This window comes from Canis aureus, chromosome 15, assembly GCF_053574225.1.
Source record: "Canis aureus isolate CA01 chromosome 15, VMU_Caureus_v.1.0, whole genome shotgun sequence".
NCBI lineage: Eukaryota > Metazoa > Chordata > Mammalia > Carnivora > Canidae > Canis > Canis aureus.
The window spans coordinates 20,551,794-20,673,689 of NC_135625.1; the positions used below are offsets into that span (position 1 = coordinate 20,551,794).

Below are 121,896 nucleotides of genomic sequence, written 5' to 3' on the forward strand. Positions count from 1 at the left end.
TCATTAGTGGTGTTGATGTTACCTTTATAATTTTAATTAGTTACATTATTATATGGTTTAAGAAAATAATTAATAAAGGGCACCTGGATGGCTCAGTTGATTAAGCATCCGACTCTTGATTTTGGCTTAGGTCATGATCTCAGGATTGTGGGATTGAGCCCCACACTGGGCTCCAGGCTCAGCACAAAGTCAGCTTCCCTCTCCCTCTGTTCCTCTCCCTACTTGTGCACTCTCTCTTTCTCTCTCTCTTTCTAAAGTGAATAAATGAAATCTTTTTTAAAAAGAAAATAATACAACATAGTAAATAATTACAAAATATGTAAAATAGTAGTAGTTAACTCTCACTTATCTGTATCAAGGGAGGGAAAGGCTGAGTTCAAATCACTGAAAACTATGAATTCCTCCAGCTGGGCAGAAGCTGTGATCAAGTTTCTAGTGACCTAGACAAACTTTTAGAAGAATATAATATCCCACGTGGGTTAGAATATGGAGAAATGGATCTTCTTTTACACTGTTGGTGGAAGGGTGTATTGGTATTGTTTTCAAGGAAAGTTGTCAATTAAAATTTTAAATATTCTTCAATTCAGAACTTTGCTTCTTGTTGTCTATCCTAGAGTAGCACTTGTACATGTACACAAAGAGGTTTGTACAAGGAACTATTGAAAACAACATATAAATCAGCATTAGGAGAAAACTAAATTATAGCATATCTATAGAGTAAAAATATATTGCAGCAATCAAAGAGAACAAGTGAAATCTGACACAAAAAATTCTCAAGGACAGACAATTTAGTGGGAGGAAGGAAAGGGAGAAGTAAGCTGTGTGATAAAGTACATAGTGTGCTATGGTTTATGTCTTGGAAAAAAACTATATCACTTATATGAACAAGAAGTGTATGCATAAAAAATGCATTTTAAAAGGTCTAAGAATTCGCTTAAGACCTATAACAGTGTCTACCTCCAGAGAGAGGATTGGGATTGGGGGTGACAGTCAAGACAGATTTTGCTTAATATTACTGTGTGATTTTTATAACTGGAATGCCACCTTCAGGTATTATTACTCATACATCTTTAAAATTTATCAAATAAAAGGCATGCAGAAGAGAGAACAAAGCATTCAAACAGGTTAGGCAGAAAAAGAGAAATACAAATAGCAAAAAATGTGCCAAAAGCATTTTGAAAATGTATCAAGAATTAATGATAGTTTTTTTTTTTTTGGGTTGATGAAGCTATGAATGATTTACTTTTAAATTCTCTTCCTGCTTTTCTACATTTTTCAATTTTTTTTTACAATAGAAATTCATACAAGAAATTTTTAAAGGGCTAAGAAATGGCTGATAAATCCCAGCAAGGATGCTTCCATCTTGAATCCTTACTCTGCCAGGGAGGGTAATATAGTCTATTTGGAGTATGAAGAGATTTCTAATGAAAATTCCCATGGAAAAGTGATATCTGACATTGAGTGGCCCTCTCCTGATGTCATGTGACAGGCCAACACACTGCTATGCTGGAAACCAACTAAAAAAAAAACAAAAACAAAAACAAACCCACCCAAATTTGTAGCATTTTCTGATTTCCATGGTATTATGGGTTGAATTGTGTCCTCCCAAAATATATGCTGAAGTCCTGACCCTCAGTACCTCCAGATGTGACCTTATTTGGAAATAGAGTCATCATAGATGCTCCATACTGGAGCAGGGTGTGCACTTAATCCGATATTACTGATGACCTTATAAGAAGAAGAGAAGAGACGCAGATAGACACGCAGGGAGAATGCCAGGGCCCACACAGGTGGAGATTGAAGAGCTGTATCTACAAACCAAGGAACGCCAAGGACTGATGGCCACTACCAGAAACTAGGAAGACACAAGGAAGATTCTACCCAGAATGTCAGACGAAGCATAGCCCTATTGGTACCTTGACTTCTGGTCTCCAGAGCTGTAAGAGAATATAGTACATGTATATGATTAATATTATAAAGATAATATCAATTAGTTACATCATTACATTGGTTAAGAAAATAATGCTACATAATAATTAATACTTAACATAGTAATCAGTAACTCTCAATTATGGTACCTGGTGGTACTTTGCTAAGGCAACTCTAGGAAACTAACAGCCAGGTATTTATACTTCTTTCACGACCATTTGATATGACTTCACTGAACACAGAGTTTGGAAGGGCTATGCACTGCTGGTTCTCATGAGCCAGTATAAGCCAGCTCCAGCACATTCCTGAATAGCAGACGTAGGCTCCTCTAAGTCATAGAGAGTTCTATCAGAGAAGAATTGGACATAACTTGATGGTTTGACCAAACACTTTCAGCGCAGAAGTATCCTCCATGGACATTGTCTTACGTTGTGTGCACCTAATTTTTCTAAATCTGTATGTTGATTTCAAGAAGCACATTAACCTATTTCAGTTCTAGAGAAGCAAGTGCAATCATGAATGTGAAAGTACCTGATAATCTTTCAAGTATCAATGACGACATGAGGGAATATAGGTTAAGTTACTGGGTTGAAACCAATTCCTATGTACATTCTGACTGTTGCTGTCAGGAAGTTTAAAACCACTTACTACTAATATATCCTGGATCAAGAGAGACAAACACATGCACACACAGTGATCTTGGATACACACAGGAGTGTCAGGACACTGGAATCTTCCTGCAGAACCTCTCTTCTTGCTCCCATCCCTCCAGTGAGGACCTGGGGCTTTGGAGTCAGCGAGGCCTGCGCTGAAATCCTGGCTCCGTCGCTTACAGCCTATGTGACTGAGGAGAAACTATCTAGCTTCTACAAGCCTCAGTTTCCTTATCTGTAAAATGGTGGTGATTGTACAACTTAATTCAAAGGTGATGATAGAACTTTTTTTTTTAATGATGATAGAACTTAATGCAAAGGTCTATTATGAGGATTAACATATTTAATGCAACACCTGGCATATAATAATAATAAACAGGGAGCAAATAATAATTAAACTAGGGCAGCGACTCTCTGATCAAGAAGTGCCTAATCCAGGGGGCTGAGCAGCACAGTTCTCAGAGTCCAGCTACAGAGGCTCCTAGGACAGCAGCATAGGAGGGAGCAAGGTGCTATGTACCCCACATGCTCCGCTGTGTGGTGCCTTGAACCTAGGGAACATCCCCCACCTCTGATCGGTTTGAACCCTGCCTCCCTGCAGAGATTTTGAGGCCTGAATCTACCTATGGTTTAGTCACGCCTCACCAAAGCGGATGTGCGCAATGTTGAGAGGAAGCAACAAATGTGAAAGATCAAGATGAAAAAAGACAACATCTTATTATTATTATTATTTTGGACAATATCTCTTTAAAAAGTCAGTGAATGGGACGCCTGGGTGACTCAGCGGTTGACCATCTATCTGCTTGTGGCTCAGGGCATAACCCTGGGGTGGCAGGATGGAGTCCAGCATCTGGCTCCCTGCAGGGCGCCTGCTTCTCCCTCTGCCTGTGTCTCTGCCTCTCTCTGTGTGGTTCTTATGAATAAATAAATAAAATCTTTAAAAAAAAAAAAGAAAAAAGTAGAATCCTCTGTCTTGACAGGCTCTGGGAGCCAGGCTTTGCCCAGCTTGGGACAAGTACATAAGTCCCCCCCCCTCTCCCCGCCCCTGCCCTCCCTTATCCATCGGCGACAGGTTCTGAGACCTCAGGGAAATGCCTAAAACCGTGCATAATAGTACTGAGCCTCACACACACTGTGTTTTTTCGTGTGCACTCACTCCTGTAATAAAGTTTAACTTCTACATTAGGCCCAGCTGGAGATTAACAACAGCTAATCATAAGACACAACTATTACAACAATATGCTGTAATAAAACTATGTGACTCTGGTGTCTCTACGTCTCAAAACGTCTTGTTGGAGGCCCTGGGCCTCCCCTGGGGCACGGGAGGTCACCCAAGGCGCAGGACGAGAGGCGGTGCACGAATGACGCATGCGCACCGGCCCTCAGCTCGGGGCACCTGCTTCCAGAAGGCAGGGACCTCCGCAGAGCCCTTCCGCTTCTGGAGGAAAGAGCCGGACTCCTCCCAGGTCAGTGTCCCCCGCAAGCAGGACCTTAGCTGCCTCCGGTCTGTTCAGCAAAGCCAGCGCCCCCCAAACACGTCTCCATCTCCATTCTGGGGTGTGATGGAGCCACCGCTTGTCCCACCGTGGGCCCGAGACACACAGGTAAGGGGGCTACCTGCGTGACACACTGGGAGGGAACGGGCACAAAAGCTGAGGTCCCCTGGATCACGAATTCCACAATAGGATCCTCTTTCCATCGTCGCCCCCTGAGGAAGAGCGCGAGAGCGCCTCCGTCACCAAAGCTTCCTTAGCGTCCTGGTGAATTTGACAGGAAGATGACCTTCACTTCGTGACAGTATGTGTGACAGAATGAAACGGCCTCGAGGAAAAGGAAAAACCCACAACTCAAGGCATTGCTGTCGGCTTCAAAACCGAGGAGCTTTCCAGAGCCTCCTCCTGGGGTGGAGGTCGGGAGGAGGAGCTGCGCACTGCGCTAGTTTTCAGGGCGCCGTGCCCTGCTTTGGAAGCAGTACCAGGCCCTGAACGGCCCGGATCCAGTGCACACAGCTAGTCTCCCATCTGTAAAATTTCATCTCCCATGCCCCGTCCTCCTCCCGCCAGCCCTGTGGAATGCTCTGCCAGCCAGAAGGCAGTCTCATCCTTCACCTCTTCCTTGGTCCAGGCTGTGCCCGCCCGGTGGGAACCTGCTCTGCCGCCCCACCCACTGCCTCTTCACCCTCCGGGTCACACCTGAAGCCCTGCCTCTTATGCCAGGACTTCCCATTCCCTTCAGGGGGACCTTCTCCCCTACTTGGCGTTATACTTGCTCATTACCTCCATCGCAACATTTATCAATTTCTATTATAATCATTTCTATTTCTCCTGGAGAGATAAGCCTCTTAAACATAGAGGTGATTTGGGTTTTCTTTTTCCTCCTCTGTGTGTAACACAGACGTTTAAATACTATTGAGTGACAACCAACAATTGATTAAGTGGTGAGCAGTTTACAAGGTATGGTCAATCACGATATTGGTACTGATTCTGAAAGTGACTCAGTTTTACCTATTATTAGCAGTCATCATCATCCCACTTATTTTGCAAATGAGGAAGCTAAGGTTCAGGGGAACTTGGCTTGAGCTATTCAGCTGGTGGATGGCCAAGCTGGGGCTTCATAGCTTGGATCTGCAGGCAAGAAAGCAGCGAGGCAGCAGAGCAGCGGAAGAATGGAAGCCTCAGCTGACGTCCAGCTCATCAGATCTTTTGACTTACAGCCCTGGCAAGAGAGCCAGGAAGCTGAGTGTTTAGGATCCACCAGATTTCAGATTTTAACCGTATTGTATTTCAGTTTTCTCTTGTATAAAATGACAGGGTTACACAAAATAAGTACTTCTCAGTTATCTGATATTTTATGTCCACTAATATTTCTAATGGAGAGATACCCAAATTTCCCTGATTTCTGCTGCCCTGAGGCCAAAAGAAACACCTAACAATTGTGTTTATTAAGCAGTTAGGTCTAAACAACTTAATAGTAGTGGCTGCTGTGGTGTCCAGCTGTGTGTCCCTCAAAAACTTAATAACCCACACTGCCTCTGGAGTCACCCCAAGATGCTTCTGCTCACAATTTGGGAATCACAGTTCTAATCAAAGAAGGGCTCTGTTCTGGTAGAAATAAAAATTTTTCTTTTTAAAGGAAGAAGTTTATACCATCATGATCCAAGTTTTATAGCCCTGAACATTACAATGGTATTATTAAGGGTATATCTTAATACCATAGTTTTAAAATAAAGGTAATTTTGTTAATAATCTGAAACATTGAAAAATATTGCTGAGAATATAGTTTACTGGTATCGCTATAGAGCACAAACTAAATTCTAATATTATCAGAAATATTATACCTCTAACACTTAGAAATAAAAATCATTTTGTTAGAAAGTAAATTATAGGGGCACCTGGGTGGCTCAGCTAGTCAAACATCTGCCTTCAGCTCAGGTCGTGATCCCAGGGTCCTGGGATCAAGCCCCGCATTGGGCTCCCTGCTCAGTGAGGAACCTGCTTCTCCCTCTCCCTCTGCCTGCCACTCCCCCTACTTGTGCGCTGCCCCACCCCCGTTAAATAAATAAATAAAAATATTTTTTAAAAGAAGTAAATTATAGTAATACGACAATCACTTTTATAGCTGTCATTATAAATTTACAAATAAAAAAATCATCACCAGAAAACATGTAACAATTAGCTAACCTTATTGTTGAGAAAGCTGCAATTGCATTTTACTGAATAGCATCTCTGTTCTTGGGATAAAGTTTAAGACAGCAACTAGAAGAACTTTTTAAAGCAAAAAATGATTTTATTTTTAGGGATGTCATCATAAAAAAGCTATTCTCACATGCTAAGAATAACATTCTTTTTCATTTAGTGTGTCATGTTATCTGTGCTTTAAATCCAAACAATTGCAAACTCTTCATAAGCTACTGTAATGCTAGTTCAGCTAATAAATTGATAAAATTCCCTTTCTTTGTAATCCTAAGTCACAAAGCATTTGTTGCAATGCTAATAAGAATAAATGGACATGAATGGGCCACCCAAAGGTTCTCCCATTCAGGATCATCTGCAAAGAGAAAACATCCATTTAATTGTGTTTCTTGCTTATCCGGGTCAGTAGGTACCAATTCCAACATGTCCAACTGCACAGAGACTGAGCCTAGAGCAGCAGAAGGTGATGTATGAAAACACAGGTACCAGAGGATATTAGGGGAGAGGCAGAGCAATAATTAATAGCTGGCAGGTGTGGTCTGCAGGATGTAGGAGGTAGCTGGTGGGCTAGAGGAAGAGAATTAGAAGCAATGATGCTCATCCAAAGTTATGTTGATGAACAAGCCAAAAGGCCACAGATGGGTACTCAGTCAGTAGGCTGATCAAAAGTAGCAAAAATAGCATCCTTGGCGCATGGATATGGAGACTGAGGAATTAATTTTACTCTTAAACTTAATTTAGTTTTAATTAATTTTTATTTTATTATTTTTTAGTATTTTTTTTATTTATTCATGAGAAACACAGAGAGAGAGAGAAAGAAAGAGGTAGAGACACAGGCAGAGGGAGAACCAGGCTCTATGCAGGGAGCCCAAAGTGGGACTCGATCCCAGGTCTCTAGGATCAGGCCCTGGACCGAAGGTGGCACTAAACCGCTGACCCACCCAGGCTGCCCAATTTGTATTTTATTTTAATTAATTTTTAAAATATTTTATTTATTTATTCATGAAAGATACAGAGAGAGAGAGGGGCAGAGACACAGGCAGAGGGAGAAGCAGGCTCCATGCAGGGAGCCCGACACGGGACTCGATCCTGGGTCTCCAGGATCAGGCCCTGGGCTGAAAGCGGCGCCAAACCGCTGAGCTACCCAGGGATTCCCTATTTTAATTAATTTTTAAAGATTTTAAAAATCTTTTAGTTTTTTTTACTGTGGTTAAATATATATAACATGTCCCATTTTAGCCATTCTTAAGTATACAGTTTAGTGCCATTAAGTGAATTCACACTGTAGTGTAACTATCACCACCATCCACCTACAGAACTTTTTCATTATCCCAAACTGAAACTCTGTACCCATTAAACACCTCCTATTACCCTCCCTATGCAGCCCCTTTGCCCCAGACATCACTCTACTTTCTGTTTCTATGAATTTGGCTATTCTAGGAACCTCATATAAGTGAATCATATAGTATTTGTCCTATTGTGTCTTGCTTCTTTCATTTGGCATAATGTCAAGTTTCATACATATTGTAGCATGTATCAAAATTTCTTCTGTTTTTAAGGCTAAATAAGATTCTATTGTATATATATGCCACATTTAAAAAAAATCAATTCATCTATCAATGGACACTTCAGTGCTTCCACCTTTTGGCTATTAGGAATAATGCTGCTATGAAGACAGTTTTACAAATATCCATTTGAGTCTTTGCTTTCAATTCCTTTGAGTATATACTCAGAAGTGAAATTGCTGGCTCATACAATAATTCTATGTCTCTCTCTCTCTCTCTTTCTTCCTTCCTTCCTTCCTTTCTCTCATTCATTCATTTATTTGTCCGTTTTTTTGGAGGGACTGCCAAACCATTTTCCACAGTGGCTATACCAATTCACATCTCTACCACCAGTAATAAGAGTTCCAATGTCACCACATCCCCTCCTACACTTGTTATATTCTGTTTGTTTATTTGTTTGTTTCTTTAATAATAGCTATCCTGATGGGTGTGAAGTTGTATTTCATTATGGTTTCGATTTGCATTTCTCTAGTAGCTAGTGATGTTGAGCATCTTTTCATGTGCTTCTTGGACATTTGCATATTTTCTTTGGAAAAACAGCTATTCAATGCTTTGCTCATTTCTAATTGTTTTTTTGGTGGTGGTGATTGTTGTTGAGTTGTACAAGATCTTTATATATTCTAGATATTAATTCCTTATCAGACAGATGATTTACAAATAATTTCTCACATTCCATAAATTCTTTTTTCACTGTTGATAATGTCATTTGATGCATAGGAAGGGGTTTTGTTTTTGTTTTTTGTTTTTGTTTTTGTTTTTGTTTTAAGTAGGCTCCATGCCCAGCATGGAGCCCAATGCGGGGCTTCAATTCACGACTCTGAAATTGAGACCTGAGCCAAGATCAAGAGTCAGATGCTTAACTGACTGAGCCACCCAGGCACCCCAATATACAGAAGTTACTTATTTTGAATAAGTAAACCACTGGCGCAGTGGTTTTTTTTTTTTTTTTGTTGTTGTTGTTTTTGCTGCCTGTGTTTTGGGTGTCAGAAAACTTTTAGTTTTTAATTGTAAAAATATCCCGTCTTCTACCTCATATGTACCACTGGGCCAGATCCTTTTAATGGCTAAGATTTGGTCAGAGGTAAATGCATTTTGAGGTGGAGAACAATTATAATTTCAGAAATGGAATGGAAAACTAAGGTAATTATTAATGTTCCAAATGCAAGTGGAGAGGGCTCAGTATGCCAGCAGTTTACCAATCAGCTCTAGGAGTCTGTTTTAGAATTCCCAAATAGTGCAGGAGTGGGGTTCAGTACACGGAAGCCTTTGAGACCAAATAGACAGGTGTGGAGATGAGATTGAGGTAAGATGAAGTAGGATAAGATGGGATAATAATATGAGTAAGGCTTTTGTTTAGAAAACTGAAAAAAGGGGATCCCTGGGTGGCTCAGCGGTTTAGCGCCTGCCTTTGGCCCAGGGCGCGATCCTGGAGTCCCTGGATCAAGTCCCGCGTCGGGCTCCTGGCATGGAGCCTGCTTCTCCCTCCTCCTGTGTCTCTTCCTCTCTCTCTCTCTATGTCTAAAATAAATAAATAAATAAATAAATAAATAAATAAATAAATAAATAAATAAATAAAAACTGAAAAAGTGGAAGCTTTACTCTGCTGAGGGATACAAGGTAGTAAGCACACTGGTGGAAGACCCCCTGCTTATTCTGCCCAGAGAGAGGGGTTTGACCTCTTCCTGAAATTGTTTTTTATAATAAATTTATTTTTTATTGGTGTTCAATTTACCAACATACAGAATAACACCCAGTGCTCATCCCGTCAAATGCCCCCCTCAGTGCCTGTCACCCATTCACCCCCACTTCCCGCCCTCCTCCCCTTCCACCACCCCTAGTTCGTTTCCCAGAGTTAGGAGTCTTTATGTTCTGTCTCCCTTTCTGATATTTCCCACACATTTCTTCTCCCTTCCCTTATATTCCCTTTCACTATTATTTATATTCCCCAAATGAATGAGAACATACAATGTTTGTCCTTCTCCGATTGACTTACTTCACTCAGCATAAAATGTGAACTTTAGGGCAGCCCCGGTGTCTCAGCGGTGCCTGGATGGCTCAGCCTGTTAAGCGTCTGACTCTTGATTTTGGCTCAGGTCATGATCCCAGAATCCTGGGATCAAGCCTGGAGTCAAGATGTGCTCCCTGCTTAGTGGGGAGCCTGCTTCTCCCTCTGCCTCTGCCTGCTTCTCCCCCTCCTTGTACAAGCACTCACATGCACACACTCTCATTCTCTCTCTCTCTCTGTTAAATAAATAAAATCTTTTAAAAAATTCAAACTTGGGGGATCCCTGGGTGGCACAGTGGTTTGGCGCCTGCCTTTGGCCCAGGGTGCGATCCTGGAGACCTGGGATCAAGTCCCACGTCGGGCTCCCGGTGCATGGAGCCTGCTTCTCCCTCTGCCTGTGTCTCTGCCTCTCTCTCTCTCTGTGTGACTATCATAAATAAATAAAAAATTTTAAAAAAATAAAAAAATAAAAAAATAAAAAATTCAAACTTACATTCAAGTTAATTTACCTTCTGTTGATGAGGGCAAGTTGCTCCAGGTGTGAAAGTTTAGGGCAGAAGCTCCTACCTACTCCTCAGGAGATTTAACAGAAGTCTTGCCCCCTGAGGGTCCCAGTTAAGAGCAAGGCCTCCTCTTTAGGTTGAATCAGCTGAATTTCCTCCTGGGCATATATGCTTTGCCTTCCTCAAGACTTCAACTCTGGAAAGACACTTAATCAAAGACTTATTTCCTTTTAGGGTCCTTCCCTGCTTATCTTCCAGTCATTTGTGCTAAGAGCAAACTGCCCCATCCCTGTGCTGCACCTGGAGAATTGAAAGCTACTCCCAAGGTACAGACTTTCTACTGCTTCACAAACACACCGCTTCACCTGGATAGGATGTGGCAGGAAAGTCAATAGTGATTATCGCTTGCCTCTGAAGGTCTCTAGATGTTCTGAATCTCGCAGGGCTTTATTACTTTGCAGTCTCCTAGGCAGACAAGAAGTATTTCCACTGAGGACAAGATAACCAGCCTGATGTGACCTACTTGCTAGTTATGTCGCCAGCCTGATCGACAAGGTACTTCTGCTCAGACTCCCCTTGCTCACTGGTAGAGCAGACATGTGTCCACTCAAGAAAGCTGACACCAGGAGGCAGCTGACTTCACCAGTGTGGGATGGCACACTCTGTGTGATCATGAGGCAGCAGCGATCCTACCACATGGGCAAAAGTGGAGGCAGTGGGAAAGCTTGAACAGGGATGACGTGGGACCCTTGATATGAAAGGTGTTCTTTGTGCTATTTAAGTGATATCAGGGAAGACTTATGATGGGAATTTACTAAAATCAGTCTGTTATAGAACATCTGTGGCTTGTAGATTTATTCTCTTCTGGCAAAACTTCTGGGTAGCTAGTATGATTGTGACTGGAGGAGCCAAGTGCCTATTAGGGTAGGAAAATTTTTCCTGTACTCTACAAGGTTCTTCCAACTGGTCTAAGAATTAAATTGACAGATACAGATCAACAGGAGAAAATCAAATTTGATTACATATATATGAGGAATCCACATCTTTGGAGATATCCAAAGACAGGCAAAAAATGACATATATATATGTCATTCTGGACTAAGGAGAAGTAGATAGTGGTCTGAGGCTTCAGAGAGAAGGAAGGCAATTCACAGAAAGAATGGAAAGAGCAAATGTTTAGTAAACCAATGCTTGTTAGGCCATCCAGAAACAATGGGACATGGACAGGACTTTGATCAAATAGGCCTTGCTGTTATGCTATATGTTGGCCAATCAAACTCCAATAAAAAATGTACAAAAAATAAAACAACCAAATAGGCCTTGCTGGTTTCCTCCCTACTATACCTTGTTTGTATTATACTGTAGTTATCTATGGTGGTAACTTCCTTCCTGGAGCCAGCTGGTCCTCTATCTAAAACATTTTAAGCAGTTTGGGGGAAGGTCAAAGTTTCCTCCTGATCCTTCTGTTCTTAAAAATAATCAGCTTAGGGGATCCCTGGGTGCCTCAGCAGTTTGGCGCCGCCTTCGGCCCAGGGCTTGATCCTGGAGTCCCGGGATAGTTCTGCTTCGGGCTCCCTGCATGGAGCCTGCTTCTCTCTGCCTGTGTCTCTGCCTCTCTCTCTCTCTCTCTCTCTCTCTCTCTCTGTGTGTGTGTGTGTGTGTCTCTCATGAATAAATAAGTAAAATCTAAAAAAAAAAAAAACTTAAAAAAAAATCAGCTTAATCATCCACATGTCAAAGAGACACATTTTGAAGTGGCAAATTTTGCTTCCCTACGTGCCAGTCTAGTGAACCACCTGGGCTCCATCATTTATTTGCTGCTGGACCATTGCTGCTTAGATCCCTATACCTCGGTTCCTTCATCTATAAAAGGGGCTAAGACTATTATTATTATTATTATTATTATTATTATTATTATACCTAAGACTTATGGTTGGAGATAATATATGTAAAGTCCCTTGAGGAGAGCTTGTCACATAGTGAGCACTTGATAATTATCATCTACTATTTAATAATGATAATAATGACAATAATAATAATAATAATAGACTCAAAGATTGCTACTTCATATCCAGCTATTCCAAAGAACCAGAAAGGGGAGCCTGGGTGGCTCAGTCAGTTAGGTGGCTGCCTTCAGCTCAGGTCATGATCCCAGCATTCTGGGACAGAGCCCCACATTTGGCTCTCTGCTTAATGGGGAGTCTGCTTCTCCCCCTTTCTCTGCCCCTTCCTCCCCTGCTCATGCACACTCTCTCTCTCAAATAATAAATAAACAAAATCTTTTAAAAAATAATAGAATACCAGACATTGGAGATGTGAATAGAAATGACATTGATGTGATTTATTAAAAATTCTATTGTAGGGTTCCAGGCTGGCTCAGTCAGAAGAGCATGTGATATTGATCTCAAGGTTGTGAGTTCAAGCCCCACGTTGGGTGTAAAGATTACCTAAAAATAAAATCTTTTAAAAAAAATTCTATTATTGTAAGCACATTTAACTTGAGATCTACCCTCCTAACAGATTTTTTAAAAAGATTTTATTTATTTATTTGAAAGAGAGAGAGAGAGCGGGCATGAGCAGGGAAGCAGCAGAGGAAGAGGGAGAAGCAGGGATCCTGATGAGGGGCTCGATTCCAGGACCCCAGATCATGACCTGAGCTGAAGGCAGACATTTAACCAACTGAGCCCCCAAGGTGCCCTTCCTAACAGATTTTTAAGTGTATTTTACAGTATTTTATCTATAGGCACAGTGTTGCATAGCAGACCTCTGGAATTTGTTCACCTCATATAATTTAAACTTTACACCTATTATCAAGTCCTCATTTCCCTTCCTTCTAGCCTCTGGAAACCACCATTCTACTTTCTACTCTCTGTTTCTATGAGTTTGACTATTTTAAAAACCTCATGTAAGTGGTATCATGCAATATTTGTCCCTTAGTGACTGGCTTATTAAATTTAGCATAATGTTTTCAAGGTTTATCCATTGTGTCACATATTACAAGATGTCTTTCTTTTTAAAGGTGGAATAATATTTAATCATATGGATATACCACATTTTCTTTATCCATTTATTTATTTTGAGTATTTAGGTTATTTCCACATCTGGGCTATTGTGAATAGGAACATGGAAATGCTAAAATCTCTTTAAGGTCCTGATTTTAATTCTTTGGGTAAATATCCAGAGTGGGATTGACTGGATCAAATGGTGATTCTATTTTTAATTTTTTAAAGAAACTCCTTGCTCTTTTCCATAGCAGATGCACCATTTTGCATTCCCATCAACAATGTACAAGGGGGGATCCCTGGGTGGCGCAGCGGTTTAGCGCCTGCCTTTGGCCCAGGGCACGATCCTGGAGACCTGGGATCAAATCCCACGTTGGGGTCCCGGTGCATGGAGCCTGCTTCTGCCTCTCTCTCTCTCTCTCTCTCTCTGACTATCATAAATAAATAAAAATTAAAAAAAAAAAAAAACAATGTACAAGGGGTCCAATTTCTCAATATCCCCAATAACATTTGCTGTATTTTCTTCTTTTTTTCTTATAATCACCTTCTTAATAGGTATAAGATTATATCTCATTGTGATTTTGACTTGCTTTGATGATTAGTGACATTGAGCATCTTTTCATACACCTGTGGGTCATTTTTGGAGAAATGTCTATTCAAGTCTTTAGCCCATTTAAAATTGGCTTATTTGGGATGGTTTTTTGTTTTGGGTTTTTTTTGTTGTTGTTGTTATTGTTACTGAGTGGTACGAGTTCCTTTAATATTTTGGAAATTAACCCCTTCTCTGATGTATGGTTTGCAAATATTTTCTCCCATTCTGTAGATTGCCTTTTTACTCAGTCATTGTTTTCCTTGCTGTGTAGAAACTTTTTAGTTTGATATAGTCGTATTTGTCTATATTTGCTTTTGTTGCCCATGCTTTTGGGGTTGTCATATCCAAAAAATCATTGTTAATACCAATGTCGTAAAGATTTTCCCTGTTTTCTCTTGGGAGTTTTACAGTTTCCGATCTTATGTTTTAAGTTTTACCTATTTTGAGTTGATTTCTGTATATGGTGTAACATATGGATCCAATTTCTGATATGGATTTCTGCATCACTAAATTGGTTCTTTTTCTTTGTCATTCAGTTTATGCAGTCCCCTTGACTTCAACCACACAATCACTTTTTTTTCCTTTTAAAATTCCTTTTCTTCTTGTAAGATTCATCTTTGTCCATTTCTCTCCGCTTTGCTTCCCACACTCCTCACTACCCCAGATATGATACCCCTGCACCCCCCCTGCAGCCAGCACTGAGTCAACAGGAAAAATTTTACATGTAATACTCTGAGATTCAACCCTCAGGTTATAATTCCCCTGCTCTTAGTCACTCATATCCTTTGGTTCAGAGAAATGCTGAGTCTAGAGTCTAGTGCCTTCTAATTGATGACCTAAATAATATCCCCAGTTTTTAAATATAAAGTTTATTTTAGTAACAACCATGAGTCATTACAGAAGCTAATGAACTTGGGATCCATTAAATCATCCAAGCATATAAAGCCTGTTTTCCAAGGCTCCTTTTTCTTAGTTCAAGACCACAAGAATTGGAACATGATGGAACTTGATTTCTCAGCCCACATTTGCCTTATGTCTAGATAATTATGAGTTATAAATCAAGTTAACAAATTGTTAAGTGATACACATTCTATTCTCCTATCTTGAATCTTAGCAAATATACAGAGAGAAAGCTGGCCCCCAGCCCTGGGCAAGTCCCCTTCCCTTTCACCCGAGTCCTGTCCCTCACATAAGGGGCTTTGCATCCCCCTATGTGGACTCCCCCATTCAAGCTCCAGCCACGCATCCCCACTCCCTTCAACAGCAGTACCTTGGGCATCTGTTGGGCAAGCACTCTCTGTCTTTTGAATATGGACCCAGGGAAGGGGCCCCACAGGCTCAGGGCCATTTGGACAGGGGCCTGACTACCCAGAGTGTGGTCTAAAAGAGAAGGGGCAAGCTCCAGGTAGGAAGGAAGACCAGAGAGCTACCTCCTAACCGACAGGGTCCAGGCAGGGGCCTTCTTGCCCAAGTCAACTGCTCAACCCAACACTGTGTCACATCATCTCAGCCCACTTCTCATTTAAGGCTCAGCCACTGTGGACAGTTCCATGGAAGCACAGACCTTCCCTAGGCTTCTAGCACACACTTGAGCTACTTCAAGCTCCAGCTCACCTTTCTGCCCCACACCATCTCCAACATTGTAGGAGTTAGTCTACGCATAAACACAGGTGAGATATATCTTTGAGTTACAGAGGAAGCTTCAACTTCTACAGGACAGGAGCAGGTGGGCAAGTGCTCAGGCCTCCCATTTCTTCAGGTAGACAAATCTAGACAGCTTTCCCTGAGCCTCTTTTGAGATCCTGATAGAAACAAGCCCACTGCTCACAGTACCCGCCTCAAAACACACCCTTATCTTGGCTTTTCCTCCTTCCTTGCCTCACTCACCCTGCTGTCTCACTCTAGCTTCCTGGAGTCACTTCCCAAATAAATTCCCCACACTTAAGTCCATGCCTCAGGCTCTGCTTTTGGGTACTTAACAAAATAAAGAGACACATCTAAGAAATAAAAGAACCAGCCTCTTCCAAGTACAACCACATGATCAACCCAGGCTCACTGGAATCCTTCATCAACAATCATTTAAGAACTTGTCTAAAGGTAAAAAGTATCCTCCAACACATTTCTATCATAACCTAATCTCCTTTCAAAGACTTTTTTGTTGGTGGTTTTTTCCTTTGAGGAGTGGTCCCTTTGGTCTTTCCTCTACTTGAATGTCTAACGTCCTTTTATAAAGCCTCGCTCCCATGGCTAAATTTTTCTCAAATTGACAATTGCCTGTTGGGAGGCGGGATGGAGGCAGCTGCTTATGGAAAATGAATAAGGAAGGGAAGTAGACCAGAAGCAAAAAACTATTAGTAGTGTTGATATCAAAGATTACAACGAACAAGATAGAGTGCAAATAACCCTTTTATACAGGATTGCATATACCAGAATTTTCTGGACAGTCCCCACTTCAAATTTTTGACATGAGATTCATAAACACATTCCTCTGGTCTGACTGTTATCTAGATTTAAGCATCAGAAAATAGGGTCACAGATCATCCACAGCCATGACCAGGCCAGGGGCTGCTTTCTGTTGCCTGGATGCCTTGTCTAGAGCCAGGGCCTTAGGACTGGCTTCCTACAGAGGGCACAGTACCCAGTTCCTGGAAGCCCCTGGAAAGGAGCTTTTTGACAAGACCAACAAACACCACTTCTTACCTATTCTTGTACTAAGCCCAGCTTACTACTGGCCTCTGGAACCATCTTGTTCTGCACCAGCTTTTACTACCAGGCTCTGAGTAGAGACCATAGTGCCCAGACATTGGCCCCTGTGGGAGGGAGCTACTCATGGCCTAAAGGTGAAGTTGGCCATCTACTATTTACCTCTCCAACTTAAAAACTAAAAATGGTGTGGATGGCAGACAGAGGATCAACCAGGTAAACCATCAGTCTTAGAGCCGAAAGGAATAACCCCTCTCTTACCGGGTGAGACTCTGCCATAGGATTACAGCCTAAAGTAATATATTGGGCTTGCCTACAGTTTTGGTAAAATTAATTCTAAAACCTTAAATGGTTGCGTATTGCCACCATTTGCTATTTAATAATGTTTTTAAGGGGTTATTTTGGACTTTAAACTGATGTGGAGGGATCTTGTAGTGTAAACTGATTGATTTCATTATCTGTGCTGACCCCCAGTGGTGGAGGTAAGAAGGGACACCCAAGGCGTGAGCGTTGGCGTTAGTGCATCCAGGAAACAGACGTTTACAGACCTAAGAAGAGACAGTAACCAATCCTTATAATCAATGTGCAATAACCTTGTAGATTTGTTCTTTCCCTTCAGAAATGAGAACATCATCTCTGTAGTTGCGAGTAAACACTTTTATTTACAAGTACTGAAAAATCAAAATTTTGACCTCCAGATACAAGGCCATAGAAAAATGTTCTAAAAATTTCAGGTATTATTCAGCAGCAAACATTACTGAAATGAACCATGGGTCAGGCATTTGTCTAGGCCCTTGGAATAGAAAGACCAATAAAACAGGGACTTTAGCTAGAGGAACTCATAGTTCTTTCCCCATAATGAACAACCAACAAATTATTATATTCAGTGTGACATGCTCTGTTATAGCAATAAATTTGCTTTTTCCAATAAAATTATTAACAGCATCAAACATCAGAGATATTAGGGAAGAAAAAAATAACCTGGCAACTATAGGATTGTCGGAATAAACCAATAGAAAGGGCATACTTTTAAAATATGCCAAATTACAAATTAAATAGAAAATAGTTGGTAATGAAGCAAACAGCAAAAATTTTAGCAAGCTGTATTATGAAAAGAAAATGAATGCAGTGACCTGAGCTTTGGATGTCTTTGTCATGCAAAATGGAAAGTGGAAAACAGGCAATATGCATTTATCTGAATATATTAACACATTTCAGTAAAAAGTAGGCTGAAATACATTCATCCTTAGATGAACAAAAGGAATAATGTTTTAGATTTGAGCAACCTTAGCTGAAAGGATAGAAGCAATTTCAAGCTATTTTCAAAGAAAGTAACAAACTAAATTGGGACAAAATTTAGGATTAATTTAATTTAATTAGAATTTAATTACATTTAATTAGTAGTCTGGGGGTAAATGTTACCTAAATAAATGACAACCAAGGAATGACAGACATGTTCTAAAATATCAAAAACTAACAGGCTCTTGGTTTGGACAAATATCACTCAGGAAGGACCAAAATGGAAATTTCTACTTTTTAAGAAAATGTTAGGCTTTTAGGTAAAGATGATTGAATGCAGTAGATCACAGGCTCTACCTCCCTCAATACCTAATGGATATAAACTACCCAAAGAGGAACAGCAGAGTTCCTCTAGAGTAACTAAACATGGTATAATGTTAGGCTATAACCTTCAGAAGGAGATTCTGGTTAATGAAAGAGAAAGAAAACTTTGGCAAGGCTCTGCCAGATGTCAGACTCACCCTCATCCATAAAATGAGTTTATGGGCCACTGGGCAGTGCAGGTGCAGAGTCCAGGACCACAAAACCACAAGGATCTCCAAGAATGTTTGCCATTGTCTCAAAATGAAAATAAAATAAATAAAATAAAATAAAATAAAATAAAATAAAATAAAATAAAATAATAAAAAAATCTCAATACTGTTATTTTAAATTTTTTAAAAAATATTTTATAGGAAAATTTTTACTGTGAAATATGTGATCTGATATGTTTGCTATGATAAAGAACAGGAGTATCTCCAAAAATGAGGGTTCAGAACCCACCATAATTTCTAAATGGCCCTGCTAATATGCCCCATACTGAAGAGAAAGGGACTGAGGGAATGCCTTTATCTTAAAGGCCAGGAGTGATTTCACGTTTACTTCAGTTATCTATTTTTCTGTTAAATTCAAGAAAATATAACTACTAAAATTAAAAAAAAAAAAAAACTGGCTAGATGGGCTCAACAGTAGAGTGGAAATGACCAAAGATAAAAGCAGGGCACTTAAAAGCAGTGAATAGAAATTACTCAACCTGAACAACAGAAAATAGATTGGAAAAAAAAGGAATAGGGCCTCAGGGTCCTGAGGAACAATAACAAAAGTTATTTTTTATATCATCGAAGTCCTAGAATGAAAGAAGAAAGAATGGGGAGCTAGAAAAACTTATGAAGAAATAATGACTGAAAACTTATTGACTTATTTCACTCAGCATAATACCCTCCAGTTCCATCCACATCAATGTAAATGGTCGGTATTTGTCCTTTCTGATGACTAATATTGCATTGTATCTATAGACCACATCTTCTTTATCCATTTATCTGTCGAAGGACATCTCGGTGCCTTCCACAGTTTGGCTATTGCGGACATTGCTGCTATGAACATTGGGGTGCACGTGTCCTGTCGTTTCACTACATCTGTATCTTTGAGGTAAATACCCAGTACTGCAGTTGCTGGGTCATAGGGTGGCTCTATTTTTAACTTCTTGAGGAACCTTTACATTGTTTTCCAGGTTGGCTGTACCAGTTTGCATTCCCACCAAAAGTGCAAGAGGATTCCCCTTTCTCTGCATCCTCTCCAACATTTGTTGTTTCCTGTCTTTTTAGTTTTAGCCAGCAGAATAGATTTTAAAATAAGAAAAGAAAACATAATTCAACTACACGCTGTGCATAAGAAACTCACTTCAAACATAACAACATATGTAGGTTGAAAGTTAAAGGATGAAAGAAGATACAACATTCTAATATTGACACCAGATAACAGATAAAGTGGACTTCAGAGAAAAAATTAAAAGAAATAAAGAAGCATATTATATAATTATGTTTTAAAATACACCAAGAAGACATAGAGATATTAATAGTGTGTGTACCAAGCAATTTGGTGTGTACCAAAGTGCTTTAAAATTCAAATAAAGGCAAATATAAAATTTTTACTCAAAATTAGCATTATAATGATCCCATTTATTTAGAATTATTTTAGTCTATCCATCCTTCCGTCACCCATCTTTCTATCTTCCTATCTATCTGTATATGTTCCCAGAGAGGTGGGTGGTATAATATTTCCTATATTTAATGATGGTTATTTCTAGGGTAGGGGGTTGAGAATGGTTTTTTACCATCTTCTTTGTCTTTTGCCATATTAGTCTGCTGTATTTTTTTAAGATGAACAGTCTTAAAAGCAGTAAAATCACAAAAAGAAATAGCTACATTAAAGTAAAATAATGTAGAAATTAATGAGTTGAGTGTTTGAACTTTTTATTGGCATTTCTAATTAGATTTAAATTAGATTTTGGAACACTATCTCACAGAAAGCAGATGTGCTCAACTTATGTTTACCGTGCATTTGCTTGTGGTTCACTTTAAGCAACTTGCTTTGTAAAGGGACATGAACTGTACCAGATTTTAAGTATACATAAATGCTTATTTATTGGTTTAATTAAAATGAGATAAAGTCAACTCTTCATTTGAATAAAATAGAGCATCCTGATCTGTGTTCTGGGGCACCATGTGTTCTAGGTATATGGAGATGGCTGATGCTTTCAGCCATCAGGAAGGCTTGGTGGGGCCTGGGGCCCTGGAACCCCTGAGCCATTCACCTCAGGCCACAAGCACTGTTGTCCATTTACCCCTGTGTGCTCTAAGAATATTATTTTCTGTGCATACTGTGTTGAAAAAAAAAGGAGCTGAAAGATTTATTATTCTTATGCATAAGTCACATTGGCAAACAAAGGTGAAATTTCTCCTAGATTAACTAAGAAACTTCACCAATATTGATGTCAATATGCATATTACTAAACTGATCAACTGATTTTTAAGTAAGACAATGAGCTAGAATTGCGGAATTATAGTAGTTATAGGTTCTGTTTCACAGAATGTAGCAATAACCTTTTAAGTCTAGGTATCTTAAGAGACTCTATAGTTAAGCAGAAATTAATACAAGATTAATTAATACTACTCTGAATGCTTTCAGTGTACCAATTTATCAAATCTAACTAGATGATTCAGGAGAGTTCCTGCTTTTCTGCAATACAAAGAGAAGAGAGAATATTTTATTTTATTTTTATATTCCTCAGATTATTAATGTTCTCGAGCAGCATTCTCAAGGCTAAGTACACTAGTTCCAAGCAGCACCAAGAAAAAGCAGCCTTGAGAAGATTAGATTTTAAAATAGAAAAAATTAAAAGAGCCAAGAACATTTCAGACACTATTAAAGAAGAAAGGGGAAATTTACCCTGCCAAATATCAGAACTTCTATGAAGCCACATCACTTAAGGGAGCATGGTATTGCCATAGAGATAAGCCAATTGACCAATGAAACTCTCATAAAGCAAAATAGATAGTCTTCAAACAGACTTCCACCTATTTGATCTTTGATATGTGATATAGGTAGCATGGCAGGTCAGCAGGGAAAGGAGGGACTTTTTCAATAAATAGGATTAGAAAAAAATGGTTACTGATATAGGGAAAAAGAAAATTATATTTTTATCTTTATCTACAAAAATTAATTCCAGATGGATCAAGGACTTAAATGTCAGAAGCAAAACTTTAAAATGTTTAGTAGAAAATATGGGAGAATGAGATACAAAAAGACATTTAACCATAAAAGGAGAAAGAAATTTTTTATTGTAGTAAAATTAAGAACTTCTTTCATCAAAAAGCAAACAGACAGACTATAAATTGGAAGAAGATATTTGCGGTACATAAAACTTTCAAAAAGGTTAATATCATATCAATGCAGTATAAGGAGCTTCTATGAATTAATAAAAAATGATAACCCAGTAGAAAATTGGCAAAAGAAATTAATAGGGATTTCACAGAAGAGGAAACATATGGTTGATAAACATATAAAATTTTGCCCAACCTCAGTAATCAGGAAAATGAACAAGACATTTTGCATCTATTCTATTGGCAACTATTAGGCAGATAATACCAAATTTGGAGAGATTGTGGACCAAGAGATTACCTATTTATAATTTGGTGAGAGTTTAAATTAGAACCACTGCTTTGGAAAATAATTTGGATTATCTCATGAAGTTGAGCATTCTCTTATTTTATGGCAGAGTAATCCCTCTACAATAAGCCACAAAGACACTGTTGCCCATGTGCATCAGAAGACATTAAAATAATAACAATAATAATAATACCCAGTGCCATTCATAATAGCAAAAATCCAGAAATAAATCCAAATGTTCATTGATGGGAGAATGGGTAAAGTAGCAGGATAATGGATAAATAAGTTAGACACTTAGAAACAATGTTATTTATTCAATCATATGTATGTGAGAAAATATTTTTTTAAGCAACAGAATCATAAACATAAATTCGGGATAGTGGTTACCCCTGGACTAGAGGTTATAAAGCAGAGAAGAGACAGGGGAAGAGTAGTCACCTATAGATGTGAGGGTCAGAATTCTAATTCTTAAGTTGTGTGGTGGGGTGTCAGGTGATTGTTGTATTATTCAAGTACATTCAAATATATTTATATAGAGGCCCAAGCACAGTCCAGGATGAACTATGAACCAACATGTCCTAAACCAAGAATTATGATTAATGTGTTTTGTGTACTTGAAATCATTTTAAAAAGAAAAGTAAAACAACAGAATCTTTTTTTTTTTTTTTTTTAACAACAGAATCTTAAATGGAATGTAGGGCTTCTTGTCATTTTCTTATTCTACAGATCTCTTTGTTGCCTCTTTAGCAATGTTTTTTTACATTTAACTTTTTAAAAAGATTTTTACCTATTCATTTGACAGAGAGAGAGAGAGAGAGAGAGCACAAGCAGGGGGAGCAACAGAGGGAGAGAGAGAAGCAGGGTCTCTGCCGAGCAGGGAGCCCAACATGGGGTCCAACCCCAGGACCCTGGGATCCTGACCCAAGCTGAAGGCAGACACTCAACCACCCATCCAATCAGGTGCCCCAAATTTAATTTTTTGTAAAATATCTTACATTTGGTTCTTCAGATTTCTTTTCCAAGTCTACTCTTAAATACATAGTGTTTGCTATCTATTAGTTTCCAGGTGAGAAAGTTCAGAATACATTCTTTTCAGGGTTCAGCTTCTGCACTATGTTGTAAGTATTAATGTTTCATGTAAAGTATTATTTCCTTTCTAATTTTAACTGTCACCTAGAAACAAGGTGGCATTATACTCTACCAGTGTTTGGGCTGATTTTTAATGTAGTCTAGGATAGAATAAAATGCTGGCTTCTAACAAAACAGATTCATCAATGGCCAATCACATTAATCTGTTAGTTGCTAGCTATCTTTGTATTTTCCCACTGAATTGGAAAAGAAAGTACAAACTTTGTGAAGTTTGCCTAGTTGTGCAACCCATAACATTTAGGGAGCTTGTTTTGTTTTTGTTTTTTAAACTTTTGCTGTGTAACTGTCACACTTCATATCTCGTGTGAAAGACACCCTTCCTTTAGGGATTTTCCCTTAGTGCCTTGTGGCACACAAGAGCAGACCCACCGTTTAGAAGCATTTAAGTAGCTTGTGTATTAATATGACAAAGAAACAAAATGTTAGTGTACCTTTTAGCTCCTGAACACAAAACCACAGTGACAGTAAACTAGGTCAAGGCATGGTAACAGAGAGAGTTAGTCTTGGTCTTTGAGAGTAAATCCCCCTTACCTCCTAGTCATGACTCATTGACCTAACCAGAAAGTTCAGATGGACCAATGCTGCAAAATAGCAAACATCATGGTGTGTGATCACCGTCGTGTGCTGCTGATACTTGCAATGGGCACTAGACCTATCTTCTTGTTGACAACAGGTAGGTAGAAAAATGCCTCCTTGGAGATTTTCTTCAGTCTTTCCGATCGTATTGGGATGGACTTAGTGTTCAGGAAGATTGTCAAACAACAAAGGAACACAGCTTGGAATTTATTTCTTGGCAGGCATGGGTTAAAGTAGTGGGTCGGTCATTTGTCCTTGTAGCCTCAGGTCATCCTTGGGACACATCATGGTGCCACTATTGATTTGGTACATGGTAGAGAGTAGTTTGCTCATCCTTGTGTCTAGGGAGAAAAAGAGACATTTGTAGCATAAATTTATAAAATGAGGGGGACTGACATTTGCTTGTTGTGGGAGGTAGGGGTTTAAGACATAAGAACTTAGTACTTGACAGCCATATTAGCTAGTGGCGCTCGATAAAACCCCTTCCAGTGAGGTTTAAGCAATGTGAAAAATGATGTACCCAAATGTGAAAATATTGTTATTTCATGATCAACTGGGTCAATTGGTAGAACCTCTCCTACTTGTGAATGAAACATTGCATCTCATATGTATTGTTATAATCTAACATAGCGCCATTTAACTAATAATGTTAATATTCTGTCAGAAGTGCTGAGAAGACCCAAAGTCCTACAAATTAATACTTCACATGAGGAGAATGCTAGTCTTTTATAAGTTGTAGATTTCATGTTCGTATGGCCAGGGCCATTTTTAACATATATTATGGCAACTTTCTTTTCAATATGCAATTTTCAGATTTTTATTGTTCCTGTTGGATCTGGATCTGGATGATGTGAGTAGTGGAGACGCTGTTGGTGTTATAAAGCTTTATGAACTGTTTACAACATCCTGTAAAATGCCCACTTGCTCTTAATGGACAAGGCATTTCAGGCATTGGAATAAGGTCTTTTTTTTTTTTAATTTTTATTTATTTATGATAGTCACACAGAGAGAGAGAGAGAGAGGCAGAGACACAGGCAGAGGGAGAAGCAGGCTCCATGCACTGGGAGCCGGACGTGGGATTCGATCTCGGGTCTCCAGGATCGCGCCCTGGGCCAAAGGCAGGCGCCAAACCACTGCGCCACCCAGGGATCCCAGGAATAAGGTCTTTTATAACATTTGCTGACAGATATTTGTATATGAGTTGCTTCTGTCCATCCTGGAAATATACAAACACTAAAGCATACATTTATAAGGATAGCATTTTATTTGAATAGATTATCTGAATAATTATAAATATCTGTCAAGGAAAAGGATGAGTTGCCTTCTTTGTCTTTAGAGTTTTCCTCATACTGTGGGCCTAAAAAATGGGGCAGTTCTTATAGTACTATTGAGCTAAACTGGCAAAATTATGGAGCATGTAACTCACATCTAATTATTCCTAGAATTCCTTCTTTGTTCATGTGTGCCAGGCCATGAGTTGAATTAGTGGGGAGTAGAAAGGAATACTTTGACAATACCAAGTGGCCATCTAGGAAGTGCCAAAGATGGTTTGGTTACAAAGTCACTCTGACAGTGTGCTAAGTATCTCCTCCCTTGAATTTAGGGTTGTCAGAGAAGACTAGTTATGTTTTATAAACCAATGGTCTAGCCAGAGATTGAGGAATAGCATTTTGGATTAGAGATCCGGCAATATAATAGTCACGTAAGACAGTGATATAAGGACCATTTGGATATCTTAGCTCCTCCAGAAGTGAGGCACCTAAATGGTATCATAACCACCACTTGCCATAATTACCCTAAGCATAGCCAGCGCCATTGCAAATGTTAACAGTTTTTTGGGTTTTGTGTTTTCTAAGTGGTTGTTGTTATTGTTTAAGTACCCACTTAAGGAAGAGCATCAGGTTCTGCTGCTTGGGGGTGCCTCTGTTGGCCAGGTAGAGGTGGGGCCTTGGCTGTTTCTATAGGGTTTGGCTTGAGTAAAGTGGTAATTATCTAAACATTTTCTGTCTTGCTAGGCATCTGCTTTCCTGGTCCTTTGGCTAGAATGAGCAAGCTTCTTTGGAGGCTTTTTTCTTTTTTTTTTTTTTGGTGTGCACCTCTTGGTGTTTATGGGTAGCTAATTTTTTCACTGTTTGATCTAGGATATATGAGACAAAAACAAAATCCAGGGAATTCACTGTCACATCATTCCCTGAGTTCTGAGCTTGTTCCCCAGACTTCCTTTTCCTGTCCACTTTCAAAGTCTTACATTTGCTTGATAATGTCCAGGCTTTTTGGCTACATCTATTAGGAGGAGTAGGGAGAAATGTTTCTACTCCATCTTGGTCCCTGTAGTGTTTTTGTATCAATGACATGGGAATTCCACTGGAATTAAGAAACATAGCATGAATTTCAGATGTCTCTCGAGACATGCAGAGTGACCTAATCTAGATCAGAGCTTTTTTCAGTGGAAACCCTGGGCCTGGGTCATTGTTTAAAAATCAATTTTATATGGTTTAATATTCATACAATAATGAATGTTTTACATACAATTGGATGCACTCATTTTAAGACTACAGTTTGGTGAATTTTAACAGATATATATACACCTGTGTAGCCATCACCACCATTAAGATGTATTCTCATTACTCCCCAAATTGCCCTAATAGATAGAACCATAATCCCTGCCTAGAGCAAGTATTGAGATGATTTCTCTCAATACAGTTTAAGTTCTGCCTGCTATAATCCTTTATTTAAATGGAATCTGGGCAGCCCGGGTGGCTCAGCAGTTTAGCATCACCTTCAGCCCAGGGCATGATCCTGGAGACCCGGGATCGAGTCCCACGTCGGGCTCCCTGCATGGAGCCTGCTTCTCCCTTTGCCTGTGTCTCTGCCTCTCTCTCTCTCTCTCTCTCCCGTCTCATGAATAAATAAAATATTTTAAAAAATAGATGGAATCATAGGGGCACCTGGGTGGCTCAGGCAGTTAAATATCTGACTTTTGATTTCTACTCAGGTAATGATCTCAGGGTTATAAGATCAAGCCCCACAGCACGCTCTGTGTTCTGTGTGGGGCCTACTTAGGATTCTCTCTCTGCCCTTCCCCTCTTTTCCCTCTCTAAAAAAATGTATATGTATATATATTGATTTTTAAAATGGAATCATAAATAGGTACTCTTTTGTCTAGCTTCTTTTACTCATCAAGATTCTTTTAAGATTTATCCATGTTGTGTATACTGGTATTTGTTTCTTTTTATTGATAATGACTATTCCATGGTACATCATACACTCCTCCTCAACTTGTTATCCATTCACCTCTTGATGGACATTTGTACTTTCCATTTTAGGTCATTATAAATGAAGGTGCTGTGAGCATTCATGTGCAAGTCTTTTGGTAGACAAAAGTTTCCATCCGTCTTGAGTAAACATCTGGGAGTGGAATAAGTGGCTCACACAGTAAACATACAGTAATTTAACTTTACAAGAAACTGTCAAACTGATTTCACAAGTGGCTGTCCAATTTTGCATTAACAACAGCAGTACGTGAGAATTTTGATTACTTCACTTCCTTAGGCTAGGCTCAGCCTGTGGCATTTCTTACTAAAATTAACCCATGCTCCCACCATTTCAGCTCTTTATTTAAATTCCCTTGCACAGAAGGGTTGAGTCAGGTCAGACTCTGGGGTCTTCCCTCACATACACACACTTGAACCACTCTCCCCATTTGACTTTTTAATTCTGGATTTTGATTCTTTCTCAAGCTAACCCCACTATTTGTCAGCATAGGAGTTCCTTCTTGAAGGGAAAACTAACACTGCCTGGTGTCATTAAGAAGCCTAGCCTGAAAGAGATGTAAAAAAAAAAAAAAAAATCATTTGGAGGGTCTAGGGTGGTGGAGACCAGTAGATCAGTCAGCTATTGGTAATCTAGTAGGAAGTAATGAACACGATAATTTTGTAGCTGTTTTAATCCTAATAGACCTTGGAAGATTTGTAAGTCACCTACTTTCAAAATGCGGTTTGCCTCATGGAACCTGATAATACAGAATTGTTTTTTTCATTGAAAATGAGAAAAAAAGACTTTATGCGAAAGAAATATTCCCCCAATTAATTCCATTAGTTCAATTTCAACTAATTCAGAAATAATTTTTACCAATCTCCTTTTCTTTACAGTAATAACCATGCAGGAAATTAAATTTTATTTGGACAATCCCTCAACCCACTCAACACGGGCTAGTATTTTTTTCAATTCTCTAATTGTCACCTACTCATTAGACAACCTGCAAGGATCCTACTTGGTGGATACTTCTCTCCTTTGACAGGCAGCACAAACCAATCTATAGACGTTTTGATCAGGACATCACTGCAAGAGGCCCAGAGCAGGGAGCCAGATGAGGTTGGTCTTATTTGGGCCTTAGTTTCCCCATATTTAGTTTACGAGTATTTCTAAAATTAGATTTCAGGCCACAGGACTGTATTCCTCGGGATGCCCGTTATAACCTTAAGATGTCTGCAGGACAGACAGAATGGAAAGTAAGAGATGCTTCCCCCAGGGCAAAACGTTTCCCCGAAGGACAATATTCTTCTAGGGGCTGGTATCTGAACTGTCCGCCCTGATTCTGTAGACTGTCAGCAAGGAGAAAAATCACCTTGTGAATTTAAGTGAATCGGCCGCGGATTCCCTGGAGTGCCCACCAGGTGTTACTCAGCCTGTGTTAAGGCTGAGCCTTGAGTCCTCCCTTGGAGCGGGGTACAACTAATCAGGCATTGCTGGAAGATTCTCCTATGTTCTCCCAGTTTCTGCCCCCTGGTGTCCATGCCCCCTATGATGCTCTCTGCTTGAGTGTGCATGAGATCTGGGATATAATGGGATTTCATCCTATGATTGGGACGGGTTACCTGGCAAAATGAAGGGATTCTGCAGATGTAGCTGAGGCCTCTAAACAGTTGACTTTGGATTAATCAAAAGAGATTATTCTGGATGAGAGTGACCTGAGCAGGTGCACATCTCGAAAGTGGATCTGGGCCTTCTCCGAAGGGAAGAGATGTTTGAAGTGAGAGAGATCCTCCTGCTGGCCTTGAAGAAGGAAAGAGCATGTTCAAAACTGCCTGTGGAAGGAGCCACGTGGCAAGGACCCCAGGGTCGCTTGTGGTTTCTGGTCAATGGCTAGCAGGAAAACAGAGTTTCCGTACAAGGAACTGAGTTCCACTGATCACTTTGACGAGCTTGGAAATGGTTTCTTTGCTAGTCAGACACTCAGACAAGGACACGGCCCAGCTGGTATGTTGACTTCAGCCTGGTAGGACCCCGAACAGAGAACTAGCTAAACTGTGCCTGGACTCCAGACCGTAGGAACCATGAAAGAATAAATGCGTGCTGTTGAAAGATGCTAAGCTTGTAGTAAGGGGATCTGCAGCAGCAGAAAATAGATACAGAGCAGGGACCAGAGAGCACTAATCTCCCCCAGCTTTGTGCCCCTAGATTTCACAGCACTAGCAAAGGGCCCTGGACATAACAGGGCAGAGAGTCCAACCTGGTATGGAAACCATGGAGGATCCTTTCGATGGAAGTACATGAGCCCTGACATAGGACAGAACTGATTGTCTATGCAGTCCTCAGCTGTGTGCTTCACAACCACTGTGCAAGGATGATATTATTTGTTAGAATCCTTTTATTTTATTTTATTTTATTTTATTTTATTTTATTTTATTTTATTTTATTTATTTTTTAAAGAATCGTTTTATGAATAAGAATGCCCAAAGTCCTTTAGTTGATGAGCACAGGTATCAGGATTCCTAACCAGATCTTGATGACTCCAAAGTCAGTGAGCTTTCCATTTTACAGGGTTGCTTCCCATTCCTTATCTCATCTCATCAAAAACTATGTTTTTGAGCTCCTGAGGCCCACATTTTCACTCACCTCGCAAGTGCCCAACTGTGGCATGCTCATGCAGTTTTACTCCTTGCCTGAAGCAACTCCTTCTAGCCCAAACTTTCCTCATGGGTCCTCTCACTCATATATGTTTGCTGCTACTCACACACACCTGTCACGGACAGATGCTCCTGGCTTAGATCCCCCAGTGATACCAGCTGCTTTCTGGATCTTATGGTAACAGGTGAGAGAAGAATAGAGCTAGAGGGAAAATCAGGGAGAAAAGTAAAAAAAAGAAAACTATGAATAAGCATCTGCCAATTCTCAGCCCAAGCTGGCTCCCCAACTCTTTAGCATTCCACCTCCATCCTGGGACTTGTTCACCCTTCTTCAGTTTGGCTTCTTTAAATGATGCCATAAAGTATAGTTCTTGGCCATCTTGAGGGCAGGTTCTGGAAAATGAGTCTCTGCCATTTGTTCAGACTGCTTTTTAAGGATCTGAGATCATCTGTTCTGCTCTTTCCTGCAGCCATTCCCAAGGAAGGGCCCAGTCCTTTCTAAGCTTCTGTCAGCCTGACCGACTCTCCTTACATATGCTGCTTCAGGATCTGAAAAGGCCAAAGCTCTAAGAAGCAGGGATAAGGTGTTTTCACAATCTGTTTTACAGATGGATGCTCTCTGCTAGATTCTAGTGCATGCCTTGCCTTGTGTTCTTGATGTGTCTTTTGGAGAAGTAAGTAGTAGAAAGAGCAAAGAATTGAGAGTCAAAAAAATACCTAGTTCATGTTCAGGCGCCACCATCACATGCTGTGTGACCTTAGGCAAGCTGTTCAACCTCTGAGCTTTCATTTCCTTAGTTACAAATTAGGGTAATGACACCCACCTCATAAGATTCGTATGAGAATTACAGGAGGTGATGTTTGTAACGTGTCTGGCGTGGAGAAACTGCATAACAGAGCTAACTACTAATATAAGCACATGTGGCAAAATGATGTTAGGAAACATTAACTGATGCATTCCCATCATCTACATCCCCACTTGCTCTTATTCTTTTATGCTCCCTATTCCCACACTGTCCATTTGGCTGTTAGATGTGGGATCTTTGCAGCCTCAAGGAGAATTGTCACAGCAGAAGAAAGAGGACATTATATTCTCAAGTTCTGACATCCAACAGCTGAAGCTGACACAGAATGAGATGGCTGATCTACTTCTTCCCTCCTTTGCCCCCTGCCACTAGGTCAAAGTCCTCCAAGGAAAAGGGAGGAGCTCTAGGGAGGAGGATGCCAAAGTGATTCACTGGTGTGGGTTCCTGCCCATTTCCTGCTTGGAACCCTGAGAGAGAAGCTCCCACAGTAACCACCACCCACCCCATCAGAGTAGCTATTGGAAAAGCAGTCTCACCGACACCATGCTTGTCCCAACAGCACTCAGGAAACACCTAACTAAGCTTCTTCTGCGGTCTGAGGTGCGGTTGACTTTGATGGGTGCAAAACATGCCATCCCAAAATAGGCCTCTTTGGCATAGGGTTATTTTGAGTAACTGCAGACACAGGAGAGGCTCTGAAAATGGAATGGAAGTTACTCTTTTGCAGGAGACATTTGCATTTATTAAGGAAACCTCCATATGTACAGAGGTCTCCCTCTGCATACAAGAAAAGAAGGATGACTCTTAATCATAAGAGACTTATCGGTGGAGGAGGCACAGACTTTAATCTCTATAACAGTCCAACTCTTGTTTACCTTTGTTTTTCCTGATAACCTCCCCCATAACCAGCCTATCTCACTTTCTTTTGTTGTTAGCTGAAGATGGTATTTAAGCCATCTCAGGGAGTTATTACCCACTTTTCCCTGGGTATCTTCCATTTAGACATGAGATATATGTGTTAGTAAACTTCTGGCTTTCTTTCTCTTGTAAATCTGACTTTTATTACAGAAGTCTCAGCCAAGAACTCAGAAGGTTAGAGGGAAAATGATCTTTCTTCCCTTACAGGGGCCTCAGGGATTCGAGGACATAGAGTAATAGCTGAGTAAACCATAAAAGCAGAAGTTCAGTGGGAATGCAGATATCTGGTTGGATGCCAGAGAGCGGAAGTGATGAGGACCACCAAGTAGGACCCACTGGGCACCTGCAGCAGTGGAGGACTGGATACCTCCAACCCTTCAACCTCTTCCTACCTCAGTGACATGATGTTTCACAAACTCCCAGGCAAGGAGAGAGCCCTAAGTTGGCTGAGTTAACTTTGAACAGATCTAGTTTTCCCTAAACTGATGAGCTTTCCACTACTAAGTAGAATCGAGGTTGAAGTAACTTGATTTATTAAGAGTACTAAAGTTAATTTGTATACCCACAAAATGGAGGCTGTCCCAATGAACTGAATCTCTAAGCAAGTGTGTACATATGTTGACACACACACACACACATACACACATCATCATCATCATAGCATCCCTCCCTGCTCTGCTCACCTCTAGGAGTGATCTCTTCTTTTGTCAAGGGCCCTGCCACCCTATACTTTCTCAGTATTCCTATACTTGGGGTTAAAGATGGTTTAAGGCAAACTCACATGTTTATTGCAGCTTCTTTTTTTTTTTTTTAAGATTTTATTTATTTGAGAGAGAGAAAGAGAGAGGGAAGATGAGGGAGAGAAAATCTGAGGTAGACTCTGCCTAAGTGCAGAGCCCCAGGCAGGGCTCGATCCCAAAACCTTGAGACCATGACCTGAGCCAAAACCAAGAGTCAGAGGCTCAACTGGCTGAGCCACCCAGGTGCCCCTGCAGCTTGGCTTTTTTAATATATACAATTCTAGGTCAAAGTTATCTAAGAATTAGAAAGTAGAGCTTTCTCTCTCACCTCGGATATTTGCCTTTCTATCTAATCAACTGCTAGTTTGAGCCGTAGGAGAAAGTCATTTTTAAGACTACTACCCATTTCCTGCATGAACCCTGAGAGAGAAACTCCCACAGTACCCCACCCCCCATCAGAGTAGCTGTAGGAAAAGCAGCCTGATACCCTGCTTGTCCCAACAGCACTCAGGAAATAGCTAAATAACTTCCTCTGCGGTCTGAGGCGCAGTTGACTTTCAGGGGCTTAAAATTTGACCCACTCTCCTTACACGTGCTTTGAAAAAGATTATCAATACTATTTGTTCACTAGCAAATTTCCTCGGTTGAAGATCATACAGAGCATCCTGGTTGATGAGCAACCATGTGGTTCAGCTGAAGCTAATGTGACCGAAGAATTTATCAGGGTGGCAGTGACACCAGGATAATATGGAGAAAGCAGCAGTTGACTCAGCTTTTCCTTAAAGGTTATTTGGTTACTTTTGCTAGGATACATCTGTTGAAAGATAAACTGAGGCTTATTACATTTTTTTTAAGAGTTTATTTGAATAGAAACGGATTTGAATGAGGCAGCAGCAAACCAGAAGTGGTTAGGAGCCCCCTAGGGCGGGGAAAGATTTTCTAAAAGACACAGAAGCAAGGCAAGGAAATGACTTGATTGGCTCTAGCTTGAGCAGTTGCCTTACTTGGAAAAGTTGGCTGTTTGTGTTTGATCCTCCTTAGGCTTGGATTTCTTTGTCCTGAGGCATTGCAGGCTAAGGTTGGGTGGGCTTACATAGGCTGCCCAAGGCATTAGAGTCACCTCAGTCCAAATACTTAATCTATTGATTATAACTGGAAAATATCCTGCCTGGCAAGAGCTGAGCTGGAGACAGGTATCAAGGTGATCAGTGAAGACAAGCCAAAGGGAAAGTAACAGTGGAGCCTTTACATGCTTACTGGGTTGGAGAAGCAAGAAGCCAACTGGGAAATGGCCTCATCCCCTACTGGAGAAGAGGCCAATTGGGAAAGGGACTCATCCCCTGCTAGAATGGGGACAGCACAAACAGGAAGCTGCAGACAAAAGGCTCCTGCCAGTCTGTGGAGGAGGTGGAAGAGATGTGGGGGAAGAGTAGAGTGAAAATACTAAGTCAGAGTGAAGGAGAGTGTTTTCAAGGTCCCCTTCTCTGCAAGCCTAGAAGGTGGTTTCTGCACCTAGAAGGTGCCTGAAAAAATGTCTCAACGATGGGCTCCCCAATAAGGAGGCCTCCAAATGGAGGTGTTAGGGCTGGGAATGCAGATATATGTAAAAGCATCGCCAGCAAGGAGGGCCTGAGGATCCCTCCAAAGACTCAGTGCGATGCGTACAGACGCTGTGCACTGGCTTTGCATGAAGTGTGCTATGGGGAGGTCAATTTTCCCCCACGAGGTCGGGCAGGTAAAACCTCTGTAGTTGGCTAACATCAGGCCTGAGGGATCACATGTAGGGTTGTGATCTGGAGTCACACTCCTCACTCCTCAGCTTGACTTTCTCATCCACAACCCAAGACCTAATTGGATGTCATTGGAAGGAGGTTCATGATGCCACACAAGATGTCAAACGTGCATATTTTAGTAGGTCTTTTTGAACATCCATCTGCATTCTAAACCCTCATTTATTCATTTGCTATTTTTCCATATACTTCCTGAGAGTAGATATATAATAAATGTTTCCTGTATTACTTTGACCTTTATTACTATTTTCCTTTAAAAGCACAACATGAAGACGGTCCTTCTGAGGCCCTGGTTTGTTAGCAATGAGGACAAATGGCCGGTTTCACTCACCATGTGAAATACAGTGAGAAATGAGCATTCCCTCCAGAACAAGTGTGCCACGTGTCCCACACGGGTGTCAAGAGTGGTTCCTAAAAAGCTGACCTATTCTGACTTAGCATAGGCTTGTCTCTCTGTGGTCTAGGGGAAGGAGGCTATACCAAGAGCAAGCAGTTGACCTGCCCTAGGATCAGAGAGAAGCAACTCGAGTTTTTAAACCATTGACTCATCCAAGTTCCTTTTGCTTTCTTTTTTGACAGATAGAGATTAGGAGGCTAGTCAAAGGCTACCTGGGAGAAGGCAGGGACTAGACTTCACACATTCCAGAATTTTCTTTGACTCAGCTTGTCTTATTGACTTGAAAGGAAGGGAAATAGCCTCTTATCAGGTGCTCACTGTTTATTTCACCAACCTGACAAACTCCACAGGGGCACGAAATGTGTCTTTTATCTTTCTTATCCTGGTCCCTAACACAGTGCCTGGCAAGGAAATTATAAATACTCAATAAAAACTTTTTGAATAAAAACTTTAAGTTCTCCAGGGACGGTCTGCATATTCAGGACTGAACCTGCTTGTGGGGCAGCTGTTGTCATGCACGACCTCTCTGAAAGTAGCTCAGCATGGTGGTTAAACAGATAGACCTTAAAGCTAGACTCCTGGGTTCAAATCCTGGCCCTGATCCTAACTTCATTGGGCCTTTGGTCAAGTTATTTCAGTTTCCTCCTTTGTGAATTGAGCTGTCTCGTAAGGTGAATAAAAGCAGCACAGGGGTTAATACTTAAAACCACTTAGAATAGTGGGGGCATAAAGTTGAGAGCTATAGGTGTTGATAAGTAAATAAAGTACTTTTCCTAGTTATACGGACATTTCCAATGACAGCAAACTGATGGATGTCTAAATAGCCTACCATTCATGGTTCTGTTGTGCTTTGTCAGACAACTTCTCTGTCATTATCTTTTTTTTGTTGTTATTGTTTTTTAGAGAGAGAGAGCATGTATACACATGCATGGGAGCAGGGTGGGTGAGGGGGGAGATGGGAGGGGAAGAGAGAGAGAGAGAATCACAAGCAGGCTCCATGTCCAGCACGGAGCTTGATATGGAGCTCCATCTCATAACCCTGAGATCATGACCTGAGTAGAAATCAGGTCAAACGTGCATATTTTAGTAGGTCTCAGATGGTAGATTCTAACCATCTGAGCCACTCAGGAGCCGCTCTGTCATTATCTTTTAATAAATTCTCATGCCACTCCTCCTGGAAGGAAGATATTATTGCCCCCAGTTTAGAGAAGGACAAAGTGTGCAGTTTAGACTGGGGAAGATGCAGCTTGTTATTACCTCGACAGAACCTGACTACATGAAACCCAAAAGAAGAGGGGTAGATGTGGGAGGCAGAGTGGGGACGGGGAATTCTGAACTGAAATGAACTGTGACTATGTTCTGCGAAAAATATTTCTTAGTCATAGCTTAGCTATAAGTTTCACATGCTGAAAAAGTGGGTGGCCAAACAACCATAATATCACCAGAGACAGAGCACATGTCAACTCAACATTTCCTGGAATTTTTTTTTAAGATTTTATTTATTTATTCATGAGACACACAGAGAGAGAGAGAGAGAGAGAAAGTCAGAGACACAGGCAGAGGGAGAAGCAGATTCCATGCAGGGAGCCTGATGTGGGACTCGATCCTGGGATTCCAGGATCACGCTTTGGGCTGAAGGCAGGCACTAAACCATTGAGCCACTCAGGGATCCCCCATTTCCTGGAATGTATTGCTGCAATTTGAAATTATGTCTCTCTCCAACTAAGGTAGTTCCATCAATGCAGTGACTGGACATTTACATCAGGACTTCAACATAAAGTAGATGGCCTTATGGTTCACAGATAAACTTTTACAATAAGCTTCCATCAGTGATTTGAGTTTTAAATTTGTAAAGAGCATGAATATGATTGATGAATATGATTTATTGTGGCTCTGAGTCTAGCCTTTCTTTTTATGTTCTCATTAGATAAACCAAACCAGTTTTGGTTCAACCATCTTAATCTTTCCATTCTGCTCTATTCTTGAGGGTAAATGAAAGGATGTATGATGGGATAGAGGGAGAACAGGAGTAAATCAGATTCTGATCTTGTATGCTTATATACTAGTATTAGAAATTCAAATGAAATATAAATAATATTTGACTGGTTTGAACATCAGAGAGATATATCTAGAAAGTTCATATTCAATTTCTCACATTAAAGATTTTGAAAAAATATTTTCAGAAGGCTAACAAGTTGATCAGTAGGGAGAAAGTACCAAACGAAAGTAAAATAGAAGAATGGAGTTTGTCCATTAAAAACAAATTTGTTATATTTAAGTCATTAAATTTTTATCAGTCTGGGTTGGGTCAAGGGAGTGTTGAATCAAACCACAGCTGATATGCACACGTCAGGCAAATCAGACTTTTTTTTTTTCCTCACTCCAAAGTCTCAAGTCCATAGCAGGGGACAGAGAGCTGTGAAGGGTGGAAAGGAGAGCAGGCGATGGGGAAGGCAGGGTGAGAATGTGCAGGTGCAGAAGGAGATTTCAGTCCACAGACTACCTCTACTCCTCACCCCAGCAGCAGTCCAACTCATTCTTACAGATTTTTAAATTGTAGAAACTCTCAACAGGCACCACTTGCAAAGTTTATTTTTCAATCCTTTCCATCTGAATTTGCATTGGCAGCATTGGTTCTGGAGGCAAATGTTCAGAATAGAGACAGAGCAGTGTTGGCTGGAAACAGGGAGCTACTATTTCTACATGGTATTCATTTTTTTAAAGATTTTATTTATTTGAGAGAGAGAGAGAACACAAGCAGGGGAAGGAGGAGGGTGAGGGGCAGAGGGAGAGGCAGACTCCCCACTGAGCAGGGACCCTGACATGGGGCTTGATCCCAGGACCCTGAGATCATGACCTGAGCCAAAGGCAGACACTTAACCCACTGAGCCACCCAGGAGCCCTTCTACATGGTATTCTTGACTATATCATGTTCTGATTAAAAATTGGAAATAAACAACAACAAATATACACACACACATACAGATACACACATACTACGGTTTTGAGCAGAATCAGGTTTTTAAAATTAAATATGGTAAAAACAGGGCACCTGGGTGGCTCAGTTGGTTGAGCATCTGCCTTTGGCTCAGGTCATGATCTTGGGGTCCTGGGATTGAGCCCTGCATCAAGCTCCCTGCTCAGTAGGAAATCCGCTTCTCCCTCCCCCTCTGCCTGCCACTCCACCTGCTTGCTTGTGCTTTCTCTCTTTCTCTGTCAAATAAAACTTTATAAATAAAGAAATACATAAATAAAAAATAATAAATAAATAATAAGGGAAAAGGTCTTGGAAAACTTGAAGGTCTAGAAATAAATGCTATAAAGAACAATAGGATCTGGGCAGTCCCGGTGGCGCAGCGGTTTAGCGCTGCCTGCAGCCCAGGGCGTGATCCTGGAGACCCTAGATCGAGTCCCACGTCAGGCTCTCTGTATGATACCTGCTTCTCCCTCTGCCTGTGTCTCTGCCTCTCTCTGTCTCTATGAATAAATAAATTAAAAAAAAAAAAGAACAATAGGATCTGGAAATATTATAAACTTACTTCTTTAGATGGTTGTTAGAATGAGATATGGATATGTTACAGAGTATTACATTTTATTTCCTCCCTGGCTTCACCATCTTCTAAGCCTCCAAACCCAGGTCACCTCTCCCCTCTCCCACCATGGCTTCTTCTGCTGTCCATCCACCTTTACCAGGTTGCTTCTGCTCTGGCCAGTTATTTTTAGCTTGTGAGAGTGATCACTGCCTATGCTGCCCACAGGTACTGTGATGAGTTCTTTTTTTTTTAAAGATTTTATTTATTTATGAGAGAGAGAGAGAAAGAGAGAGAGAGAGAGAGACAGGCAGAGAGACAGGCAGAGGGAGAAGCAGGCTCCATGAAGGGGGCCCAGTGTGGGACTCGATCCCGGGTCTCCAGGATCACGCCCTGGGCTGAAGGTGATGCTAAACTGCTGAGCCACCCAGGCTGCCCAGATTCCACATAAAACAAAAAGCATAAGGAGCAGATCAGACAATGGACTCTTTCAGCTCAGACAAGCGCCTTAATAGCTTTTATACCAAGTATAAATTTAGCAAACACATTTTCTTGAAAGGGAGATGCTTGCCTTTTCTGAAGGTTCCTAAACATCTCAGTTCTTCGGGTCTTTTTTTTAAAAATCTTAATTCCAAGATAATTAACATAGAGTGTTATATGTTACTCGGTGCTAATCATAAGTGTACTCATCCCCTTCACTCATTTCCCCTACCCACCTCCCCGCTGGTAACTACCAGTTTGTTTTCTGTAGTTCAGAGTTGGTTTTTTGGTTTGTCTTCTCCCCCCTTTGTTCATTTGTTTTTTCTTAAATTCCACATATGAGTGAAATCATATGGTATCTGTTAGGTCTTTTCAAATCAGTGCAGTAGAAGGTAGAGATTCTGGGAATGAAAATTTTTTTGTGGATATTTGTTGGCCTGCTTACTGTGATAATTAACTGTAATCATATTGTAAAGGATAAGGATGGAACAAGCAGAAAATCAATCAAGAAACTCATACTCTAGTTTGTTCCTTCAATGAAAAAACCTGGTACTGAGAATTATATATGGCTCAAGCTCCAATATTAAGTATGTTACGACTCCTCAACTAATACCTACCGAGGTTGAGGCAAGGAAGAAAGTCAAGTACACAAACTAAACAAAGTCCCGTAACATGGCTTTTGGAAATGTGTGGTACCCTCTCCACCCCTCCCCTCTGTACTGATCCTGTTCTCACCATTGACAACATGAACATTTGTGCGCTTCCACCTGCCCTTGATTTCATCTTTGAAGGCAGGAGTGAAAGGTGCAATAAAAAGGAGTCATTGATGCCATAAATGGAGCTGGGAGGCCATTAAGGTGGGCTTTATGCACACTCCTCACGGGGGCGGGGGGGGTACCATGAACTCTTGATCTGGACCAAATATTCCAAGGACTCTGCACAATGCCTGCAATTTGGTATCATGATGAACTTTTGCTCAGTGATAGTCTTAGCAAGCAATTATGGTTAGCCAAGATTAGTTTGCTGCTGCCAACACCAATCAAAATTCTTTGCAAACAACGTGCAAATGTTTTCCAAGCATTCGCTTTTGCCTTTAATAAATCCTGACTTCTGTTCATTAGTGGGCCAAAATTTGAGTTGTTACCCGAATCTGTGCTCCCAAATTGCAATTCTCAGACCCCAAATAAATGTGTTTGTGTTATTTCAGTATTGCTTCTTTTCTCAGATGACAACAGGTAATACACCGACATGCTTCCAAAGTCAAATTGATATAAAAGTGAACAAGTGTGAAATCTCACTTCCATTCCTTTCCCCATCCACCATTTACATTGGTTTCACCTTTAAAAAAAAAAAAATCCTTCTGGTATTTCCTTATGCAAATACATATTATCTCCTTCCTCCCTTTTTACACAAAATACAGCCTATTACCTGTAGTGTTGTTTCATCCTTTTCTACTTAATCATATATGCTGAAGATCTTTACCCATCAGTTGTGGAGGCTCCTTCTCATTCTTCTACAGCAAATCAGGTTCCATTATGTGGATGTATTGCAGTGTATTTAACTGGTTTTCTTTATAGTTAAGTTGTTACTTTTCTTTTAACCATTAAAAGCAACATTGTGATGAGTAATTATGCATATCATTTTGTACATGTACAGATGTATGGGTAGTTTGACTTTCAAGAAATCAGAATGCTACTTCAAAGAGTAATTTGCTAAGTATTGCCGGATTCTCCTTCACAGGGAATTATACCATTTTGCACTCCAACCAGTGGGAGGATATATTTCCTCATTGTGTTGCTGAAAGAATGTGATCAAACTTCAGGACTTCTGTCAATCTGACAGGACAGAGGATACCTTAGTTCAGTTTGCTTTTCTCTTATGATGATGGAGATTAAGCTCTTTACCTGAGTGTTACGGACATTTGGCCTTTCTTTTTCTGTAAACTATGTTCATGTCCTTTGGTCATTTTTCTACTGAATTGCTGTTTTTCTTTTTTATATCTAAGACTTCTCTATATAGTAAGGAGATTAGAATGGGCTGGTTTTCTCAGCCCATTATAGAACTGTAGCTTCAAAGAGTCTTAAAGTTATTCCTGCCATCCTCTATTCCTTGGAAACAAGAATCTCCTATTCCCAGTTCAGATCATTTAATTTAGCTTTCTGACTTAAAAAGTGTTCTATGTTCATTATAAAAACACTGGAAGGAATTTAAAACTGCACGTTTGCACTTTGTTATATTACTTCTCTAAGTACATGAAATAAGGGAATACTCCCCAGAGGTGGCCGCCAGTGACATTAGTGGTTTGACATACATTTCCCCTGAGTTCTTTATCCCCCTCTATTAGCCCTATTTAAAATTTATGTGGTGGATAATGTTTTATCTCAGCAATATCCTTTATACTCTGTTACCATTCCGCAAAGCAAGGGAACAAACAAAAACATGGTCCTATGCAGGGACCGTGATCTATGCAGATCTGGTATCCTTGCCAGCATTACGGTCATCTGAATGGGGGCCCAGCACAGGGCCTAGGAAGAAGAGAGCTCTATCCTATTCAGTAACTTGCCACAATCTCAAAGTATTTGATCACAGGATCCTGCTGCATCCTCTTTGGCCCTTCCAAATCAAGCTGTAGCTCTTGGTTAAAAATGTTTTGTAACTCGAGTTAGTAGCAGAATATCAGAAACCAGAACAACAAAAACTTGAACACACCAGTAATTTGTAAGTTAAAACTTGCATTTTGAAATAAAAATTCATAACAAAAGTTTACAAAATTGTCACACAGGAGCACGTCTTAAGATACCATTACATGCTTCGTTTACTTAGAAAAAGTTCCACAGGTGAGACAAAGAGTGGTCATTTATAAATGTGAGTTTCCTTTGAGAAAAAGAGAGCTTATATGAAATGTCAGACTGCAAAACCAGAGAGGCACTGGGATGGAGCACGGACTCAGGGCCTGCCCATTGGGGCCGTGCTGCTGCTTCCTGGTGTGCCAAAGAAGCAGGGACACCAGCAATTTCCAAGGACCTGTGTGCCATGGGCCTTTCATTTCAGTGAACAGTACATCATTATAACAGTACCATTTCCTGTACCTTTGATTGTAAACTTCAACAGAAAATAACTTATCATGCTTAAAAATTGTACTACAAAATGTGCTGTGGTTGCTGTTGTGACTCTCAGCGTCTTCGGAGACCGTCCATCTCAGAAGTTTCTGATTTGGTTTGCTTTCTTAGAGGTTCCTGACCTGGGGGACATCCTCCACACACACCAGTCCATACAAAAAAAAAAAAAAAAAAAGAAAGCTAGCGGTGCTTTTTCCAAAGCTGGTCCAGGGCCCTGCCCTCATCACACAGGCTGTGCCCACAGTGTCTCTGCTCACGCTCAAACCATCTTCTAATTAGAGTGCCTGGTTGATTGATCTATTGCTTCTCCATGGCATTTCAGTGTTTATTATGTAAGTTGTATTTCAGTATGTTCCTGCAGAATTTCTTCAATTCACGCTGCTATCAGGTGATCAGCAGTTTGAGGTTCTTATACAATAGCTCTTCATGTATTTTGCTGGTATGTGAAGCTCAACAGATTGGCCCAGCCACAAACTACAGGAGATGGATGTTGGTGGATGAGCTACATTTCAGCACCTTGTGATTCTAACTCTGCCTCCCTCCTTTAATGTTGCATTTAGCATTGTAAGAGTCTATGGGGATTTGTTCACACTTCCTTTCTGGCAAATTAGTTTCTTTTTCAATATTAAACATGACTTTTTGCAACAAAGACATGCTTCAGCCAAACACCACAAAACCATGCACTCAGACAAATGATCTAAAAATACAGTGACTTATGTCCCTATCCTGATTCTAAAAATCAAGGTAGGTCTTTTAGATTTTGATCATGCCCATGGAGCCGTGTCTATAATTCGACAAAAACCAGGGTGCATACTTTCAAATAAGAACAGATCAAGATCACTGAAATTCATAACTACAATGCTTAACTTTTTTCCATAATTACTTAAAAATTCATAACACCATCACTAAAACTTGCTAATTATCAGGGCAGTTAATTTAGAAACATTTCCTCTCACAATGATTATACCATTACCCATTTCTATTTATTCCTAATTAAATTTAATTTTAGCTACCTGGTTCTGAGTGTGAGGTAGCCTCATAGTTCTATTGCTATGAAAGGAGCATGTTCTGAAGTAGCACTTCAAGTATTCAATTAGATTTAAATGAGAGGAAAATATAGGATCAGTTAAACCATTTCCTCACTTGGCATATGAACCAAACCAAACCAACCCATCCATCTTCAGTGATAAAGATACAGTTCTTTTGTGAGCATAGACACAATACATGGAATCTGTTTCTTTCCATGAAAAGCAGAGTCAAGAGAAAAGGACTCAAATTCTGTTGCGACCTTTCGGTTAACCCGAGTAAGAATGTGCATAAACTCAAGCTTGTGAGCGTATAGTTTCAGCATCGCACAAAGTGACTGGATGAACCAGGATCCATCCTTTGAATTTCGCCAGGAATAGTAACCTACAAGGCAAAATATAGCCAACATAGCATGAGTATCTGATTTTAATAGATTTAATAGAGTATCTGATTTTAATACACAATCATTAAGGTAAAAACAAACAAACGTCCACCAGCATTACTAGCCATAAAAAGAAAATAACCACCACCTCTCATTTCAGGGGAGACGATGCTGGACGAGGGGAAAGTGTGCTGTGCATACACCTCTGCTTTAGGCAAGGAAAAAAGTTGTGGACTACCTTCCCTGCTGAAGGATGGTGAGCTCTCTTTTTCGGTTTCCCTTCTCACAGGGAGGAAGGGAAACATGCAAAAGATCAGAGGCCAACGGATAAGAAGCACCACTGTTAAGTAGCATGGTGTTGTAGTCAGATCATGGTTTATTCAAGAAATATATCGCTTACATATGCACAGACATTTGGGTGTCCTAAATTTGTCTACAAGGCATCTGAAAAATATGATAGAGACATCAAAGAGTATTCAAAAACTCCAAAAAGGGGAAAGCAATGTATTTATTGTACTAATTTTCAGATTAACTATCAGATTTATTGCTTCTAATTTAGAAGTACTTTACCTGGAAAAATGTCTTGAGGTTCAAAAGAAATCCTATTGAGCATATTTTAAAATGTAACATTGTTTAACCTCACATTTATTTGTCCTCTATTTGCAAACTTTGTGAAACCCTGAGTCAGCTATATAATAAATAAATTGCAAGAGCAATCAATATTTATTGATCTGAGGACATAAAAACATAGAATGACCTGGTTCTTTTCCCTCATGACACTTTGCCCTCCTACATGCTATTCAGGTTTATTTTTATTATTATTTCCTATCTTCCAAAGGATTCCTGGAAAATGTACTAATCTCCTATTCTAAGAAGTGGACAAGCTCTGCCAAATACCAGACATGACAAGAAGGCACATATTGTATACCACGTTACAAAATTACAATACATTATTCTATATTAACAATATAGTCTCCTATCTGGCATTAAGTACCTGAATGACACAGTGGAAGTAAGCTTTCTTATAAATGCACATTTTACAGCCAGACAGTTGCTAAAGACAACTTCCTGATGCTTCTCTGTAGCTAAATACGGATCAGTTAGCTGTTCATGAATATCAAAATCGCGATAGCCTTTGGAACACTGGTTTTGTGTTTAAAATCTCCATGTAATGTTCATTATTTGTAACTGTCTTACCAGGGGCTGTAGAGTAAGCATACAAGAAGTCCGCTTCGACTGGTATTTTCTGACAGGCCATGTCATCCTCAATTCCACTGTCAGTCTCAATACCACAGTCTAGTTCTGTACCTCGGCAGGCCTAGAGGTTAAAAGATAAGTGTTTAGGGGTATGTGGGTAGCTCAGTGGGATAAGCGTCTGACTCTTGATCTCAGCTTAGGCCTTGATCTCAGGGTCATGAGTTCAAACCCCATGCTGGGCTCCACACTGGGCACGGAGCTTACTTAAAAAATATCAAGGCTGTGTAAAAATGGAGGTTAACTATGAAGAGTCTTTTTGATCCAAGTCTAGCATGAACATTTATTCTATATCTAATGAGTGATAGTTTAAATGAATAAAAAAAGTCACAGTAGTTCAGTAGCTTCAGTGGAAAAAATAAATCCATTGGTTAATCCACAAATGAGCAAATTAATCCCCAATTAATTCTCAGTAACCAAGTTGTTTAGTCATAGATTACCTGAATAATGAAAAGTTTGGGTTTTCCAGTCAGACTTCTACAGTAATCTCCTCGGAAGAAACCTGTTACTTTTCTCAGGTCAACAGGTCCATTTGTTCCAAAAATTATTCCTTCATCCCCATGGCTTAGAAGCACGCAAACAAAACTGCTCCTTTTGCTATGATCTTCTTTAGAGACTGGAAAAATGTTTACAAGTAAGGAAAATAAACAAACAAAACCAACACAGCTTCATTTACCAATCAATCTCCAATTAAACTGTACAGGAGTAAGGTGAAGAAACTTGAGGACAGAATTGAGACATCACTGCAACCCAAGTTGGGGCAGTCAATATACCTCAAAATCACTTTAGGAAATTAAAAAAAAAAAAAAAAAAAAAAAAAGGGCAGCCCGGGTGGCTCAGTGGCTTAGCGCCACCTTCGGTCCTGGGTGTGGTCCTGGAGACCTGGGATCGTGTCCCACGTTGGGCTACCTGCATGGAATGGAGCCTGCTTCTCCCTGTGTCTGTGCCTCTCTCTCTCTCTCTGTCTGTCTCTCATGAATAAATAAATAAAATTAAAAAAAAAAATCACTTTAGGGAGGTGACACGAATAACTTTTATTTTACATATATAAAATGTAGAATTATGTAGAGTATGGTACCACAGTTCTTTATAATTACAGCTACACTGTAATATAAAATTAGACAATGAAGGTAGGTCACTCTTTTAATTATTTCTTACCACTGTTCATTAATTCCAAAATTTCTTCGCATGTGAGATCATTTTTATTTCTGACTTCATATTTCAAGTTTGTGAATGTTTCCCTGAGGTTTGCTGCATCTACATCTGTACCAGACCGAGGTGCCATTCCTTGAAAACAGAAAGGATTACTTATAATTGCACTAAAAAAAAGAGAGTAGCTGCTCTGAAATAAACTATTCAGCGAGTCACACAATCCACAATAAATTATTCTTTTCAACTGATAAGAAAATTTAATGATTCTGATCGTGGTAACACAAAGTCTCTTTAGTTTCTTAGATTATAAGCCATTTCATAATATAAAAAAAAAGACATTTCATAATATAAGCTATATCAGTGTTAACAATCATAAGGATATCTTTCAAAAAAAAGGATATCTTTCATGGCTGCTTAGATAGTGAAAAACACAGTTGAAATGCTTAATCAGAGAAATCTGGTTAAATAAATTATGATTCATAATAGATTATGATGGAATACTGTATTACCATCAAAATTTCTGTAGACAAGGGGTGCTTGGGTAGCTCAGTCAGTTGAGCATCCGACTCTTGGTTTTGGCTTGAGTCATGATCTTGGGGTCGTGCGATCGAGCCCCACATTGAGCTCTACACTTGGCTCAGAGTCTGCTTCGGATCCTCTCTCTCCCTCTCCTTCTGCCCCTCCCCCTGCTCACTCTCAAATAAATAAATAAATTTTAAAAATAAAAATTTCTGTAGACAAAATTCTGCCATGGGAAAAGGTCACTTATTAAACAAAACTTGTAATACAAGAGGATGCTTTTGCTTAAGAAAAATGATATATATAACACTACACACATCTCACACACTCATGGGAGCTGAATTTTTTTTTATTTTTAAGTTCCCAACAATTTAAAGATCCATTACTACTTTAACAATATTTTTTTTCTCAGGAAAAAAACCCACAAACCACTGCCACATCAATACTGTTTACCAGACATCCTGCTATGAGTAATTTCCGTCAACCCTTCCAAACACCAAGGAGACAGTGAGTGTGACCAGTTACCTTTGTACAGATATGGGACAAGGAGTACAGTGAAATTCAGGAACTTGCTGAAAGTAATAAAGCTAGCATTAGGCCTGTACTCTGGGGTCTTGCACTTAGTAGCCTCTATAGTAGCTTTCTCATTAAGTGTACAGATTGTACAATGCACTCAAATTTTAAAATGCTAAACAGTTAAGGAGTACACACCTTAGAACTGAGTCAATTATTTAAATGTATGAATAGAATAAAAGACTCAATGCCAATGCCTTCAAAATATTGTTGATAGAGCATCTCTGAGTAGTGTGACTATGAGTGGTTTTAAGTTTTTTTTCTTTTGCTAATCTGTCTTTTCTGAATCTTTTATTATGATGATATGTAATTTTAATACAATTTTAAAAAGCCTATCAAAGTTTTGACTCTGGAGAGGCTGAGGATACTAGGCAGCTATGTGACAAGGTGAGTGAATTCCAGTCCTGGATTGTGAGCCATTTAATAGTAGAACAGAAAATACAAGACTGCCAGGAGATCACTGTGAGGACCTGACCTTCACCTTTCAAAACAGAAGACGAGCTCACTCTAATGCTAAAGCCAGACTCCTGGCTTAGGTAATTTGTTGTTATGGTTGTTAAACAATAGGTTCAACAATGTAAAAGTCTATAGGAAGTGGGCATTGTAACTAGCAATGTGATGTAGAGTATCTGATGGTTGAAGGTAGCATCTCAACTTAGAGCCAAAAGCAATACAAATGCTCCCATTCAGATTTAGACATCCATTTTTCCAATTGCTGTTTCCTCATAACTAATCTAATACCAAGTTCTGCTTATATTTCCAGTACAATCTGGGTTCTTCTGGCCATTTTCACCACCAGCCAGGTAGATGGCCACCTAAATTGGACCTACTGCTTCTAACTTCTTTAATTAAAAGTTAAGTGTAAAGTGATTAATATGCCAATTCGAACAATTAACATAGCATCAATATAAAAATAAGAAATGGAGATACAGCCCAAATTTACCATATGGTAAATTATGCAAATTAAGCAAATAGAATATTACATAATCACTAAAAGATCTCAAAATTAGAGAGAGACACGAAAAATGGTTATATTACATTACATAGAACAAGCAGGATATAGTACTGCTTGCATATTAGGAATGAAATTAAGCTTTGAAAGAAACTAGAAAGAAATCAAGTAATACATCAAGATATTAATTAACTTTTGGGGACTGTAAGGGATTTTATTGTTTATATTCGCTAAAAAAAAAAAAAAAAGTCTGAATCGTATTCTAGATTTGAGTCACACCCAGTATAGACTGAGAAGGAGATCTGGTGAACATAAGAGAGCAGTTTCAGTACATGTGGAAAGAAGTGATGACGGCAAGCTTAAAGTACAAGTTTTCAAAATTTAGAGGAGACAAAAATCAGATCAAAGCTTGAGAGGGAGCAGGGTAAAAGAAAGATCTCTTTAAGATGGGGTTCTGTCATTTTTGTGGGGAGAAAGGAAGACGTCAATAGAGCAAATGAAGATACAACAAAGTGAAGTAGTGCAGGAGGTGACTTCAGAGCTCCGAATGGGGACTGGGAGGTGGGGGTGGAGGGTGGTCAGGCACACCAAGGCCAAGTCCCAACTCTGCTACTAAATGATCTGTGTGACTCTCTGCCAGAACTTTAACCTTTTCAGAGTTGTTGTTAAAATTAAATGAGATAATACCTACGAGGTACCTTGCACAGTTCTTGAAAGAAAAATACTAGTCATTATTTGTTGTGATCCTTCTATTAGAATGAAAGAGGAAGCAGGAGGATAAACAAGCAAGGGTTACACAGAAGTTGGGACAGGAGAGCCAACATACAGATGGGAGGCTAGCTTTTGGAAGAGGGAGAAATTCTGATGATGGGCAGGTCAAGAGTTCGTGATGTAGGGTGTGTGGAGTCCTGCTCTATCTTTATATCATGGCTGTTCTGCATTACCGTTTTCTAACCAAAAACACCAGTTCTATTTTTTTATATTATACCAAATACAAAAGGTACAATACTTGAAGAGGACTAAAAATCATGTTAGGATACATACCAGTACTTTTATGAAAGTTCTTATTATTAATTATTATACATAAACCCATTTCTGGATAATCCATTTTATAACTGTTGTCGAAGGACATTCCCGAGTCCATTGATTTACTTCCATGTAAGATCTTTCTGTTTGGAAATCAAACAACAGGTTACAAAGGTAGAAATGACCAATGCTACTGTTCACATTAATACAACTTTTACAACACATAAGAACAGTTCACATCTGTTGAATGCATGTCAGGCTGTGTGCTACAGGCCTTTCCTGATTTAAATTTCATGATAAACCATTTCACAGATGGGGAAATGACCGCAGTGGGGCTCAGGAACATGCTGATGCTTATGCAGATGCTGTGTCAGAGCTAAGGCCTAGCATACCTGTGAGACTTCAGAGTTCACGCTTTTAATCTCCACATTTTAGGGTATTCCTCTAAATTTTTATAAAATTTCAAATATATTTCATAGTTTTAAATTTTTAAATTTCTTGTAACTTTGTGAGATATTTATCTTTCAAAATCTTAACAATTACCCTGAAATGATGGGAAAATGGAAATATGACAAAATGGAAATATGACCCAAAGCACAGTATTTATCACAATTCCTAAACTGTCCCTTAAACACTATGAGCTGAACAAATTAATAGTTAATACATAGAATCACTGCTGTAAATAATTGGAAATACTCATCTGAAGGTCGCTTATCTAAAAACCTCTGTTATCTAGACCAAGGTCAAAAAAACTTTTTTCAAAACAGCCAAACAGGGCAGCCTGGGTGGGTCAGCGGTTTAGCGCCAACTTTGGCCCAGGGCATGATCCTGGAGGCCCAGGATCGAGTCCCATGTCAGGCTCCCTGCATGGAGCCTGCTTCTCCCTCTGCCTGTGTCTCTGCCTCTCTCTCTCTCTCTCTGTGTCTCTTATGAATAAATAAATAAATAAAAATCTTAAAAACAAAACAAAAAAAAAAACAAAACAGCCAAACATTAGGTAGTCGAGGCTTGTAGGTCATACAATCTCTGTTGAAGGCAGCTACTCCATTCTGTTAGTGAAAGTAGCCCAGGACAACATGTAAATAAATGTGTGTGGCTATGTTCCAATAAAACTTGACCAAAGTAGACAGCAAACCTGACCTCTGATCTAGCCCAAGGAACAGGAAAACCAGGTCTAGAAACAGCTAAACATCAGTATCTAAAGTCTACATCCTCAAGCATTTAACCTGAAAGTATTTCACATTATATACAATTCTACAAACACTGTTGGAAGGAGATAAAATGGTAAATTAAAGCAGTCAAGGTCAGAAACAACTGTATTTAGCTAAAGGTGAAGATCCCCACATTTTACAGTTAAGAAAATTAGCACTCAGAAAGCCAAGTGACTTACTGAAGATTATATAAATTAGGGATCCCAGAACTGTAATTCCCTAACACCTCCTATTGCCTCTTTAGGGCTTCTCTACCAGCAACAGGATAGCCACATGGGGAAGGTGCACACTGATGCAGAGCAGAGACTCAAAAAGTCAAGGGACATGAGGGTAACTTATCATAAGATAAAAACAGACTTAAATCTGTTTTGGGCTCCCATGTAATTTGCTATTAGATTATACTCTGTGGTATGAAAAGGTAGGAAAATGCACACATCACTTAAAAAGGTTTAAAAAAAAAAAAAACACCTAAACCCTCTAAAATGAGATTGTTTTTCAAAAGTTTAGTTTCTAGTAAATCTCCTTAGCTAAACAGACACAGCCAAATCTTTATTGGTAACCTGTTCCTCATTCTATAATTATCTTGTTTAGTATGAAGATCACTAAATAATTACTTATTTTTGTCCAAAATAATAATCCTGGGTCTCAGAAGAAACTTTCAGAGATCCCAAGTAGATAGTGACATGAATTACATTAAGGGTATCTGCATTTTATCTTTATCCTTTCTCCATCATCTGGTTATGGGAAGCATTAAAAAGCAAAATACTGCAAAGAGGAAGAGAGAAAACAGAGGGTAGAAGCTCATCGGAAAACCAGGCAATTCTTCCCTAAGACTCAGAATTGGCACTTCATTTTAGTCATAAAAAAGAAACAGAAAGTCCAAAATCTCCAAACACAAAAGCTCCCATCCTGCAGATGGATTTAGGAAGGCACAGAAGCATCCAGACTTGCGAGTTCTTCCTCTCCTGTGGCATCCTTCTGTTTCCAGGTCGGCGATTCTGACTGTGGGTCAGGCACTGTACCTCATGTTTCCCTCCATCCTCCGCGCAGTTTAGTGAAAGTTTGACATTGAAGACAAATTCAGGGAGGATAAGTTAACGTGTGCAAAGCCACGTGGCTGTTGAGGTAGGAAGTCAGCTGGTTCTCTCTGGCTTGAAAGCCCTTTCTGCTTCCCCGCTCCTCAATGTTTGCTGCATTACATAACACCTCTTTCTCTGATTATAAAGGACAGCATTAGAAATACTCACGTTTCTGCATTTTTAAAGGATTTTGCATCCACTGAGTTTTCAGTGTTCTCCATGGATACTTCTAACTGGAATATAGAGAAAAGACAGAAGTTAATCAATCCATCATCTTAAGACCCCTGCATTATATTAATTACTCTAATGATTATTTATATGGACATCCTCACATTAGCATTACCACTCCTCCCCCAGCTTCACCTCTATTGGTAAAGGTTTCTGTAAGTCAAACCTGAGAACAATAATCCTTTCTAAAAGTATGTGTGATAGGGTCCACTTCTTCCTCTCTCTCTCTTTTTTAAGTGAGCTCTGCAGTTCATCTATAGTGTACAGGTATGAAGCGTGCTGCTTGATCAATTTTTGACATTTACGTGCTCCCACCAGATCAAGATACAGATTGCAACTTGTTTCCACTGCGACAGATCAGGTCATTCATTGACAGAAATTCAGCCTTCCAACTCAACACAGTTAAAACAGAACCGAGGAACTCCCTAGCACAACGGTCTACCTCACGTAGGCTGTTCTACGACGCTTTTGATTCCCAAGAGCTACAGCTCCAGGGAGTTCCAAAGCCTCCACATAACCTTTATTCTGAAACTAGGCTTGAGAATCCCAACTTCTCGTGTGGGGGTGTAGAATGGCCAGGGAAAACTGGAAGCAGGAACTCCAGTTTCGTTTTCGTGCTTCCATCAGATGGTTCCAGGGGGCCTTACGCAGTGAGCAAGTCCTTACAATCCAAGCAGCCACCACTCATTGTGCGCTTCTACGGCTCGCACATTTCCAAGACTCCTGAAAGTCAGGAAACCCTACTTCTGGTGATTAAGTGACTTTGTCCACAGTCACAGAGCTAAGTGACTCAGGCCCTCTCCTTCCCACTCTGTCCTGTTGCCTCTGCAGCAGCCAGCTCCTTACTACTTGTGTTCCGTTGTTCTCCCATGTCTTCTCTGGCCTTCCAGAAGTAAAGGTACTTCCCATGGCACTCTGCCTCCCTAAATAGAGAGAGAAAAACAAGACCAAAAATTCTTGACTTTCTTTAGCCTCCAGAAGCCTTGGCTAGCTCAGAAATTCGAATCCAAATACAACTTTAACCTAACTTATATGCTAGGATCAAAATTCTTAACAGAATACCCAAGCCCATCAACAGGACTCACCCAACCACAAAAGCCACACAAGACCGCACAAGTCCTAGCCTTCTGTCCCACTTTACACTGAAAAAATTGTGATAAAACGTACATAAATCTACCATTTTAACTACTGTTAAGTGTACAATTCAGTGACATTAACTATAGTTACGTTAGTACATGACCATCACCACCACCCATCTCGAGAACTTACTTTCTTCTTCCCAAACCAAAAATCCCTACCAAAGCCCACTGTTTTCAAGGCCTCCTAAAAGCAAAGGAAACCTCTTTTGTTCTCCAAAAGCTAAGTTCCTTCCTGCCTTCTCCCTAAATATTGCGTGAACCTATGGTGGAGAAAGATGGAGACAATAATATGGAGGAAAGGAAGCATCAACATTTCATCTCAACCATAGAGGAGAGCAGTGTTTTACTTTCTCTCAAGCCAGACTTCGTTTTGTTTTCTAACAAAGACTCTGTTTTTCTACCATCTTGTTTCCTATAGGCTTCCTAGAAAACCAAGGGAGGATGGTGAACACTACTGAGATGAACCATCTTTTAGTCAGTAAGCAAATATTTAGTGAACACATGCTTTTTGCCTGATGCCATTGTAGGCACTAGGGCAGAGTGGAAGACAAGACAAAGCTCTTACCTTTAAGAAACTTTCACCCTAGAAAGGAAGAATAATTATAGATTGGTAATAAGATTTCTGACACTAACTGGGACTATGAAGAAAAGAAAATAAGGTAAAGTAATGGAGAGACTGGGAATATGAGCTACTCCAGATAAGGTGGTTGGGGAAACCATCTTGTAGGTGCCATTTACATTGAGATCTAAACGACACAGAGGCTATCCTTGCCGGGAAGAACCAACAAGTACTAAGTCCCTGAAAAAATTTGGTGTATTCATGGTACAGAAAGAAGACCACTTTGACTAGTGCATGGTAAATGAAGGGAAGGCAAAAAGAGAGATGAAGAAGCAAAGGTGAGATCACATAGGGCTCTCAGGAGCCAAGAGCAGCTTTGGTTTTTTTCTGGTTGCAAGGAGACACCACTGGTGTGTCTTAAGCAGAGGGGGCGGCATGCTTTAAAAAGATCACCCTGGATGCCAAGTGGAGAATCAACTGTAGAAGACAGGAAAAGAAGCACACAGGCCAACACAAAGCCTTATAGAATAGTCCTAGAAAGAGATGATGGTGGCTGAGATTAGAGTTGAACACTGGATATAGGTAATTAAGAGTCTGAAACTCAGGGAGAGATCAGCACTGGAGATACATGGGGCACTCTGGTTTTTACAGGTCCAGCATAAGGACTAAGAGAGGTGACTGAGACAGGGGGAGCCACTGGTGGGCAGGGGAGGATCAGATGAATATGGTATACCAAAGCATATAGAAGTCTTTCAAGTAATGTTCCATGCTTTAAATATTGCTAAAAAAGGTCAAGTCTGTTGAGGACAGACCACTGGCTTTGGCAAGATGGGCATGAGTATAGTGGGGATTATCAGGAAAAATCGTTCAAAAGCTGGAAATGGGCAAAAGAAATAATTGTATATCATTTAAGTGTGGTGCTGGGCTTGGTCTAGAGGAATCTTGAGGATTAGCTGATTTTATAGAGTGTCTTATTTTTTAAGCTTTTATTTAAATTCTAGTTAGTTAACATATAGTGTAATATTGGTTTTGGGAGAATTTAGTGACCAATCACTTACAACACCCACTGCTCATCACAAATGCCCTCCTTAACACCCATCACTCATTTAGCCCCATCCCACATCCACCTGCCCACCAGCAATCCTTCTGTTCTCTATAGTTAAGAGTTTCTTATGATTTGCCTCCTTTTCTCCTTTTGTTTCCTCCCTTCATGTTTTGTTTTTTAAATTTCCCAAAAGAGTGAAATCATATGGTATTTGCCTATCTGACTAATTTCACTTAGCATAATATGCTCTAGCTCCATCCATCGCTGTTGGAAATAGCGAGACTTCTTTTTGATGGCTGAGTGACATTCCATTGTATATATACCATATCTTATTTGTTCATTCATCAGTTGATGGACATTTGAGCTCTTTCCATAGTTTGGCTATTGTTGATAATACTGCTATAAATATCAGGATGCAAAAAAAAAAAAAAACCCATCAGGATGCAGGTGCCCCACTGGAATCAGTATTTTTGTATCCTTTGCGTAAATACCTAGTAGTGCAATTGCTGGGTCAGAGGGTAGCTCTATTTTCAACTTTTTGAGGAATTCCATACTGTTTTCTAGAGTGGCTGCACCAGTTTGCATTCCCACCAACAGCATAAAAGGGTTCCCCTTTCTCTACATCCTTGCCAACACCTGTTGTATACTGTGTTGTAATTTTAGTCATTCTACAGGTGTCAGGTCATATCTCATTTGGTTTTGATTTGTATTTCCCTGATGACTAATGTTAAGCATCTTTTCATGTGTCTGTTAGCCATCTGAATGTCTTCTTTGGAAGTTGAGTTTGATAAGATCTTTGTAGATTTTGGATACTAACCCCTTTCCTGACCTTATAATGACTAGGTTATTTTACAACTCTGCAGAAAACTATGTCACAGAAAATGGATAGACATGCTAGTGATTCTTGTGTATAGCAACAAAAATTAATTTTGTCTTTTAATGATACAACTGATTTCCAACCTGCAGAAAAGATGACCCTTCCAAATTACATTTTATTGCCCTGTAGGAGATTAACCATTCTGCTTCTACTAGCAAATTCATGTCATTATACCCAACCATCTATGTTTGCTCTTCAAATTCTTCTTTAACCTGGTCTTAATACCTTACTGGTTCTCTTATTAATTATGTGATGCATATTTATTTTACATTTACACAACAGTCAGATTTTAGACTTTGCAAATATTATAGTTTAAAAGGATCAATGTTGGGCAGCCCAGGTGGCTCAGCAGTTTAGGGCCGCCTTCAGCCCAGGGCCTGATCCTGGAGACCCGGGATCGAGTCCCACGTCAGGCTCCCTGCATGGAGCCTGCTTCTCCCTCTGCCTGTGTCTCTGCCTCTTTCTCTCTGTGTCTCTCATGAATAAAGAAATAAAATCTTTAAATATATAAAAAAAAATAAAAGGATCAATGTTGCTGCAGTGGGTTGGGAAGAAAATGGGAGAACAAAAATGAATAAAGTTACACAAGTAAGTAAGCAGTTTTGTAGTGAAGGGAAAAGGAGAAATGGGATAGGAGCTGGAGAGAAATGAGGAGTTAGAGATATCTTGCTCTGTTTGGTTTTAAAGATGGGCCATAGAAGGCTTGCTTTCAAGCTGATGGGAATGATCTGCAGAAAGTGAGAAATTAACAAGGCAAGAGGAGAGAAAGTTGAAGGGATGAGAGGTTTGCGAATCTAGCTCACATACGGAGAGGCGTTAGTCTCAGTTAAGAACAAATGAGGGTTCATCTCCCATAACGAGAAGGAGGACAAACTATTGGGGCAAAACGTGAAGGATGGTGAATGGGATGGAAGGAGGATGAGGTACTTCTTCTAAGACTGCTCCTATTTTCTCTATATTTAAAAGATAAACTATGAGACAAGAATCCCCAAAAGTCTTAGACATACTTTTACATGTATTTACCCACGTATTGTAACCAAGTAATCCCAAAGACCAATCATGCACAATGCCAGCAGAGGTGTGGGAGATAGGCATTCTCATACACTACTGGAAGGGACATAAATTGGTATTAATTCTTGAGAACATTTTGGTATGTCCTCCTATCCCTCAATAAAAGCTTACAAGGTTGATCTGGTAAAAATTACACGGCCTTAAAAAACCACCCCAGAGGTTGGGAGAGAGGAGACAAGGGGAAAGGCAAGAATATTGAGAATTGAGAATAGTTAAATTGTGGTAGATCCATATACTGATTAATACAGGTATAAAACTTTTTTAAAGAACTTATCAACTATATAGAAAATGCTTCTATTAGAAGACTAAGTAAAAATAGGTTATAAAGTTGTATAAAAATAATATAATCTAAATTAAACACAAGAAAAAGTCCCAAAGTAATTATCCAGAATCTTTACATATCAACCTATTTTTAACAGTGGCTCTCTCTGGGTGATGGGATTACTGGCAACTTATTTACTCCTTAATATTTTCCTATATTTTCTCTGACATCTGTACTGTTTTTAAATTTAGAAAATAGCAACAAAGATTATCTTATAAAATAATATCTATCAACAATGGTAGATTGCATCAACCAGAATTGTGTTGGCCAATCTCAACTCTCAGCCCTGTTTCAAGAGTGACAAAAATAGGGAAATGCTACCACTAAAAAGTAGCAATCTTTCCTTGACTGTTTTGTACCATATTCTAGTCTCCCTCTTTTTCTTTCTCTTTCATACAGAAGACAAACATATTAGGTACAAGAAAGCTCAAACATTCTTAAACCATAAATATAGAGACCAAATGCCCTAGACATGCCAATTCTAACTGAGCAGATTATAATGCAAAATAATCATCCATCCATGGCTGAAAAACAAGTGTGGTTAATGAATTGAGAGAAGTATTACAGAGTGGCTAACAATTCTGAAAACATGCCTAGAGGCAAACACATAACAATTGATTTATTGTTATTATATACAATCCATAAGAAAATAATATTATCTATGTCTCAAGACTTCATGGCCAGCCTGTAGTAAATTTGGAATGAAAACAGAGTGAGAAAGAAGACCTAATAAAAATAGAAATTTCTAAAGCTGAACCTGAAGCTCCTGCCAGTGTCCTTTCTGGCTCTAGGGTTTGCCTCACATTGATCCTATGAATGGGTTTGCCAAATGTCGGATACACAGTAGGTGTTCAGGACCCCCTAAATGCTGATAGGTTCCCACATATAATTGAGGCCTTTAAGATCTCCTGTCAAACCACTTCTTTTGCCAACAGTGCAGTGATTCTTAGACTGAAATACTAACTTCTAACCCTTTTATCTCTTGCCAACAATAATGCTATTGGATGAAACTGTTTTATCCTTATAGAGAGTTTAAATTTAAATAGTCATCTGCTTTCCAGAGTTTTAAATATTTGGTTTTTGGCTCATATCAATGTTAAGAGTTCATCAAAATAAGAGATGACTTTAAAGTCGTCACTTCCTTTTCATACATTTATTGAACTTTAACCAAATCATTTTTAAAAGTTAAAAAAAGTTTCATATACATCAGGCTTAATACAAGTAATTATAATTTAGTAGATCTGATATTAGGCATGAGATGGACAATTTTACTTCAGTAAGGTAGTTGGTGGCTAAAAGGCAAAAACAGGAGTTCTTTAGAATGGGATTTAAAACAGCGTCATACTATTTGATAAGGATTTCTCAGGAACACATACTACGTGTTTCATCGCTTTCATTATCGGTATCTGAACCACATATATTGCAACAGTATTAACTGATCTTCATATACTATCACAAACTTACAGAATGGTAAATAAAATCCTCATTGCATCAGACATGTGCTCATTTGCTCTCTCCTGTCACCATCTGCTTTTTCCATGTGAAAACACCAAACACTCTTGGGAGAAGCACTTTGGTTCTTGCAGAAATGACTCAAGTGTCACACTTAGCATTACCTCACCTCCATTAGCTAATGCTGGGCTGAATACAAATCATTCTGGGGATGGTGATCTCATCTTAGAAGGATTAAAAAAAATCATTCCTTAAGGGAAACATTTAACGCTCTAAATGATACAAAACATAAATGGGAAAACATACCAAAAGGATTTAAAAATCTATCTTCACAGAGCAATGAACTTAACACTAATTGTTTCTGACTGTACTGATGTATATAATTCCATCAATTCAGGATGGAATTCTAAACATATTAGATCCTGGAGAATTCTTAATAGACCAATTGGCATTAGATGGCAAATTTGAATTGGGTCTTAGACTCACTTCTCTAGTTTCTAGACCCCTTTAACATTGCCACTAAAGCTGCTACAGACAAATCTTCAGAAGCTAAAAAAAAAAAAAAAAAAAAAGGTTGTCAGTAGAAATTTAAACATTTCGTGCTGTGTTTTCCTAAACAAGTGAAAAGTTGCTTTTCTCTGGTTAGCCAACTAAAGGGACCATTGTATATAGCAATAATGCAGTAAAGCAGAATAAATGATCTACAATGAAGGCAGGCAATGAAGGCAGAATGAATAAAAATTCATTTCTAAAATTGAAATTTCTATATGAAGTTCTAAAGTGTTAAAAGTTAAAAAGCCCACAAAACCCTGTTATTAAAAACAAACAGTTTGAAAGCGTGCCTATGGTAGAGATTTCAAAATAAGATATTAAATTAGTATAAACAGTTTGCTAAATTCCTACTCAGCTAATCTGTCACCCAGCAGCAGGCTGCTTTTGGGAAGGAGCCTCCCTAGTAGGCTGCTGTCCTACAAGGAAACTGAACTAAAGGATAAAGCCTGGTTTCAAAAGGGTTTGAAATCTCCAAATGAGACATCAGAACGAATACAGCTCACTTATGAATCATCTCCGTGAATCTATCTAAAACAAACAAAAATCATGACTTAAGATTTACCAAAACAGACAGCCAAAGAAAAGGCGGCTAAGAATCACAATGCCCTATGTGATTGGAGTGTTGTGTACAAGTGTCCTGTAACAACAGTTCTTCTTAATGCTGGCTCATTTGGGCTAGACTCAGAACAAAAGGTACTTTTACTTATTTATGTATGCATTTATTATTTACTTATGTATTTCTGGCTTGTCCTTCCAGCGATGGTCTGAGACATAATGATCCCCATTTTGCAGTTCAGCTAATTGAGGCTCAGAGCAGGTAAGTAACTCATGTGGCAGAGCCAGGATTCAAACCAGGATCTCTCTGCCTTGAGAGCACAGACTCTCACTCTTCTATATGACTTACTACCCTATAGGAGGGGTAAGCTTATCTGTAGTTTCAAGGAGGGAACTAAAACCCCACAACCTAGAAGGTCTAATGAAGATGCAAAGGACATAATAACATGATGGAAACTGAGTGAAGCAAAGACGCTGAAATAGTAGTACATTTACTCTAATAAAATAGGAATGACAGTTCTAGTGTTTTTGATGCCACTGGGTGATCTACTTCTAAAAGTAAAATATCTGGTTTCATGTTATTAAGATATTTTCTATATGTTTGTAAAGTAAAGGCGAAGCCTTTCCATTAAGACTTCTGGGAAGACTTACACTTTTGCCCAAGAGCTTGATAAACATCAGGATTATGTTTATGACTTATTAGAGAAGATAAAGTCACAAAAGCAGTCACATATCCAAATTTAGTAAGTGAAACAGAAAGAATATGCTTTTCACATTAGTTTGGATAAGAAAAGATTTCAGTTATAATGTACTAAAGGTTTTTTTTGAAATGGTTTCCTGTCTGGTCTCTGAATGCCTCTGGGGAATTAAAAGAATCACCAAATTGGATATTGCCGTTGGACCTGGTAGTCAATCTTTTAATATTTATTTTGTGATTAAGGTAAAAACACACTGAGTGGCAAGTAAAGGTAAATACAGAGTAAACTAAACTATGTTCAGTTGTGTCCTACAAACAGACCAAGCCATTCTTTCCTTTCCTCTGGAAGGGCCCCAGGACTAGGAGGAGACAGGCTAAAAATGTTCCCCACTATTCAAAGCTGTATTTTGTATTTCATATATATATGAAGGACCTTCATTCTATATTTGCCTGTTATAAAAATGATAGATAACCTACAAGGCCCCCCCCCCCCCCCCCCCCCCCCCCCCCGGAACCACTGCTCTGTAAAAGCAGATTCTGGTTTACAACCACTTGGTTAAAGAAATCCTGCCTCCCAGAGGTTTGGAACTGTAAAAAGTCAAGAGCCAGTTATTTTTATACATTTGTCATTTGGGCTGTAATCATTTACTGAACTGTGTGCAGAGTACTGCAGTAAACCTGAGGGTAGGTGTCCTCATGGGGGGCTCACACCTGTACTCCCTGCTATCTGGAAGTGGCTCCCTAAGGCAGATACCACACAGTGCTGGGTAGGGACCAGAGAATTTTATCTTACTCTACCCTAATTCAGAAGCTCTATGAACTATTTGCAGGGAAGAACAAAATAGGCAGAGGAATAACATTACATAGTTACAAAGCACAGTCAACAGACCTCTCATTTTATACTCACCACAACCCTGTGAGGTGTCTATATAATTTATGCCTAATTTATGAATGGGCTAGTAGTAAGTTTTGCCCTTGGGACTTGGCCTAGAGTGGCCTGACAACAAAGTGTCTGTCCCCCTCCAGGACATTTGTTAAATGTGTACAAAACATTATCTAACAGTCTAAGAATTCCCATCTCTCGTTCTGGGCCCAAACACCAGTGCTTCACATTTAAGGCAGAGTTTAAAGATCTAACAGTAGGCACCAAAATTCTTTTAAAGCCATACGTGGAAAAAAAAAAGACTGTTTTTTAGCACTGAAGGGGGATGAAGCAGGAGATTGTGTTAAATTGGGTTTGAAAGCAAAACAGCAGAGAAACTTGTAATTGCCTGTATCAGATAACATGTCAGTCTCTTAAAATGGCAGGAAGTAAGGCCTTTTTTTTTTTAAAGGAGAGCAAACACAAATCTGATTTAATTGAATACAATGTTTCATTTCTTTTTTACTGAGAAGGGGTTTTACTGCCACACTCCAATAGCCTGTTCATTTATTAAAACCCGTTCTAACTTTCAAAGCCTTCTTCTGCAAAAGAGCAAAGCAAAACCAAAGCTCAAACATCACATTGTGATAGGGATGATTTAAGCTTTACACTTCATTCCTGGAGAACATGTAACTTCAACACATTCAAAGCGGCTGAGTACATTTTGATACAGGCTGGTCTAACCACCTTGCTGAGTGCCTGTGATTATCTTGCGAATATTCATACTCACGTTGGTATAGCGACTCCCTATTTCACTTCTACTATTCCCTTCTGATTCACATCTTTTAATTATAATTTACTAAGTAAACCTAAAATAGGCTTATTTTTTCTAGACTGGGCATAATTATTAAAAAAGCACAATACTGTAGTATGGGCATTAACTTGGGCCAGGCCCCTCTGTAAAGGGGGAAAACAATTAGGAACAACAAGATAAACATGGTCCCTCCTGGAATCTGCTTACAAAGTAGTAAGGAAAACAGTAAACAAAACAACTGCAAAGCATGGGCCAGCTGCCGTTTAAGAAATGCAGGATGCTAAAGGAACTCACAGTAGGAAGACCTAACCTTGAGGTACTTAATGAGAACAGAAACCTAAGTAGGAGTTCCTCAAGCAGATGTGATGTGTAATGATGGGAGAGAGGGAATATGCAGTGTTCCAGGCAGAGAACAGGTTCTAAGATCAGCCTGGCTGGTCAGTAACTGAAATGGTAGTATCACAAAAGATAAGGCAGGGGAGGGGATCAAGGAGACACAACCTATGCTTGGCTTTGTTAGCCTTGTTAAGGGCCTGGATTTGTTCAGTGGGCAAAGGAACAGCCTTCTAGAATTCTATTTTATAAAGCTCACTCGGCCTGTGCTGCGAAGAATGGGATGGAGTGGGGGAAAGGGTCTGGAAAAGCCAAGGAGGCTGCTGTGGCCAGGTGAGAGCCTGGGGGGGAGGGGGGGGTTCTCAAAAATGGACAGACGTGGGCAGATCTAGTGCCTATTTCAGGGGGTTCAGAAGGAGGCTTGATGGCTAACGGGGAGAGGTGGCTGCGGTTCTCGGCTTGGACGCCACTTACGGAGGACAGGGAAGGAGGCAGCCTGTGCCCGGCGAAGCCCGGCGGGACCAGGGTGAGAACGGCACTCTCCAGGGGACTTCGGCAGCGGATGCGAGCCCGGGAAAGGGCGGCGCGGCCTTATGCAAGCCTTCGGGTCTGAAAAGTAAATGGAATTCAATGCTGGAGGCTAGTTCCCCGGAAAACCGAGTCGCACAGCCAAGGCAGGAAAATCGAGGCCCGAGACCAGACGGGCTTCCCGCGCCGCTCGGCACCCCCTCCCAGGCTCGCCGCCGCCCGGCCCCGGTGCTCCCGGCCCGGCCTCTCGGGCCTCCAGGCCGCCGGCTCCGCGTCCTCCAGCCGGATCTCCGTCCCCCGGCCTCCCCGACCCCCGCTCGGGTCTCCCGCCCAGCGGCCTTCCGTGCACCTTCTCGCAGCCGCGGAGGCGCCGGAACAAAGGATCCGCCGCCCGGGAGCAGCTGCAAGCCCAGGCGGGTCGCCGGGGCGGGCGCGGGGCGGGCGCGGGGCTCGGGAGGATGGAGGAAGCCGGCGCCGGGCGCACAGGCTGCGGCGGGAAGACGTGGTGGTTGCACTCACCGCACAGACTCCGGGGAGCAGCCAGGAGCCGCCTCCTCTCCGCACCGGGTCGCCTTCCAAACGCCCAGCCTGCGGCGCTTAAAGGTGTGCTCGCGGCTGCCCTGCCCCCGCTAGCCCCGCCCCGGCCCCGCCCCGGCCCCGCCCCCTCGCGCTCCCCTCTGCGGGACACGTCCCGCTAGCCCCGCTCTCTCGCGCCCCACCCCCCCAGCTCGCTCCCTCATAGGCCGGCGCACGCGTCTCCCCGCCCCCGCCGCCCCTAGGCCGTCCCTCATAGGCCGGCGTACGCGTCTCCCCGCCCCCGCCCCACCATGCCGCTCCCTCATAGGCCGGCGCACGCGTCTCCCCGCCCCCGCCCCACCATGCCGCTCCCTCATAGGCCGGCGCCCTCGTCTCCCCGCCCCCGCCGCCCCTAGGCCGTCCCTCATAGGCCTGAGCGTCGCTTCCTGTGGACACGCCCTCCCCGCGCTCTGGCCTCGGCCACGCGCTGGGTTGTAAGACGGGCCCCACCTGCTTCTGCGAACCCCGTGGGTTTCCGCCGGTCGCCAGTGTTTCTGAAAGTAAAAGGAGGGACGCCTGAACGCCTCGCGAGGCCCGAGGAGCAGAGAGTAGGGAGTCAGAGGCCGTCCTGACGCCCGCTCAGACCTCCCGGAGGACGAGGAGCCGGCGGCGACCCGCCCCCCAGGTGCCCGGGGCCGCGCCTTACCTGCCCCGCCCCCCCCGCCCCTGAGTCCTCGCCTGCGCTGCGGATCTCCCGCCTGGTTTGGCTCACGAACTGCGTGCAGACCCGAAAGCAAGCACGGAGTTGTTTTCTTAGAAGAGTGTGTCAGCACAGTCGAGCACGAAGTTCCGCATCAGAGGTCAAGAGGTTCCGAGAGGTTCAGGACGTCCTTCCAGGTCCCGGACCCACGTTAGGCACTAGCCTCGCCCCCAGCATTTCTACCCATTCGGTTAAGAATCGGGGGCTGTAGTTTGTACATGAATGAATACACATCGTTAAGTATGCGTGGCAGCCCTTTGGTGAATGCTTAGTACTTTTTTTTTTTTTTTTTACAGATTTCTTTGAGAGAGTAGAAGCAGGCTCCCCTCTGAGCTGGCTTGATCCCAGGAGCCTGGGGTCATGACCTGAGCCAAAGGCAGACACCCAGGAGCCCCTACATTTTCTCATTTTATCCTTTTGACAAGTCTTGGAGGCAGGAATCCCAGTCCCTTCACGGGTTTAAGAAAGTTACGTCGTTTTTCCTTTTTGCTAAAAAGAGAAATACCGAAATCAGATTTGGATTCCAAGGAGGAGGCTTGGGCCTACCTTTGTCCCTCCCAGATTGAGAGAGGGACAATCAGTGTGTTTGGCAGGCCTTTTTCTGCTGCAGTAAAACTGAAGAACAGGATCCTGTGCAAACCCTCCCCAGGGGCTCAGCATGCAGGAATTTATTTATTTATTTATTTATTTATTTATTTATTTATTTAAAGATTTTTATTTATTCATGAGTGAAACAGAGAGAAAGAGAGGCAGAGACACAGGCAGAGGGAGAAGCAGGCTCCATGCAGGGAGCCCGACGTGGGACTCGATCCCGGGACTCTAGGATCATGCCCTGGGTGGAAGGCAGGCATTAAACCCGCTGAGCCACTCAGGGATCCCAGCATGCAGGTATTTTTAAGGAAGGCGCTGGTATAGTCACAGGCATCCTATCATCCCCATTGGGATGCCCACACCCCTTCTTGGGTGAAACTCTCATGGCAAAATGATACTTGAGTTAAAGCAGCAGCAGCAGCAGTTTTCTGTTTTCCTGCAAATGATACTAATTAGTCTAGTGAAGTTTTATCCTGGTAAAGTGGTTTGCTAGAGGCCATGTCTTCTGACCGAATCCAGTCGTTTCTTGTTACAGGATCGTCTTGGAAGTGGCGGACTTTGATCTGGGGCCTTGGGGAAGAAGAATTTGGGAAAGGCAAGTGAGGCATTCCAGGTGAGAGGAATATACATGCAAGGGGGGGAAGATTGTAGTGAGCCGGGGACGGGACGCAGTCCTTAGTGCTCATTTGGTGCAGAGGCTGAACACTAAGAAAGAAAACGATTAAGTGGTTTAGGTTCTGGAGAACGTGAAGTGGTTTAGAATCTGGTCCAGATTCTGGAGTTTGGACTGCTTGAGGTAAACCAAAGTGTGAATCGAGTGATGTTCTGAATCATTGATGAGCCTTGGTATGAAAAGTTAACAATCTGGTTTTAAGGGAGGTTAGTTTGGCAGAGTTAGGCTATGGGGGGGGGGGTACCCAGTGGGGATGGTAGTAAGAGGGAACTAGGAAAGAATAATATACCACCCTATGTTTTCTTATCCCTCATGGAGATTTTTGGGAGGTTTACATTTGAGTTACTTCTTTTCAAGCATAGAGAGGCAAAATGACCAAAGTAGGGGAAAAAAATTCAATTAGTATATTTAATTTCTTCAGGTGTTACTCAGCTGGGATGTACTCTTATATAACAATATTACTATAAATAAATTTTAATAAAAAAAATAATAAATTTTAAATCTTTTTTTTTAAGATTTTATTTATATATTCACTGGAGGCACACAGAGAGAGAGAGAGACAGAGACACATGCAGAGGGAGAAGCAGGCTCCATGCAGGGAGCCCAACATGGGACTCCATCCCAGGTCTCCAGGATCACACCCTGGGCTGAAGGCGGCGCTAAACCGCTGAGCCACCAGGGCTGCCCTATAAATTAATTTTAATCACATACTTTATAACGACTATTCTAGCAGTGGGAGAAGTAGTATCCATGTATTCCAAAAGGCCATAAAGGAGATTATGTTAAGAAAATATTGTCAAATACTAGGACGTTGCTAAATCCTGGGACTGGGACATAGATGCCAGAAAACACAAAATCCTGTTACTTCAGTTCTCAGGGCAGAAGGAGAAGTTGGACTTGGGGAATAGGAGTGGACTTGTGATAGACAAAAGAGGAAACGGAAGCTGGAAGTGCACCAGGGAGAACCATGGCAAGCTCCCAGCTTTCCCTAGAAGTCGGGAATCATGGAGCACGTGCCATCTGTTCCAGCTGCTTCTGGGACTCAGGCCATCACGTGTCGGAGCTGGGCAAGTCTAGGCATAAACTTAGGGAAGCCAGGCGTGCTGAAGTTAGCTGTGTCATCTCTCTGCCTCTTTCCCTCTGCCTCTTCTCCCACCACAGTTCTTCGAGAAGGACTAAGCCAGCCTTTTTTCTAGCCCTGATCACCTTTAGTTGTAAAATGGGTATTGAACATGGTTAAATGCAATGTTAAGAAATAACATTGGGCAGAGGGGGTGCGCATCTGGCTGGTTCAGTGGGTAGAGCATGTGACTCTTGACTTTGAGGCTGTGAGTTCAAGCCTCACATTGGGCCTAGAGTTTCATCTGACAAAAAAAAAAAAAAAAGGAAAAGAAAGTAACATTGTGGTGCAATGTAAAGAAATAACAGAGCTCTTAAACCTACTATTTTAAGATGAAACATATTTTTCTTTGGAACTTGGAAACTTACCAAAAAAAAATAGTTACGGTCCCTATGTGAAAAGGGGCTTTTTATGTACAGTTCTATAAAAGACAACAGTCTTTCCCCACCAGGAAATTAAAAGCATTTCTAAAATGATGACCTGTGTTTTATCCCAGAGGGTAAGGATGAGGAATATGATAGTCCAAAACCAGAATGCCAGATGCCTTCCTGGTCTCCATTTCCTTTGCTTTTGTTATTCAACCCTCCTGCTCCAGTAGTCCTGCCCCCAGTTGTCATCTAACCCTCAACCCAGCTGTTACAATTTTTGAACAGTGCAGACAACATGAGGGCGTAACATATATTGAATTCCTCTTCTTTCTCTCTTGACACCATGGTGTCCTCAGTCCAGTAAGTGTCAGACTGGTTTTCCATTTGTCTCCAGGACTTTCATGTATGGCGTACTCCCCATGATCATACCAATAGTTTTTACAAAATCAAAAGTTTTCCTGATGTCCATGTCACGAAGTGTGAACATCCACGGGGTTATTCCCAGTCAGTTCCTGGTTAGATACTAGAGCTACAAATCATACCTAATTGCATTCTGTGTTTATTTCCTTCACTAACTTATCAGTGGGCTTTATTAAAAGTTAATACATTTCATAGAAAAAAATCAGTTTCTCACTTAGATGTCTAAGTGTAGAGGATTTTTGTCTGTATGTGAAGCAGATTAAAATAAACTGAATACTCAGAATCTAGCAATCTGGAGTTCCATGTCACTTTGTATTGAAAAAGCCATTTCATTAAAAATTATCCCATCTCTTCAATTCCAGTGAAATTTTATCCCGTTCCTAGGCATATCTGTTAGGAAGTTTATGTTGACATCTTTAGAAATATGTTTATTTCTTGGTTTACAATTTTCATGCGGATTTGTTATAACTCTGAGAGAATAATCTTTCCCAGGTCTGATATATTTGAAGTCAAATGTGAAATCTAAGTGTCATGTTAATTTATCATCTCAATCTTTTAGGATGAACCTATTTTTTCTTCCCGGGAATATGTCCTATGCCAGTGACTTTGTGTTGCAAAGTTTTCTGCAGAAGTTCAAGAGAATATTTATCAACCTGATAAGCACAAGTACTGGAAAGGCACTGTCAGAGGTAAATAGGAATTGTTCCCTTGAATGCCTTAGTCTATATTGTTATTTCACTTTAAAAAGCTAATATATATGTTTTCTACATAGATAAATTACGATGTTACTAATGAAGGTGATGCGAATGAAGAGGGAAACTACATCAGTTAGTGATTTCTGTGTGAAAAACCAGACCAAAACTTCTTGCGTTAAAAAAAAAAGTTAATTTTATAGTTCTGTGGGTTGACTAGGCAGGTCTTTGGCAGATCTCACCTGAACTCACTCAGGCTATCTTATGCATTGAATTCAGATGTATGGATAATCCAAAATGTCTTAACATACCTGATAGTTGGTGTTGGCTGTTAGCTGGGATAATCTGGTTCTTCTCCAGATGTCCTTTTTTCCTCAATGAGACTAGAGTACTAGCATGAGTCTCAGATCAGGACTCCAGCATTGCCAAATCCAGTGCAAAAGCCCTTACTACACCTCTTTTTGCTTCACTTTGTTGATGTGACATTGACTAAAGCAAGTCATGTGGCCAAGTACAGAGTCAGTGAGTGGGCTCAGCATCTCTTGATGGGAGGAATGGCAGAGATTTTGTGGCCATTATTTACCTATGATGGAAGCTTTTCTCCTTTTCTAAAAACCTATCCTTTTTTTTTTTTTTTTGGAAGCAACAGTAATCCCCAATCATAAAAGTATTGCCTGGCCCTCTTACCTTAGTGGGGCTAACATGGAAGCATTGTGTGCAAACAAAAACACATGTCATTAATAAACAAGGATTAAAAGACTGTCATTTTGGGATGCCTGGGTGGTTGAGTGTCTGCCTTTGGTTCAGGTCGTGATCCTGGAGTCCTGGGATCAAGTCCTGCAACAGGCTCCCTACCGGGAGCCTCCTCCCTCTGCCTATGTGTCTGCCTCTTTCTCTGTGTCTCTCATGAATAAATAAATAAAAATCTTAAATATAAAAACCTGTCATTTCACTCTGACTAATCACAAAAATACAGTCATTAAATTAACATAGGTTAAAATTTGTTCATTCCTGTCTTTATACAAGCTTATGATTACTATTGACATTCTAAACAAAGACTAACCAATATTCCAGGTCCCATTTATACCCTGAGTTGTTCTCCCAACTAACAGTTGTGTTGGGAGAAAAGAGCAGTGGATAGAAACAGAAGAAAAGGGAACTGCACAGTGGTGTCTAGAAATGAACTCTGCACTAAGAAATAGTAGCACAAGATGATGGCTGAAGTATTAGCACTACTTGGGCAAGATCGTGCTTGATGCAATAAAGTGTTTATAATAAAAACCATAATATAAAAATCACTTATATTTACTTGAGGCCTTGTAATTTACAAAATGTTTTCCTATGTCTTATCACATTTATCCTTGTGATAATTACATAGTGTTCAGGATGATGATGATCCACATTTTGCACTTAAGGCTTTGGGCACTTCTAAAATCAGCACTGTTAGATGGAAGAGCCAAGATCTAAAGCTACCTGATAAGTAGCCCCATTCTTATTTTATATTAAAATTTCATGCAGAAAGAAAAAAAAATATGGCAGTTAAGGAAATAACCATTAGGAAATGAGTTTTGAGAGATATCTGGGTGGCTCAGAGGTTGAGCATCTACCTTCGGCTCAGGGTGTGATCCTGGGGTCCGGGATCGAGTCCCCACATCAGGCTCCAGCAGGGAGCCTGCTTCTCTATGTCTCTGCCTTTCTCTTTGTGTCTCTCATGAATAAATAAATAAAATCTTTTAAAAAAAAGAAATGAGTTTTGAAGTTTTACCAAGACAATGTATTCTAAATAAATACATTGATGTCCTTGTTTGTTTTAGTACTGATAGAAATCTTACATGGGATAGAATTTCATTTGTCTGTAACTTCTAAACCAATGGAGAGAAAATGGGAAGCAAAACTGAAGCAAATTGAAGAACGAGCATCTTGTTATGAGAGGAAACCGTTGTCCTCGGTATACAGACCAAGACTGTCCAAGCCAGAAGAACCACCCTCCATTTGGAAATTATTCCATCGGCAGACTCAAGCTTTTAATTTTGTTAAAAGCTGTAAAGAGGTAATTTTCTCATCTACTTTTTTTTTGGGGGGAGGGAGCTATTATAACTTAAGATTTTTTAAAAAAAGGTTTGATTGTCTTCATTTCACTTCACATGGTCTACCAAAAGAATTATTGTGATCTAAATATACCACTACAAAAAAATATTATACCACTACAAAAAATATTCCTCTGAATTGCTGGCCATTTACTTTATATTTGCAATGAAAAAGAATGACCTGTGTAGTGCCAATTAGTTTAAAAAATTTGTAATGAGGGCACCTGGGTGGCTCAGTTGGTTGAGCAGCTGCCTTCAGCTCAGGTCATGATCTCAGGGTTCTGGGATTGAGTCCTACATCAGGCTCCTGCTTAGTGGGGAGTCTGCTTCTCCCTCTCCTTCTACCCCACTACTAATGTTCCTGGTCTCTCTCCCTCCCTCTCTCTCTTTCTCTCTCTCTCTCTCTCTGGCTATCTCAAATAAATAAAATGTCAAAAAAATTTGTAATGACATTTTTTAAAGTTTCAGTTGAGATATAGTTGATAGTTTCAGGTGAACAAAGTAGTGATTTAACAATTATGTAGATTATAAATGCTCACCATAAGTCTAGTCATCATCTCTCACCAAGTTAACTACAAAATTGATGACTATATTCCCTGTGCTGTACTGTTCATCACCGTGACTTATGGTGTCTCTCTATCCCCCTTCACTCCAGCAAACACCAGTTTGTTCTCTGTATTTGAGTCTGTTTCAAGTGTGTTTTGTTTTTAGATTCCACGTGTAAGTGAAATCATATGACCCTTGTTTTTCTCTAACTTATTTCACTTAACATAATATCCTCTAGGTCCATCCATGTTATTGTGAACAGCAAGACTTCCTTTTTTTTTTTATGGCTGAGTAATATTCTTTTGTGTGTTTATATACTGCATCTTCTTTGTCTTCATTTATCAGTGGACACTTAGGTGTCTTTCATGTCTTTGCTATTATAAACATAGGTACATATATATTCTTTTGCAGTAGTGGTTTCATTTTTTCACACATACTGAATTCCTAGAATTGCCTTCTCTGTAGTAGATTAATTAACCATATAATTGTGGGTTTATATCCTGTTGCACTGATTTATGTGTGTACTTCTTGATTATTTTAGCATTGTAATATACTTTGAAATCTGGGGTTGTAATACTTTCAGGTTTGTTCTTCTATCTGAAGGTTGCTTTGGTTTCTGTGGTCTTATGTGGTTCCATACAAATTTTAGGAGTATTTGTTCTAGTTTGTGAAAGACATTGGTATTTTGGTAAGGATTGCATTGAATCTATAGATTGCTTTGGGTAGTATGGATATTTTAGCAATATTACTTCTTCAGATCCATGAGCATTGTATATCTTTCCATTTGTGTTGTCTTCAATTTCTTTTATCATTGCCTCATAGTTTTCAGAGTACAGGTCTTTCACCTCCTTGATTAAATTTATTCCTAGGTATCTTATTCTCTCTAATGCAACTGTAAATGGGATTGTTTTCTTAATTTCTTTCTGATAGCTCACTATTAATATATAAAAGGGTCCTCAATTTTTGTGTGTTAATTTTGTATCCAGTGACTCTACTGGATTTATTTACTTGTTCTAATTGTTTTTTGGAGTCTTTAGGGTTTTCTATACATAGTATCATGTCATCTGCAAATAGTAACAGTTTAATTCTTCCTTAGAAATTTGGATGCCTTTTTTCCCTTCTTTTCTGATTGCTATGGTTAGGACTTCTAGTACTATATTAAGTAAAAGTGGGAAGAATGGGCATTTTTATGTTTCCCTAATCTTAGAAGAAAGGCTTTCAGCTTTTCATTATTGGATATGATGTTGGCTGCGGGCTTGTCATATCTGGTCTTTATTATGTTGAGGTGTGTTCCCTCTATATTCACTTTGTTGATAGTTTTACTGTAATGTTAAATTTGGTCAGATGCTTTTTCTGCATCTTTTGAGATGATCATTTGATCTTTATCCTTCATTCTGTTAAAGTGCTGTATATGTTGATTGATTTGTGGGTATTGAACCATCCTTGCACCCTGGAATAAACTCCACTTGATCATGGTGAATGATGCTTTTAATGTATTGTGTTGGGTTTGCTAATATCTTGTTGAAGATTTTTGCATCTGTGCTCATCAGGGATAATGGTCTGTAATTTCCTCTTTTTGTAGTGTCTTTGTCTAGTTTGGTTTGAGGGTAATGCTGGTAGCCCTGTAGAACAAATCAAGAAGCATTCCTTTAAAAAAAAAAAAAAAAAAGGAAGCATTCCTTCCTCTTGTATATTTTGGAATAGTTTGAGAACTCTTTTTGGTAGAAGGGCACCTGGGTGGCTCAGTGCTACCTTTGGCTCAGATTGTGATCCTGGGGTCCTGGGATTGAGTCCCACATCAGGATCCCCACAGGGAGCCTGTTCCTCCCTCTGCCTGTGTCTCTATCTCTCTCTGTGTGTCTCTCATGAATAAATAAAAATTTAAAAATAAATAAATGTTTGGTAGAATTCACCTGTGTAGCTATCTGGTCCTGGACTTTTATTTTTTGGGGAATTATTAAAGAAATTTTTATTGGGAGTTCAATTTGCCAACATATAGCATATAACCCAGTGCTCATCCCATCAAGTGCCCCCCTAAATGCCCATCCCCCTGCCCACCTCCCCTTCCACCCCCCCTGTTCATTTCCCAGAGTTAGGAGTCTCTCATGTTCTGTCTCCCTCTCTGATATTTCCCACTAATTTTCTCTCCTTTCCCCTTTATTCCCTTTCACTATTTTTTATATTCCCCAAATGAATGAAACCATATAATGTTTGTCCTTCTCCGATTGAGTTATTTCACTCAGCATAATACCCTCCAGTTCCATCCCCGTTGAAGCAAATGGTGGGTATTTGTTGTTTCTAATGGCTGAGTAATATTCCATTGTATACATAAACCACATCTTCTTTATCCATTCATCTTTCTTTTTTTCTTAAGATTTTATATATTTATTCATGAGAGACACAGAGAGAGAGAGAGGCAGAGACACAGGCAGAAGGAGAAGCAGGCTCCACGCAGGGAGCCCGACATGGGACTCGATCCCAGGTCTCCAGGATCACACCCCAGGCCGAAGGCGGCGCTAAACCAATAAGCCACCAGGGCTGCCCCTATTCATCTTTTGATGGGCACTGAGGCTCCTTTCACAGTTTGGCTATTGTGGACGTTGCTGCTATAAACATCAGGGTGCAGGTGTCCCAGCGTTTCACTGCATCTGTATCTTTGGGGTAAATCCCCAGCAGTGCAATTGCTGGGTTGTAGGGGAGTTCTATTTTTAACTCTTTGAAGAACCTCCACACAGGTTTCCAGAGTGGCTGCACCAGTTCACCTTTCCACCAACAGTGTAAGAGGGTTCCCCTTTCTCCACATCCTCTCCAACATTTGTTGTTTCCCGTCTTGTTAATTTTCCCCATTCTCACTGGTGTGAGGTGGTATCTCATTGTGGTTTTGATTTGTATTTCCCTGATGACAAGTGATGCAGAGCATTTTCTCATGTGCTTGTTGGCCATGTGTATGTCTTCTTTGGTGAAATTTCTGTTCATGTCTTCTGCCCATTTCATGATTGGATTGTTTCTTTGCTGTTGAGTTTAATAAATTCTTTATAGATCTTGGATACCAGCCCTTTATCTGATATGTCATTTTCAAATATTTTCTTCCGTTTTGTAGGTTGTCTTTTAGTTTTGTTGACTGTTTCTTTTGCTGTGCAGAAGCTTTTTATCTTGATTAAGTCCCAATAGTTCATTTTTGCTTTTGTTTCCTTGCCTTCATGGATGTATCTTGAAAGAGGTTGCTGTGGCCAAGTTCAGAAAGGGTGTTGCCTGTGTTTTTCCTCTAGGATTTTGATGGATTCTTGTCTCACATTTAGATCTTTCATCCATTTTGAGTTTATCTTTGTGTATGGTGTAAGAGAATGATCCAGTTTCATTCTGCACGTGGCTGTCCAATTTTCCTAGCACCATTTATTGAAGAGACTGTCCTGTTTCCAGTGGATAGTCTTTCCTGCTTTGTTGAATATTAGTTGACCATAGAGTTGAGGGTCCATTTCTGGGTTCTGTATTCTGTTCCATTGATCTATGTGTCTGTTTTTGTGCCAGTACCACACTGTCTTGATGACCACAGATTGGTAGTACAACCTGAAATCGGGCATTGTGATGCCCCCAGCTCTGTTTTTTTTTTTTTTTTTTTTTTTTAATATTCCCCTGGCTATTTGGGGTCTTTTCTGATTCCACACAAATCTTAAGATGATTCGTTCCAACTCTCTGAAGAAAGTCCATGGTATTTTGATAGGGATTGCATTAAATGTGTAAATTGCCCTGGGTAGCATTTTTTCACAATATTAATTCTTCCAATCCATGAGCATGGAATATTTTTCCATCTCTTTGTGTCTTCCTCAATTTCTTTAAGAACTGTTCTGTAGTTTTTAGGGTATAGATCCTTTACCTCTTTGGTTAGGTTAATTCCTAGGTATCTTATGCTTTTGGGTGCAATTGTAAATGGGATTGACTTCTTAATTTCTCTTTCTTCAGTCTCATTGTTAGTGTACAGAAATGCCACTGATTTCTGGGCATTGATTTTGTATCCTGCCACACTGCTGAATTGTTGTATGAGTTCTAGCAATCTTGGGATCTTTTAGTTTTTCTATGTATCATGTCATCTGCAGAGAGGGAGAGTTTGACTTCTTCTTTGCCAACTTGAATGCCTTTTATTTCTTTTTGCTGCCCTATTGCTGAGACTAGGACTTCTAGTACTATGTTGAATAGCAGTGGTGAGAGTGGACATCCCTCTTGTGTTCCTGATCTTAGGGGAAAGGCTCCCAGTTTTTCCCCATTGAGAATGATATCTGCTGTGGGCTTTTCATAGGTGGCTTTTAAGATGCTGAGGAATGGTCCCTCTATCCCTATACTCTGAAGAGTTTTGATCAGGAATGGATGCTGTATTTTGTCAAATGCTTTCTCTGCATCTATTGAGAGGATCATATGGTTCTTGTTTCTTCTCTTGCTGATCTGATCAATCACATTGATTGCTTTACGAGCGTTGAACCAGCCTCGCATCCCGGGGATAAATCCCACTTGGTCATGGTGAATAATCTTCTTAATGTATTGTTGGATCCTATTGGCTAGTATCTTGTTGAGAATTTTTGCATCTGTGTTCATCAGGGATATTGGTCTATAATTCTCCTTTTCAGTGGGGTCTTTAGTTTTGGTATTAAAGTGATGCTGGCCTCATAGAACAAGTTTGGAAGTATTCCATATCTTTCTATCTTTTGGAACAGCTTTAGTAGAATAGGTATTGTTTCTCCTTTAAACGTTTGATAGAATTCCCCTAGGAAGCCATCTGGCCCTGGACTTTTGTGTTTTGGAGGTTTTTGATGACTGCTTCAATTTCCTCCCTGGCTATCAGCCTGTTCGGGTTTTCTGTTTCTTCCTGTTCCAGTTTTGGTAGTTTGTGGTTTTCCAGAAATGTGTCCATTTCTTCTAGATTGCCTAATTTATTGGCTTATAGCTGCTCATAATATGTTTTTAAAATCGTTTGTATTTCCTTGGTATTGGTGGTGATCTCTCCTTTTTCATTTGTGATTTTGTTAATTTGAGTCTTTTCTCTTTGTTTTTTTTTGTTTTTTTTTTTTTGTTTTTTTAAAGATTTTATTTATTTATTCATGATAGTCACACAGAGAGAAACAGAGAGGCAGAGACACAGGCAGAGGGAGAAGCAGGCTCCATGCTGGGAGCCCGACGTGGGATTTGATCCCGGGTCTCCAGGATCGCGCCCCGGGCCAAAGGCAGGCGCCAAACTGCTGCGCCACCCAGGGATCCCTCTCTTTTGTTTTTAATAAGGCTGGCTAATGGTTTATCTATCTTATTAATTCTTTCAAAGAACCAACTCCTGGTTTTGTTGATCTGTTCCACAATTCTTCTGGTCTCTATTTCATTGAGTTCTGCTTGAATCTTTATTAACGTTCTTCTTCTGCTGGGTGTAGGTTTTATTTGCTGTTCTTTCTTCAGTTCCTTTAGGTGCAAGATTAGCTTTTGTATTTGATTTTTTTCCAGTTTTTTGAGGGATGCCTGTATTATGATGTATTTCCCTCTCAGGACTGCTTTTGCTATATCCCAAGGATTTTGAACGGTTGTATCTTCATTCTCATTAGTTTCCATGAATCTTTTTAATTCTTCTCTAATTTGCTGGTTGACCCTTTCATCTTTTAGCAGGATGGTTCTTAACCTCCACATGTTTGAATTTCTTCCAAATTTCTTCTTGTGATATAGTTCTAGTTTCAAAGCATTATGGTCTGAAAATATGCAGGGGACAATTCTAATCTTTTGGTATGGGTTAAGACCTGATTTGTGACCCAGCATGTGGTATATTCTGGAGAAAGTTCCATGTGCACTTGAGAAGAATGTGTATTCAGTTGCGTTTGGATGTAAAGTTCTGTAAATATCTGTGAAGTCCATCTGGTCCGGTGTATCATTTCAAGCTTTTGTTTCTTTGGAGATGTTGTGCTTAGAAGATCTGTCATTTACAGAAAGCGCCATGTTGAAGTATAAGTGTATTATTATCTAAGTATGTCTTAACTTTGTTTTTTGTTTTGTTTTGTTTTGTTTTAATATGTCTTTACTTTGGTTATTAATTGATATACTTGGCAGCTCCCACATTCGGGTCATAAATAGTCATGATTGTTAGGTCCTCTTGTTGGATAGATCCTTTAAGTATGATATAGTGTCCCTTTTCATCTCTTACTATAGTCTTTGGGATAAACTTTAATTTATCTGATATGAGGATTGCTACCCCTGCTTTCTTTTGAGGACCATTTGAATGGTAAATGGCTCTCCAACCTTTTATTTTCAGGCTGTAGGTGTCCTTAGGTCTAAAATGAGTCTCTTATAGACAGCAAATAGATGGGTTTTGCTCTTTTATCCAGTCTGAAACCCTGCGCCTTTTGATGGGATCATTAGACCCATTCATGTTCAGAGTTACTAGTGAAAGATGAATTTAGTGTCATCATAATACCTATTCAGTCTCTGTTTTTGTGGATTATTTCTTTGGACTTCCTCTTTCTTTTACAGAGTCCCCCTTAATATTTCTTGCAGAACTGGTTTGGTGGTCACATATTCTTTCAGTTTCTGCCTATCTTGGAGGCCCTTTATCTCTCCTTCTATTCTGAATGAGAGCCTTGCTGGATAGAGTATTCTTGGCTGCATGTTCTTCTCATTTAGGACCCTGAATATATCCTGCCAGCACTTTCTGGCCTGCCAGGTCTCTGTAGAGAGGTCGGCTGTTAACCCAATACTCCCCATATAAGTTAGGAATCTCTTGTCTTGCTGCTTTAAGGATCTTCTCTTTATCTTTGGAATTTGCAAGTTTCACTATTAAATGTCGGGGTGTTGAACGGTTTTTATTGATTTGGGGTGGGGGCGGAATCTTTCTATCTCCTGGATCTGAATGCCTGTTTCCCTCTCCGAGTTAGGAAGTTCTCAGCTATGATTTGTTCAAATACACTTTCTGGTCCTCTATCCCTTTCAGTGTCCTCTGGAACCCTAATTAAACATAGATTTTTCCTTCTGACTGTTATTTATTTCCCTTAACCTTTCCTCATGATCTTTTAATTGTTTTTCTCTTTTTTCCTCAGCTTCCTTCCTTGCCATCAACTTGTCTTCTGTGTCACTCACTCATTCTTCTACCTCATTAACCCTCGTCATTAAGATCTCCAGTTTGGATTGCATCTCATTTAATTGATTTTTAATTTCGGCCTGATTAGATCTAAATTCTGCAGTCATGAAGTCTCTTGAATCCTTTATGCTTTTTTCCAGAGCCACTAGTAGCTTTATAATTGTGCTTCTGAATTGGCTTTCTGACATTGAATTGTAATCTAAATTCTGTAACTCTGTGGGAGAGAGGACTGTTTCTGATTCTTTCTTTTGTGGTGAGTTCTTCCTTCTAGTCATTTTGCTCAGTGTAGAGTGGCTAAAAACAAGTTTTACTTTTTTTTTTTTTAAACAAGTTGTACTTGTTAGAAGCATGAATTCTTCTCTGTAGTGTTCCAGCTGTTCTCTCTTTGAATCTTAGTCTGAATTCGTAGGTTTTCAGGATGATTTGAAACTTATCTACATAATTTGGTGGGGACACTTGACTTGGGGACCTGCTCTTCCGCCATCTTGTCCCGTCCCTTTTTGGGGAATTTTTTGATTACCAATTCAGTTTCATTATTAGTAATCCATCTGTACAGATACTCTATTTCTTCCTAATTCAGTCTTCATCCATTTCTTCTAAGTCTTCCAGTTTATTACATACACTTTCTCATAGTAGTCTCTTATAAACCTTTGTATTTTTGTGGTGTCATTTGTAACTTTTTGTTGATTCCTGATTTCATTTTTGAGTCCTCTTTTTTATTCTTGATGAGTCTATGTTAATTTTATCTTTTTAGAGAATCAGCTCTTAATTCCATTGATCTTTTCTATTGTCTTTTTAGTGTCTATTTCATTTATTTCCACTCCGATCTCTATTTTCTTCCTTCTGATTTGGGCTTTGTTTGTTCTGGTTTTGCTAGTTCCTTTAGGTGTAAGTTTAGATTGCTTTTTTGAGATTTTTCTGGTTTCTTGAAGTAGGCCTGTATTGCTATAAAATTCCCTCTTAGAACTGCTTTTACTGTGTCCCATAGATTTTTGAACCATTACATTTACATTTTCTCTTGTATCTAGGTATTTTTTGATTCCCTCTTTGATTTCTCCATTGACCCCATTGACCCACTGGTTGTTTAGTAGCATGTTGTTTATTCTCCACGTGTTATTTCCAGTTTTTTTCTTGCAATTGATTTTTAGTTTCATTATTGTTGGAAAAGATGCTTGGTAGAATTTCAGTCCTTTTAAGTTTATTGAGACTTGTTTGGTGGCCTACTATGTGATCTATCCTGAGAATGTTCTATGTACACTGAAAAGAATATGTTTTCTTCTGTTTGGGGATGAAATGTTCTGTATATATTTTAAATGCATATTGTCTAATGTGTCATTCAAAGCCAGTTTTACTCTGTAGATTTTCTGTCTGGATGATCTGTCCATTGATGTAAGTGGAGTGTTAAAGTATCCTACTATTACTGTACTACTGTCACTTTCTCCCTCTTTGTCTATTAATACCTTATATATTTAGGTGCTCCTATGTTGGGTGCATAAACATTTACAATTGTTATATCCTCTTGTTAGATTGATCACTTTATCATTTTGTCATGTTCTCTCTCTTTCTTTAAAAGATTTATATATTTATTAGAAAGCATAAGAATGGAGGGAGGGGCAGAGGGAGAAAATCTCAAGCAGACTCCTTGCTCAATGCAGAGTCCAACATGGGGCTCAATTCCAGGACTCTGAGATCATGACCTGAGCTGAAACCAAGTGTTGGGTGCTCAACTGATTGAGCCACCCAGAAGCCCCTATGTTATGCCTTTGTCTCTTTTTACAGCGTTTGTCATACATCTACTTTGTCAGATATAAGTATTGCTACTCCTGCTTTTTTTTTCATTTGCATTTACAGGGAATATCTTTTTCCATCCTTCTTTTTCAGTCTATGTCTTTCAGTCTGAAGTCTCTTGAAGGCAGTATATAAATGCGTTTTGTTTTTTTAGCCATTCAATTGTGCTTTGTCGTTTGATTGGAGCATTTAGTCCATCTACATTTTTTTATTTTTATTTTTATTTTTAGTCCATCTACATTTAAAGCAGTTATTTGGATGCCTGGGTGTCATAGCGGTTGGGCAGCTGCCTGTGGCTCAGGTCCTGATCCCAGGATCTGGGATCGAGTCCCTCTTTGGGCTCCTGCAAAGAGTCTGCTTCTCCCTCTGCCTATGTCTCTGCTTCTGTGTGTGTGTGTGTCTCATGAATAAATAAATAAATCTTAAAAAAAAAAGCAGTTATTGACAGATATGTACCTATTGCCATTTTATTAATTGTTTTCTTGTTGTTTTTGTAGTTCTCATTTCTTCCTTCTTGCTGTCTTTTCTTGTGATTGATGACTTTCTTTAGTGTTATGCTTGGATTCCTCCCTCTTGATATTTTTGTTTATCTGTTACAGGTTTTGGTGTGTAGTTACCATGAGGTACATGTATAACATCTTATGTATACAGCAGTACATATAGATGATAGTTGATGATGTTCCAACACATTCTCAAAGTACTACATTTTTACTTCCCACCTCCATGTTTAAGAGTATGTTGTTATGTTTTACATCTATTTATTTTGTGTATCCCTTAACAATTTTTGTAGATACTTTACTGCTTTTGTTTTTTAACCTTCATACTAGCTTTATAAGTGATTGATCTGCTTTTACTATCTATTTTCTTTGAACAGTGGAATTTTTCCCTTTAATAATTTTCTTCTAGTTGTATTCTTTTCCTTTCCTTTTAAAGAAATCCTTTTAACATTTGTTGCAAGGCCAGTTTAGCAGTGATGAACTCTTAAATTTTGTCCGGAAACTTTAGCTCTGATTCCTTCTCTTTTACGTCTTCTGTTTCTTTGTTGAAGTTCTCAAAGTACATCCACTCTTCTCTCAAGTGTGCAAAGCATTTTCTTTTTTTAAGTTGTAAGTTCTTTTATTTTTTATTTAAATTTAATTAAGTAACATAGTGTATCATTAGTCTCAGAGGTAGAGGTCAGAGATTCATCAGTCTTATATGACACCCAGTGCTCATCACACCACGTGCCCTCCTTAATGCCCATCACCCAGGGACACCCCCCCCACTTCCAGTGAGCCTCAGTTTGTCTCCTATAGTTAAGAGACTCTTATGGTTTGTCTCCCTCTCTGATTTTGTCTTGTTTTATTTTCTAAGTCTGGTAGGCATCTTTATGACCATTACTTTGCACTGTCAGGTAGGTTGTGTATCTCTTCTTCTTTTTCTGAGATTTTGTCTTATTCTTTTGTTGGGAACATAGTCCTCTATCTCCTTATTTTGTCTGACTTTCTGTGTTTGTTTTTATGTATTATGTGGGTCAGCTCTGTCTCCTGGTCTTCAGAGTAGTGGCTTTATGTCACTTGTGTCCTATGGGGCCCAGAAGCACAACCACCACTGGTTACAAGAACCAGTCACTCTAGGGGTGTTCTCTTGTGGCTGCATGTGACCAGTCCTGTCGTGACTGGACTGCTGCTGCTTGCACCCTGGTTGCTGGGGCTTGTCCTCAGCCTTCCTGTCAGCAGTAACTGTGGCCTTGACTACTCTGGGTGCACTAGTGGGCAATCCTGGCCCCCCAGATCAGCTGATTCTCATGACTGGCTGCAACTCGTGCAGTCACACTGGTGGACAGTGCCGGCCCCTCTGTGCTGTTGGGAGACAGGCCTGGGTGTGGCTGTAGCTGCTGCAGGTGTGCTGCTTGGCCCGGGTGAATCCTGACGCATCTGGCTGAGGGGCCTGGCCGCAACTGCTGTGGCCATCTGGTGGACTGGGCTGGGTCCTCAACTGCCTGGGGCAGGACTCGCTTTGGAAGGGTGCCAATACTGGCAGAGGCTGTCTGTTGGGTGTGGTGGAGTGGTTGTTGCTTTTTGGGGATGCTGGTCCCAACCAATGCTGTCTGCCGGGTATGGTGGGATAAGAGCCACTTTCCATGAGCACCTGTCAGGGCAAGCAGGTTAGATGGGACCAGTGTGCTGGGGAACACAGCGGGGGCAAGCAGTGCTGGGAAGGTAGGCAAAGAGTCAGGACTGACCCCAGCTAGGCCAGAGGACGGCAAGGGAAATGGCACCTGCTAGCACTCACATGTCTAGAGGAAGCTCCTACCTATCTTTGTTCCTCTGGCACTTGTCCAAAAATTAGTCAGTGAATCTTCTTCATGTGTATGATAACCCAATCACTCTTCAAACTGCTGCTGCTGGGATCCCTGGGTGGCTCAGCGGTTTGGCGCCTGCCTTTGGCCCAGGGCACCATCCCGGAGTCCCGGATCGGGCTCCTGGCATGGAGCCTCCTTCTCCCTCCTCCTTTGTCTCTGCCTCTCTCTCTATATATGTCTATCATAAATAAATAAATAAATCTTAAAAAAAACCCAACAAACTGCTGCTGCTGTGTGCTGGCTCTTGGACCAAGTAATGTAGCGTGCTGGCCCTTGAAGAATAGAGTCTGTTTCTCAGAGCCTCTGAATCTCTGGGAGGAGTTAAGTCCTGCTGATTTTCAGAATGAGACCTAATAGGGATTGGGAACCCCAGGATTCCTTCTCCCTCTTCCTGCTGCAGGTCCCCAGGCACAGGGGTGCCCCATGTGGGGCTTGATCCTTTTTCTCTTCTGGGAGGACTTCCATGCCTGTGCTAACCGTTCTGCTTATGGGCCTCGGTACCAGGGTTTGGTTCCTATTTTCATTTTAGCCTCTCCTACACTTCTTGATGTGGCCTTCTTTTTACATCTTAAGCCATGAAAGATCTGTTCTTGGGGTCAGTCTTCAGCTGTTTTCAGAGCAAGTTGCCTTATGTGTGGTGGTTTCCCCAGCGACCGTGGGAGGCGAGCTCAGCATCCTACTCAGCCTTGTCTTGCTCTCATGTGATGACAGTTAAAAGAAGCTGTGCTTACAGGAAGAATGACCATATCCCCAGAATTGAAAAACAATAGAATGACTAGATTTCGTGGAGAACAAAACCAATACCCCCAGAAATAGGAGGAAGTGACTGAGTGTAGTATGAAACTTTTAAGGATGAAATTAGGAAGGAAAATTGAATTGAAGCAATAGGAAAATAAAATGTCTCAAATATTATAGAGATTATAAGCCCTGGGCCTTAAATCATACCACCAAAGCAAACATGGATTTAACTTTCTGCGCTCTCCTTTTGTGCTTTGGAGTAATCAAGTGGATTTATAGTAATAATTTCCAACATATTAGGTACATGGGTTAAGAAGTGGTTGCTATTTGCTAGTCTTGAATGGTGCGATGCTCAAAATAAATGTGTATTGCACATCATTTGTTTGGCACTGTGAGGAATATAAAGAAGTACGAAAAGGTGCATATGTGAAGTCTAACATAGATATATCATGATTCTGATCTTGGATACTACATAAAAACTCAGCTTGCTTAAAGTTTTTTAGACCCTTCCTTCCCTTGTAAAGAGACACTAACTCAGATCTCATCAGAATAGTTTAGGAAATATAATAACAGCTTTTTGTGCTCATTTTGTGTAAACCTAATTAATTCAAGTGTTGGAAATTAAAATCCTGACAGATTCATTTGATCTTGAATAAAAAAGAATAACAGTATGATTGATGAATTTAATAATCAGCAATTTGTAAAATTTATCTCAGGAAGATTTTTAATGTCAGTAACTTAATCCCTTATTGAAATCTCACTTCTGAAAATGGAAGTTTATTTCCTTTATAGGCTTAAGTGCTTCTGTTAACTAAATGGAAAGAAAAGAACTTGTGTATCCCTTTATTAGAAGAAACTCTTTGTGTCAGCAGTTACAAATGGTTATATCAAGTGCCACAGCAGTTAACCTTTAAAAAAATGTTTCTCGGGATCCCTGGGTGGGTCAGTGGTTTGGCGCCTGCCTTTGGCCCAGGGCGCGATCCTGGAGTCCCAGGATCGAGTCCCACGTCGGGCTCCCGGCGTGGAGCCTGCTTTTCCCTCTGCCTGTGTCTCTGCCTCTCTCTCTTTCTATGTCTATCATAAACGAATAAAAATAAATCTTTAAAAAAATGTTTCTCATAGAAAAGACTATTACTTGTTGAAAGGTAAACATTTTAAAACTTAAGTTTTTAATATTAACGTGCAAATATGCTGCTTAAAAAATTTGTTTCTGGGGATCCCTGGGTGGCTCAGCGGTTTAGCACCTGCCTTCGGCCCAGGGTGTGATCCTGGAGTCCTGGGACCGAGGCCCATGTCGGGCTCCCTGTATGGAGCTGTTTCTCCCTCTGCCTGTGTCTCTGCCTCTCTCTGTCTCTGTCTCTCTCATGAATAAATAAATAAAAATCTTTAAAAAAAATTTTGTTTCTGGGGTGCCTGAGTGGCTCATTTAGTTAAGCGTCTGACTTTGGCTCAGGTTATATGATCTTAGAATTCTGGGATCAAGACCTGTGTCAGGCTCCCTGCTCAGCAGAGAGTCTCCATCTCTCCCCCTCCGCCCCTCCCTCCACTCATGCTATCTCTTTTTCTCTCTCTCAAATAAATAAAATCTTTTTTTTTTATGGTGAAAAAAATTATATTTAGATTTATAGCCAGCAGGACTCAGTTTAGATGATCCCAGTTTTGTTGATGGATCCCAACATCCAAAACATTGTAGTCAGGAGCCAATTGAACATACGCTCTCTTCTCTCCATCAGGCCTGATGGATCAAGGTGTTGACCTTGGCCACATCAATGTCATAGAGCTGCTTCACAGCCTGTTTGATCTGGTGCCTTTTGGCCTTGACATCCACAATGAACACAAGTGTGTTGTTGTCTTCTATTTTCTTCATGGGTGACTCAGTAGTCAGGGGGTACTTGATGGCATAGTGATCAAGCTTGTTTCTCCTGGGGGCGCTCTTTCAAGGATATTTGGGCTGCCTTTGGAGACTCAGGGTCTTGGGTCATCGGAATGTAGTGATTTGGAGATCTTTTTTTTGTGACTGTGTACGCCTTTCAGCACTGCTTTCTTAGCTTTCAAAGCCTTTGCTTTGGCTTTGGCTTTGAGAGGGGCAGGGGCTTCCTTCTTTGCCTTTGGTGCCATCTCTGTGAAAGGGCAAATAAATAAAATCTTAAAAAAAATTATTTCCCACATGTTTTTATATGTATTAGAAAATTTATTAATTTTAGCCCAAGTCATTTATAATAACATTTAAGTTGTTTTGAAAAGTAAGTTTAAATGGGGCACGTGGGTGGCACAGTCGATTGAGTGTCTGACTCTTGGTTTGTGCTCAGGTTGTGATCTCAGTGTTGTGAGATCAAGCCCCAATTCAGGCAACACACTCAGTGCAGAGTTGGCTTGAGATTCTCTTACTCTCTCCCTTTGCCCCTCCCTCTAATGCATGCTTTCTCTGAAATGAATAAATATCTTTAAAAAATAAGCTTAATTTCATAAACTAGCAAGTAAAGCTATAATTGGAGGTCAAGCTAGAGTGATTGCAAAGTGATTTTTCTCTTTTTTCTTTTTGATCTGGGTATTTGAATTGTTTATGCCTTTGAACGGGTGTTACTTGAGTGAATAAAACTAAATATAATTAGATTTTTTTAATCATTAGATGTAATGATTATTTTTCTTGTTTTTAGTAGTAAAGATGTTCAGATTTCAGTTTTCCAAGGTGATAAAATTCTTCATGAATATTGAATAGATAGTTGATTTTGGATTTGTGCTTTATTAATTTTTTAACATTATTTTTGATTTTTAAAAGGATGTTCATGTATTTGCTTTGGAATACAAAGTGGATGATGGACAACGTATTTACCTGGTGACAACCTATGCTCAGCTTTGGTTTTATTATAAATCCCGGTAAGTCTGTAAAGGACGACACATTAAACTTACATTTCCTTCATCTAGTAATATTCGTGAAATTAATTTTGGTAGAATTAAGTGCTGTAGTTCTCAATCCCACAATTGGTTACTTCTTTACTAGTAGAATTGAATTCTGGAGCTTTCTTGTCATAGCAGCCCTGAATGATTTTACCAGGTGCTGGGAGAAAAGTGTGCAATTGTGTGTGTGTTTTGAGTTCCTGTACATGTGATGACACAATTCCCCCATCACTTTTTGTTCAAATTACAAACCTTTTACTTCTATTGGATGCCATCTGGCCTTCACTTAGAACAAGTCATCATTTATTAACTGAGCCAATATCTTTTCTTATTTACCCGTGTTAAAGTCCTATCTCTTGTTCCATACATGAGCATTGAAAGTTCACTGAAGTCAGGTGATTCAGAATATGTCTTTAGCTGATTTTTAAAATACCGTTTTCCTAATGAAAATACAAAACTTAAAAACTCTCATAAAAAACTTACTGAATCCCAAAAATATATGTGATCCTGGGATTCCAGTTTGAGAAAGGAAGTTCTTTTCTCAGACAAGATTTTTTCTATCATGACACAAAAAACAAAAGAAGTGTCATACAATGTCAAAATTATCTATGAATAAATAACAGCATGAGGTTGACCATATGTTCAAGTTAAATAATGTTACGGAATATGATTGTTACATCTATGATGGAAGCTCTGAATAATATGATCCATTATCCTACGGTGAGCAGTTCACTGTGCCATGTCTTCATCATGCCATAGTTATATGTCATTAAATCACACTTAATGCGGCATCTTGAGTTATAAGATCAACTACTGTGACTTAAAAGGTATAAGATGTAAACCTAACAATCTTGAGTTATTTCAATTCAGAAGAAATCTCTTACACTGCTATGAAGTCATTCCTGAAAATGCTGTGTGCAAGCTTTATTTTGATTTGGAATATAACAAACTTGCCAATCCAGAAGCTGACGGGAAGAAGATGGTTGCATTACTTATTGAGGTAAATTTCAGATTCAGGTTTTTCTCTTTATATCTGTATCTCTCTTCATTAACTTATTCATTCAGTAAGTGAACCCAGCCTATGCAATATTTGGGTTCTGTGTTTCACCTTCTCTTCCTTTTGACTTTCCTTTCTTAATATGACTTCCCTGAGTAAACTTCTAAAACATTAGGTCTATACATATTGTGATGTTAGCACATTTCTGTAAAAGATAGGCTTGAGAAAGGTGACAGTTTGGAAACTTTCTATTTTTAAATTATATATTAACTCTCTGTATAACAAGTAGCTGACGCTGGTAAAAGTTAAGCAAAGTCATTTTTATTTTAAAAATCAGGTACTGAGATGAATTTCAGGAAAACTTAGATGAATAATTATATGCTAATTTTTATCCTAGAAGAAATTCTGGAAAGTATTTTGCCTTACACCATCACAAATGAGGAAACGAAGGTCTAAAAAGGTCTAGGTCTTAACTCCTATTCCAGGTCCTACACTATTGGTAAAAATTATGGCCTAGAAATATAGTTACTATTTTTAGCAAAGAGAAAAGACTGTAATTCTAGTATATGTTTTTGATTTAGCAGTGTCAACCAGGAAGTTACTAACAGAAGAAATAATATGGGCTTGTTCAACTAAAGTCTATTAATGTTTGTTTATAAAACCTTCAAGATTTTAGTACATATTAGCTATTGTTTGGGTTCAAAGTAGATATTAATGTTTATTGATTAATTTGTTTTGTCCTTTCCCTTTTAAAAATTTTTTTAATTTAAGTTTTTATTTTGAGAGAGAAAGAATGAGTGAGTCAGGGAAGGGGCAGAGGGAGAGAGAGAATCCCAAGCAGACTCTGCACTGAGCATGGAGCCAGATGTGGGTCCCCATCACCCAACCCCGAGATCACAACCTGGGCTGAAATAAATAATTAGACGCCTAACCGACTGAGCCACCCAGCATCCCTTAATTTTCTTTCTTCTTTCTTTCTCTTTTTTTTTTGGAGAGAGTGTGTGGGGGATGGGAAAGAGAAAGAGGGAGAGAGAGAATCCCTGAGATCATGACCTGAGCCACTGAAATCAAGAGTCAGACACCCAACTGAGTCACCCAGACACCCCTTAATTTTTTTTTTTTTAGATTTTAACTACAGATGACATGTCTTATAACTTTAAAAATGTATCTCAAAAGTTTTTGATAAAGAGTATCTGCTGATTATGTTGAATCACTCTATTTTAAAAAAAAATTTGGAAAAATGTATGCAAATACTTAAAAAAAATCATGAAATGTTAGCTTTCTCTTGATTTCCCCTCCCCTTAGGTTTATTTTTTTATTATGAAATATAATTGACATCTAATACTATTAGTTTCAGGGGTATAGCAATGTTTCAACGTTTATATGTATTATTCACCATGGTAAGTCTAGTTTCCATTTATAACCATATAAACTTATTATAATATTAATGACTATGTTCCCTGCATATATGCCTGCGACTTTTTTATTTTATAACTGCAAGTTTGTATCTCTTAATCTTCTTCACCTATTTGTCCCATATTCCTACTTTCCTCCTCTCTTGAATCCACAGTTTGCTCTCTGTGGATTTTTGAGTCTGTTTTGGTTTGTTTGGTTTTTTAGATTACACGGATAAATGAAACCATGTGGTATTTAACTTTTCCTGTCTGACTTATTCCACTTAGCATAATACTGGTGCTAGCAAATGGCAAAATTTTATTCTTTTTCATGGCTGAGTGATTTTATATATATCACATCTTCTTTATCCATTTATCTATCAGTGTACACTTAGGTGTCTTCCATATCTTGGCTAGGGGAAATAATGCTGCAGTAAACATGGGAGTGCATTTTTTGAATTAGTGTTTTTGTTTTCTTTGGGTAAATAGCCAGGAATGGAATTGGTAGTTCTATTTTTAACTTTTGGAGAAATCGCCATACTGTTTTCCATAGAGCCTGCACCAATTTACATTCCCACTAACAGTGCCCAAGAGTTCCCTTTTCTCTACATCCTTGCCAGTACTTGTTATTTCTTGTCTTTTTGATAGCTGTTCTGGCTTGTGCAAGGTAATACCTCATTGTGGTTTTGATTTGCATTTCCCTGATGATTAGTAATGTTAAGCATTTCTTCCTGTGTTTGTTGACCATCTGTATGTCTTTGGAAAAAGGTCTATCTATTCTGGTCCTCTGCACATTTTAAAAATCAGGTGGGGTTTTTGTGTGTGTGTGTGTGTGTGTTCAGTTATAGGAGTTCTTTATATATTTTAGATATTAATCTCTTATCAGATAGATCATTTGTAAATATCTTCTCCCATTTAGTAGGTTGTCTTTTTGTTTTTGTTGATGGTTTCCTTCACTGTGCAAAAGCTGTTTAGTTTTATGTAGTCCCAGTTGTTTATTTTTACTTTTGTTACCCTTACCTGAGGAGACAGATCCAAAAAATAATGCTAAGGCGAATGTCCAAGAGATTATTGCCTATATTTTCTTCAAGGAGTTGTATGGTTTCAGGTCTTCAGTTTAGATCTTTAATCCATTTTGAGTTTATTTTTGTATATGATGTAAGAAAGCGAATTATTTTGCATGTAGCTGTTCAGTTTTCCTAGCACTATTTATTGAAAACCCTGTCTTTTATCCATTGTATATTCTTTCCTTCTTCATTGTAGAATAATTGGCCAATTAATTGTGGGTTTATTTCTGGGCTCTCTATTCTGTTTCATTGATTTATGTGTGCACTTTTGTGCCAGTACCATACTGTTTTGATTACTATAGCTGTGTGGTATAGTTTGAAATCTGGAAGTGTGATACTTCCAGCCTTATTCTTTGTTGTTAAGATCGCTTTATCTATTTGTGGTCTTTTGTATCAATTTCTACACACTGGGCTTACTTGCTGGGTATAGCAGTGTGTGCACCTCTATGAGTAGGGGGAGAGGCAGAGGGAGAGAGATCTTCAGCAGAGTTGAAGGCTCCATCCCATAACCCTGGGATCACGACCTGAGTTGAACAAAGGGTGGGTGCTTAATCCAGGCACCCCAGGATTATTTTAAGTAATATTATTTTCTAATATTATCTTTAAGTAATATTATCTTAACTAATAAATAGTTACATGGAGATTAATTTCACTTATTGGTTACTTTGTATAACAAGTGTCTAATCCAGTAAGCACTTTTTCTTTTGAGTCTCCTTGTGAAGTGGAATAAGTTAGATTAGCTCTTACCAGGGCAGCCCGGGTGGCTCAACAGTTGAGCGTCTGCCTTCAGCCCAGGGCGTGATCCTGGGGATCCAGGATCGAATCCCGCTTTGGGCTCCCTGAATGGAGCCTGCTACTCCCTCTGCCTGTGTCTCTGCCTCTCTCTCTCTGTCTCTAATGAATAAATAAAATCTTAAAAAAAAAACAAGATTAGCTCTTAACAGATGGTTAAGAAGTAACTGACTAATAATAGCTAGTGATAACATGTCCCCCCTTGAGTCCATGACCTAACTGACAAATTTTAGTAAGCCCCTTCTGCCAAATGGAATCAACTCTGGTGCCAGTGCATTTTTAACACTATGCTGACAGGTAACATTGCTCAAATAATCATATTTTTAACTTATGGAGTTTATGGTTCTAATATTTAAATGTCTTGAATTTTTATTTAAAATTTAGGAAGGTTAACTTAGATAATGAGGATTAAATTTTTTTTGTTTAACTTATGGAGTCACTGCATTTGTTCTGTATAGCTCCAAAGGACAAAACTTGAATTTATTCATTTATCAAAAATGTTTAAAAAAAAAAATGTTTCAGCCTCTATTAAGTATCAGGATGCATAGACATGAGGAATATAGTGGTTTAACCCACAGAGACATGGTTTCTGCCTTCATAGAATTTATAGTCTATTGGAGAATAACAAATGAGGATAAGTCTGTTTGCCATAATAAAAACTTAAAGTGGCTTAAACAAGATAGAAAGTTATTTCTCCCTCATGTAGTATCTGGATATGGCTCCATTACGTTAGAGACTAAGCTTGTTGCTCTACTCATTCCTGAATGTTGCCTTTTTTTTTTTTTCTGAATGTTGCCTTTATGTACATTGTCCACATGACTCACTACCACAATGTCTGCTTTCCAGTCAGCAGAACATGGTGAAGGGACGGGCGTGCCTCTCCCCTCTAGGAGTATAACTTAGAAGTCACCTGCTTTCCTTTTGTTTACATCCCAATGGCCTGAACTTGGTCTTGTGGCCACACCTCATTGCCAGGGAGTCTGGGAGGTGTGGTCTTTATTTTGGATGGCCTTGAATCTGGGTAATCAGTATCCTGTCTCTACAGAAGCAGGAGAGAACAGATAGTGTGATGTAGCCTCTGTAATGGAGAGGAAACTGTGGTCAAAATAATCACACAACTGAACATAGGATGGTAGCTGTCTAAGTGCTATGAATGGTGATAGCGTATGAAGGGGGAATTTGAGGTAGAGAAGGAAATTGAAGAGGCCTCTGAAAAAGTGAGAATTTATTGAAGAATACAGAGAGCATGGAGGGGTTGCTATAATAGTGCCAAAATAACATCAATTAATACAATTTATAACTGTTGTTATACAAACTTGGCAGTTTGGTTTTTTTTTTTTAAGATTTTATTTATTTATTCACGAGAGACACACAGAGAGAGGCAGAGACATAGGCAGAGGGAGAAGCAGGTTCCCCACGGGGAGCCCGATGTGGAGCTTGATCCCAGGACCCCAGGATCACACCCTGAGCCGAAGACAAACACTCAGCCACTGAGCCACCCAGATGTCCTGTGTTTGGCAATTTATAAGCATTTTGCTAATGTCAAGATGACATGTATGGTGGTTCTTAGTGACTTCATTTTGCAAGTGAGAAGACTAAAGTTTCAGGAGAAGTGACCTGTTTTGTGGCTGCCCAGCTAATGCTTTTAAGCAGGTACCTATGCCAAGCATAGTACTAACTCTTTACTCTCATCTTGTCATTTACTCCTTACAACAATCCCAAAAGTTAGGTCAGATTATTATCCCATTTTGCAAGCGAGGAGTATAAGGTTTAGACTTGACCAAAGTCACCGAGCTGGTAAGTGGCAAAGCCAGTACTCAAACCTAGGTCTTTCTGATTCCAAATCTTGTGCACCTGTACCTGCATTTGCTGCCTGCTTATGATGTATAATGTACAACTGGCAGGAGCTAGCCCCAGAGGGCTATATTCTTAGAGGTAGATTTTGGCTCAGTACGTATGAGGAACCTTCCGAAAACTAAAGCTATAAAAAGTGGAATTAGTAACTTTTTCAAGTGAAATATCACTTGTAGGTGATATTTAAAGAGATGCTTAAAAAGAAGTATTTCTATTGTGATTTTAGATGGGATAAATATTGAAGATAAAGTGTTCGAATTTTAGGAAGTCTTTATTCCTGAGAGCCTATGACGTTTTGGACATAAACACATATAATAATTTAAATATTTTTATACATCAGTAATTTGGTGAAGTTGTTACATAGTAAGTATTCAGATAAGAAAATAAAAAATGAGTTAGAGTTGTACCAAGATATCTGAATTTTGCTCATGGAAAAATTGTAAAACGGTTTGAAATGTTGCTTATATTTTCCTTATGTTTCTAGCACGTTTGTAAAGCACTCCAAGAGCTATACAGGGTTGATTGTTCAGCCGAAGATGTTTTCAACTTGGATTCCAGCACTGATGAAAAATTTAGCCGCCATCTAATATTTCAGCTCCACGATGTGGCATTTAAAGATAACATTCATGTTGGTAAGTATACTGTTTTTTAAAAAGTCACAGGATTTTATTAAAATCCTCATATTTTCCTTTTCCTCTTAAAGTTTTGTAAATATTTGCTGGGTTTTGTGGTTAGTAACCTATCCTAAATAATGAAATGTGATTTTTCACATCTTCAGGATTTGCCTTTACTTCTAGACCGACCTTCCCCTTCTAGACACATTTTAGACACATTAGCCTACTCAGGATGTCCTTGGCATTAGTGGCTCTTGCTAGAGCTGTTGGATGGCCATGCATTGCCTGGTACTGGTTTCTACTCCAACAGAAGTCATTGCAGCAGTTTTCTGAGTAATGCACGAGAGGTCTAATTCAGGTCCTACGTGAAATGCATCCGAGCTGGATCCTTGCCTTAGCCCTAGCTTTTAGTTCATAAGTACTGGGCCTTGGGCTCCAGGTCACATCTGGAGAGGCTTTTTTTATTGTTTATTGCTCCAGGCTGAACCTCAGGATTGGAAAAACATCTCTGTTTGTAAGCTTGAGAGTATAAGGATAGTTTGGGACTATCTGGGACTGGACATGGAGAGATGCAGGCCCAGGCATCAAATGAAGTCAGTCTAAAGGGGAAATAGGCAAATGGGAACACTGAGAATCAAGGTCTAAATAGAATCCCAAATCCCAAGTGTTTATCAAAGCAGCAGTTGAACAAGTATTTCTAGGTCTAAATATCAGATGAATGACTGAAGTTCAGGTAATAGGTAATCCATTTCAGAACTACATTTGTTTGATAGTTTCAGGAGGACATGGGGGAAAAGACGAACATAGTCGCTAAAGGACTGGCATAGGAGACAGGAAGCTAATTGCTAAATTAGATTAATGCTAGGTCACAGTGGCCTAGTTTGCCAAGTATGAGGGCCTCCTATTACTGCCCTGTTTTGTGTTGCATGGTTGACGTGCCTTCCATTTTTCTTTCATCCCTTAGATACTGATAATTGTAGACTGTATCCTTATCCCTCTGTTCGCTCTATCCATAACCTTTATTATCATCCACTATCATGACTGATCACCATCCATGTGTTGATGACCTAAGTCTTCATCTTCAGTCAAGACTGTCCTCCTTGCTGCCAGACCCATACAGACAGCTGCATCTTAAACATTCCCACATGGATACTTCAAATGCAGCTTGCTTGCTTGCTTGCTTGCTTGCTTGCTTGCTTGCTTTATTTATTTATTTATTTATTTATTTATTTATTTATTTATTTATAAAAGATTTTATTTATTCATGAGAGAAACACGGAGAGGGAGGTAGAGACATAGAGAAAGAAGCAGGCTGCATGCAGGGAGCCTGATGTGGGACTCAATCCTGAAACTCCAGGATCACACCCTGAGCCGAAGGCAGGCATTAAACTGCTGAGACACCCAGGCGTCCTAAACTCAGCATTTCTAAGCCACATTCCCCATTTTCCCTTAAATTTGCTCTTTCTCCTGTGATAGGTATTTCAGTATCCACCATCTACCCAACTACCCAAGTGGAAATGTCGATGTCCTCCCTGAGCTGTTTTCTCTCCAATTACTCATTTAGTTAGCTGCTGGAGTGTTGGGATTATACCACCGATGTGCCTCATGCCCTTGAAGGATTGCTTACTACCTTCTGGAAAATGTCTAGCTGTCTCTGTGTGCACAGAGGCCCCCTGCGCTCTAGCCTCTCACACCACCTAACCCTTGTGGTGTAGACCTTGACGGTGTTTTTTGTTACGTTTTGTTGTAATGATGCTGGTGCCTGACCTCAGCTTTGATTGCCGAGGCATTCATGTCAAAGTCCACTATCTCAATAAACACTGCCAGGCCTCTTCCCCACACAGAGGCCTTTTAGGTTCAGAAATCTTGATTGATTTCAGTAACAGACCTTTGGGGCCACTTGTTTCCTATTCCTTTAAATTCCTGCTCTTGGGGCAGCCTAGGTGGTTCAGCAGTTTAGCACCACCTTCAGCCCAGGGCCTGATCCTGGAGACCCAGGATCGAGTCCCACGTCGGGCTCCCTGTGTGGAGCCTGCTTCTCCCTCTGCCTGTGTCTCTGCCTGTCTCTCTGTGTGTCTCTCATGAATAAATAAATAAAATCTTAAAAAAAAATTTTTTTTAAATAAATAAAAAATAAATTCCTGCTCTTATGTTTCAGATTCACCAATACGGTGTGTGCCTGGGAAACCCTAGGGCTCCACCCTCAACCCCAGTCAAAGCAGAACCCCAGCCTGTGGCCTGTGCAGGTGCCCGCTACCCTAGGCCTTGCTGTGTGGCCTTAGTTCTGCAGTGTAATTTTCAGGTCTCGTAAGCAATATACCTTTATTTTTTTTTCAAAGTTTCCTGATGGTCTGTTGCTGCAGGGCATCCCGCAGCTGTAATGAGCACCACAAGGACCAGTCCTGGCCCAAACTAGGCCTTCTCACTCTATCTTGCATTTAGTTCCTGCGGAGCCATATATTCTCTAGTCCCTGGGCCTTTGCACTTTTTGACATGCTGTCTGAAAGGCGTACTCCAATGACCTGGTCTGTTAAGACTCAGTGTAGATATTGTCAAATGAGAGGCCGTTTCCATCACATCCTGAACCCTAAGACCAGGGTAGCATTTGTTCTTGGTTTCAGAGAGGCCAGGGCTTCTCGCACCAGAGCATTCAGCACTTCCCGAGATAGTTTCCTATGTTGTTGTTTGGTCTTTTTTATTTATGTTCCACTTAATGTTTCTTGATGGCCGGGACTATTTTTGTTTTGTTTTGTTTAAAGATTTTATTCATTCATCTGAGAGGGAGAGAGTGTGAGGGGGAGGGGCAGGAGGAGAGGGAGAGAATCTCAAGCAGACTGTGTGCCAAGTGTGAAGCCGGACTCAGGGCTCCATCTCACAACTCCGAGATCATGACCTGGGGCCAAAATCAAGAGCCAGACACCCAACCACCTGATCCACCCAGGCGCCTCTGGCATGGACTGTTTCTCATTCATTTTTTATTTCAGAGGTTAGCATATAATAATATCTTTATCAATAATATTAGTAATGGAGCAGTAGTACAACAACAGCAATGAAATATGAGTAGGAATTTGATAACTGTTTGCTAAATGGAAGACTGTGAAGTGGGCTCTAGAGCCAGGCTCTCAACTCTGCAGAATCTTAAGTAAGATATTTCTTTAATTCTGTTTACTCCTCGGAGTCTGCTCTAAGGCTCCTGACCATAAGGCTAAACATTGAGATCTGTTGCTAGGGAAGAAGGAGATTAGAAATTTGTCAGGTAACTAGCAGCCTCTGCTACAGACGTCCTCTGAAAGCAGATGACATTCAAGCTGGCTTTAAATTTGATCCCATCACATAAACAAAGAAGGGCTTTCCTGCCAGAACAGCACATACAAAAGTGTGGAGATAGATACAGGTTTGAGGCTGACTGGGGGGCAATGGGGTTGGAACCTTCTTTCCTCCGGAATTATGAACTGCCAGAACCGGAGCTGCAGAGGTGACAAATTAGTCCAAGATTTCCCATTCAGTTCCCGCCCCTGCATGCATGTCTTGGTGACATTTCCAGTTCTCATTGTCAGCCCTTTAGAAAGCAGAATTAGAGTAAGGGTAAGAGCTCATAGAATGTTTGCAAAACGTGTAAATTTGATCTACCTAAAATACACCTCTGCCAGCCTGCCATAGGGCCTGAGGTCCTATGATTGATACCTTCTTTTGAGTTATTCCCAGCCAATAAAATCCCTGTCCCCGTATTAACAATAAGGGCGAGGGTGACCAGATTGGGGAAGGGAAGTAGAAAGCAGAGCAGTTTGCTGGAAGCCTGTGTCGGAATTCACGGTGGGGATCCTGTCATCGTATCCTGGCCACGTTAGCACCCTGCCGAAGGCGGGAGGCCGACCTGCCCTGCTTCTCGCTACCTGTGCAGGTGGTTCTGCAGCCATGTCTTCACTTCTCGTACTGCCTCACGTCAAGTAGGTGGCATTTTACATTTCCAGGAACATGAACTTTACCAATTTAAGTTTGTATCGCTTTGTTGGCCTGTGTGCTATGTCATGATTTCTTTTTACTCAGTATTTATCTTCATTTCCTTCGCTCCAGAGATAATTTGCCTGTTTATCATTGCAAGGATCCAATGCTTTTGCTTTCATTTGATGTACGGTGTTTTACAAGCTGCTAGGTTTGTTTCAATTGAGCAGAGAGTACTTAATTGGGAGAAAGAGAAATTTGAATTTAGAGTGTCTGAGTCATGTGATTGAAAAGTTTAAGCTGCCTGGTAAGTAAAGTGCCAAACCCAGACAATAGCAATTTTAGAAATTAAAATTAAGTTTCTGCATTTCTCCAGTTTTGTTGTACATAAAGCAACTTACCCAAATTATTGCTTGAGTTTATGTATGAATAATATATGAGAGTTGAAAAAGTCCTGGATTGTCATATCATCTTTTCTTGGTAAAGATAGGACCACTAATAGTTTGAGCTAGATGCTCAACAACTGAGCCACCTAGGTGCCCCTGGATTATTTGTTTTTTGAGTGTTGAGTTTGATAAATTCTTTATAGACTTTGGGCACTAATCCATTATTGGATATGTCATATGGAAATATCTACTCCCATTCCATAGGTTGCCTTTTTGTTTTGTTGATTGTTTCCTTCGCTTGTGCAGAAGCATTTTATCTTGATGAAGTCCTATTAGTGCATTTTTGCTTTCATTTCTTTGCCTCTGGCAATGTGTCTAGTAAGTTGCTACAGCCGAAGTTAAAGAGGTTGCTGCCTGTGTTCTCTAGGATTTTGATGGTTTCCTGCCTCACATTTAAGTCTTTCATTCATTTTGAACTTATTTTTGTATATGGTGTAAGAAAATGGTCCAGTTTCATGCTTATCCATGTTGCTATCCAGTTTTCCCAACGCCATCTGTTGTTGAAGAGACTCTTTTTTTTTTCCATTGGATATTCTTTCCTGGTTTGTTGAAGATTAGTGGACCATTAAGCTGTGGGTCCATTTCTGGGTTTTCTATTTTGTTCCACTGATCTATGTCTGTTTTTGCCCATACCATACTGTCTTGATGATCACAGCTTTGTAATAGAGCTGGAAATCCAGAATTGTGATGCCACCAGCTTTGGTTTTATTTTTCAGGATCACTCCAGCTATTTGGGGTCTTTTGTGGTTCCATACAAATTTTAGGATTGTTTGTTCTAGCTCTGTGAAAAATGCTAGTGTTATTTTGATAGAGATTGCATTAAATGTGTAGATTGCTTTGGGTAGTACAGACACGTTAACAATGTTCTTCCAATCCATAAGCATGGAATGTTTTTCAGTTTCCTTCTGTTCTCTTCAATTTCATCAGTGTTCAGTAGTTTTCAAAGTACGGGTCTTTTACCTCTTTAATTCGGTTTATTCCTAGGCATCTTATTGTTGTTGGTACAATTATAAATGGGATTGATTCCTTGATTTCTTTTTCTGCTACTTCATTATTGGTGTATAGAAAAGCCACAGATTTCTGTACAATGATTTTCTATCCTGTGACTTTGCTGGATTCATGTATTAGTTCTAGCAGTTTTTTGGTGCAGTTTTTTTTGTTGTTGTTGTTGTTTTTGTTTTGTTTTGTTTTTAAGTAGGCTCCATGCCCAGTGTGGAGCCCAACAAAAGGCTTAAACTCTCAACCCTGAGATTAAGACCTGAGCTGAGGGGCAGCCTGAGTGGCTCAGCAGTTTAACACCACCTTCAGCCCAGCGCCTGATCCTGGAAACCTGGGATCGAGTCCCACATCGGGCTCCCTGTGTGGAGCCTGCTTTTCCCTCTGCCTGTGTCTCTGCCTCTCTCTCTCTCTCTCTCTCTTTCTCTCTGTGTGTGTCTCACGAATAAATAAATAAAATCTTAAAAAAAAAAAAAAAGAGCTGAGATCAAGAGTCAGAAACTTTTTTTTTTCCAGTTTGAAACCATACTTTATTTTTAATGTAGCTAGAAATCCAATAACTATATATATATATTTTTCAATATCTATATATTTTTAAGCAAAAAAAACCTCCTTTACTTTTCCTTCTTATAGCATTGTTAGCACAAGAAAAAACACTTCTTGTTTAGAAATGATACGGAGTTTCTATGAAAATGAATGTACTTCATATTTGTGGAACTTAAAAGCACAGGACACATTTCCAGAAGACCAATTTTACTTTTACCCATTTATAGTAATATTTGCAGTGTTAGAATGTACTTAATATATAATTAAGTAAATCAAATAAGGAACCCAAAAGAAACTGGTCTTGAGTTATTCACAGCACACATTAGAAAATTTGAGAACACACATTAACAACAAAACCACTGGCAAGCTCAAACGCAAGTTTATATGCTGAGTATTTTTAAAGGGTTTAAAAAGCATGCTCAGTTAGCATACAGCCTTTTCTCACTTATATAACAGATGCATTTCTATCTGCATGTGTACAGCAAAAGGTTAGAACCTTAATCAACTTACTTTTGATATTAGAAATGTGCTATTTCAGAAATGTATTCCTTGGAATTTTCTTCACTGCTCCTACCACTGAATCTTCAAATAGGCAAAGTACAGAGGGTCTCATCCCTTGAAACCGTTTTTAAACATGATTAAAATGAAAGATAGGTAGAAACCCAGCAATTCCTGTACAGCGCCTGGACTTAGTCTTAATTAAATGTAGGAGTTGAATGTACAACGGAAAACTATCATTTCTTTATCCTTGGAAGAGAGGAAGGGAGAGAGAGGAGATTGGGAAAAGGTGCAGTATTTAAGAGCTGAATAGGAGCAGGACGACTCATAATGCCATCAACTCCGCAGCGAAGAACCATGGATCTCATCAATTTTATAATTCATGTTGGATCAAGAAATTTGGTTCCTTTCCGTAGATCAATGAATTCAAACCTCATACTCTCCCAAATATGAAGATGAATAACGTAAGATAAACTCCAATTGCAACAGGTATTTCCTAAGTTGAAGACTGAACACCAAAGGGAATCCCTCCTTCCAACATCTTTTGACATGGCAAGATTTCGCCTAAGTGGAAACCTAACATTTAGATATGAAATCGCTTGGGCCAAGTAAGAAACTACAGCTGTTTTGAGTATCACCTTACATAATCACTATATGTATTACATATTAAACCCAGCATTACATATGCTTGCACGATTACGCTATGAATGATAATAGTATTGATGATGCCAGTGAAAGGGGCTATCTTTAGCCCAAAAAGAGTACTGGGGCGGGGATGGGAGGTGGTGAAAACAATTAAAAAGCACACAAAGAAATGGGTATTTTCTGACCAGGAAAGATCACTCTAAACACAGAAATATAAAAAGAAAAGTATTCCCTTATTTCCTCTATGTGGAAATAATGCAAAACATTTATTTTCAAGAGTCAGAAACTTAACTCACTGAGCCACCCAGGCAGCCCTGGGGGAGTGTTTGATGAGCTATTTATTATACATGACACCAAGCTACCCGTCAGTGGGAATTGAAAAAGTAAAAGATTGCACAAGAGGAAGAAAGTGACAGGAGAACTATGTTTGTAATAACTCCATTTTAAAACCAGAAGTCGGAAAAAAAAGCCTTACCACAATAAAATTGTTTTGAGTTACAGTTTGTAGAAAATAATTAGATTAATCCTAATATTTTTTTCTTTTAGGTAATTTTGTGAGAAAAATTTTGCAGCCTGCTTTTCACTTAATTGCGAATGAAGATGATGATAGTACTTCAGAGACACCAGGCCTTGGATTTTCCCATTTTCCTGAAACACCAATTAAACAAGGGATTGCTTTTAGCAAAATGTCCTCAGATAAAGATAGAGGAGAGAACTGGACATTGGATTCAAGGGAATGGGAGAGGCTGGGGTCAGCTAAGCAATGCAGTCCTGATCTATCATTTTTAGTTGTGAAGAATAACACAGGAGAAAAGCATCTTTTTGTAGACCTCGGTAAGTAAAATTGACGGCTATTAGGCTGTCCTTGTGTCCCTCCCCAAGAGACCTGTCAGTGCCCATTTGTCCCTTTGTTTAGGATTCTTGTGACCATCACTCCTCCATAGTGACCATGGAATCACTAGCAGAATGTGATCAATGAGCGAAGGTGCAAGGACCAGGCTGGGCTTCTGCCCAGAGATCTTACAGAAGTCTCTGGGGGACATAAGCCCCAGGCTGCCCCAAGTTCCAAAAGAGACTCATTGTAGCTGGCACTGCCCCTGAAATATCCAGAGGATTTGTGTCAAGGGAGGCTTGACCAGGGACAGTTGGACCAGCGCTCTCTAATTCTGGTGAGAGGTGTTTAATTAGACAAAGTAAATATTAAAAACAGACACAATATAAAAATGGTACTTTTATGTGGCAAAATGGGGCCAGTGGTTTCTTCGATGAAGAACTTTGCATTTAGTGGCATGGGTCATTTCATCAGCTTTCTTTTTTTTTTTTTTCTTTTTTAGTTTGCATTGAATCTATAAATCAACTTGGGGAGAATTGACATTTTTACGGTATTTAGTTGTTCCAGTTCATGAACATGACTTGTCGTTCTACTAATATAAATGTTCTCTTATTTCTCTCAGTGTTTTATAGTTGTCTAATAGAGAAGTTACACATCTTTTGTTAGCTTTATTCTAGGTATTTGGTTGATTGATTGATTGATTGATTGATTTTGCTTAAATAACCAACATTTATTTCTCACAGTTGTGGAGGATAGAAGTGCAAGATCAGGGTGCTAGCATGGGTGGGTTCTGGTGAAGGCCCTGCCCTGGTTTACAGATCACTGTCTTCTAGTTGCTTGCTCACGTAGTGAGGCGAGAGCAACGTTTGTTTTTTTTGATGCCTCCTTCCTTTGAGATTTTGGTATCAGAAATCCTCACTGCCTTGGAAGCTCCTCAGCAGTCTCCGACTTTTTTTCCTAGGGGATTTTCCCAGCTTCTCTATTTGTTTAAAGAGGAGGGTTACCCCCAAATAATCTTGTTTCTGTTTCTACATGTGGCATTCTTTCATGTCAACTCCATTTTAATTTATATATTGCTTTTATTGTGTTTACAGCTGATAGGAAATAATTGTTTCTTTTTTTTTTCATTTTTATTTTTGTTTATGTGAAAGTGAGCTTTTTTTTCTGCCTTAATTTTTTTATTGAGGGATAATTAACATACCATATTACATTAGTTTCAGGTGTACAACGTAGTGATCTGGTATTTGTATATATTGCAAAATGATCAATAACTCTAGTTAACGTCCATCACCATAGTTACAGAATTTTTTACTTATAGTGAGAATTTCTAAGATTTTCTCTTAACAACTTTCAAATATGCAATACAGTGTTACTAACTGTGTGTGGCATGCTGTATATTGCATGCTTACATATAAGTGAAGTTTATGTTTTTTGGCTCCCTTTACCCATTGGCCTGCCCCCACCTCCCCACCTCAAACAACCACCAGTCTATTCTCTGTATTTATTGCCTTGGGTTTTTTTTAAATGTTTAGATCCTATATATAAGTGATACAGTATTTGTCTTTCCCTTTCTGATTTATTTCACTTAGCATAATACCTTTAGGTCCAGCCATATTGTTGCAAATGGCAGGATTTGGGGTGCCTGGTTAAGCATCTGTCTTCAGCTCAGGTCATGATCTCAGGCTCCTAGGACTTAACCCTGCATCAGGCTCCTTGCTCAATGGGAAGTCAGCCTCTCCTTCTCCCTCTGTGCTCACTCTCTGTCTCTCAAATAAATAAAAACTTAAAAAAAAATGACAGGATTTTCTCTCTTTTTAATGATTATTCCATTTTGTGGAGATAACTATATATATTTTTTTATTCATTTTCTTTATTCATCTGTTACTAGTTTGTTTCTGTATCTTGGCTGTTACAAATAATGCTGCAGTGAACATGATGATACATATATCTTTTTGAATTAGTGTTTTTTTATTCTCTTCAGATAAATACCCAGAAGTAGAATTGCTGTATCATGTGGAGGTTCTATTTTTAATGTTTTGAGGAACTTATGGAAGTTTTTCAAAGTGACTGCACCAATTTACATTCCTAATAGTGCACAAATGTTCCTTTACTCTACACTCTTGCCAACACTTGCTATTTCTTGTCTTTTTTATACCAACCATTCTGACAGATGTGAGGTGGTATCTCATTGTGGTTTTGATTTGCATTTCCCTGATGATTAGGGATGTTGAACCTCTGTTGGCCATCTGTATGTCTTCTATGGAGACACATCTATTCAGATCTTCTGCCTGTTTTTTAATCAGATTTTCTTTCCTGTGGAGTTGTATGAGTTCTTTATGTATATTGGCTATTAACATCTTATCAGATATATGACTTGCAAATATTTTCTCCCATTGAGTATATAGCCTTTTCATTTTGGTGATGGTTCCCCTTTCTCTGCAGAGGCTTTTTCCTTTGATGACATGCTGTTTATTTTTGCTTTTGTTGCCTTTGCTGTTAGTGTCAAATTTAACACACCATTGCCAAGATCTATGTCAAGCTTACCACCTATTTTCTAAGAGTTTTATGATTTCAGGTCTTATATTCAAGTCTTTAATTCATTTCAAGTTAATTTTTGTGTATGGTGTGAGAAAGTAGTACAGTTTTATTCTTTTGCATGTGGCTGTCCAGTTTTCCCAACTCCTCTTACTGAAGAGACTGTTCTTTCCCTATTGTATTCTTGGCTCTTTTGTTGTAAATTAATTGAACTTATATTCTTGATTTATTTCTTTGCTTTTTGTTCTCTTCCACTGCTCTGTGTCTGTTATTGTCAATCCCATACTGTTTTAATTCCTGTAGCACTGTGATGTAGTTTGAAATCAGGAAGCACGATGCCTGCAGCTCGCTCTTTGGGTTGTTTCAGCCATTCTGGATCTTTTGTATTTAGTACAAATTTTAGAATGTTCAGTTCTGTTTTTAAAAAATGCCATTGGAATTTTGATAGGGATTGCACTGAATCATAGCTTGCCCGGGGTACTATGGGCATTTAAACAATATTCTTCCATTGTACGAGCTGAGAATATCTTTCCATCTTTCCATTTATTTGTGTCATCTTCAGTTTCTTTCATCAGTGTTTTTTTTATAGTTTTCTGAGTAAAGGTTTTTCACTTCCTTAGTTAAATTTATTCCCAGATATTTTATTCTTTCCAATGCAATTGTAAATGGGATTTTTAAAAATACGATTGTTTCTTGATTTCTTTTTCTAATAGTCTGTTATTGGTTGTGTAGAAATGCAGCAGTTTTCTGTGTTGTTGATTTCGTATCCTTCAACTTGACTGAATTCACTCTAAAATTTTTTGGTGGAGTCTTTGGGGTTTTGTTCATATACATTTCTATACATATACATCTGCAGATAGTGACAGTTTCACATCTTCCTTTCCAATTTGGACGCCTTTTATTTCTTTTCTTGTCTATTGCTCTGGCTAGGACATCCAATACCATATTGATGAAAGTGATGAGAGCAGGCATTCTTGTCTGGTTCCTGATCTTAGAGGAAAACCTTTCAGTTTTCACCACTGAGTATAATGTTAGCTATGCGTGTGTCACATATAGATTTTATTATGTTGAGGTGTGTTTCCTCTATGTTTACTTTGTTGAGAGTTATTAACCATAAGTGGTTGTTGAATTTTATCATATGCCTTTTCAGCATCTATTGAGATGATCATTTGATTTTTATAAAGCCACTTTGCTTTTATGAAAGACCCATATTAGTTTGGCAGCAGCTTTTTTTGTAAAAGGGAAAATCTTCTTTGGAATCTTTCAGTTAGTGAAAACAAATAGTAATATAGGTCTTTTGTAAAAGTAAAGTGTTGTAACATGAACTTCCAGAAAATGGGGGATACCTGTATGGTTGAATTTGGTTTGCTGTTATTTTGTTTTCTTATTTTGTTAGTTACTTTGTTGAGAACTTTTGCATATGTTCATCAAGGATATTAGCCTGTAATTTTCTTTCTTCTCTGTTTATTTTTGATGTCAGGGTAATCCTGGCCACGCAAAGTGAGTGTGGAAGGGTTCCTCCCCCTTCTGTTTTTGGGCATAATTTGAGGAGGAGGGTATTCTTCTTTAATGTTTAGTAGAATTCCTCTTTAAAGCTGTCTTTTCCTGGGTGTGTGTTTGTTGAGTGGTTTTTGATTACTGATTCAATCTCCTTACAAGTAATTGGTCAATTTTCTATTCATGATTCAGCCTTGGAAGGTTAGCTGTTTCTAGGAAGTTGTGAACCTGTTCAGGTTGCCCAGTTTGTTGGAGTACAATTGCTCAGTCTTTTTCTATGATCCTTTGTATTTCTGTCATGTCCTCTTTCATTTCTGACCTTATTTTAGTACTCTCTTTTTTCCCTTGTTGAGTCTAGCTACAGCTTTGTCAATTTTGTTTATGTTTTCAAGGAACCAACTCTTGCCTTCATTGATCTTTCCTGTTGTTTTTTAAAGTCTCCATTTCATTTCTTTATTTTTATTTATTAGAGAGAGAGAGAGAGAGAGAGAGAGAGAATGAATGAGCAGTGGGGAGGGGCAGAGGGAGAAGCAGATGTGGGACTTGATCCTAGGAGCCTGAGATCATGACCCGAGCCGAAGGCAGACGACTGAACCACCTGGGTGCCCCCATTTATTTCTGTTCTAATCTTTATTGTTTCCTTTCTTCTACTACATTTGGGTTTGCTCTTCTTTTTCTGGTTTCTTGAGGTGTCAAGTTGTTTGAGATTTTTCTTGTTTCTTGACATAGGTCTTTATCACTTAGAATTGCTTTTGCTGCATCCCATAGGTTTAAGTTTCTTGTATTTCTTTTTTTTTTAATTATTTGTCTCTAGATATTTATCTTTTGATTCCTTTGTTGTTGTTGTTTTTAAAGATTTTATTTATTTATTAGAGAGAGAGAGAGAGAACATGTCAAAGAGGGAGAGCATACAGAGGGAGAGGGAGGAGCAGACTGCCCACTGAGCAGGGAGCTGGATGCAGGCCTCGATCCCCGGACCCTAGGATCGAGACCTGAGCTGAAGGCAGGCGCTTAACTGACTGAACCACCCAGGCGCCCCTCTTTTTGATTCCTTTGTGACCAATATTTTTTCAGTAGCCTGTTGTTTAATCTCCATATATTTGTTAATTTTCCAGTTTTCTTAGGATTGATTTCTAATTGTACGGTATTGGGGTCTAAAAGTTGCTTCATATGATTTCAGTCTCAAATTTGTTAAGCCTTATTTTGTGGCCTAATATATGATCTATGCTGGAGAATACTCCATATGCACTTGAGAAGAATGTATTCTGTTGCTTTTGAATGGAACGTTCTGTATATGTCTATTTCCATCTGGTCTAATGTGTTATTTAAGGTTGATGTTTCCTTGTTATTGATTTTCCGTCTGGATGATCTATCCATTGATGTAACTGGGGTACCGAAGTCCCCTACTATTGTATTTCTGTCTATTTCTGCCTTAGGTGTGTTAATATTTGATTTATATATTTAAGTGCTCCTATATTGGTGTCTAAATATTTACAAATGCTATATCCTCTTTTTGGATTGACCCTTTTTTCAATATGTAATGTTTCTTTTTGTCTCTTATTGTAGTCTTTGTGTTGAAGTAGTTTGACAGAAGTATAGCTACCTCAGCTTGCTTTTGGTTTACATTTGCGTGGGACATCTTTCTCCATTGCTTCCCTCTCAGTCTCTGTGCGTCCTTATGTCTGAAATGGGTCTTTTATCAGGAGCATATGGCTGGGTCTTGTTTTATTTTATCCTTTCATCTACTCTGTGTCTTTTGATTGGTGAACTTAGTCCACTTACCATAATTATTGATTAGTATGTACTTATAACTATTTTGTCTTTTTTTTTTCCTGGCTGTTTTTTAATTCTTCTTTTTCTTTCTTATTTCTCTTCCTTTGTGGTTTGATGACTTTTTTTAGTGACATGCTTCCTTTCTCATTATCTTTTGTGTATCTACCATAGATGTTTGCTTTGTGGCTACTATGAGGTTTACTGCGTAATGAATTACATTTGTAACAGTTTGTTTTACATTCATAACAATTTAAGGATGACGCATTCTAAAGCTGTACATTTTTACACTCCACCCCTCTGTGGTTTACATTTTACATATCATATTTTACAACTTTTTATCTTGCATATCCCTTAGGTCATTATTGTAGCTGCAGTTATTTTTACTGCTTTTGTCTTTTATTTATTTTTATTTTTTAATTTTTTTAAATGTATTTATGATGGTCACACAGAGAGAGAGAGAGAGAGAGAGAGAGAGAGAGGCAGAGACACAGGCAGAGGGAGAAGCAGGCTCCTTGCACCGGGAGCCCGACGTGGGATTCGATCCCGGGTCTCCAGGATCGCGCCCTGGGCCAAAGGCAGGCGCTAAACCGCTAACGCCACCCAGGGATCCCTGCTTTTGTCTTTTAACATTTACACTAGCTTCACACTTGATTGATATACTCCTTTAATATATAGTTGCCTTTACCAGTGAGGTTTATACTTTTAGATGTCCCTATAACATTTCTTAATAAGACCGCTTTAGTGGTGATAAACTTTTCTATCTCTTGCTCGTCTGGAAAACTCTTTATCTGTCCTTTAATTATGAATGATAATTTGCCAGGTAGAGTATTCTTGGCTGAAAGTTTTTTTTCTTTCAGCACTTTGACTATATCATGCCACTCTCTCTGGCTTGCAGCATTTCTGCCAGATTTGTGCTCATAGTCATATGACAATGTAATTTTTTTCTTGCTGCCTTTAAGATTCTCTCTCTCTCTCTCTCTCTCTCTCTCAACTTTTGGCATTTTAATTATAATGTGTCTTGGTGTCAGTCTCTCTGTTGCATTTATTTCTTTGGAACTTACAGTTCTTCCTGGAACTGTCTTTCCTTCCTCAGGTTACTAAAGTTTTCAGTTACTATTAACTATTTCTTCAAATAAGTTTCCCGGCCCTTTCTCCTTCTGAGATTCATATAATGGAAATGTTAGTCAGCTCGGTGTTGTCTCAGAAGGCCCTTAATCTGTCTTCACTTTGTTAATTCTCTTCTCTTTTTGCTGCTCTGTTGGGTGAAGTCCTCTGTCCTGCCTACGAGTTCATTGATCCTGCTCCCTTGAGTTTGCTGTTAAAACCCTGTTGTGTTTTTTTTTTTTTTTTCAGATCAGTTTTTGTCTTTTTAGCCCTGTGACTTGTCTTTGCTGCTTTGTTATATTTTCTTTTTGTTGAAGTTCTTACTGTGTTCATCCATTCCTCTCCCAAGTTTGGAGTGCATCTTTATGACCATTACTTTGAACTCTTTATAAGATAAATTACTTATCTCCATTTCACTTAGGTTGTTTAAGAGTTTTATCTTATTTTGTTTGGAATGCAGTCCTCTGTTCATTTTGCTTGATTCTCTTTCTGCATTAGATGAAATAGTTTTACCTCCTAGTCTTGAAGGCTTGGCCTTGTGTAGGAGGTGAAACTTATCCTTCGACCCTATCCTAGCTCTTGGTTGGTTCTCAAACTTTTTAATTATCCAAGCAGCCTGTTTTATTGTTAATAGCTCCCAGTACTTCAGGGTCTGCCACAACCAGTTAATGTCCCAAAGGGGAGGATCTCATTCAGCACCTAGATTCAGGCTGATTGAAAGCCAGACCTTCAGGCAGCAGCTTTTGAAGAATGAAAATATATACAGTTGTATGGAAGCACAAGTATTAAGTCCCATGGACTGCCACAGCCAGGTAATTTGGAGGTGTCCCATGGGTGGTAGTCCATATATCAGAACCTGATGAACATATAAGCTCCTTTCTGAGAGATCCTGGTGTAGAAGGAGAGCTCAAAGATAGTGACCCCTGGCCTACATTCCCTGAGAGCAGCTCTGGAGCTTCTTGACATGTGCTGAACTTGAAGACTGTCCCTTAGGCTAAAGCTCTAGGACAAGCAGTTAGGCCTCTTTCCCAGAAAGGCTGGGGGGCAGGGGGAGGGAGGGAGGGTTCAGTGTGTCTATGTAGTCCCCTGGTAGTGGGTGCCATCAAAGAACTTTATGATTATTACAATCCCGTGAGCCCCAGGAACCAAAGCCACCTGGCCACCAGAGCCACGTGATTGAGGGTTATCCCCTAGGAGGCAGCCACAAAAGGCAGGGTACCAGATGTCAAAACTGGGACACAAGATGCATTTATAGGTTCCCCTCTGAGAGATGCTGATGCTGTGAAGCACAACAGAAGAGAAGATGAAAATAGTGCCTGCCCTCCCAAGGCCTCAGGAAAGGTTTCCAGTTAGCCCAGAGGGGTATGTTTAATTAGAAGCCTGTCCCAGCAGCTGCCCCTATGGTGATAAGCTAGTAGGCCTCTTTTACAGAGAGACTGAGCTCCTGGGTCTGTTGCTTCTCGCTGTGCCTTCGGGACAGTTGCTGTTTGAGAACTCTTTAAAAAAAAAGAGAGAGAGGGATCCCTGGGTGGCGCAGCGGTTTGGCGCCTGCCTTTCACCCAGGGCGCGATCCTGGAGACCCGGGATCGAATCCCACGTCAGGCTCCCAGTGCATGGAGCCTGCTTCTCCCTCTGCCTGTGTCTCTGCCTCTCTCTCTCTCTCTCTCTCTCTGTGACTATCATAAATAAATAAAAATTGAAAAAAAAAAAAAGAGAGAGAGAACTCTTTCTCTATTGGTGACAGATCTATAGGACCCGTGAGTCTAAGTCCCACTGGCTACCAGCGCCAGAGCTCCCACACAGGGAAGTGCAGGATGTGTTTCAGTCGGTTCTCCATGCAGTGCCTGGGAGTGGTAATACCGAGAACTGTCTCTCCAGTTTTCACAGTCCTATGGACCCAGGAACACAAGCCTCCCCGGCCTTTAGAGCTAGGTGATCAAGGAGGGATCATCTGAAAAACAGACCACCAGATATAAAAACTGGGGCACCAGTGAGGCAGAGGGGGCATGCAGAGGTGGCACCCAGTGAGAAAGGGGGTGGAGGGGAGAGAAAAAAGAAAAAGAGGAAAGATGGTGTCCGCCGGCTGTAGAGAGGCAGAGAAGATAGCACCCACCACTCCATCTCTGGAGAGCATCCCTCAGTCCAACGCTTTGAAGTTTGGAAATGAGTCTCTTTCAGATAAAGTCTGGGCACTTTCAAAGGCTGCTTCTGCACCAGGCCTTGGGGTGAGTGAGTGGGCACGCAAGCCCTTAAGAGCCCTTCCTCAGTTTACCATAGCCCTGCAGGTCTCCAAGGCCCCAGCCCAGTTGGTCTTCAAAGCCAGATGTTTCTGGGGCTCATCTCTTAGGTGCAGGTCTTAAAAGTTGGGGTAATAATGTGAGGTATGAATCCTTTGCCTTTCAGGGAGAGGCTCAGGGTTTTGAGTTCCCTCCCAGTTGTAAGTTGTACTGTGGGGTGGGGCTCATGGTGAGATTGTATCTCAGCCTTTCCTACCTGCTTTGATGTGGTTTCCGTCTCATTTGGTGAACGAGTCAATCTGCCAGGCCTTAGGTTTTTATCAGAGGGAATCATTCCAAATATAGCTATAGATTTGATGTGTTCACATGAGGGGGCGGGGGGGGTTCAAGATCTCCCTACATTGCCACCTTGAACCAGAACCAATTGTTTCTCTAGTAATGCTATATACAACATTAATTTAATATTTGCTGACTATAAAAACAAGTCACTGAAAATGTGCATTCATAATTGTTTTATTTTTGACAATAGGAGTTTATACAAGAAATAGAAACTTTCGGCTGTATAAATCATCGAAGATAGGAAAGCATGTGGCTTTGGAGATTGCTGAAGATAATAAATTTTTTCCTAAACAGTCCAAGAATATTTCTGAAGAAAATCAGTATTTCCTGTCTTCTTTGGTCAGCAATGTCAGGTATATAGCACCAGAATCAAACTGTTATGTATTCGTGGATGCTTATTAAACAGCGAATGGCATTGTATATAGTACTAAAATGTGAATTGTGTGAATTCATCCTAACTTAAGAAAATGAAAGTTCTTAAAATTCTAGGTTAACTTTTTTTTTTTTTTTTAAGATTTTATTTATTCACTCATGAGAGACACACGGAGAGAGAGAGAGGGAGAGGGAGAGAGAGAGGCAGAGACACAGGCAGAGGGAGAAGCAGGCTCCACGCAGGGGCCCGACATGGGACTCAATCCCGGTCTCCAGAATAATGCCCCGGGCCGAAGGCAGGCACTTAACGCTCCCCTAACTGTTTTTTTATAAGAAAGAAAACTCAAATGACTTGTATTCCGTTTGGAAATAGAGTTACAATTAATACCTACTTTTCGTATATGCACATTCATACATATAATTTACATACCCCTTCATTCAAAGAATATTTTGTGAGATCATTGTTATATGATTATGTTAGTTGTTGTATCCACTCAACATTATATCATGAATATCTGCCAAGGTGATAATCTGCAACAGTTAGTTGTAGTTAAAACTTTTAATGCCTATATAGTTTTCCATTATACTGATAAATTCTGTAATTTATTGTCAGTTTTGTTGTTGAACACTTAAGTTGCCACATTTTGGTCATTTTCTTTTTTTTTTTTTTTTTTTTTTGGTCATTTTTTCAAAAAGTGTGAAAGACAGCTTTCAACAGAACTGTTTACTTTCATTTCCCTGTATTCTGGGCAGCGTTTTTTGTTGGTTCAAACAAGCCATGTGTTTATCCTTCAGACTAAATTGCCATGCTAAATTAACTTGCTCTACTTTGCCTTCCTTAGATATAGTTGTCAGGAGAAATCCCTTAGAAATCCTTTTTTTTTTTTTTTTTTTTTTTTAGATTTTATTTATTTATTCATGAGAGGCAGAAACACAGGCAGAGGGATAAGCTGGCTCTCTGCGGGGAGCCCGATGCAGGACTTGATCCCAGAACCCCGGGATTACACTGAACCAAAGGCAGACGCTCAACCACTGAGCTACCCAGGAGTACCTCCAAATAAATACATTTTAACAAAGGGGAATTTGTGTCCAGATGTCCACTTGACAGCAGTTCCCCAGGAGGGTGGGAAGATAAGTTGTTTCTCTTCATATATTTCTGGACTGAGTTCTTACATAACATTTTTCAGAAGTAACATCAGTCTTACTTTCCTTTCCTTTAAAATGGAAATGTATTAACTCCTATCTTAGGGAGTTGTGAGGATTAAGTGAGGTAAATCTGTACGCATAAAATTACTCAACCATGCCTGGCACATAGTATCTGCTCATTAAATGTTAGTTGTTAGTGGTAGCAGTGTCTGCGATTCTGGAAGTGCTGTGGGAGTGGTGTGAAAATTGTATGACAGTTGCTGCTCACTGTTGTTGCCACAAGAATGGGATCTTACGTTGTCTTGTGTGGGAAAAGCCCCATGGCCTGAAATCAACCTCTTATTACCAAAATCCATTTCCTTTGTGGTTTCAGTATTAATTCCACAGAAATGGAGAATTCTACTGAATAGGGTTTCCTTAAGTTTCTTTTGTGTGTCCGAGTAAGTATCACGTGTAGTTCTTCCTGAAACGAAGGTTAAAGTTTTTATGGTTATGAATATGTCTTCAGCTAATTTTAACTCATTTTTCCCTTGCTCTCATCTCTCCTTCCTTCTTTTTACCCTCCTCTTATTCACATTTTTCAAATCATTGTAATAAAAATTTCAAAGGCTCTGTACGTTTGAAGCATAGAATTATATACTTCATTTTGTGGCTTCAGTGGTCCCAGAGTCCTCTGATTCACACTGCAGTTGAAGAAAGTATTTTAAATGATCACCAGACTGTGATTAGGATTGGATTTTATAGGCAAATGTGACTTAATTATCCAGAACAATTAGCTGGATTTTAATGTGGGACTATTTGAAATTCAGTTTCCTTTCTGTAGCGATATATCTTTGATTCTTACATAATGTTACTTTGTTTTCTTTCACATATTTTCTTCAGATTCTCAGATACTTTACGAATTCTGACATGCGACACATTTCAGAGTAAACAAAAACGAGTTGAACATTTTAGTACCAGCACCAAAGGTAATTTTAATAAAACAATTTCCTGTGAATATTTAAGGATATAAGTCTATTTCGCCTTTAAAAATCTTAAATTTTCAGGATTCATATCTACTGATCCTTTAAAACAACTTAGTTTCTATCCAAAATGGAAACCGTGTAAATAAAAGATGCTTTTTAAAGTGTATTCACTAATTTTCATTATATGGTGATTTGGGGGGAAAAAGAACCCACAAGAAAATAGAGTAGATTGTTTGTAGAAAGAAACCCCCATTTTAAAAGAGAATACTAAAGGTTCTCTTCCCCTCGGTCCACAATCAAAGATGGGCAGACACTGTTTGTTTCCACTGAACCCAGAGGAGCTTTCCATGTATTCCCTCATTTTTTTAATGGCTGCATAGTTTTTTCATGAAACATGTATGTTCTTCAGTCTTATATTGAAAAGCTTATAGGCTTTTTCTAAGGTCCCATACATTAACACTCCAGTAAATATTTTTATACACATTTTTTAGGTTATCATTATTTATAATAGCAAAACACTGGAAACAATCTAAATGTACAACAGTAGAGGATTGGTTACATATTATAACATACTCTGTAGACATTTAATTTAAATTTACAGAGCCACTATAAAATTGAAAATGTCCGCTTATAATGTTAAGATAAAAAGTGGACTCTAAAATTATTTGGGTGGTGTGATCACAGGTCCATTAAAAATGTGGATAACATTTTCTTAGGCTTATTTTCTTCTAGTTGTTCAACAGTTATTTCTCGACATTGATTTGGAGTTCATTTCTCTCCTCTCTACTTCAATATATTTTCCAAAGTTTCTTCAATTATGTGCATTACTCTTAGAAATATAAGCGTTATTTTAAGAAAAGTAGATAATTTTGTTTTAAAAAATTAAATATCTTAAGTAAATTATTGTAAATTAGTAGAGTCTTAGATATAAAATATAACCGAATTGTCAGAGTCCTACAGCTAAAGATCATGGGAGAACACATGTGTTGTGAACTAGTGGAGTTTGGTACTAACTGCAGTGTGGAGAATTCCTACCTTGGGGAACTGGGGGGCATCTCAGTGAAAGGGTATTAGAAAAGCTTTACTATAGGATGCAGGCTTGAGTTAGGTGCTTTCAAGAAGTGTCCAAGTAGGCATGGATTTGTTTTGAATTGGGTCTGTCAGAAACAATTCTATGATTGAGCATCTTCATAAATTGTATCTAGAAGGAAGGTGGACTACAGTGAGTCTAAAGCTATAATTGATAAAGAAGCAGCAGTTACTCATATGAGATAAGATGGGAGGTATTGGTCATTTTTGCAATTTGGAAAATGTTTGTGTGTGTGTGTGTGTATGTGTGTGTGTGTGTGTTCAGACATTATTACAGAATGGTCTTGTTTTTGTCAGGAGTCATCCTGGCCATAGAGTGGTCTTATCTGATGTTGAAATTCTGTGAAATAATTTATGATTGGCAAAAAAGCACCAGGTGTGAGTGCTCAGCCTGCTCGTGAGCACACCAATGCGTAGCTGATAGTAGGAGGCCAGCTCCTGGGTGTAAGGGGTTGCTTTTCTCTTCATCAATATGAAGAAAGCAGTTGAAATGATTATAGGTGCTTCTTATGAAAATTAGTTAACATTTGACTGAATTGAGAGGTTTGAATTTTCCATGCTTATTTGTAGGGCCAGCAAGAACCCAAGGCTTCCTAAAAGCCATGGGAACCAAAGCGCTGCAGGAACTCCAAAACCCATAATAGTACTAAAGAACAGCTTAAATTTTACCTCTTCAACTTTTAGCCACTGTAATTATTAATTTTTCTCTCTGTTGCAGCAGAAAACATTGAAGGTTTCCATTGTTCACCCTACCCTGAGGTTGATCGATTTGTTCTTTCTTTGGTGAATAAGAATGGCATTCAAGGAGGTAAAGATAATCCTATTCTTTATTCACTGCAATATGACAGTTTTTTTTTAAGATTTTTTTTATATATTCATAATAGACATGAGGGTGGGGGAGAGGGTCAGAGACACAGGCAGAGGGAGAAGCAGGCTCCATGCCAGGAGCCCGACGCGGGACTCGATCCTGGGACTCCAGGACCACACACTGGCCCAAAGGCAGGCGCTAAACCACTGAGCCACCCAGGGATCCCCATGGCAGAGTTTTAATACCTTCAGAAACATTATTTGCATTTTAGGAATTCGGCGTTGGAGCTACTTTTTCCCAGAAGAATTACTGGTCTATGATATCTGTAAATACCGCTGGTGCGAAAACATTGGAAGAGCCCACAAGAGCAATAATATCATGTAAGTAGTATTTTTACTAACAAGCTCTATGTATTTAATCAATATTACCTTAAATGTTTATAATTTTTATAGTTGAGAATATGAAGATGATTTTGTTTTTATAATTCAGTTATATCAAATACCATATTTATGTTTTACAGTATTGAATTTGACTATCTTAATTATCACCTTTACTTGTACTTTATTTGATAAAATAATCCCATAGTATAATCTCGAGAAGAGAAAGGTAGACATGAGCAGGCCTAGGAAGAGATTAGAGACAGACAGGTGAGCAAAGAGACGAAGTGTCTCCCTCATCTGCTGCTGTTAGTCCTCAACATCTAATGAGTATAAGTTGAAAATGAGCAAACGTGGGTGAAAAGGAAATTATTCAGTGCCAAGAGTTGGAGTGAAGGTTAACATGTTCAGGACAAAGAATGATATTGAATGTTTGCTGTATATGCAGGTCCTGTTTTCAGAGTTTTCCTTAAAATCCCCCGGGAGGGACGCCTGGGTGGCTCAGCGATTTAGTGCCCGCCTTCCGCTCAGGTTGTGATCCTGGGGTCCTGGGATCCGGTCCCCCATCAGGCTTCCTGCAGGGAGCCTGCTTCTCCCTCTGCCCATGTCTCTGCCTCACTCTGTATGTCTCTCATGAATAAATACATAAAACCTTTCAAAAAAAAATAAAAAAATAAAATCCCCCGGGTGAAAGGAGAGGAAGTGAAGGAGGAAATAGAATTTTAGACAAGGGTATGCTTAGAATAGGGAAAAGACAGAAACCCAGTAGTTATCAGTTTTGATATGGGTAATTTTGCCACGTTTTATATTTAGTATCGAAGCTGAGACTTCTGTGTATCAGGTGTATACATGTGTGCCAGACATGAGAGAAGATCAGGAAGCTTCGTTACAAAGCTGGAAACATGTTGGGTAGCACCATTCAGTGCTGTCCTTCTGTATGTAGGTTAGCTCAGTTTAAAAATAAGATATATGCTCAATACCTAAAAGCTGTCACATAGAAGGAAAAGATCACCCACAGGCCCAGAACCAGTGATAACTATGTTATGACCTTGGTATATCTTTCTAGTCTGTTACCCTCTGCAAGTCATTATCATAAGATGATCCTCTGTTAACTTTTGAGATTCTCAGGTTGCGGCATAACTTCTTTCTGAAGGACCACCAGCTTATATTTTGAATCCATAACCTCTTCTTTTTCTTAACTATGAAATAACCATACAGGGCTCAGTGGTTGAGCACCTGCCTTTGGCTCAGGGCGTGATCCCGGATTCCTGCATCAGGCTCCTTGCATGGAGCCTGCTTCTTGCTTCGCCTCCCTCTGCCTATGTCTCTGCCTCTCTTACTGTGTCTCTCGTGAATAAATAAGTGAAATCTTTAAAAAATAAAAAAAAATTAAATAAAAACATTTGTTTGGCCAATCTGCTGGTATAAAATGATATTGTGGTTTTCGTCTGAATTTACCTGATTACTAGTGAACATGAGGACTGGATCGTCAAACCATACTCCCACTAGACAGAGATCTTACCTAGGGTCAGGGTTTACTAATACTTTTAAAGATTCAAGGAATCAAAAGGCACAGATGCTAAGGATCACTGTGTTTCCCGAGAAAGATGTGAATTCTCTTCCTGGCCTGGGGACAGTCCGGTGTACAGCTGGGGAACTGCAGCATTGGGGTGTTTATTAGGATTGCTCAGATTCTCTGTCACTTTTTAGATTTGCTTAGTTTGGTATCTTTTTACTGTATTTTGTTTTACCAAAATTTTAAAAAATTTTTATTTATTTATTCATGAGAGACACAGGCAGAGGGAGAAGCAGGCTCCATGCAGGGAGCTTGATGTGGGACTCAATCCCAGGATCACTCCCTGAGCTAAAGGCGGATGCTCAACCACTGAACCGCCCAGGTGTCCCTTTACCAAAATTTTTAATGTTACTGGCAGAAATTATTCCTGATATTCCTAAGTTTTTAGTATATTCTGTATTTGTAGTTACGTCTGCACTTAATTTCTAATAACATTTGTGTCTTTACCTTATTTTTTGATCAATCTTGCCAGAATTGTGTTAGTTTTCACATTTGGGCCTTGTTGATTCTTTTGAATTTTTGTTTTTATTACTTCCTGCCTTTTATTTTGTTAGGGCTTATTCTATTGTTCATTTCCCAAGTTAGTTACTTACTGGTCTTTAGCCTTTTTGTTTTGTTTTGTTTTTTGTAAATAAGCCTTTAGGATTCTAAATTTCTCTACAAAGATTGCGTTAGTTCTATTTTACATTTTAATATATATTTTCAATTCCATTCAGTTCCAAACATTTTCTGATTTCCATCATGATTTTTCTTTGAGTAGTTGGTTATTTAGAAATGTTTTTCATTTCCAAGTTATGGGTTTCTATTAGCTAATTTTCTGTTACTCTTTTTAAGATTTTACTTATTTGAGAGAGTGAGTACACAAGTAGGGGGAGGAGCAGAGAGAGAAGGACAAGCAGATTCTACACTGAGCGTGGAGCCTGATGGGCTCAATCCCACAACCCTGAGGTCATGACCCAATTCTATACCAAGAGTCAGATGCTTAACCAACTGAACCACAGGTGCCCCTCTGTTACTTATTTCTAAATAATTTGCCTTTTGGTCAGAGATGTGTAAATATTTTTAAATTTAATAAGATTGACATGGTACCTAGCATAGTCAGTTTTTATAATTGTTTTGTATGTGATTGTAAAGAACTGTTTCTAATGAACTGAGGCAGTGTTCAAATATGCCTATTATATCAAACTTGTAAATTGCTTTTAATTTTATTAAAAACTGCTTTTTTGTCATTCAGATTTTATGTACCCTTAACTGAATTTTTTGATTATTTTTGTCAATTACTAAAATAATGTTTTTTAAAATCTTGATTTATTGTAGATGAGTGGTTTATCCTTGGGAGTCCTGTCAGTTTTGCTTACACATTTTGAAGCTGTTTTATTTGGTGGGTACGGGTCAGGCAGTAGGTCTTCTTGTGAGGAACATTAGTCAGTGTGTATTTTTTTGCCCAAAAGTCCATTTCGTGTGCTATTTTAACAACTACGGTTTTCTTTTCATTGGCGTATATATATATTTTTTAAAGATTTTATTTATTCATGAGAAACACAGAGAGACAGGCAGAGACACAGACAGAGGGAGAAGCAGGCTCCATGCAGAGAGCCTGATGCAGGATTCGATCCCAGGATCACACCCTGTGCCGAAGGCAGGCACTAAACCGCTGAGCCACCCAGGGATCCTCCATTGGTGTATATTTATTTCCATCCTTTTACTTTTTATCTTATCTCCATCTTGAAGTCTTAGGCACATCTCTGATAAGCAGCATGTAGAGAAATTTTGTTTTCCATCCAGTCTAGATACTAAGTAATAACTTTTTCCTTTTTTTTTCAATGTAAAGGATTTTGGTTGATCTGAAAAATGAAGTTTGGTATCAAAAATGTCACGACCCCGTATGTAAAGCAGAAAACTTCAAATCGGACTGTGAGTTATTAATTTTTACATGTACACTGTGAAAACTGGGTATCTACATAAAACAGTAAAACCGTTTCTCTTGTTTAGGTTTTCCTTTACCTGCCGAAGTCTGTCTCCTGTTCCTGTTCAAAGAGGTAAGCGTGGGTTTGAGTTTCTCAGTCTGACAGCATCAATGAGCTCGAGTAGTATCTAGATGTGTCCAGAGGGTCGGTTACAAATAGTAAATCTGAAAGCAGCTCAACTGCCTCAATATGTTAAGAAATGTAAACTAAAACAGCTAAAAGACTACTTGGCTGAACAGGGTGGTAAAAACCGAAGGGTAAAGATCAACAACATTGACAAAAACATAAAGAGGTGCTCTCTTAAATTGTGAAGCCTAATTCCTGTCATTTTTATGGATACCAGTTGGTAATATGTACTGGTGAAAACATTTGTGATAGTCGAAGTAGGAAAAAAAGCCTATAAAGTAGAATATATACTTTAAAAATACACACACGAGCACATATAAACAGAAATCTGGAAGATTCGCACCAAAACACTCACATCAGTTGTCCCTGACTGGTCAAATTCTAGGGGAAGACGAGTTTATCCTCTTTGGCTTTTCATGTATTTCCTAATTTTTTTCCTCAGCGAATGTGATTTGGGTAAATGAAAGTCTCTAAAAGGACAGTGTTAAAAAAAAAAAAAAAAAGGACAGTGTTAAGGTGGCAATGTGGGACTATCTACCAAAAATTAGAATGCATACACCCGTTTTCTGTTTTTTTTTTAAGATTTTATTTATTTATTCATGGGGTGGGGGGGCAGAGACACAGGCAGAGGGAGAAGCAGGCTCCATGCAGGGAGCCCGGTGTGGGATTCGATCCTGGGACTCCAGCATCACACCCTGGGCCAAAGGCAGGCGCTAAACTGCTATGCCACCCAGGGATCCCCCGTACACACCCTTTGACATAATTCTACCTCTAGAAATTCTTCTTACGCATAGTTGTTGAAAGAACCACAAAGAAGAGTATTTTGGTACACTTTGTAAAGCAAAAATGAGTAACTTGTTACCCGTCTGGGAGTGGTTACACGGGTGTTCGTACAGTTTCTTGCACAGCAGTGGCGGCATGTGGGTGCACACTCCCCATGTGTGCTGACACGACACGGCCACCACCGCACACCCCTAAATGCGAGCGTGTACCGAAGAGTGTTTCAGGGGGAGGTGTACTGATCCGTGTTTGTTGGTAGTATCATTGTGATGCATGTTTATGGTTTCAGTGGATTTTTTAGTTATTTTTTCTGCTTCTCCAGTAATACCTCAAAAATGCCAAGTTGAGAGTATTTTGTGGTCCATAGTATTACTACCGCTTGGATAGAACCTTTTTTAATTTTCTAAAACAGGAAATTAGTAAAAGATGGGACAGTATAATGAATACCTATGTACCCATCACTTTGTTGTAACAGTTGATATTTTGTCATTTCTGCTTCCTCTGGCTTTTTCGCTTTTAGTATTTTAAAATGAATTACCAATCAGTGTTAGGTCCCTGTGTTTCTGTACCATTAATCATCTGAGTTTTTTTAAAAACATTTCTATTAATTTTCCTTTTCCATATAAAAATGTTGCCCAAGGACAGTGAGCTCTCCTCTCCCCGAAATTTGCCATCATTACCACTCGGCACATTTGTTTCCTCCCGCAGCTGTGCGTGTGCACGCTTTTACCATTGATGATTTTTGGTCTCCATCCATTCAGGCTGCTCTAACAGAGTTCCCCACACTGGATGGCTTATAAACCACGGAAGTGTCTCTCACGGTTCTGGAGGCTGGAAGTCTGAGCTCAAGACCCTGGCAGATTCAGTGTCTGGTGGGCTCTGCGTCATAGCTGTCTTCCCGCAGAGCTCTCTGGGGTCCAGTTTGTAAGGTTACTGATCCCAGTCAGGATGGCTGGGACCCTCAAGACCTAATCACCTCCCAAAGGCCTCCCTCCTATTACCATGACCTTGGGGGTTAGGATCTCAGCCTAGGAATTTGGGGTAACATATTCGGTCCCTAACGTATCTCTTGAGAGGGATCTACAGCCATCAGAACCCTGCACCTCTCCACAGTTAAGCATGTAGCTAGAGAATCAGGATATTTCCAAAAGAGTACAGTAACATTTTTAAATTCAGGAAATTTAATGTTGATGCAATACTGTTACCTGATAATACAGAGCCACACTCCTATCCTGACATTTGTCTCAACCGTTTATAAGTTTTTAAAATTTATGTTAATTCTTAAAATACTTCATAAATAGGAAAATCAGTCTTTTTAAGGTAGCAGATATATTTTCCAGCTTGCCCGCAGCTGGACTATCTACTTTTTAAAAAATTCAGTCTGCCATTTCTCTAGCCTCATCTGTGTATATTGAAAAGGACGAGCCACCGGCAAGGGGGGCATTTGCAGATTTAGTTTCAAGTGTCTGAGCTACGGTGGCAACCACATTTGAGTTAAGGAACTCCTTCCCGTGGCGGCTGTAGTGGAGACAGTATCATCCAGCACATTGATTTTGGTGTCTTTTCAGGAACCAGTCTTCTACTTAATACCCTCATTTAACATAGACTATGGAGTGAAAGCATCACATCTTCTCCTTACTAACCTGTGTTTTTTCCCCATCGCCCTCTCCCCTCCTTTCCCCTTCCAACTAAAGGAAGAAGAGTTCACAGCAGCTGGAACGATGAACAGTGAAACCCAGAATCCTAAGCTACCGTCAGGTGTGTCGTCAGGAGCCGCTTCCGACGCTGCTTGGGATGACAGCATTGATGAGACTGACTTTGTGGAAGCTACTGAAGATGCTGAACTAGCCGAAGCTGCCGAGAATGTTCTTCTCAGCTACTCTGGGGGAGTGGATGAAATTCCTGATGAACTGATCATGCAGGTATTACAAGAGTAGCTCGTTAACTGTGGACTCTCACGTAACCGGCTGTGATCTGGCCTGAAAACAGTTTAACAACCTAAATGTATTAAGTTATAGCACTTTGCTTCTCAATCCTTGTTTTTTACTGAACTAAGCCCATTTTATTGAAGGTTAGCTTAGAAATCTTACTGATTGACCAGAGTTGGTCTATGTTCATATCAGCTTAATTTTGTAATGTCTATTTAGAGGCTAAAACTCTTACCTTACTAAACATTTTTTAATTGAAGTGTAACTGACATACTGTATCCTATTCAGGTGTATATCCTGGTGAGTCGAAATCTTTATACTTTACAAAGTGACCCCCATGGTAAGTCTGGTTACCATCTGTCACTGCACCATGTTAGTACAGTATTACTATTTCCTGTGCTGTATATTACATCCTCATGACTTATTTTATAACCAGAAGTTTGTATGTCTTAATCATTTTCACCTATTTCACTGCCCCCCCCCCACAGCCCCTCTTCCCTCTGTAACCAACAATTTCTTGTATCTAGGAGTCTATTTCTGTTGGGTTATTTTATTTTTTCATTTTTTTAAAATATCAATTCGTAGCCAACATTAGTTTCAAATGTTGTGTTTGGTTTTTGAGATTCCAAATGCAAGTGAAGTCATGGACTTTTTTGACTTCTCTCAGCACAATATCCTCTAGGTCCATCCGTGTTGTTACAAATATCAAGTTGTTATTCTTTTGTACGGCTGAGTAATATTCCTGGGTGTGTCTGTGTACACATTTTCTTTATTCATCTGTCACTGGACACTTGGGTTGCTTCCATATCTTAGCTGCTTCAATAAACAACAATGCTTACATTCCTTTGAATTAGCGTTTTCATTTTCTTCAGGTACATACCCAGAAGTGGAATTCCTGGATCATAGAGTAGTTCTATTTTTTCTTTTTTTTCCCCTTTAAAATATTATTTTTGTTGTTTTTACTTTTTGTATATTTTTTATTGGAGTTCGATTTGCCAACATACAGTATAACACCTGGTGCTCATCCCATCCAGTGCGCCCCTCAGTGCCCATCACCCAGTCACACTACCCACCTGCCCTTCTATTTTAAGTTTCTGAGGCACCTCCATTCTGTTTTTCCACAGTGGCTGCAGCAACTTCCATTCCCAACAGTGCACAAGGGTTCCCTTTTTCCTGCATCCTCACCAACACTTGTTATTGCTTATCTTTTGGATACTAGCAGTCTGATGCATGTGAGGTGACACTCATTGTGGTTTTGACTTGCATTTCCCTGGTGACTAATGGTATTGATCCATCTTTTCACAGGTCTATCGTCTATATGTTTATCTTCTTTGGAAAAATGTCCATTCAAGTTCCCTGCTCATTGAAAAAAATTCTATTGTGTAGTTCTTTATATAATTTGGATATTAGCTCCCCCTTGAATGTATGAATGATTTACAGATATTTTCTCCCTTTCAGTAGGTTGCCTTTTCATTTTGTTTCCTTTGCTGTGCAGAAGCTTTTGAGTTTGGTATGATTCCATTTATTTCAGCTTTTATTGCTCTTGCCTAAAGAGACTAGTCCTCTAAAAATACATTTTCTTGGGGGTGGGGTGGTGTAAGGGCAGAGGGGGAGAGAATCTTAAGCAGGCTGCACGCCCAACACGGAGCCAGACTCCGGGCTCATTTGCTCTTAACGAGCCTGTAATTTTTCTGTAATGTCTTTATCTGGTTTTGGTTATCAGTTATGCTGGCCTTTGTAAAATGAATTTGGAAGCATTTCTTCTTCAATTTTTTGTAATAACTTGAGAAGAATAGGTACTACCTCTTCTTTAAATGTTTGGTAGAATTTACCTGTGCAACCACCTGGTCTTGGGCTTTCGTTTTTTGGTGGTTGTTAAATTACTGATTCTGTTTTATTACTTGTAATTGGTTTATTCAGATTTTCTATTTCTCAGTGATTCTTAGAAGGCTGTGTATTGTTAGGAGTTTATCAATTTCTTCTACATTGTCCTGTTTGTCAGTGTATAACTGTTCATAGTAATCTCATGATTTTTTGTGTTTCTGTGGTGTCAACCATTTTCTAATTTTATTCATTTGTGCCCTTTTTCTTAACTGAGTCTAGCTAGAGATATATCAATTTCATCTTTTCAAAGAAGCAGCTTTTAGTTTCACTGATCTTTCCTATGCTTTTTTTATTCTCCATTTTTCCCCCTCTGATCTTTATTATTTCCTTCCTTCTGCTAACTTTGGGCTTTGTTTGGTCTTCTTTTTTGTAGTTCAAGTATAAAGTAAGATTGTTTACTTGGGAGGTTCCTTGCTTCTTGGTATAAGCCTGTATCACTAGGAACTTCCCTTGTAGAACTGCCATTGATGTGTCCCATAGATTCTGGAAAGTTTTTTTTTTTTCTTTAAGATTTTTTATTCATTCATGAGAGACACAGAGAAAGAGGCAGAGACACAGGCAGAGGGGGAAGCAGGCTCCATGCAGGGAGCCCGATGTGGGACTCGATCCTGGGACCCCAGGATCATGCCCTGAGCTGA

General features: G+C 39.6%; 2 protein-coding genes and 1 long non-coding RNA gene across 13 annotated transcripts; 2 read left to right on the forward strand and 1 right to left on the reverse strand.

Moving 5' to 3' along the window:
- The first annotated feature begins 23,327 nt into the window (after positions 1–23,327).
- On the forward strand, positions 23,328–43,131 carry LOC144284316 (uncharacterized). The gene is made up of 2 exons (XR_013352668.1): positions 23,328–23,692; positions 42,853–43,131. It is a non-coding gene; the product is annotated as an uncharacterized LOC144284316 (long non-coding RNA).
- Positions 40,881–62,148, reverse strand: CASP3 (caspase 3). Of its 5 annotated transcripts, XM_077848691.1 has the most exons (9): positions 62,012–62,126; positions 61,439–61,573; positions 51,533–51,609; positions 50,627–50,691; positions 48,187–48,311; positions 45,105–45,233; positions 44,387–44,562; positions 43,890–44,010; positions 40,881–42,694 (listed from the first exon to the last, which is right to left on the reverse strand). In XM_077848691.1, the coding sequence occupies exons 3-9, from the start codon at positions 51,593–51,595 to the stop codon at positions 42,465–42,467; spliced, it is 909 nt and encodes a 302-aa protein (XP_077704817.1). In that variant the 5' UTR covers positions 51,596–51,609; positions 61,439–61,573; positions 62,012–62,126; the 3' UTR covers positions 40,881–42,464. The 5 variants fall into 5 exon arrangements, with proteins under 5 accessions (XP_077704817.1, XP_077704816.1, XP_077704819.1 ...); XM_077848690.1 differs by lacking the exon at positions 61,439–61,573 and having other exon boundaries at positions 62,012–62,127; XM_077848693.1 differs by lacking the exon at positions 51,533–51,609.
- Positions 62,149–62,452: 304 nt separating this feature from the next.
- On the forward strand, positions 62,453–120,214 carry PRIMPOL (primase and DNA directed polymerase). Of its 7 annotated transcripts, none has more exons than XM_077848700.1 (15): positions 62,453–62,693; positions 63,895–63,972; positions 66,500–66,629; positions 68,447–68,682; positions 84,014–84,111; positions 85,006–85,132; positions 90,721–90,868; positions 98,470–98,757; positions 108,431–108,593; positions 110,641–110,726; positions 112,531–112,620; positions 112,892–113,000; positions 116,405–116,487; positions 116,566–116,612; positions 119,141–120,214. In XM_077848700.1, exons 4-15 carry the CDS (start codon positions 68,503–68,505, stop codon positions 119,381–119,383), a joined length of 1,662 nt encoding a protein of 553 aa, XP_077704826.1. In that variant the 5' UTR covers positions 62,453–62,693; positions 63,895–63,972; positions 66,500–66,629; positions 68,447–68,502; the 3' UTR covers positions 119,384–120,214. The 7 variants fall into 7 exon arrangements, with proteins under 7 accessions (XP_077704826.1, XP_077704828.1, XP_077704821.1 ...); XM_077848695.1 differs by having other exon boundaries at positions 62,454–62,693; positions 85,003–85,132; XM_077848701.1 differs by having other exon boundaries at positions 62,454–62,693; positions 85,003–85,132; positions 112,534–112,620.
- The last annotated feature ends 1,682 nt before the right edge of the window (positions 120,215–121,896 follow it).

Bases quoted from the DNA above. Each gene is read 5' to 3' on its own strand.
- PRIMPOL (XM_077848695.1), top strand. From the start codon at position 68,503: ATGGAGAGAAAATGGGAAGCAAAACTGAAGCAAATTGAAGAACGAGCA. The intron at 90,869-98,469 runs GTAAGTATACTG...TTTTTCTTTTAG, and splicing joins TAAAGATAACATTCATGTTG to GTAATTTTGTGAGAAAAATT. The intron at 113,001-116,404 runs GTAAGTAGTATT...TTCAATGTAAAG, and splicing joins CACAAGAGCAATAATATCAT to GATTTTGGTTGATCTGAAAA.
- CASP3 (XM_077848690.1), bottom strand. From the start codon at position 51,595: ATGGGAAGTACCTTTACTTCTGGAAGGCCAGAGAAGACATGGGAGAAC. The intron at 48,312-50,626 runs GTGAGTATTTCT...ATTTCCAAACAG, and splicing joins TCCTTTAAAAATGCAGAAAC to AAAGATCTTACATGGAAGTA. The intron at 44,011-44,386 runs GTAATCTATGAC...TTTAACCTCTAG, and splicing joins CCAAACTTTTCATTATTCAG to GCCTGCCGAGGTACAGAACT.